This window comes from Staurois parvus, unplaced genomic scaffold (genome assembly GCF_062004578.1).
Source record: "Staurois parvus isolate SC_StPar_1 unplaced genomic scaffold, SC_StPar_1.0 ptg000799l, whole genome shotgun sequence".
Classification (NCBI taxonomy): domain Eukaryota; kingdom Metazoa; phylum Chordata; class Amphibia; order Anura; family Ranidae; genus Staurois; species Staurois parvus.
This window is the reverse complement of record NW_028318595.1, coordinates 1,653,129-1,773,517: the sequence shown is the minus strand read 5'-3', so window position 1 is coordinate 1,773,517 and position 120,389 is coordinate 1,653,129. Positions and strand designations below refer to the sequence as shown.

General features: G+C 44.9%; 1 protein-coding gene and 2 pseudogenes across 2 annotated transcripts; 1 reads left to right on the top strand and 2 right to left on the bottom strand.

The window, feature by feature from the left end:
* Positions 1–1,868: 1,868 nt before the first annotated feature.
* On the bottom strand, positions 1,869–2,075 carry LOC149444229 (U2 spliceosomal RNA; annotated as a pseudogene).
* Positions 2,076–18,930: 16,855 nt separating this feature from the next.
* GXYLT2 (glucoside xylosyltransferase 2) lies at positions 18,931–106,360 on the top strand. Of its 2 annotated transcripts, none has more exons than XM_089654800.1 (7): positions 18,931–19,378; positions 64,624–64,807; positions 67,628–67,759; positions 87,717–87,968; positions 99,603–99,726; positions 103,736–103,908; positions 105,589–106,360. In XM_089654800.1, exons 1-7 carry the CDS (start codon positions 19,056–19,058, stop codon positions 105,769–105,771), a joined length of 1,371 nt encoding a protein of 456 aa, XP_089510926.1. In that variant the 5' UTR covers positions 18,931–19,055; the 3' UTR covers positions 105,772–106,360. The 2 variants fall into 2 exon arrangements, with proteins under 2 accessions (XP_089510926.1, XP_089510927.1); XM_089654801.1 differs by having other exon boundaries at positions 19,208–19,397.
* Positions 106,361–111,293: 4,933 nt separating this feature from the next.
* LOC149444227 (U2 spliceosomal RNA) lies at positions 111,294–111,451 on the bottom strand (annotated as a pseudogene).
* Positions 111,452–120,389: the final 8,938 nt, after the last annotated feature.

The following is a 120,389-nucleotide window of genomic DNA, read 5'->3' as shown; positions in this document are numbered from 1 at the left end:
TATTCCCCCCTCCATTGACACCAATGATGGAGACTATTCCCCCTACTGACACCAACAATGGAGTCTATTCCCCCCATTGACACCAATGATGAAGACTATTCCCCCTACTGACACCAACGATGCAGACTATTCCCCCCACTGACACCAACAATGGAGACTTATCCCCCCACTGACACCAATGATGGAGACTATTCCCCCCATTGACACCAACGATGGAGACTATTCCCCCCACTGACACCAGCAATGGAGACTATTCCCCCCACTGACACCAACGATGGAGACTATTCCCCCTACTGACACCAACGATGGAGACTATTCCCCCCCCCCATTGACACCAATGATGGAGACTATTCCCCCTACTGACACCAACGATGGAGTCTATTCCCCATACTGACACCAGCGATGGAGACTATTTCCCCCACCAGGGGCAGACTGTCAATCCATGGGGCCCCCGGGCAATTGGGGATCATGGGGCCCCTGTGTCCTTGCCCACACTCAAAACACACCCAAAAAAACCTATAGAAGGTACCAGGGGCATTTTATGGGCTCCCCAACAGCCTGTGGGCACCTCGGTTGCTCTTCCAGCCGGTACTAACCTTCAGAGCCCCCATCATACCAGCAGGGGTACTATACTGCCAGAAAGCCTAAAAGCAAGAATGACAGCAGAGCACCCCTACCGGACACTAATAAGAACAGATTTTTTTTGTTGAAAAATATACTTTTATTTTTTACATAAGTATATATAAAAAAAAGATACTTTATTCGGGTACATTCCACCTTGTACTGCGATGCAGCATATAAATACACCACATAACAATACAGTTCCAATCATACAATAAATACCTTCACTCAGAGCTTCACAGCTTCTACACAGAGCTTCACAGTGATATGATGCCTAACGTGGTGTGCGGGGCAAAAAAATTCCCTGAACCATCACGTCATGCATGACGCCGTTTACCCCGAGACTGTTTGTGGCCCCCTAAGGTTCCACCAGAGTAACCTGGCGGCGCCATGTCAGATGTGCAGTTTAAACCCCTGTCCCACACATCCTACATGGCACCACAACATAACCATAGCATGGAAAACATTACCGAAAAAACTAATTAAACAAGCATCGGGTGTGTTGGGGGGTAGGAAGGAGGGCAGAGGGAGGGGAGACAGAGTTCACAGGCCTGAAGCTTTATTGAAAGGACAAAGACATGCAAGGGAGAGTAGGGGGAAGGGGAGACCCTCAGACATCCTCTTCCTCTTTAAAGGCCATCAAGATATAGTCTCTGAACAGACTGAGGACCAGTCTGTGACTGTCCTCAATGGATGAGGTGCTTCCTGGTGCACCATAAACCGCCCTTGAAAGAACTCAGCACCCGCCAGGCACCGTCAATGTCCCTCAGGGTAAAAGTCCCACAGAAAAGTCCGTTCAACACACAAAAGTGTGTAATGGCTGCCTGTGGCACAAAGTCCTTGAGTTCTGGTTTCAAAGCTCTCAACAGGTCCTGAGCAAAAGAACACTCCAAGAAAACATGCTGAGCTGTTTCCTCGTGGATGATACAAAAAGGGCAGTGCCTGTATCTGCTCAGGTTCCTGGCATGCATAAATGTCCTGAGTGGCAACCCCCCTTGGATCGCCATCCATGCCAGGTCCTTGTGCCTGTTGGTTAGTCTCTTTGAAGAAACAGTCCTCCAGACCACTTTGCAAGTGGCTGAAGGCAGGCCTGGAACTGGCTCCAAAATGTCCTTTGTTCTTATCAGCTTGTAGATAGTCTTTGGTTTTCACAAGTTGGGCTTGACTCCATGTAGCCCCTGCTCCTTGATAAACTTAAAAGTGTCCAAGTAATACCAAGGAGTGTCCCAGTTGTAGGGGATGGAACTGTTCCATTTGTCCCATCTGAGGGACCTCCAGAGGGGCAAAAGGTAAAAACGTGACATGGAGTTTCCACCAGAGTCCATAGTCTGGTTCAGTAAAGTCCTGCGAATGCAGTTGCAGGAAAAGAACACCCTCAGTTGAGTGGCGATGTTGGGCACGCCCTTACTGCCCAGATACTACACTTGATCTTAGCCAAAAGGCCGAGAAGCGATATACCAATGATGGAGATTATTCCACCCACTGATACCAATGATGGAGATTATTCCACCCACTGATACCAATGATGGAGATTATTCCTCCCCCTAATACTAATGATAGAGACTATTCCATCCACTGATACCAATGATAGAGATTTTTCCTCCCACTGATACCAATCATGTGGCACTGTTCCTACCTCTAATACCGATGATGAGTAAGTATTCCACTAATCCTCCTACTAACATCCTCCTACTAACACCCATGATGTGGTATTATTTCTTCCATTGATACCAATGATGAGGAAGTATTATTCCCATTGATACCAATGATGGGGCACTATTCCTCCCTTGAATACCAAAGATGGGGCACAATTCCTCCTACTAACACCAACGATGGGACACTATTCCCACTAATGCGAATGATAGGCCACTATTCCTCCCAATGATAACAATCACAGGGAAGTATTCTTCCCATTGATACCAACGATGGGGCACTATTTGTTCCATTGACACCAATGAAGGGGCAGTATTCCTCTCACTAATACCAATGATGGGGCACCATTCCTCTCACTGATACCAATGGTGGAGATTATTCTTCCCACTAATACTAATACCTCCTACTGCCCACAGGCGTTATGTCATTTTTTTACCCCTGCCGATCAACATGTTTGGCGCATTTTCAGGCCACAATCCAGTCCTACTAATCGGAATGACAGTAAACTGGCCATTTGCTTAGAAAGTTTGGAGACCCCAATGGGCAACAAGAAATTTAACTTTTAGCCCACAAATCTGATTTCAGTGTATGTTACCCTAAATATTTTTTTCTATGTATGTATTTTATAAATCATGGTCTGTATCATTTTCATGTACTTGTTTGAAGCTCAAAAGGTTCTGAAGCTACTTTTGTAGCCCGATTTGGGTAGATTGGTGCATTTTGGGGTGATTTGAGTCCCATAGAGTTGCATTGGTGTGCACAAAAACACGCAGTACGCATGTTTCCTTGTGTGTTTATGCACGTTTTTAAGCTGATATGTCCACGCAGCAACAAGACATATACATACACATTGTTCTTCTGCACAGTGTCCTGTAAACCACCCCCCACTCTCAGGCAGAATAAATCCATAGCCACATGACAGAACTTTTTAACCTTGTAAAAAAAAAGTAAGAAAGATCATTTCTGAAACTAAGCAAAATCAGTTATGGTGCCGGCATAGGCTGAACTGTATTAGAAACTGACATTGTATGTTCACAACTACTTTAAGGCCTCATTCATATGTACTGTGGCAGAGCAGTGGCTGCTAGGCATTCAGGAGGTGATACTTGAACCTCCTGAATGCCCTTTTTATTTAAATACCACACTGTTACTGTAAGTCAAACATTTGGCTGCAGATTGCGCTTGACCCAATTTACTGTAATAGGTCGCATTTGGTAATGGTACTGCCTGGCAAATATGTCATGCTATATATCTCATTTGTACTTCCCCCTCTGGTTGCCATTGTACAGTTTAGGTGAGCGGTTGGGAGGTGGTAAAAACAAGGAGCAACCTCCTGTTATTGCTGCTCCCCCTGGTCAATAAGCAGGTTGGACACTGCTTAGTATGTTAGTGGCTGTCCCAGGCTGTAGTGGGGAGGGGTTAAGCCGTCCATTCTCGGTTCCTGGGCTTTTGGGTCTCAACCTGCCCACCTGTGGTATAAAAGGGGGAAGCCTGAGGTCCAGGGTTTTTTCTCTCCTAGACTTGAGTTGGAAGAGGGACTGCTGTTCTTTGCAGTCCACTACAGACAATGAGAGTTCCGGAGCATCACCAGCAGTGGACATTACTTGCATGGACTATCACCTCACAGAGGTATGCCTGGGCAGCCACTCTTTGGTAATTAGTTTTAGGGATTTAAAGCTGTGCCAGTAAAAGTTACTTTAAAGTGATACTAACACATATTTAAAATTAAAAAAATAACAAACATGTCATACTTACCTGCTCTGTGCGATTATTTTGCACAGAACTGCCCTGATCCTTCTTTTCTTGAGTCCCCTGCCAGCACTCCTGGCCCCTCCCCCCTGCTGAGTAACCCCAGAGCAAGCTGCTTACTCTGGGGTCACTTGTGTGTGCATGCTCCCAAGCCGCCTCTGTGTGTCTATGAGACACACAAAGCGCAGCCTGGCCCTGCCCCCACTGGCTCCCGTTGCCAATGGCTCCCGCTGCTGTATCTCAGCCAATGAGGAGGCAAAGACCCAGGAGAGCTGGTGCTCTCGTGAACATCGCTGGATCGTGACAGGCTTGGGTGAGTATAAGGGAGGGGCTGAGGGGGTAGCTGAACACTGATGTTTTTTTTACATTCATGCATAGAATGATATAGAAATGCAGTTTGTCAGCTTTCCCCACCACAGCTTCCAGTGACACTATGGCTGCTCCGTTCCCCTCCTTTATAGTGAGTGGGCTGACTTTAGAAAAAGCCTGCTTATTGGCCTTTCTAAGCTTGTTGGTCGTAGTACAAAGACCAGCAATATACTGTATTCTATTTTTAAAAAATGCTTGAAATTTGATGGGAATTGAAACTCAGACTTGCAGGATTCACCTCAAACCCATGGTAGCGGCTAATCTAAAACTGATTCCTTAGTCTACTGTTCGTTTACTCTAGAAATGCCTTTCTCAACCGTCATAACATGGAGGAATCCCTGCCAATAATTACTGTATCTACAGCTGACAGTACATTAGCCTGATGATTAGTGAAAAGAATACTCCTTATATTGGAGGTCAGTGGAAAGAATGCTCCTTACATTGGTGGTCAGTGGGAAGAATGCTCCTTACATTGGTGGTCAATAAGAAGAAGGCTCCTTACATTAGTGGTCAATAAGGAGAATTCTCCTTACATTAGTGGTCAATGAGAAGAATGCTCCTTACATTAGTGGTCAATGAGTAGAATGCTCCTTACATTGGTGGTCAATGAGAAGAATGCCCCTTACATGATAGTCAATGAGAAGAATGCTCCTTACATTGGTGGTCAATGAGAAGAATGCTCCTTACATTAGTGGTCAATGAGAAGAATGCTCCTTACATTGGTGGTCAATAAGAAGAAGGCTGCTTACATTGGTGGTCAATGAGAAGAATGCCCCTTACATGATGGTCAATGAGAAGAATGCTCCTTACATTGGTGGTCAATGAGAAAAATGCTCCTTACAATGGTGGTCAATGAGAAGAATGATCCTTCCATTGGTGGTCAATGCGAAGAATGCTCCTCACATTGGTGGTCAATAAGAAGAATGCTCCTTACATTGGTGGTCGATGAGAAGAATGCTCCTTACATCAGTGGTCGATGAGAAGAATGCTTCTTACATTGGTGGTCATTGGGGAGAATACTCTTTACATTGATGGCTAGTGGAAAGAATTTTCTTTACATTGGTTGTCAGTTGGAAGAATGCTCTTGCATTGGTTGTCATTGGGAAGAATGCTCCTTACATTGGTGGTTAATGAGAAGAATGCTCCTTACATTGGTGGTCAATGAGAAGAATGCTCCTTACATTAGTGATCAATGAGTAGAATGCTCCTTACATTGGTGGTCATGGAGAAGAATGCTCCTTACATTGGTAGTCAATGAGAAGAATGCTCCTTACATTGGTGGTCAATGAGAAGAATGCTCCTTACATTAGTGATCAATGAGTAGAATGCTCCTTACATTGGTGGTCAATGAGAAGAAGGCTCCTTACATTAGTGGTCAATAAGGAGAATTCTCCTTACATTAGTGGTCAATGAGAAGAATGCTCCTTACATTAGTGGTCAATGAGTAGAATGCTCCTTACATTGGTGGTCAATGAGAAGAATGCCCCTTACATGATAGTCAATGAGAAGAATGCTCCTTACATTGGTGGTCAATGAGAAGAATGCTCCTTACATTAGTGGTCAATGAGAAGAATGCTCCTTACATTGGTGGTCAATAAGAAGAAGGCTGCTTACATTGGTGGTCAATGAGAAGAATGCCCCTTACATGATGGTCAATGAGAAGAATGCTCCTTACATTGGTGGTCAATGAGAAAAATGCTCCTTACAATGGTGGTCAATGAGAAGAATGCTCCTTACATTAGTGGTCAATGAGTAGAATGCTCCTTACATTGGTGGTCAATGAGAAGAATGCCCCTTACATGATAGTCAATGAGAAGAATGCTCCTTACATTGGTGGTCAATGAGAAGAATGCTCCTTACATTAGTGGTCAATGAGAAGAATGCTCCTTACATTGGTGGTCAATAAGAAGAAGGCTGCTTACATTGGTGGTCAATGAGAAGAATGCCCCTTACATGATGGTCAATGAGAAGAATGCTCCTTACATTGGTGGTCAATGAGAAAAATGCTCCTTACAATGGTGGTCAATGAGAAGAATGATCCTTCCATTGGTGGTCAATGCGAAGAATGCTCCTCACATTGGTGGTCAATAAGAAGAATGCTCCTTACATTGGTGGTCGATGAGAAGAATGCTCCTTACATCAGTGGTCGATGAGAAGAATGCTTCTTACATTGGTGGTCATTGGGGAGAATACTCTTTACATTGATGGCTAGTGGAAAGAATTTTCTTTACATTGGTTGTCAGTTGGAAGAATGCTCTTGCATTGGTTGTCATTGGGAAGAATGCTCCTTACATTGGTGGTTAATGAGAAGAATGCTCCTTACATTGGTGGTCAATGAGAAGAATGCTCCTTACATTAGTGATCAATGAGTAGAATGCTCCTTACATTGGTGGTCATGGAGAAGAATGCTCCTTACATTGGTAGTCAATGAGAAGAATGCTCCTTACATTGGTGGTCAATGAGAAGAATGCTCCTTACATTAGTGATCAATGAGTAGAATGCTCCTTACATTGGTGGTCAATGAGAAGAATGCTCCTTACATTGGTAGTCAATGAGAAGAATGCTCCTTACATTAGTGATCAATGAGTAGAATGCTCCTGACATTGGTGGTCAATGAGAAGAATGCTCCTTACATTGGTGGTCAATGAGAAGAATGCTTCTTTCATTGGTGGTCATTGGGGAGAATACTCCTTACATTGATGGCTAATAAAAATAATTTTCTTTACATTGTCAGTGGGAAGAATGCTCCATGAATTATTTCTCAGTGGGAAGAATGCTCCTTGCATTGGTTGTCAGTGAGAAGAATGCTCCTTCCATTGGTGATTAGTGGGAAGATTTCTACTTATATTGGTGGTAAGTGGCAAAATTGCTAATTATATTGGTGGTCAGTTGGACAAATGCCCCCTTACAAATATCTAAAAAGATCACTGTCAGTGGTTACTTACCTGAGAGGTAGAAATGCTTTTTGCTCCAAAAAACCCTAGCAACCTCTGGAAGAACCCTGGCTGAGAAATTCTTCCCTGGGGGACTATAATTGAAAGGAATACTTACGGTACCTTATTCCTTGCTCTCCTAAAATCCAGTGCTCTTCTCCAGCCCTACTCCAGTCCTGGTATGTGGGCAGGTCCTCGATGTCCTTGTGTACAATGCAGGACGAACAAACAGAGGGCGCACTGGCCTAGTGCATTATCCTTAAAATGTGGAGTTATTGGGTAAAAAGGTAAGTATTATACTCACAAAATCAGCTAAAAGTACAGGCTCATCAAATAGAAACAGTGCAGTTCAGTCCACAATACATCATAGTGTAACAGAACGATGGAATCTCAACAGACTGACACATTTCGTGGACTTATCATCTTCCTCAGAGGCCACCAGGTACGATGGGTAACAAAACAAGATTTTTTTCTAGCTGATAGAAGATCCATTTTAATCTGATTTGGTGTACTGTATGCTTGTTCTTGGTTAGTGCACCGGAACAAGTTTGGAGACAGCCAGCAAACTAGCATTTTCAAAAGAGGATTAGAAAATGATCAGGGCATACCTCTCTGTATTGGTTTATTGCAGATCCTTTAATGGAACATTGCCAAGCCAGTGACCTACCTTTGCTTAACTCAGCAAAATAAAAGCCCTTCAGTCTTTTCTTTTCTTTTCATAAAACATAATACTTCCCCTTTAATCCCACGGTTGTGCCATTCCGCCATCAATAACACGTACCATATGTAATAAAGACAATCTATTGAAGAAAAGGATAACGGTTCACATCGAGCGTGGAATGTGATCCGGCATCACATTTTACATCCTGCGATTTGATATTTTCAAGATTAATTTCAAACAACCAAGAATATTATAAAAAAAATAGCGGCGCTCTACGACAATAAATCCGCTTAAGAGCCAAAATGTCAAACCGCAGAGAAGGTTCACTCCAGGTTACAGGAGTGCAGAGGCACGGCAAAGCCATATTTCCATCAGGCTTCTGGGAATCATTTACAGCCGGGTTCACAATAATGTTCAGCCGCTCAGAAGCGCTTGTTAGGAGAACGATTAGAAGAAGAGCGGCCTACGTTTAAACATCAAGGGATATAGCTAGCGGAATATATTTATAAAATAGTCAATGTGATTATTCGCTTTTTAGCATTCTATTATTATAATACAGAATTTATGATAATTCTATCCCTTTTATGTAATCAGCAATATATGATTCAGAATGAAAGAAAAAGAACTTTGGCAACAGTCCACCTCAGTCTTCTCTTGCATCAGAGTCCTCATTTTTGCTCTTTTTTTTGTTTATAGCACAAAAAATAAAAATTGGTGCTTAAATACCACCAAAAGAATGCACTATTTGTGTGAAAAACAAGATAAAAATTTAATATGGGTACAGTGTTGCATGACCACGCAATTGTTATTCAAAATGCAACAGTGCTGAAAGCTGAAAATTGGCCTGTGCAGGAAGGGGGTATAAGTGCCCGGTAGGCAAGTTTGAATGGACACCTAAGGTCCACCTTAAGGGTCCACTTTCACGCTAGAATTGGGCTTTAAATAGGACTAGTGGTGCAATGGGCACAAGCCTTTCCTTGAGTACTCCAATATTCCAATTTGAAGATATGGTCTACAAATGTACGACATTCCCTTTGCCTCCGATAAGCTCACAGACGGGAGGTTGTCAAGGACAGGTGCTGTTCCATAGCTGAGTTAAAAATGTTCCCAAAGTCCTCAAAACAATCCAGATGTTTCTGGGGTTCAGATTTCTGTTTCCAAGCCAAAGAGGAGGCCTCCCTGCCTGCTCGTAGGTTTTATTGTCCTCCATTTATGAGCCTGTTTCGGGTTTCATGGGTCATGGAAGGGCCAAGTGTGTCCTAATTCCATATGAATGTATACCATAGCAGATATTGTTTTATCTCTCCCCAGTATGTATGCATGTCATCTCCGTAGGGCCCTACACTCTGCTTATCTGGAACTTCTAAATGCTCTCAGTATTTTTTTTTTTGTCCTGTGGGCTGTAACAATAGTTGTGCAATGAAAATTGTAGAACATTTCCCAGCAATTGAGAGCAGATTTCCCCAATTAAAGTCAAAACCTTTTTTCTTTTTGGATAGAGTAAGGGAGGGCTATGACTCCTGTCTATTTTTTTTTTTCTTTGCCAACTGTGTACTATTGCGAAGCTTTCCCCTTCACTTCCTGTCCCATAGCCAAGCAGGAAATTAGAGGAAATCCCTCTAATGTATTGTCACCAGAACCAGTGTCCCCGTTGGAAGATTTACCCTCTATTCCCGTTCTGGTGACAACCCAAAATATGAATTTTTTTCAGTTTCTACTTTGGTGATAATGGTAAACTTGACAAATAGAGAGGGTGACTCTCCCTAATGGGAGCAATAATAACCCGAGATGAGTCCTAAAAAAAAAGCCTTTAGTTATACTTTAAGCCCTGGTTCAAATACACTATATTGCCAAAAGTATTGGTCGGCCTGCCTTTACACGTATATGACCTTTAATAGCCTCTCAGTCTTAGTCCGTAGGGTTCAATATTGAGTTGGCCCCGCCCTTTGCAGCTGTAACAGCTTCAACTCTTCTGGGAAGGCCGTCCACAAGGTTTAGGAGGGTGTCTATGGGAATGTTTGACCATTCTTCCAGAAGCACATTTTGTGAGGTCAGGTGCTGATGTCGGACGAGAAGGCCTGGATCGCAGTCTCCGCTCTAATTCATCCCAAAGTGTTGAGGTCAGGACTCTGTGCAGGCCAGTCAAGTTCCTCCACCCCAAACTGGCTCCTCCATGTCTTTATGGACCTTGCTTTGTGCACTGGTGTGCAGTCATGTTGGAACAGGAAGGGGCCATCCCCAAACTCTTCCCACAAAGTTGGGAGCATGAAATTGTCCAAAATGTCTTGGTATGCTGACGCCTTAAGAGTTCCCTTCACTGGAACTAGGGGGCCAAGCCCAACCCCTGAAAAACAACCCCATACCATAATCCCCCCTCCACCAAACTTTGCATGTGGCACAATGCAGTCAGGCAAGTACAGTTCTCCTGGCAACCGCCAAACCCAGACACATCCATCGGATTGCCAGAAAGAGAAGCGTGATTGGTCACTCCAGAGAACATGTCTCCAGTGCTCTAGAGTCCAGTGGCGGTGTGCTTTACACCATGGCATCCGATGATTTGCATTGCACTTGGTGATGTAAGGCTTGGATGCAGCTGCTTGGCCATGGAAGCCCATTCCATGAAGCTCTCTACACACTGTTGTTGTGCTAATCTGAAGGCCACATGAAGTTTGGAGGTCTTTAGCTATTGACTCTGCAGACAGTTGGCGACTTCTGCACACTGTGCGCTTCAGGATGCGCTGACCCCACTCTGTCATGTGACGTGGCCTACCACTTGGTGGCTGAGTTGCTGTTGTTCCCAGTTGCTTCCACTTTGTTATAATCCCACTAACAGTTGAGCGTGGAATATTTAGTAGCCAGGAAATGTCACAGATGGACTTATTGCACAGATGACAACCTATCACGGGACCACGCTTGGACTCACTGAGCTCTTGAGAGCGACCCATTCTTTCACAAATGTTTGTAGAAGCAGTCTGCACGCCGAGGTGCTTGATTTTATACACCTGTGGCCATGGAGGTGATTGGAACACCTGAATCCAATGATTTGGAGGGCTGGCCCAATACTTTTGGCAATATAGTGTATATGCGAATTGGATGCTTTTTGAACCGCATCCAATTCGCATGACATGTAATCCAAACCGGCATTCTATGGAGCCAGTTCACATATGTGTAGGCCAGCTGCAGTGAGTATTTACAAAGAGTCTGGTAAGATTTTCAGTCCAGTTCAGGAGTGATTTCCAGTATCATACACTTTAAAAACCTGAATGGCACTTGAACCGCTGAACGAACCCGCACTGGGCTCCTTTAAAAAAAAGGCACTAAAACCTGCTCTGCACAAATGTGAACTCGATCTAAAGCAGAATTCCAGATATGGCGATGTTTACATAGTCCAAGTTAGACCAACCTAAGACCAACATGTACATGCCATAAATGTGGAATCTCCATATAGGACTGGCCACGCATTTCTTGCACATTCTCATGCAGTCCAGTTTTGCAGCCCATTTGTCCTACGGATACAGCTGATCACGTGATGTGGTAAAAGGCCAATCACAGCAGCCTTTTACCACATGATCAGCCGTGTCCAATGACACGCTGATCACCGGGAATTGCAATTGCCGGTTCTCGGCTGCACTTTCCTCACGCTGTCAGATCGTGAGGAAAGTACTGCCGAGAACCGGCAGTTGTTAGAGCAGGGATCGGCACCGATCATCAGGGCACTGATGATCAGTGCCCTGATGATCGGTGCCCAGCAGTGCCACCCACATGTTCCGCCCACCTGTGCCCAGCAGTGAGCCCACTAGCTCCGCCCACCTGTGCCCAGCAGTGCACCCACCTGTGCCCAGCAGTGCTACCTACCTGTGCCCAGCAGTGTCACACACTTGTGCCCAGAAATGCCACCTACCTGTGCCCAGCAGTGCCACCCACCTGTGCCCACCAGTGCCACCCACCTGTGCCCACCAGTGCCACCTACCAGTGCCCATCAGTGCAGCCCAGCAGTGCTGCCAGTCAGTGCCACCAGTCAGTGCCCAGAGGTTGTGCCAGTGCCCAGCAGTGCTGCCAGTCAGTACCAACTATCAGTGCTATCAGTACCCATCATCAGTGCCGCCTATCAGTGCCGCCTATCCGTACCACCTCATTAGTGCTGCCTATCAGTGCCGCCTATCCGTACCACCTCATTAGTGCTGCCTATCAGTGCCGCCTATCCGTACCACCTCATTAGTGCTGCCTATCAGTGCCCTTCAGTGCTACCTATCAGTGCCCATCAGTGCCGTCTATCAGTGCCCATCAGTGCTGCCTCATCAATGCACATCAGTGAAGGAGAAAAATTACCTGTTTGAAAAATTTTATAATAGAAACAAAGAAACGTTTTTTTCAAATTTTTTGCAATTTTTTTGTTTATAGCGCAAAAAGTTAAATACCACCAAAAGAAAGCTCTATTTGTGAGAAAAAAAATTATAAAAAATTTCATATAGGTACAATCTTGCATGACCGCGCAATTGTCAATCAAAGTGCAACAGCGCTGAAAGCTGAAAGTTGGCCTGGTAAAGAAGGGGGTATAAGTGCCCGGTAGGCAAGTGGTTAAATCTAACTTGTATTATGCCATACTTATCGATCTTTATCATTATAACCGTTATTGTTTCCTGTGACTCATAGATGCACTCTGTACCTTTTCACAATGTTGACAGTTGTGCAGTCATGCAACACTGTACTCAAATTAAATTTATATCATTTTTTTCACACAAATACAGCTTTCTTTTGGTGGCATTTGATCACCACTGGGTTTTTTTATTTTTTGCGCTATAAACGAAAAAAGACCACAAATTTTGAAAAAAACATTTTTTTTACTTTTTGCTATAAAACATATCCAATAAAAAAATTTTTAAAATACAATTTCTTGATGAATTTAGGTCAAAACGTATTCTGCTACATGTCTTTGGTTAAAAAACAAAATCCCAATAAGTTTATATTAATTGGCCTGCATGAAAATTATAGCCTCTACAAACAATGGTATAGATACTGGAATTTGTTTTTTTATACTAGTAATGGTATAAATCTGATACCTACAGCCACTTGGTGGGAACTGACTAACTGCCAGTGACATCTCCATTGACACTAATACAGTGATCAGTGCTAATAAAAAGCACTGACACTGTACTAATGACACTGGGCAGAAATAATTTAACATCTGGGGTGATCAATGGGTTAACTGTGTGTTGTTTTACTAGGGGATACCGTGTACTATGTGCTGTTTTACTAGGCGATTTGCTGGTTTTTATTGCCTGCTTTGCAGGGATATAAAAACTGGCACAGCCCCGCTGACATGAGAGAGATCTGTGTTGTTTACATACACAGATCTCTCTCCTGTCACTAGCTCCGCCGATCGCCAGGTCCCGATCATGAATCGCTGGCCACAACCCAGTGATTGGCATGTAAGGGAGCCAATGACAGTATGTATATGTGATTCTGCGCAGCTGGCCCACACTGTAGCAGTAAAGCTACAGTTTTCGGTCCGGAACTGGATAAAAGTTAATTTCCAAGTAAGGATTATTGTGTATTGTTGCACTGAATCAGCTTGGACCAGTGGAAGTATTTATATGCCACACTTGTGGGACCACTGTAGAAGTGGAGAATCACTGTAGAAGTCACTGTGACTACGGTGATCACTGCTGTCTTCCGAGCCCTGCTGCATAGTGAACAAAAGGGGTCACTCGCTTGGGAGGGATATGGATCACAGAATGCAGCTTACTATGGGGGCACCCGCTGCTCCATGTGTCCATTCACACGCGGAGCCGTGGCTTGGCCCCACCACCTCTCTCCCTCCTCATTGGCTGACTGGCTGTGATTGACAGCAGTGGGAGCCAATAGCTCCTGCTTGCTGTCTCAGCCAAGGAAGAGACCCGAGACAGCAGAGGCTGTCATTCACATTGCTGGATTGCGATGAGGCTCAGATAAGTATTGGGGGGCTGGGGGCACTGCTGCACACATAGAATGCATGAAGGTAAATAAACCCTTCAGCCTTTACAACCAGTTTAACCTCTTTCGGTCTGGCCCATGCTGATAAATAGCCGGAAGGGAGCATTGCTGATGCGGGGAGAGTTTCTAAATGTTCCCCTGCATCCATTTCCTGTGCGCGCTCCCTGGGATCGTGCAGCACCGCGATCTGTGCGCTGGACACAGCAGAACACTGATCGCTGTATGGGAATGATGTGTAAGGTCCTGATTCATGTGATCAATGATTGGCCAATCAGCGATCACATGAACAGTAGTAAACATGATGTCACTTCCTGACTTGTGAGTTCTGTGAATGATCACAGAGGTCACATGGTACAAATCCATTCACAACAGCCTTGTACCATGTGATAAGCTGTGACCAATTACAGCTCTCACAGTATTTGTCAATGGCTGCAGGAGTGCAGCCATAGAGGAGAAATGATTGCTGTTACAGACTTTATAGGGTGTAAAAGTAATCAGTGTAAAAAAAAAAAAATCTTCCCCACCCCCAACAAGTAGTACAGTTACTATGGTGACACCCAGGGGCGGACTGACCATTTGGAAACTCTGGCACTGCCCGAGGGCCCGGGGTCAGTAGGGGGCCCCATGAGATGCCCCTGGTACCTTTTTCATAGGCATTTTTGAGTTTGGGCAAGGACACAGGGGCCCCATGACCTCCTATTGCCCGGGGGCCCCATGAGTTGTCAGTCCGCCCCTTGTGACACCCTACTGCTAGGGAGACAGTAAAAAAAAAATACATAAATAATAATATCAAAAAACTAAAATAAAAATGTAAAACTTTTTTTGAAAAATTATATATTTTTTTTTATAAACTGATTTGTTACTTTTTTTTTTACCAAAAAGGTAGCTGAATACTTTTTGGCCAAGATTTATGAAGAAAGATTAGTTGCAAAATTGTATAAGAAACAACATTTTTAGTCTTTTTTCATTTATATAGCAAAAAAATAAAAATCTCTGTGGTGAATAAATACCATCAAAAGTAAGTTGTTTTATCTGTATAGAAAAATGCTAAAAATGTAATTTAGGTGCAGTATTATATGACCGCCCAATCGTCGTTGAAAGCTAAAAATTGGCCGGGACTGGAAGGGGGTGAAAGTGGTTAAGCTTTGGCAAAAAAACCTGGAAGCTGATTGGTTTCTCTGCAGAGCTGCACCAGATTTTGCACTCTCCAGTTTTAGTAAATCAACACGTTAGTGCTTAGTGAGACAAGTACACACCATAGAGGGATATATTTTGTTCATTTTAAAGCTACTTTCACACTGATCCGCCGCAAAAACACAGCTAAAATGCATAGGCGTTTTTATTGAGCTTTTGCTGCACTTTCTGAGCATTTTTTTAAAGGACACGTGATTTAAAAACTGCTCCAAAAACACTTCTCAGAGGCGTTTTTGAGACATTTTTAAAGCGCTTTTCATTGATTTCAATGGGAAGAGGCTTTTTTGGGGCTTTTTTTTTACTCTCCAAACATACCCCAAAGATGCTGCAAGCAGGAGTTTTTACACCTCACCGCGACGCCTGAAAACATACATAGATATACATTCACATGCACAGGGAAGCAGTTTTCTTGAGCTTTTCACATGCTTTTTTTAACGCAAAAACGCTTGAAAAACTCAGTGTGAAAGCAGCCTAATGCTAGATTCACACCTATGCAGGTTGCGTTTGAGGCGTTTCTGCATTGCATTTTGCGTTTTTGCACTTGCGGGTTTGACGCATTTGTGATGCGTTCTTTTTTTTCCATTTTTTTCTTGTTGCTAGGCAGATTTTAAAATGAAAAATGCATCAAAAAGGCATAAAAAAATGCAGCAAAAACGCAAGAAATGCTTTTCTGCAGCATTCCCATTGAAGTCAAAACGCTGCAGAAAACGCTTAGGTGTGAACCTCAGGTAATGAAATGCTGGTTCTTTATCTTCATGCTTATGGCTAAATCCGAGTAATATAACCCCGCGGCAATACCGCCCCCCATCACATTCTGTGCCCCATGGGTCAGAACATTGTATCCATAGGGTTCCTTTACACCAGCAGCCTTTGGTTCAGTTGAGCAGCATTGCCCAAAACAAGTACACGGCAAACCGCCTTATGTCCTCTGGCTCCAGCTTACACCTACAGACTGCGTTGGGGTGTGCTGAAATAACATAGGACAGGTTGCGTTTTTGCGCACCGCCTTCTGATGCACTGTGAAGCACTGCAAGAAGCTGCAGCACATAAGAATCACATACACAGTGAAAAAGAAAAAAACGTCTGCACACGGATGTATTTTGGCATCTTTGCCTTGGGTTTCACGAGATCTTTGTCCCCTGAGAATTGTAATGAGTCTATAGGCTGGCTTTCACATCTGTGCGTTGTTATACAATCTGCATTTCACTGCTCATTAGGTTAGGTTCTATGTCTGCGCATTTTTTCAGTGTTTTTCGGGCATTTTTGATATATTTTATATGCATTTTCAGGCACTCCCAATGAAGTCTGTGCCAAAAAGGCGCATTGTCACACCCAAAAAAAGCACCGGCACTTGTTTCCAAGATGCAGGGAAGAGAAACACCCAGGTGTGACTGGTCTCCATAGAAGATCCTGGTAATCCTCCTATCATGCCATGTGGCCATACTAGGGCAAGCAACCCCACCCCCATGTGTAGGTGCAGCTATGGGGTGGGGAATGCCTGGGATGCAGTTGATTGGGTGTCTGTGGGCGCGAATGACACCTTCTTTTTCGGGTTCAGTCTGAAAACAAGTTTGGACCAAACCCCAGCTCATCCTGGCGCCAACATGGCAGCATAAGGTCACATGGTGAGATGTGATCATTAACTTCTGAGCTTGCGTGTCCTCTGACTCATTTCTATTCAAACATCAAAATTGCGCTTTTTTTTTTTTACTACAATCAGCTGTGGATTGGGTCATTCCCTGCCCAGCACCCCACATAAGCAAAGGGGCAGGTCACTGGTGGTGTCAGTGCCCTTATGAGGACACATATCCATAGTCTATATCATTGGCTAATATGGGTATGTGTCCATATATGTAAGGGCACTGACATCATCAGCATCCCACCCTTTGTTTACATACGGTCCATATAAGAGCACTGATGTCATCAGCACCTACCCCTTTGTTTACATATATATTTTATATAAGGGCACTGATGTCATCTGCATCCCGCCCCTTTGCTTACATATGGACATGTGTCCACATAAGGGCACTGACATCACCAACACCCCCCTTGTTTACATATGGACATGTGTCCACATAAGGGCACTGACATCATCAGCATCCCTCTCCTTTGTTTACATATGAACATGTGTCCACATATGGGCACTGACATCATCAGCATCCCTCTCCTTTGTTTACATATGGACATGTGTCCACATAAGGGCACTGACATCATCAGCATCCCTCTCCTTTGTTTACATATGGACATGTGTCCACATAAGGGCACTGACATCACCAGCATCCCCTTTGTTTACGTGTCCATATAAGAGCACTGACATCACCAGCATCCTTTGTTTACATGTGTCCATATAAGGACACTGATGTTATCAGTATCCCGCCCCTTTGTTTACATATAAGCATGTGTCCATATAAGGGCACTGACATCATCGGGATCCCTTCCCTTTGTTTACATATGAACATGTGTTCATGTAAAGGCAGTGCCACCTCCAGAATCCTGTCCTTATGTTTCCCTGGGCTGAAGGGTGGGAAATGACCTAGGAAATGACCCAGCCCGCAGCTGATTGGACTGAAAACCCCCCACAATGTTACGTTTTGGATAAAAATGAGTTTGGAGGACTCCTAAGTTCATTCTTCTTTCGTATTTTCCAACTATCAATTGAAATACACGCAGGGTTGAGCTGTGTTTTTAGTGCCCCCAAGTGCACCCCATTCTGCTGCAAAGGCGGTGCACAGAGGCGTCCACATTCCCCAATAGCAATGCTTCACGCCTGCGTCAAAAAATACAGCGCCTGCGTCAAAAACTGCCACTCCTGCGTCAAAAACTACCAAGCCTGCGTCAAGAACTACCGCGCCTGCGTCAAAAAACTGCCGCTCCTGCGTCAAAAACTACCGCACCTGCGTCAAAAACTACCGCTCCTGCGTCAAAAACTGCCGCTCCTGCGTCAAGAACTACCACGCCTGCGTCTAGAACTGCCGCTCCTGCGTCAAGAACTGCAGCGCCTGCGTCAAAAACTGCCGCTCCTGCGTCAAGAACTGCCGCTCCTCTGTCAAAAACTGCCAAGACTGCATCAAAAACTACCGCGACTGCATCAAGAACTACCGCGCCTCTGTCAAAAACTACCGCTCCTGCTTCAAAAACTACCGCTCCTGCGTCAAAACCTACCTCTCCTGCGTCAAGAACTACCGCGCCTCTGTCAAAAACTACCGCTCCTGTGTCAAAAACTACCGCTCCTGCGTCAAAAACTGCCGCTCCTGCTGGCCGAACACAGCCCAGACCACTGAGGAAGCGCTGCAAACATCCCGAAACATGTGAAACGCATTGATACAATTATGGGGTTAAAACTGGCAGTGAGGAAGAATCCCATCACCTCCTTACTGCCTGTCAAATGCCTCTAATAAGCAATCCGAACGCAGATCGCTTTTCAGAGGTGCAATTGTCTTCTTTTTTTTTGAGCCTATACTTAGCCCGGGTACAAATGAATTGGACTACAAATCCCCAAATGCCCTTCAATGGGACAATGTTGCTGTGTGAACACTTGGAGGATGCAAGTCCCCCCTAGACAGGATTGTGACAATGGAGAGATCTTCCAGCTGCGAGTTCGAATCCCACTGTCTGCATGGAGTGTGTCCGTCCTCCCCCCAGTCCAGGGGACTATAAATCCGGTGTCATGTGTGGACAATGGTGGGGGCGCTGTGTGTGGATCCGGTCCCCCCCCCATGCCAGGCTCTCCTCCTATGTGTCGGAATGGACAGAAGAGCTCCTCCAGTCCTCCCTCCTCCCCTCCCCCTCCCCCCCCTCTCGGATACGTGGTGCCTGGACGCCGCTCCGGGGCTCCGGCTGACAATGGTGAACCGAGCCGCTCCCCCCGGGGCTCAGCGCTCCCCCGGACCCCCTCCGACACCATGAGGATCCACGGCAAGCTGCTGGCCGCTGTGCTGAGCCTGGGGGGGCTGATCGTCGGCTACCTCCTCCTGGGCTACTCCACCGGATCCACCGCCCCCATCCACACCGACACCCCCGCTCCCTTCAGACAGGAGCCCCGGGACCAGGGGGACCCCCGAGACCGGAGGGAGCCCCGACACCAGGGAGACCCCCGAGACCACAGGGACCTCCGACACCAGGGAGACCGGAGAGATCCCCGACACCAGGGAGACCGGAGAGACCCCAGAGAGCAGAGGCTGAAGAGGAAGAAGAGCGATGCCAAAGGGAGCCCCCCTAGAGTCAGGTATTGGGGGGCATGACAGGTCAGACTTGTAAAGGGGCAGCTGCTGTACAGTCAAGTAAGGGGGGGGGGGGTAATAGTTTGCTTGACAAGTCTGCAGGGGCAACTGCTGCAGAAGCTCTTGGGGCGGGAGGGGGGTGTTGCAACAGAACTTTTTTTTTTGCAGAAAAAGTGGGCAGCTCCTGCAGAACATTTTGGGAAAAGTGAAGCCTGTAGACAACTGTTGCAGAACCTCTTGGGAAGGGGGGGGGAGATGTGGGGAACTATTGCAGAACCTTTTGGGAAGGGGGGGGGGATGTGGGGAACTGTTGCAGAACCTCTTGGGAATGGGGGGGGGGGGGATGTGGGGAACTATTGCAGAACCTTTTGGGAAGGGGGGGGGGATGTGGGGAACTATTGCAGAACCTCTTGGAACCTCTTGGCAAAGGGGGGGATGTGGGGAACTGTTGCAGAACCTTTTGGGAAGGGGGGGCTGTGGGGAACTGTTGCAGAACCTTTTGGGAAGGGGGGGATGTGGGGAACTGTTGCAGAACCTCTTGGGAAGGGGGGGGGAACTGTTGCAGAACCTTTTGGGAAGGGGGGGGGATGTGGGGAACTGTTGCAGAACCTCTTGGGAAGGGGGGGGTGTGGGGAACTGTTGCAGAACCTTTTGGGAAGGGGGGGGGATGTGGGGAACTGTTGCAGAACCTCTTGGGAAGGGGGGGATGTGGGGAACTGTTGCAGAACCTCTTGGGAAGGGGGGGGTGTGGGGAACTGTTGCAGAACCTTTTGGGAAGGGGGGGGGGATGTGGGGAACTGTTGCAAAACCTTTTGGGAAGGGGGGGGGATGTGGGGAACGGTTGCAAAACCTTTTGGTAAGGGGGGGGGGGTGTGGGGAACTGTTGCAGAACCTTTTAGGAAGGGGGGGATGTGGGGAACTGTTGCAGAACCCCTTGGGAAGGGGGGGGGGTGTGGGGAACTGTTGCAGAACCCCTTGGGAAGGGGAGGGTACTGTTGCAGAACCTCTTGGGAAGGGGGGGGATGTGGGGAACTGTGCCAGAACCTCTTGGAAAGGGGGGGGGATGTGGGGAACTGTTGCAGAACCTCTTGGGAAGTTGGGAAGGGGGGGGAATGTAGGCAACTGCTGCAGAACCTCTTGGAGGGGGACACGGGGCGCAGACTTTCTTAAGAGGGGAGCTGCTGCAAAACCTCTTAATAAGGGAATGGGGCAGCTGCTAAAAAAAATGGGAATGGGGGGGGGGGATGTGGGCAACTGCTGTAGAACCCGGGGGGGGGGATGTGGGCAACTGCTGTAGAACCCGGGGGGAGGATGTGGGCAACTGCTGAAGAACCTGGCAGGGGGGATGTGGGCAACTGTTGTAGAACCCGGGGGGGGGGGGGGAAGATGTGGGCAACAGCTGTAGGACCTGGGGGGGATGTGGGCAGTTACTGCTGAACATTTTGGGATGGGGAAGAACCTCTTGGAGGGGGCGGATGGGGGGGGGGGGGGATGTGGACAACTGCTGTAGAACCCTTTGAACAGGGAAGGGCAGCTTCTGCAGAACATTTTGGAGTGGGGGTAGCTGCTACGGAACCTCTTGGGGGGCAGCTGGTTCAGATCCTCGAGAACCTCCTCTTGGAGGGGGGCTGCTGTAGACCTTAGGAGGGGAGCTGCTGCTGAACCTTATGGGGAAGGGGGAGCAGCTGCTGCAGAACTTCTTAGGGGAACAGTTACTGCAGAACATCCTAGCAGCTGGCTGAGGGCATTAAATGATCGATAAGCCGGCTCTTCTGCTTTCAAAGTTTTGGCTTCTGCAGGGTAGTTCGGAGAATGTGGCCCAATGTCAATGCAGCACAGATTCAGCGGGGGGGGGGGGGGGGGAGATCTGTTATGGGAGGTCTGCAGTGAATCGTTTGATTTTTCATGACTGATTAAACCCATGTGAACGTCTCTCCAGATGTGAAGACATGGAAGGGTTAACTCTCCAGTAATAGTCTGCAGTTGTGCTTCAGATGTGGTTGATGGGGATATCTGCGTTCTCAGCATGACTTCTATTCAGTGGAGTGCTCCTGTCTATTAGTGTGGGGAGGAGAGGGGGTACGGAGGGTCATCACTTATCTCAGAGGGATACCACAGGATTGTGATGATCCAACTGTCCAGTCCTCCCAAAGCTAACATTTCAGCCCGAACAATACCTGTTAATGTTGCAGAATTATACTGTGCTCCTATTCTACTCTCTGACATGACAACACAGCTATGAATTCCTAACACGTGGTGTCAGCCCTGCCTACTTCATTTCTGATGGATTACAAACTGCGCAGATCTCTTCTCATCTCCTCCCCCCCCTTTGCTCATTTCCTTGACCCCTCCTCCTCCACTCTATGACCCCTCCTCCTGTATAGAAGTTGTCAACTCCTAGGATATCTGACAAAATCATTTGGTATTTTGTACACTTATTGAACAGATATTATTTATTACAGGTACTTATATAGCGCCATCAATTTATGTAGCGCTTTACATATATATTGTACATTCACATTAGTCCCTAACCCTCAAGGGGTGTACAATCTAAGGTCCCTAACTCACATTCATACATACACATACTAGGGACAATTTTAGACAGAAGCCAATTCACCTACCAGCAGGTCTTTGTAGTGTGGGAGGAAACCGGAGTACCTGGAGGAAACCTACGCAGGCACAGGGAGAACATGCAAACTCCAGGCAGGTGGTGCTGTGGTTGGGATTCGAACCAACAACCCTAGTACTGCCAGGCGGAAGTGCTAACCATATAGCTACTGTGCTGCCCAATATTACAATACACTTCCAATGATATACTTAACGGATCGGACTGGAGCAAATAAGAAAAGTTCATTAATGGGGTTTACTTGCCCTTTAAATACGTATACTCATGCTGGGATTTGTAGTTCCCCCCCTTATCCAGTTACCCACGTGGTGCTGAAGGCTGGCTAATCCCTCATTCTATTCTGGCGGCACTCAGAAGCATGGTAAATGGCAGCACTGAGAGCGATTACAGCGGCATTAAGTGAATTATTTGCTTGGTCTAGGAGGAAATGTATTACCGTATACGCCTCAGTAGTGTCATTATATTAATAGAAGCAAGGTTTAATGTGAGCGTTGCCAAAGAAAGTCATATGCAGGCATAAAGTTTGCGGCGCTGCGAGCGAACGGCAGATTTTACATCGCGGAGCGCAATTAGTGCAGCTGTCTTCATCGGGGGTCAGTTATAGAAACCGCAATGGTCATTAGCCTTCTCGTTATCAAAATGTGAAGGTACTTTTTAAATGTGCTGCCACCTTATTTCCACATTTTATTGTCCATCTTTGCGTGTGTTGGCCCCCTAATTCATATTAAGGGCTCGTACCCACATAGCATAAAAACTGGGCATATTATCACATCTGGACAGCACAGGAACAGTCAAAATGAATGACAGGCTGCAATACATAGCTATTTGGGGACCAAGGCCCCAAACACGGGATCTCTGCATTCATGGTTTATGTTACTGTGTCGGCCGGGACAAGGGGTGGGCAGGAGGGGCGGCTGCCCTGGGCACTGTAGTATCATGTGCGATGGGGAGGGCACCACAAGGAGATTGTGGGAAGGAATATTTGAGAGGAGGAATTTGGGGGGTGGCAGGGGGTAATAATGGTTCTAGGATGGGAAATTTGGGGAAGTTTGCTAGAAGTGGTGATTTTGGGGGGGAAGAAGATTTAGCTAGGAGGGGGGATTTGGGGATTTTGTGCTAGGAAAGGTGGTACGGTAAAGGAGGAAAGGATTTGTGCTAGGTGGTGAAATATTTTGGGGGGGATTGGTGCTAGTAGGGATGACTGAGGGGAATTTGTGCTAGGAGAGGAATGTTTGGGGGGGTTTCATGCCAGGATGGGGGATTGGGGGAGGGGAATTTATGCTGGCAGGGGGGGATTTGGAGTTTGGGGGAAGGAGATTTGTGCTAGGAGGGGGAAATGTTTTTGTGGGGTTGTGCTGGGGGCATACAGGAAGAGAGAGAATTTGAGCTGGGGGGGGCAAAAATGTGTGCTGGGAAGTGAGATTTCAGCAGGGGGTGGATTTGTACTGCGAGGAGGGGGATTTATGCTTAGGGGGAAGCATGCAGATTAGTGCTCATCTTATTTCAGAGGTGTAGGGGATTTTTGCTGACACGTAATGTTTACAAATCATTGTTGAGAAATCACTTTGATAAACTCTCTCCCCCCCCCCCCTTGCATTTCTGGCCGTGGCTGTCTTGAGTAAGGGCAGATGATTTGTATAGCATTTATTTCCTGGAATCTATCTGACCTTAGCTCAGGCATGCAGGCAGAAGGGTGTGCTTAGCTAAGAAAGCCCATCCTCCCCTCCTGAAGTCTCCTGGGATGTCTGAGCTCATTTGTCAATTGACAGATTAAAACAAGTAAATACAATATACTTTCCTATCTATTTACTAATGTTGGCAGCATAAGGATTAAAAATAGTCAATGTTGATTGAGAGAGTTACATTTTGCTTTAAAACAATTGCAGGTGAAAGCACAGAACAAAGAAGTATTTTTAACGCTTTTACTTTTTACTTGCTAACTTTTCTCGAAATGTCAGCCTGTGCTGACCCAGCTCCTCTGTCCCTCTCTTCCCTATATCCTTTTATGTAGCTGACTGGTGAGGAGGGGGGTGTACCATAGAGTGTCGCTTTAGTGACACCTCTTAGTCTCCTGACATCACATCCAAGATGGTGGCACTCAGCGGTAGCCTCAGGGCTTTTAGAAATCAGCACAAGGGAGGCTTTTACAGGTAAATAACACACATGAAATGCTTTCAATGTACATATCTTCTAGGAAGATTGTTCTTGAGATGTATAGACTGGCGAGGATTGGTCTGGCGAGGAATGGTCTGGCGGGGTATGGTCTGGCGAGGAATGGTCTGGCGAGGAATGGTCTGGCGAGGTATGGTCTGGCGAGGTATAGTCTGGCGAGGTATAGTCTGGCGAGGAATGGTCTGGCGAGGAATGGTCTGGCGAGGAATGGTCTGGCGAGCAATGGTCTGGCGGGGTATGGTCTGGCGAGGAATGGTCTGGCCGGGTATGGTCTGGCGAGGAATGGTCTGGCCGGGTATGGTCTGGCCGGGTATGGTCTGGCCGGGTATGGTCTGGCGGGGTATGGTCTGGCGGGGTATGGTCTGGCGAGGAATGGTCTGGCGAGGTATGGTCTGGCGCGGTATGGTCTGGCGAGGAATGGTCTGGCGGGGTATGGTCTGGCGAGGAATGGTCTGGCGCGGTATGGTCTGGCGAGGAATGGTCTGGCGGGGTATGGTCTGGCGAGGAATGGTCTGGCCGGGTATAGTCTGGCGGGGTATGGTCTGGCGGGGTATGGTCTGGCGAGGAATGGTCTGGTGAGTAATGATCTGGCGGGGTATGGTCTGGCGGGGTATGGTCTGGCGGGGTATGGTCTGGCGAGCAATGGTCTGGCGGGGTATGGTCTGGCGGGGTATGGTCTGGCGGGGTATGGTCTGGTGGGGTATGGTCTAGCGAGGAATGGTCTGGCGGGGTATGGTCTGGCGGGGTATGGTCTGGCGGGGTATGGTCTGGCGGGGTATGGTCTGGCGGGGTATGGTCTGGCGGGGTATGGTCTGGCGGGGTATGGTCTGGCGAGAAATGGTCTGGCGGGGTATGGTCTGGCGGGGTATGTGTAACGGACATGTAAGATTTGAGTGGAAATATGGTATCATAGCCATGACAGGTTGAGTAGATTAGATTATGTCAGGCCCTTTCATTGCAAAGGTGTGTGCAGGAACAGTCTGGTCATTAAGGATGTACATTGAGCCCCTGGGCAGTAGGGAAATGAATAGAAGGTACAAACAAATGATCTGGGATCAGATGTGTATGTATACACAATTCCTCAATAGGCCTTACAGACCCAATCATCATATAGCATTAATTAGTCTAAAGCCAGGTTCCTGGATGTGACAACTTTTGTGTGTCAATCAGGTTATCACCTTCTGAGGAAAACCAGTGACAGCAGACAGACTGTCTGCCTTTTGTGGAAAGCTCTATAAGTAATATTCACATCAAAGAAGTATGTTTAATCTCTTACAAAAGCCAAAATATTAGTTGGAGAGATATGAACAAGCTTCCTTTGTGCAGGCCATTCTGTACACTACATTTACATATAAGAATCATATTTGTGGCTTGGGGAGGAAGCCAGGGAAATGCATGGAATGATTAGATGACGCGGGGGTGCGACAGTCGGATGGTGTTTGGTACTGTTGCGATCGGGCTGACGCGCTGGTGTCAGAAATCCAATCCCCGACTTGGTGTTCAGGCCAGTCTCGGCCCAATTGAACTTGGGCAGGTCCATACACAGTACCTCTTGTGGGCAGGTCAGGACCACCTCCCCCAGAGTCAATTGGCCGAAGACTAATGTCCCGCCCATGTCCAAATCGCAATAAATTGAACGCACGGACATTTGGACAGGGTGATCCGTACGGAGCTGGTTCGATTGACCAATGGATTGCTAAGTTTCTGGCTTGCTCCAGCCGCAGGGTAAAGTGTTATTCTGTCTTTTTATTCCCCTTTTATTTTATAGTAATTAGTCATTTGTGTGTCTTCTTATATCTTTGTATTTCTGTAACTTTTTATATTTTGTACATATTTTATGCACTGCCCACTTTGGGAAATTAAATCTTAAAATTAATTAGTGAACTTCTGTGTATTTAAGCACGTGCTCATATCTTCGGAGAGACTAGATTGGTGAGACTAGATCGGAGAGATTAGATTGGGTTATATTGTATTGTATTTTAGTGCCTTTAAAACGCTCGGTTAAGCTCATTGCCAATCTGTATGCAACTGCACTGTGAGTGGGCAGATTGCACGCAGATTGCAAAGGTAACAGATCTGCCAGACGGAGATCTGTGTGTGTGTGGTGTCTCAACAGACCATTCTGCGGATAAACTGTTGGGTGGTGGCAGGCTACCTTTGTGGTGCGTCTGGTGTGGGGGTGTGTGGACAGTGGAAGGGTTATCAACACCGGGGTTCAAGCTAGGATAGCTGAAGGGACCTTTAGAAGGGTGTGTGATTACTAAGCTGGTCCTCAACTCTAATCAGGGCACCAGGTTGTATGTAAGATCGTATCTGCCAGTGCGTGGTCGACCAGCTGGATTGGAGTGGAGTCTCCATCTGGTGGTGGCCAGAGGTAGTGCGGGCTGTGAAAAGGTATCACGGCTGATCTTATATACGGTTTGAGATATTCAAGTGTAAATCCCTTTATTATCCCCTCTTTACCACCCTGTCGCGGCCGCACGCGTGTGTCGCGGTTAGCTAGTCGCTGTGGGCGTGGCGTGTGGTGGACACGTGACAGGGTGATCGTTTAACGAATCTTTGACAGTATGGTCTGGCGAGGAATGGTCTGGCGGGGTATGGTCTGGCGGGGTATGGTGTGGCGGGGTATGGTGTGGCGGGGAATGGTGTGGCGGGGAATGGTGTGGCGGGGTATGGTCTGGCGGGGTATGGTCTGGCGGGGTATGGTCTGGCGAGAAATGGTCTGGCGGGGTATGGTCTGGCGGGGTATGGTCTGGCGGGGTATGGTCTGGCGAGGAATGGTCTGGCGGGGTATGGTCTGGCGGGGTATGGTCTGGCGGGGTATGGTCTGGCGGGGTATGGTCTGGCGAGGAATGGTCTGGCGGGGTATGGTCTGGCGGGGTATGGTCTGGCGGGGTATGGTCTGGCGGGGTATGGTCTGGCGGGGTATGGTCTGGCGGGGTATGGTCTGGCGGGGTATGGTCTGGCGGGGTATGGTGTGGCGGGGTATGGTCTGGCGGGGAATGGTCTGGTGGGGTATGGTCTGGCGAGAAATGATCTGGCGGGGTATGGTCTGGCGAGGAATGGTCTGGCGGGGTATGGTCTGGCGGGGTATGGTGTGGCGGGGAATGGTGTGGCGGGGAATGGTGTGGCGGGGAATGGTGTGGCGGGGAATGGTGTGGCGGGGTATGGTGTGGCGGGGTATGGTGTGGCGGGGTATGGTGTGGCGGGGAATGGTGTGGCGGGGTATGGTGTGGCGGGGAATGGTGTGGCGAGGAATGGTCTGGCGGGGTATGGTCTGGCGAGGAATGGTCTGGCGGGGTATGGTCGGCGAGGAATGATCTGGTGACGATATATTTAAAGCGGACCTTTGGGTAACTTTACTGCATGAATACTTTCCTGCTTACAACTACTACTGTACTATTGTATCCAGAGCTGCATTCATTTTTATCCTTGGAGCCCTGCGTTCAGTTATATTTAAGGGTCGCACCAGAATCGCATAGCAATGCGGTCCATAATCTGCGTTTTGTGGGCTGTTAACAATGTATCGATACCCGCAGCAAATCTTAAAGGCGGTGCTTTTTGAATACGCTACTGAAAAATCAAATCGGAACACGCCTTTCCCACACCAAAAGTGAATGTCGACCTATCAGAACCCCCACAGCTGCTCCAGGGATTTGAAATCCTTGCTCGTCTCCCTCTTCTCCATGCAGCACTTCCTGTATGGAGCAGATTGATTCTGATTGGTTATAGTGAATTGAACTGGTGCATCCAAGAAGTGCTGCACAGAGTTAAAGTGATATTATTATTATTATTATTTTAATAGCATGTCAGAGCAGCCCTGATCCTCTTTCTTTTTTTTTTTTTTTTCTCTGGACCCCTGCCGGTGCTCCTGGCTCCTCCCCCTTGACCAGTGCCCCCAATAGCAAGTTGCTTGCTAAGGGGGCACTAGTGTGTGCTTGCTCCCGAGCCCCACTCTATGCATTCATAAGACAGAGCTGTTCCTCGGCCCCGCCTCCCACTCTCTGCTCATTGGCTCACTGTCTGTGATTGACAGTGGAGGAAGCCAGTGGCTCAGCCAATGAGGAGAGAGAGACCTGGAGCACCCAAGGCTTCCGTGCACATCGCTGGATTGAGAGGGGGCTCAGGTTAGGGGCTGTGGGGGGAGCACAAAACGGAAGGTTTTTTACCTTCAGTCTTTACAAACACGTTTGGTTCACACTGATGCGGTATCAGAGCGATTTCTGCTGTAACAGGTATGAATTGAATGCGATTTCTGAGGGGACTAGGTATAACGGGATGACGTTCACACCACACCCGCACTAAACTCTCACAGGACCCTTTTTTTGCACCGGATCAAATTTGCACCGCATGTATGTGAACAGCCTGCACTGGAAATAATGCTTTTGTAGATTGCATGCGAATCTATGCTTTTCGGATCACATCTGATCTGCATAGAATCCGCATCAGTGTGAACCAGCAGTATGTATTTCAATTCCCAGGATCGCTGGAGTGGCTGTGGGGGTGCTGACAGCTCGGCAACCCTGGAAATAAAAGATAAAATAACAGAACTGGCTTTTACTGCACTACTCACTTTCAGGGCTAGTTCACACTGGATGCAGTACAGTGCACTTTTTTTCTGCATAAAAAATGCATGCACAGTGTTTTCCATGTATTCCAATGGTCCTAGTTCACACCAGTGCAGTCAGTTCCAGTCAGTTTCCTGTTCTGGAAAAAAAGTAGAACATGGTGCATTTTGTTCTGCACAGAACCATACTGGAACACAGTGGTGTGAACTGTAAGCAAAAACTTATCCAGAATGCATCTGGAGTGCATTTTTCTGGTGTGAATAGGCCCTAAGGGCTAGTTCACACTAGATGCAGTTCAGTGCACTTTTTTTCTGCATCAAACATGCATGCAGAGTGTTTTCCATGTATTCCAATGGTCCTAGCTCACACCAGTGCAATCAGTTCCAGTCAGTTTTTTGTGCAGAAAAAAAAAGTAGAACATGCTGCATTTTTTTCTGCACAGAACCATACTGGAACATGGCAGACTGCAGCAGAACTGCACCGGAACTGCATGTGGTGTGAACTGTAAGCAAAAAGAGATTTCCCCATGCAGTACTTTTTTTGTTCCACTAGGTGTGCTCAGTCTGGTGGGCAGCATCATCCAATTCACTTCCACTCAGCTTGTGAATGGACAGTGAACTGAGAAGCAGCACAGTGATGAGCTCATCTCTCTGCTCTCTCCACCTATCAGCATGCTTCATGACAACACATGAAATCTTTGCCTACTTGTACCACTCTTTCCTCTCACCTTCCAGCATTGCTGTATGGGGATTGCAGGAGTCTGATACCAGGTCACACTAAGGTACTTACACTGCCTGCATTTAAAAAAAAAAAAATCGCTTAGCTGCACATATTTGTGTCTTTTATATCTTCCTGAAGTTCAGATGTGATTGTTCTAGGCACTTTAACCTCCCTGGCGGTATTCCCGAGTGTAGCTCGGGGTAAAGTTTCAGCACCACAAGCGGTAACCCCGAGCTACACTCGGGAATACACTGCAGCATTGCTCCGGGATCTCTTCTGCACTTACCTTGTCCTGCGCTCCCGCGATGTCCCTCCTGCAGTGTCCCCGGCAATGTCCTCCGGCCGATGCTGGCATCTGTCTTCCGGGTTCCTGCGACGTTGGGACGTACGGGGGACGGAACGGCGGGAAATTTGAAAATTGTAAAAGTGACGTTCACTAAATACACTAAAATCACATAGTATAACATTCCTGTATCAAACCATTTCACATACATTTTGTCCCGAGTGTTTTGTCCGGCGCCCTGCCTGCATTTTTACTGTTCTTTCTGCCTGAAAACTGAGAAACGTCCATGGCGTCCAAAAAGCGTCCCTTTAGGTCAAAAGCGGTTTTAGACCGGCTAGAGAACAGCGATAGTAAATCAGAACCACTTGCAGAATTGAGTGATAATGATTCGTGGGGAAATTCATCATCAGACACTGAAAACGATTTTGCGACTTTGCTCAGTGATGTGCGAACTTGGCGCTATATTTCAAATTTCAGTGTTTTTGGTTTGATTATATTATTGAATTAAATTTATTATTATATTATTATTTTTTTTATGATTATTTATTAAATTATAATTTATGATTTCGTGTTTCAAATTTTATCATCCCCGGGATGTTTACTAGACTCTTGTTCAGACAGATTTCAGTGAGTTATTCCTAAAAATTACAGGCCTACAATAAACAAATACATATTTTCATGCAAAAAAATGTACCGCTTTGAGCACAGAAATATGGACATAATCAGACCGCTAGGGAGGTTAAAATCGAATTCTAATACCTAGCCGCTAGCATGTTTGTATATTGAAGACTTGTCTATATCCCCGAGTGTGTCCAATCTGCAGTGTGTGTTGGATTTTGGCCGAAGGGAAGGTTCCAGATGTGGTTTGTTTCCAGGCTGTAGACATGATGTTTTGGTGGATGGTCAGTCTGTATTCCAGCTTGGCTCCATAACACATTGAAACTTTATGTTCCGTTGGAAATGTTTGAATATCTTAATCTTCAGCGAGCTGGCCAGGCGTCTTCGTGTTGTGTAATAAAAGTTTGGATGGCGCTCCGTGTATGTTTCATTTTCCGCCTTAATTGAAAATCTATTTCACGCTGTAAAAAAAAAAAAAAAAAAAAAGAAGAATAAATACACACTTTGTGATTTTTTTTTTTAAAGAGGTAAGTAAAAATTGGATGGGGGGTGGATTGAGTGAGTCAACTGCTTTTGGCTGCGTTATTCGGGCAGGCTTCTCGTAACAACCCCTTCTGTGATCATTACAAAATTCAGCAAGGGAATCTCACTTTTTCTGCTTCACTCTGTGAAATTAAAGGTAAACACAAGCAGATATAAAAGGCACAAATTGAGGCAGCTCTGTGTTCAGTAAAACATCATTAAAGCGGAGCTTCAGTCACCACATAAAAAAAAAAATAAAAACTGTAGCTGCTGACTTTTAAAAAGACAGCCACTTACCTGTCCCACGATCCTTCGGTGTCCTCACTGCAGCCCGTTTCACCGGCATCCTCTCTCCTTGGTGTCGGCATCCTTAGTGTGGGCACTCGGCTGTGACAGCTTTCAGCTTCACAGCCGGGTGCCCACTGCGCATGCGTGGGTAGCGCTGCACTTTCTGTGTGGTCCCGTAGTCTTCTGGGACCTTCAACGTGTTGCAGAAGACTACGGGGAGGGAGGGGGGAGGACAACTTCTGATCGCCTAGGTCATGGGTGTCTTACTAGCGGTTCTCCAGCTGTTGCTAAACTACAAGTCCCATGAGGCATTGCAAAATTGACAGTTACAAGCATGACTCCCAAAGGGAGAGGCATGATGGGACTTGTAGTTTGGCAAGAGCTGGAGCAGTTTGACACCCCTGGCCTAGGTGATTACAGCGGAAGTATGAGCAGACAGGGGCGTCCTTAGTGTTGGTGTCACCTGGTGCGGTAACACTTGGTGACACCCCCTCTGATGATCCCTGCAGAATGGATCGGATCTGCGGATTGGGGAGCATAATGGATCAGACTCTGATCCATTATGCTCAATCCACAGATCCAATCCATCCTGCGGGGATCGTGGGCTTTCTTTACAACTTACCTTTTCGTGGAGCGGGTCCGGTGTCACCCCGTGCGTTCGGTGTCACCCCGTGCGGGCCGCACCCCCTGTATCTGCCTTCGGGACGCCACTGGGAGCAGGTACCTGTCAAAACTGGGGACACGCTCCCCAAAAGTGCAACTCATTAATGGGGAACGGGGGGGGCGAAGCCTTAAAGTGGAACTCCCCGTTTTGGGTGGAGTTCTGCTGTAAATTTTTTTTCTTTTTTTGCCCATTGTGGGATGCAGGAAGGCTCCCACTGCTGTCTCAGGCAATGAAGGAGAGCCGGGACTCCCATTCACATCACTGGACAAAGATTGGGTTCAGGTAAGTGGGGGGAGCTGCACACTGAATGTTTTTTTACCTTCATGCATAGAATGCATAAAGGTAAAAAACCTTCAGCCTTTAAACCCCAAAAAACAAACATTTATTATATTGCAGCTTACCAATTCTTAGATATGATGGCTGCATTAGTTTTCTTTTTTAGGATTTTATGTTCACCTGGTGATCTTGCCAGTAAGTCTGTTGTTTTTCAACAGACCAAGCTATCCTGCAGATGTAGCAGCTAAAGGGTTGAGACAAACCATTTACCACTGACATGAGTGCCTATAATTGTCATCTTTTATTTATGTAAAACCTAACCCAAAAGGAAAAAAGTGTTACTGTAACTGCAAAGTGTAAAGTGTGAGCTGGATTTTGGTTTCAATTTGTTAGTTGTTACTAGCATATTTAGATACACTAACCCCCCCCCAGACTGACAATGCTGCTGTCTGCTGTGCCCCCTGTGATCCTTCATCCAGAATGGGGACACTCTAATACAGGAGGTATGGCAAGATCACCAGGTGAAAACAGAGGGGGAAAAGGCTGCAATATATAAAATTTTTTGGTAGGGGGTTTAATACTGCTTTAGGGGAGCAGAGGTCAATTAAAGTGTTACTAAACCCCAGACCATGCGTTCACGATATCGTGTCTCCCTGGACCCTGCATTCACTATATCCGGTCTCCCCGGACCCTGCGTTCACGATATCGTGTTTCCCTGGACCCTGCATTCACTATATCCGGTCTCCCCGGACCCTGCGTTCACGATATCGTGTTTCCCTGGACCCTGCATTCACTATATCCGGTCTCCCCGGACCCTGCATCCACTATATCTGGTCTCCCCGATCCCTGCATCCACTATATCTGGTCTCCCCGATCCCTGCATTCACTATATCTGGTCTCCCCGATCCCTGCATTCACTATATCTGGTCTCCCCGATCCCTGCATTCACTATATCTGGTCTCCCCGATCCCTGCATTCACTATATCTGGTCTCCCCGGACCCTACATTCACTATATCTGGTCTCCCTGGACCCTGCATTCACTATATCCGGTCTCCCAGGACCCTGCATTCACTATATCTGGTCTCCCCGATCCCTGCATTCACTATATCTGGTCTCCCTGGACCCTGCATTCACTTTATCTGGTCTCCCCGGACCCTGCATTCACTATATCTGGTCTCCCCGGACCCTGTATTCACTATATCTGGTCTCCCCGAACCCTGCATTCACTATATCTGGTCTCCCCAGACCCTGCATTCACTATATCTGGTCTCCCCAGACCCTGCATTCACTATATCTGGTCTCCCACAGTACACAGGACATGGAAATGCAATTATTTTAGTAAATATAAACTGCAAAATACATTTTCTTATCTTCAGTTAGATCGGTCTTGTGACTTCTATCAATGTTCAGCAGAGCACTGGTTAAAGCTTGTAGAAGGAGTTTTCTTTCTGCTCTAGGAGGATGCAGAACCCCTGACTTCTGTCTGGACAGTGCTGATTGGCCCTGTACTGATCACATGCACTCTCCCAAGGGGAAACCCCCCCCCCTCTAGCAATACACACCAAACTGAGCATGTGCAGAGCGACTCCACACGATATGTCTTTATCAGGAGATAACAGGTGGATACTGGAAGAAGGGGAGGGTCAGAGAAGTCAGGATCAACCAGTGTTTTTACACAATGCAGATGATTAACCCTTTAGGTTCCACAGTGCGTAAGCAAAAAAAAAAACAACCTCTCTCGCAATACACACTAAAGTGAGCATGTGCAGAGCGACTCCACACGATATGTCTTTATCAGGAGATAACAGGTGGACACTGGAAGAAGGGGAGGGCCAGAGAAGTCAGAATCAACCAGTGTTTTTACATAATGCAGATGATTAACCCCTTAGGTTCCACAGTGCGTAAGCAAAAAAAAAAACAACCTCTCTACCAATACACACTAAACTGAGCATGTGCAGAGCAACTCCACATGATATGTGTTTATCAGGAGATAACAGGTGGACACTGGAAGAAGGGGAGGGTCAGAGAAGTCAGGATCAACCAGTGTTTTTACATAATGCAGATGATTAACCCCTTAGGTTCTACGGTGCGTAAGCAAAAAAAAAAAGCAACCTCTCTAGCAATACACACTAAACTGAGCATGTGCAGAGCGACTCCATACAATATGTCTTTATCAGGAGATAACAGGTGGACACTGGAAGAAGGGGAGGGTCAGATAAGTCAGGATCAACCAGTGTTTTTACATAATGCAGATGATTAACCCCTTAGGTTCCACAGTGCGTAAGCAAAAAAGAAAACAACCTCTCTAGCAATACACACTAAACTGAGCATGTGTAGAATGGCTAGGGGTTCAGTTTGTCTTATCAGGAGATAAGACATGGACATTTGAACAAGAGGAGGGGCAGAGAAGACAGGATCAAACAGCCTTTTTACACAATGCAGAGGATTAACCCCTTAGGTTCCACAGTGCGTAAGCAAAAAAAAAAAAAAACAACCTCTCTAGCAATACACACTAAACTGAGCATGTGTAGAATGGCTAGGGGTTCAGTTTGTCTTATCAGGAGATAAGACATGGACATTTGAACAAGAGGAGGGGCAGAGAAGACAGGATCAAACAGCCTTTTTACACAATGCAGAGGATTAACCCCTTAGGTCCCACAGTGAGTATAACAAGCATGCTTTCCTGCATATACAGACTGATTGTACTGTTGTAGGGGGTTTAATTAAGGATCCTGCAGAGTAAATCCATTAATGAGGGACAATGAAGCAATAGGTAAGCAGCAGAGGATTTCAAGGCTCATTATTGAAAGTTCCAGTCTGCACATTGTTCTCTCCTATATGAAGGGAGCCAGCTTGTCTCACAAAAGCCCTCATTGTTTTGTATTGTGAGAGGCGTTTTTACTTTGACATTTAAATTCCTATCTCCTGCCTTGTCAGAAAACATTGCAGACATTCACACTCGCTATCTTCCACTTTCTGGGGGTTCTGGGCCGCGCTAGAGGCCAATTCCGCATCTTATTTGCATGCCGCTGCCTGGGGCTCGAGTGCTCCGATGACTTTGGCAGATAATCAAAAATGTTTTGATGTCTGCATAATAATAATGTTGGAAACCATCGCACATCTCCGCGTTGTATACGCTTCAATATCTGCAAATTAAAACGCCGTGTATCTGTCTCTGCGGAGCTATAAAACCAAACACAATGCAATTAAACAATAACAGATTTAAAGGGAAGCGATGGCCTCGAAGTATACATAAACACTGAGAAATAACGGCTCCTAGATGTTCCCTTTTGGTCTGTTAAATATACCACTTAAGAGGTTTATTTCTGTGTTAGATCTGCTACATAAGTGCAAAAATGTCTTATTGATCCTGCCAGAAATCCTGTGAGCTGATAATGTCCTGAGCTCACTGCCTCTGATGACAGTCATTGGTTACATTGTTCTCCCTTTGACTACAATTCAGCCTCCCCTCTTTTATAAATTTACCGAGATGGGGAGGTCATCTGTAGTCCTAATACATTAAAGTGATATTAAAGGCATAAATGTAAAAAGAATAAAATAACAAACACATCATAGTTACCTGTTCTCTGTAGTAGTTTTGCACAGAGCAATCCAGATCCTCCTCTTCTCAGGTCCCCCGCTGGCACTCGTGGACCCTCCCTCCTGTGAGGTGCCCATGCAGCAAGCAGCTTGCTATGGGGGCATCCGCTGCTCCGTGTGTCCATTCACGGTTTGGGCCCCCTCTCTTCTCATTGGCTCACTGGCTGTTATTGACAGCAGTGGGAGCCAATGGCTCCTGCTTTTGTCTCAGCCAATGAGAGGTTCCAGGATTGCCGAGACACCAGTGCACATCGCTGGATCGAGAGGGGGCTTAGGTGAGTCCCAGTTTGACACTATACTGCCCTAACCTGACACTATACTGACCTAGCCTGACACTATACTGACCTAGCTTGACACTATACTGACCTAGCCTGACACTATACTGACCTAGCCTGACACTATACTGACCTAGCCTGACACTATACTGACCTAGCTTGACACTATACCGACCTAACCTGACACTATACTGACCTAGCCTGACACTATACTGACCTAGCCTGACACTACACTGACCTAGCCTGACACTACACTGACCTAGCCTGACACTATACTGACCTAGCCTGACACTACACCGACCTTGACTGACACTATACCGACCTAGCCTGACACAATACTGACCTAGCCTGACGCTATACCGACCTAGCCTGCCACTATACTGCCCTAGCCTGACGCTATACCGACCTAGCCTGCCACTATACCGCCCTAGCCTGCCACTATACCGCCCTAGCCTGCCACTATACCGCCCTAGCCTGCCACTATACTGACCTAGCCTGACGCTATACCGACCTAGCCTGACACTACACCGACCTTGACTGACACTATACCGACCTAGCCTGCCACTACACCGCCCTAGCCTGACACAATACTGACCTAGCCTGCCACTATACCGCCCTAGCCTGCCACTATACCGCCCTAGCCTGACACAATACTGACCTAGCCTGCCACTATACCGCCCTAGCCTGACGCTATACCGACCTTGACTGACACTATACCGACCTAGCCTGCCACTATACCGCCCTAGCCTGCCACTATACTGACCTAGCCTGACGCTACACCGACCTTGACTGACACTATACCGACCTAGCCTGCCACTACACCGCCCTAGCCTGACACAATACTGACCTAGCCTGCCACTATACCGACCTAGCCTGCCACTATACCGCCCTAGCCTGACACTACACCGACCTTGACTGACACTATACCGACCTAGCCTGCCACTACACCGCCCTAGCCTGACACAATACTGACCTAGCCTGCCACTATACCGCCCTAGCCTGACACAATACTGACCTAGCCTGCCACTATACCGCCCTAGCCTGCCACTATACCGCCCTAGCCTGACGCTATACCGACCTAGCCTGACACTACACCGACCTTGACTGACACTATACCGACCTAGCCTGCCACTATACCGCGCTAGCCTGACACAATACGGACCTAGCCTGCCACTATACCGCCCTAGCCTGACACAATACCGACCTAGCCTGCCACTATACCGCCCTAGCCTGCCACTATACCGCCCTAGCCTGACGCTACACCGACCTAGCCTGACGCTACACCGACCTAGCCTGACGCTACACCGACCTAGCCTGACACTATACTGACCTAGCCTGACACTATACTGACCTAACCTGACACTATAATGACCTAGCCTGACACTATACTGACCTAGCCTGCCACTATACCGCCCTAGCCTGACGCTACACCAACCTAGCCTGACACTATAATGACCTAGCCTGACACTATACTGACCTAGCCTGACACTACACCGACCTTGACTGACACTATACTGACCTAGCCTGACACTATACTGACCTAGCCTGACACTACACCGCCCTAGCCTGACACTACACCGCCCTAGCCTGACACTACAACGCCCTTGACTGCCACTATACCGCCGTAGCCTGACACTACACCGCCCTAGCCTGACGCTACATCGCCCTAGCCTGACGCTATATCGCCCTAGACTGATACTGTACCATCCTTGCCTGACACTACACTGATCTCAGTTATGCATTGTGTGGGGAGGAACAGCTCTGCTGCCTGTGCTTAGGCAGTGTGCAGTGCAGGGATGGGAGAAGAAGCTGTGATTCCTGTCCTCTGCCCTGCCAGCAGTGACCCCTGTCCTGTGCCTTGCCAGCAGTGACCCCTGTCCTCTGCCCTGCTAGCAGTGACCCCTGTCCTCTGCCCTGCCAGCAGTGACCCCTGTCCTCTGCCCTGCTAGCAGTGACCCCTGTCCTCTGCCCTGCCAGCAGTGACCCCTGTCCTCTGCCCTGCCAGCAGTGACCCCTGTCCTTTGCCCTGCCAGCAGTGACCCCTGTCCTGTGCCCTGCCAGCAGTGACCCCTGTCCTGTGCCCTGCCAGCAGTGACCCCTGTCCTGTGCCCTGCCAGCAGTGACCCCTGTCCTGTGCCCTGCCAGCAGTGACCCCTGTCCTGTGCCCTGCCAGCAGTGACCCCTGTCCTGTGCCCTGCCAGCAGTGACCCCTGTCCTCTGCGCTGCTAGCAGTGACCCCTGTCCTGTGCCCTGCTGACCTCCCATCCTCTGCCCCCCTGACATTTTTTACTGCACTCCCACATCAGACAGGCTAGATCAAGGCCTGCGGGCACGTAGTTTTTATTGGTACCTGCACCCACTTCCACTCAGATCACCTAGGTGATCCGAGCGAAAGTTCCCCATGTATGTTTGCACCTGTATGCAAAAAGCTTGCGTCAAGGGGTGATCATCACTCCCCAACCACAGGTAATCATTCCATGTGTGATTACATCCGGACAGCTGCAGCGGCCCACCCATTATCACTTTGTACAGGCCGGGAGGCTGCAACTACCTAAATCCAGCCCCAGGAATCCGTTGGCTTTTTGCCATTACTGGCACTAAAATACCGTGTGAATGAGGCCTTAGAAAAACTACATTCAGCCAGGCATGACGCCAGACATAATGAAAATTTAGATTTGGGGTTTATATATATTTAAATATTCCTTAATTGGGTTCTCCATATTTCGGTAGATAGATTGAACCATACACCACCTTGGATGACGTAGACCTGGTTTGGGAAAACAGAGCTGGATTTTCCGGCTCGGTTGAATGAATTTTCTGTTGCACATTGTTACCGAGCTGGAAGAACGTCCTGTAGACTTTGGCAGGTGATGAAGTAGAAGAACTGGAGGTTTCCAAGTCTAGCTCCAAGCAGGATATTGGACGGAGTTGTGAGTTTTGACACCTGGAGACTTCTCACACAAAGCTGGATGTGGAGGTATCTGGAGGACTCTGTAACAGGAGAGCGTTCTAAGTCAATGAGCATTAGAGGAGGTCTGAAAGGTGGGAATCTTGGTGCTATTAGAGCTGGTTCACATCTTTGTGGTGCATTGGATTTTAGGTGCGTTTTACATGTGTTTTAGGTGGGTTACTATTGAAGTCTATAAAGCAGCCTTTCTCAGCGAGGGTTCTGTGAAACCCTACGGCTCCTCCAGAGGTTGCTAGGGGTTCCTTGAGCAATTTCTGCCTCTCATACTGTTAGAAACCGCACACCAGCTATCTTTTTAGTTGTCTGTAATGGGGGGGCTGACCAAAAGTGTAAGGAGCATTCTCTCCATCAGGGCTTTTTTTTCCTCAGTGAATAGGTGCAGGAACTCCCCACCTTTTGAGTCTCCTCTTGTCTCCACCCCCAACCCACCTCTGAGTAACATCTCTTGGTTCCACCCCCTACCCACCTCCCAGTACCGCCCCTTTTAGAGAATACAGAACCAAGTATAATTTTTTTGGTGCTAAGTAATTTGTATGGAATGTGAATTTATTCTCTCCTGAGAAGAGGAGATTAAGGGGGGATATGATCACGATGTATAATGTATAAGGGGGGATATGATCTCCATGTATAATACATAAGGGGGGATATGATCTCCATGTATAATACATAAGGGGGGATATGATCTCCATGTATAATACATAAGGGGGGATATGATCACCATGTATAATACATAAGGGAGGATATGATCTCCATGTATAATACATAAGGGGAGATATGATCTCCATGTATAATACATAGGGGGGGATATGATCACCATGTATAATACATAAGAGAGGGATATGATCTCCATGTATAATACATAAGGGGGGAATATGATCACCATGTATAATACATAAGGGGGGATATGATCACCATGTATAATACATAAGGGGGGATATGATCACCATGTATAATACATAAGGGGGATATGATCTCCATGTATAATACATAAGGGGGATATGATCTCCATGTATAAAACATAAGGGGAGGATATGATCTCCATGTATAATACATAAGAGAGGGATATGATCTCCATGTATAATACATAAGGGGGGAATATGATCTCCATGTATAATACATAAGGGGGGATATGATCTCCACGTATAATACATAAGGGGGGATATGATCACAATGTATAATACATAAGGGGGGATATGATCACCATGTATAATACATAAGGGGGGATATGATCACCATGTATAATACATAAGGGGGATATGATCACATGTATAATACATAAGGGGAGGATATGATCTCCATGTATAATACATAAGGTGGGATATGAACTCCATGTATAATACATAAGGATGATATGATCTCCATGTATAATACATAAGGGGGGATATGATCACCATGTATAATACATAAGAGAGGGATATTATCTCCATGTCTAATACATAAGGGGGGATATGATCACCATGTATGATACATAAGAGGGGGATATGATCTCCATGTATAATACATAAGGGGGAATATGATCTCCATGTATAATACATAAGGGGGGATATGATCTCCATGTATAATACATAAGGGGAGATATGATCTCCATGTATAATACATAAGGGGGGATCTGATCTCCATGTATAATACATAAGGGGGATATGATCTCCATGTATAATATATAAGGGGGATATGATCTCCATGTATAATACATAAGTAGGATATGATCTCCATGTATAATACATAAGTAGGATATGATCTCCATGTATAATACATAAGGGGGATATGATCTCCATGTATAATACATAAGGGGGGATATGATCACCATGTATAATACATAAGGGGGGGTATGATCTCCATGTATAATACATAAGGAGGGATATGATCACCATGTATAATACATAAGGGGGGATATGATCTCCATGTATAATACATAAGGGGAGATATGATCTCCATGTATAATACATAAGGGGAGATATGATCTCCATGTATAATACATAAGGGGGGGTATGATCACCATGCATAATACATAAGGGGGAATATGATCACCATGTATAATACATAAGGGGGGATATGATCACCATGTATAATACATAAGGGGGGATATGATCACCATGTATAATATATAAGGGGGGATATGATCTCCATGTATAATACATAATGGGGGGATATGATCTCCATGTATAATACATAAGGGGGATATGATCTCCATATATAATACATAAGGGGGGATATGATCTCCATGTATAATACATAAGGGGGGATATGATCTCCATGTATAATACATAAGGGGGGATATGATCTCCATGTATAATACATAAGGGGGGATATGATCTCCATGTATAATACATAAGAGAGGGATATGATCTCCATGTATAATACATAAGGGGGATATGATCTCCATGTATAATACATAAGGGGGGATATGATCACCATGTATAATACATAAGGGGGGATATGATCTCCATGTATAATACATAAGGGGGATATGATCTCCATGTATAATACATAAATGGGGATATGAACACCATGTATAATACATAAGGGGGATATGATCTCCATGTATAATACATAAGGGGGGATATGATCTCCATGTATAATACATAAGAGGGATATGATCTCCATGTATAATACATAAGGGGGGATATGATCACCATGTATAATACATAAGGGGGATATGATCTCCATGTATAATACATAAGGGGGGATATGATCTCCATGTATAATACATAAGGGGGATATGATCTCCATGTATAATACATAAGGAGGGATATGATCTCCATGTATAATACATAAGGAGGGATATGATCTCCATGTATAATACATAAGAGGGATATGATCTCCATGTATAATACATAAGGGGGGATATGATCACCATGTATAATACATAAGGGGGATATGATCTCCATGTATAATACATAAGGGGGGATATGATCACCATGTATAATACATAAGGGGGATATGATCTCCATGTATAAATACATCAGTGGTTCATATAGTGAACTCGGTGTAGAGCTATTCACCCTGAGGTCATCACAGAGGACAAGGGGGCACTCTTTACATCTGGAGGAAAGGAAACTTAATCTCCAAACACGGAAAGGTTTCCTCACAGTAAGAGCTGTGAAAATGTGGAATAGATTCCCTCAAGAGTTGGTTCTGGCCAGCTCAGTGGATTGCTTTAAAAAAGTCCTGGATTCTTTCTTAGATACACAGAATATAACATTTATAGGTAAAGTTGATCCAGGGAATATCAGATTGCCTCTCGGGGGATCAAGAAGGAATTCTTTTCCCTGCAGGAGCAAATTGGATCATGCTTTTCTGGTCTTTTTTTTGGCCTTCCTCTGGATCAACTGTGGGTATAGGATTATAACCTTTTTTTTTTATGGTTGAACTGGATGGACTTTTGTCTTTTTTCAGCCAGACTAACTATGTAACTATGTGTTAATGATATCAAGAAAAGCCATAAAATACAATAGATCCCCTCCAGCCAGCAACAATAGAAAATACAGTAGATCCCTCCAGCGAGAAACAATAGATCCTCCACACAATAATAGACCTCCCCCAGCAACAATAGAACCACCCAAGAAACCATAGACCCCCATCAGCAACAACAGTTATGGCAGCAGCCAGCATCAATAGGCCTTCCAGCAGCTAGCAACAATAGACTCTTTCCCCAACAGGAGATCCCTCCCAGTAACAACTGACCCCTCAGCGGTATAAGATTCCCCTGTAACAATAAACCCCCATGCAAAAATAGATTTCCACCAGTGACAAAAGATCCCTTAGCATTTATAGACCATCCATCACACCCCAGCACCCCTTGCCATTACATACATTCAGTGCTGGATGTGCCTGAACAGCGTTCCTGCTGAAAAGAAGCCCTGCTCCCCAGTGACCAGTACACTAACGTACACTCACATGTATTACAAGTTAAGACCGCACTGATATGTTAAAATTTGAATCCACAGTAAGGTTTCCACAGAGAGCCCCTCCCCTACGTGTTACGCCATCGGGCCACATGGCTTCATCAGGGAGTTTTAACTTGTAATACATGTGAGTGCACTACTATATTTAATAAATTATGTTTTAAAGAGGATAAGGCACTATATTTTTTTTTACATTCCATGGCCATTATACCTATGGAGAAAAATTCCTAAGGAAGCAAGGAGACCCCCTAGTGGAAAGAGGGATATTCCCGTCCATCTATTCGGCTCCAGGAAAATCCATAAGGAAGCGAGGAGACCCACTGCTGGAAAGAGGTAACACTCCGTCCATACATCCATCCCAGGGAAAGAGGGATCATCCCATCCATTTACTACTTAGCCCCATTAAAGGGACACAAGTCTTTTATGACCTCACTTAATGGTCTGGTCATATACACCAGGTGAGAGCACAACCGCTCAAGGTGTATAACATTTTTTATGATTGGTGAACTGCACAGTTAATAATCTTGTATCACAGCACTGGAAGAAATATCAAGGACTTAACAAGGACATGTGTGTAGCAATCATATAATTGCAGAGATAATGTTATGCACACTTTCGAAGCTGGACTGTTATTTATTTATTTACACTTTTTTGTTAGTGGAGCGTGACACCATTTCTGATTTCATAAGCTTCTTATTGGCTAATATATATGATGGGTGGACTTACTGGCCAATAGCAGGGGGCAGGATAAGGATGTTTTTTTTTTCCGACCAGTAAGCTGTGTGGCCTATTAGGAAATTGTCAGGGTTTTGGCCGTCCCCCGAGCACTGACCACCTGGAGGTGTCTACTTTATGGGCCCAGGACCACCTTACAAGGTGAACTGAGAGTAAGATAAGAGTTAACAGAGGAACCTCTCCACTATTGTGCAACTTTAGTTTTGTTTACTGGAGGGCCAATGTGTTTATAGCTAATGTTCCGCAGCTCTATAAACTCCAATTAAAAACCATTATTCGTCATGTCAGAAATATTTCATCTGGCCTTCTGGCAGACCCCTATGTGCTAACCCCAAGTCAGTCATCTGGCCCTAATTTGTGTAAAATTGTAGCTGCGGCTTGCAGAGATGAGTGTAATGAAACGTTCTGTGCCACATACTGAACAAATAAAAAAGAAGGGGCTGTAAGGAAACATTTTCGGCACCTGTTAGGGCTCAGATTAAAATCTGAAAGTGATACATACAGAAGACAGCCCGCCAGATTTGAGCTTCAGGTCCCCTACCGGATGGCACTGTATTGCGCCAAGCTGGGAACACCTTTTCTTATCTGTTTGTAATTCACAAGCAGTGTTCCCAAACACACCTCCTGTGCTGTCTCTCCCATACAGAAAATGTGCTGTATTAGGGCTCTTTTGCACAAACAGTTGAGTATAGTTGAGCCGAAATTTTGCCACCCCTGAATCACCCTTCCCCCCCTTGCTGCAGATGCAGCAGCCGGGGGGTGTACTGATGGCAGGGCCATAATGCTTTGCTTTGAAGCAACACCGGGAATTATACCCCCTCAGTGAATGATACCCCACTCAGCGACTGGTACTGCCCACTGAGTGCAACACGTTCAAGTGAATGCGGCTGTACTGCAACCATGCACAACACGTGCTGCTGTCTGGTATTTAGGGGGATAAAACAGGTGGTGAGGAAGCAATACTTTCTTTTTTTTTTTGCTCTTTGAAGAGTGTATATATATATACACCCCGGAAACCCCTAAGCAACTCATTCACTCCCTTATTATTTCACGACTTGACTACTGTAACTCCCTCCTCATCGGCTTACCTCACCGCAGGCTATCCCCGCTTCAGTCCATCTTGAATGCTGCGGCCAGACTCATCCACCGCACAAACCGCTCCGTGTCCGCCACCCCCCTCTGCTGGCTTCCGATTGCCCAACGGATAAAATTCAAAATGCTCAAACTGACGTACAAAGCTGTTCATAATATTGCCCCAAACTACATCACCGATCTGGTATCCAAATACCACCCAAAACGTACTCTCCGCTCCTCACAAGACCTCCGTCTCTCTAGTTCCCTGGTCTCCTCCTCCCATGCCCACCTCCAGGACTTCTCCAGGGCTTCCCCCATCCTCTGGAACTCCCTACCTCAATCCATCAGACTATCACCTACTCTCCTCACCTTTAGGCACACCCTGAAAACCTATCTCTTCAGGGAAGCCTACCCCGCCCTCATCTAATTACTGAACTCCTCCACTCTTCCTACCACTCCATCCCCCACAGTTATTTCCTCCTGTACCACTATCCCCCCCCCTCTTAGATTGTAAGCTCCAAGGGGCAGGGCCCTCGAACCCCTCGTGTATTGAATCGTATTGTTACTGTACTGTCTCGTGTACTGTCTCCCATTGTAATGTAAAGCGCTGAGCAAACTATTGGCGCTATATAAATCCTGTATAATAATATATATATATGTGTGTATATATATATATATATATATATATATATATAAATGTAAATTTCCACCAGTGAGTGCAAGTTTTTTCTGCAGTCTGGGATCTGATTTGCACATAGCTGTCAAATTGCTGGCCTTACTCATTTTTCAGAACAAGAAGCTTTTTACAACAAAACCAACTGAGCACATCCAGCCAACCTGCCTCCAAGGGGTGCTATTGAAATACTCTATTCTCTTTGGGGGGTTTTCTATCAAAGAATACCTGTGGCCTTTGCCATTGTATTTTTCTGAGGGAGGGAGACAAAAAGCAGTGCAAAGAAAGGTTGGTTCTGGAGATTACTCTTTCTATGGCTATCATAAAATGGTAGGCAGGTCTATTTTGATTTGTTTTTGCAAAGGATATGTGGTTCAAATTTCCTAAAAATTACCATGTATGGTTAACATAGGAAAACCCATGACGATAAGGTGGTGGTTGTCCTGTCCTATGACTATAGAAAGTGCTGAACACCCTTTTATGAAAAGTCTTAGACTAGACATTGTTCCATCATATTTGTCCCTTAAAAAGCTGGAGTCAATAGTATTTGCTTTCCTTCCTCTCTCCATGACATAAATATGAACATTTGGCCAAGGGCAGTCTATGGCCCCCTGGTTGGGAAACAATGTAAAGGCCAGTTGGGTTGTTCCTCCATGTTTGAACACCCTACAGTATCTTATGGACCCCATGGCTGGGAAACAACGTAAAGGGTAGTTGGGTTGTACCTCCATGTTTGAATACCCTCCAGTATCTTATGGACCCCCTGGCTAGGAAACGTCATAAAGTCCAGTTGGGTTATACCTCCATGTTTGAACACCCTCCAGTATCTTATGGACCCCCTGGCTGGGAAGGATCGTAAAGGCCAGTTGGGTTGTTCCTCCATGTTTGAACACCCTCCAGTATCTTATGGACCCCCTGGCTAGGAAGCATCGTAAAGGCCAGTTGAGTTATACCTCCATGTTTGAACACCCTACAGTATCTTATGGACCCCATGGCTGGGAAACAACGTAAAGGGTAGTTGGGTTGTACCTCCATGTTTGAATACCCTCCAGTATCTTATGGACCCCCTGGCTAGGAAACGTCATAAAGGCCAGTTGGGTTGTACCTCCATGTTTGAACACCCTCCAGTATCTTATGGACCCCTGGCTAGGAAGCATCGTAAAGGCCACTTGGGTTGTTCCTCCATGTTTGAATACCCTCCAGTATCTTATGGACCCCTGGCTAGGAAGCATCGTAAAGGCCAGTTGGGTTGTTCCTCCATGTTTGAACACCCTCCAGTATCTTATGGACCCCTGGCTGGGAAGCATCGTAAAGGCCAGTTGAGTTGTACCTCCATGTTTGAACACCCTCCAGTATCTTATGGACCCCCTGGCTAGGAAGCATCGTAAAGGCCAGTTGAGTTATACCTCCATGTTTGAACACCCTCCAGTATCTTATGGACCCCCTGGCTGGGAAGCATCGTAAAGACCAGTTGGGTTGTTCCTCCATGTCTGAACACCCTCCAGTATCTTAAGCCATCTTTGTGGATGAAGACAGGTTGTCATCTCTACAGCTGTCCACCCAAGAGGCACTTTATAGGTGAAGGCAGGTCTTCATCTCTACAGCTGTCTAACCAGGAAGGATTAAAAATCCCGTTTCATAAATCAATCATCTTTATGTACTTTTCAGTAGGTCATAATGAGACTTAATCATGTCCTCATCGGAGGATTCTGACACTGATCTTCTATTACTTTGGTACATAAGTCTCTTTTATCTGTCAAATCCTCAAAATAGAAATCGAAAGGATTTCCGTTTACCCCTGCCGGAATCAATGTTTTCACCTAGCTGCCTCGTGCTGCAGAGGATGACACTTGATAAACAGCTTGTCTAAGCAGATGTGAGGGATGGAATGTTTTATACGGCGGTAATTGATCGATCTGCCACTAGGAAAATGGATACAAATGTGCTTTTGCGCTCCTGGTAATGGTGAGAGGGAGAGATGCTGCACAAACTCCTCCTAGATTATAGATTTTGTTTTTTCCTGTATTTTTTTTTTTTTTTTGTAATCCCTGCAGCCTTTGCAATTGAGTCAAGAAGAACTTCGGGCTGATTACAAACCTGGTTGGATTGTTCTTAAAGCAGAACTCCAGCCAAAAAGAGCAAGGCAAAAAATAAATAGGCCATTATGCACTTGAGTTTTGGCATGTCATACCCTTTTATTAACAGGCCATTTTTCAGTGCTGTGATACTTTGACTGACAATTACTTGTGATGCAGTATTGTATCCAAATGAATGAATCTTTTGTGGGGTGGTAAAAATCTGATGATCTGGCTGCCTGTTACATGTCTTGGTACTCTAAAATGCCAGGATAGTACAAATGCCTCACAAATGACCTCTTTTTTGCCAAGTAGATACCCCAAGTAGACCTCATTGTTTGCCAAGGTTTTATGGGAATGAAAAAACTTGCTGGTATTGAGGTGGTTAAAAGTCGCCCACTGAAGCCAAGTAGTAGCATAGAAATTCCTGCTCCCCCCCCCCCAATTATTGGAGGTCCGTGGCATTTTTAACCCCACTTCCACCCCCTTCCCCTATTATTGGTGGTCATTGGTACTTTAATCCCCCCCCCAATCTTTAAAAAGTGATCCTACACCCATTGGTGGTCAGTAGCACCCCCCCATTTCCCCAAGTGCATCACAAGTCTTCCGCTGCTGCCTTTCTCCTCTTCCATTTCCTCTCATCCATTAACCAGGCTGCAGTCCTCATTCTTCCATTATCACAGAAGGGGAGTGCTCTCAAATGTAAACACAAGTCAGTGTTTATATGTGTGATCACTGTGATTGGCCATCACAAATATCACAAGGCACCGAGCCATTCTGGTTAGCTCTGTGCGTTTTGCCTGTGATCTACGCTACCTAATGACGGCTCGATCACAAGCATTCAAAGGGCACACTGGACACCCATGTTTTCTGCAGTGTCATTTATAAACGGTGATCCAGAAAATTTAGTTCATCTAACTGCTGTTTTTTGTTTTCTGTTTTTTTAATACAGTGTTAATAAGGTAGGGAAAAGATAAAATTAAAAAAAATCGAAAACCGCTTTTTGCTGCAATATTCATTTTCAGTACAGAAATTCCCCCCTGCTGTATTTTATTTCTGTTACTAGGTGTCATCCGTCTGATGGCCAGAATAATTTATCCCACTTAATCTGAGCCCAGATCAACCTGGATCTGCCCCAGTCTGTGACTGTATAGTGAAAGGAGAAGCAGCACAGTTATGATCTCACCTCTCTGTCACTCTGCTTTCTTCACCTATCAGTTTGCTTCTTGTTAACACATGAATTAATCGGCTGCTTGTGCTGCTTCTTTCTCTCCCACTCCAGCCCTGCTGTACAGAACTACAAGAGGCTGATTCCTACCTAAGGAAATTCCTCGTGCTGTCTGGACCACAGGAGCTCGGATTTGGGGGGGGGGGGGGCAGCTGCAAAGTCTGTATTTAAATTGTAGTTGCTTTGGCCTGCATGTGCAAACCCTAGGTTCTCTTTAAGCACATCTAATATTTATGAATCGGTGCCTTTTGCAGGATAGCGCAATCCTTCAGAAAATATCTGCAGGTCGTTAATCCAGTAGCGTGGCGTATGCATTTTATCACCCAACAGCTCCCTATAATAATTCACGGTGTAACACTAAAAAGCTGGAAGGTAAATACTAATTCACATAAACGAGCTCATTCAGTATTTATTCCCCTCTCAAACAGGAATTTAATTAAGACCTGAGCTCTTCTCTGCACGTATTGATACTTGGCGTTGCGTGCTAATTGGGAAGCCATTGGAAGGTAATTTTACAAGGCTCAGAGTATTAAACGTATATCATAAAACCAGTGGCTTCCATTTGAATTCATTCTCTAAATGCTGCTTTGGGGGTTATTCACTAAAACTGGAGAGTGCAAAATCTGGTGCAACTCTGCATAGGAAGCAATCGGTTTCAAGGTTTTATTGCCAAAGATTAATTGAACAAGCCGATGTTAGAAGCTGATTGGCTGCCATGCACAGCTGCACCGGATTCTAAGTGCTCCAGTTTTAAATCTCCCCCATTGTATCCAGGGTCATGGAAAGGGGGATACCACCGATCCTCCTGTGTGTGGGTCCAGGCCAGCATAGGGTCCCAGGCAGCTGGATGAAACAGATGTGGGCTGGGAGGGTGATTGGTACTGCGGGAGTAATTACTGGAACCGACCCCTGTATGGCTTTCTCTGCAGCAGCCGAAAGCTGGCTTCTTCTCTCCCTCCCATTGGCTTTCAGCTGCTGCAGAGGGTGCCATACAGGGGATCGGTTCCAGTAATGGCCACCCGCTGTACCGATCACCCTTCCTGTGCACCATACATTTCCCCCCACTGCCCAGGCCCTCCTATGTGCCCCCCTACCCCCGCAGTGTTGCCGGTTTTCCTCCTCTGGAGGATGCGTCAGGTAAATATGTCACATTTACCAGCCTCTTTCTTTCCTGAAAGAACACAATGAGTGCTCAGTACTGATCACTCACTCAGTTCATTTATAACTGAAGCATAGTAAACTGTGTTTATTTCATGGGGCCCTGTCAAGTTGGCTGTATGGGGCTCCGTGGTTTCTAACAGCAGTCCTGATTGTATCCAAAGGGACTGATACTCCAAACCAGGCTTACCAAATTTTGTGCTCTAGTCTACTTCGAAGTTGCAGCGCATATAAAGTCCTCCTCATTTACTGGCTGGAGGATGTTTAGTGTCGTCTAGCTCTTTCCTTCTCAGCTTGACCGCATGCAGTACTTTTTTTTGCAGTGGAATCCAATGCATCCCAACTCAGTTTTATGGATTGAAATTAATGAAATTTCACATGTGAAAAAAAAAAAAGTAAATACTACGATGCCTCCATTTCCATAGTATGTGCCCATCGGAGTGCTCCCTTTCCATAGTATGTGCCCTTCGGAGTGCTCCCTTTCCATAGTATGTGCCCATCGGAGTGCTCCCTTTCCATAGCATGTGCCCATCGGAGTGCACCCCTTCCATAGCATGTGCCCATCGGAGTGCTCCCTTTCCATAGCATGTGCCCATCGGAGTGCTCCCTTTCCAGAGCATGTGCCCATCGGAGTGCCCCTTTCCATAGCATGTGCCCATCGGAGTGCCCCTTTCCATAGCATGTGCCCATCGGAGTGCTCTCTTTCCATAGCATGTGCCCATCGGAGTGCCCCTTTCCATAGTATGTGCCCATCGGAGTGCTCCCTTTCCATAGCATGTGCCCATCGGAGTGCACCCCTTCCATAGCATGTGCCCATCGGAGTGCTCCCTTTCCATAGCATGTGCCCATCGGAGTGCTCCCTTTCCATAGCATGTGCCCATCGGAGTGCTCCCTTTCCAGAGCATGTGCCCATCGGAGTGCTCTCTTTCCATAGCATGTGCCCATCGGAGTGCCCCTTTCCATAGCATGTGCCCATCGGAGTGCCCCTTTCCATAGCATGTGCCCATCGGAGTGCTCTCTTTCCATAGCATGTGCCCATCGGAGTGCTCCCTTTCCATAGCATGTGCCCATCGGAGTGCTCCCTTTCCATAGCATGTGCCCATCGGAGTGCCCCTTTCCATAGCATGTGCCCATCGGAGTGCTCTCTTTCCATAGCATGTGCCCATCGGAGTGCCCCTTTCCATAGCATGTGCCCATCGGAGTGCTCCCTTTCCATAGTATGTGCCCATCGGAGCGCTCCTGTCAGAGTGCCCCTATAACCAGCATATAAGTAAATAGCATACCTTGTGAGCAGGCAGGGATCAGGAGTCAGGAGAGGTAGTGAGCCTCAGGGGACAGGAGCCGTGCCGAGAACCTTGCTAAAGGGTGCAGGACACATACGTGGCGTCAGTAGTTGCTGGGATGCCTGCGGTCCCAGCAACCAGTGACTGCTTAGCGGCAGGGATCTGGCAGTTCAGACTGGCGGGCTGTTGGTCCAGTCAGGAGCATTGCTTGATCCATATCTGGACCGCGGCAACTCGGCAACTCATTTAATGCTCTATACCCGATATCAGGAAGTCCTTAAACAAGGACCTTTATCATTATGGCAGGACCACCAAGTGTTATTTTTAGGAAAGCTGCCAACTTAAAAATATTAAAAATTACTTAGGACTCTTGAATATCCAACTTCCAACCTGTACCAACTAATTGCAAATGGAGAAACAGGGCTCCGAGGAAGAGGTTGTGTCCTCGAAACGCGTTAGCCAGTTGGTCATCCAGGGTTCCATCGTATGGATCATACATCTTGTTCAGTTTGACATGCCTGTGTTTTTATGTCTATTGTGAGTATGATACTTACTAGGTCGGTGCGCCCTTTTTCTGTTTCTCCATTTGTATCCAGTGTATTTGAACCACCCTGGTCTGTTGAGGGCAGCAAGCAGTGCATATTCCAGAAAATTCCAGAACATTCCTATTGGGTCTACTGAGTCCTTTCCTAGCGCAGGAGAAAAGTGTTTGTTGTGTTGGCTGTATCAACTAATGTTCTATCTGTATCTAAATAAAATAGGATTGAAGTAAAATTACTTTTGAAATGACATGACAAATAATATGTTGAAGAAGAAGTCTCACTTCCATTTTTAATAATGTGTTCCATTCCCCAGAGGACAAAGTTCCATCTTCATGTGTTCTGTCTAAGGCTACGTTCACACTAGCCTTGTTTTCAAGCGGCAGAAAAGCGTTTGGGAAGCGTTTTTACCGCTTCCCAAACGCCTCAGATAATTCTGCCCATTGCAGCACATGGTGCTGTTCTAACGGGAGCGGTAGCGTCGCGGCAAAACGGACGCCTCTGGTCGAGTCAGGAGGCGTTGAAGCCTCCTATTCTAATCTATGGTGCCTCTCCGCAAACATCCGGCCGGCGTTTGCGGTGCAGTTGCGGGGCGTTTGCGGAGCGGTAACACCATCCAAACTTCATTATAGGCATTTGTGGGGTGTTTTTAACACTCGGCAAACGCCTAGCAACCGCCTATGCGGCGTTTGTGGAGCGTTTGCCGAGCATTAAAAAACGCTTTGCAAACGCCGGACCAACGCTTGCCAAATGCTATAGGGGCGTTTAGCAAGAGTTGGTAAAACAGTTAAGTGTGAATGAGCCCTAAGTCTAGCTGTGAGGTCAGACAAGGCATCCCTCCTCCTTCTATGTTTATCTGACAACGCAGCTAGCAAGGAGACAGGCTCTGAAAACGAGCACTTTTCTCCACCTTGAAGCAGTGGCTTGGGAGTCTCAGAGGAATGCAGGAAGAGGGGAGCTTGTCAGCTAAAATGTTCCAGGCAAGTGCTTGGAGATGGAGAAAAATGCTGTTGTCAAAGCAACTGTCTCCTTGCTAGCTGTGTTGTCAGACGACTTTGGAGGGAGCGTCAGACTGTTAAGCCTAGTACACACTGTAATGTTTGTGGGTTGTTTAGCTCAAGGTAACACTTACCAGGGGGTATAGTCCATGCTGGAAATCATCATTTAAGGGCTTGTTGGCCCACTTTTATTAACCACTTTCCTAAGGGGCACTTTTACCCCCTTTGTGCCCAGGCCAATTTTCAGCTTTCAGTTCTGTTGCACTTTAAATGACAATTGCGCGGTCATGCAACACTGTACCCACATGAAATTTTTATCATTTTTTTTTTTCGCACAAATAGAGCTTTCTTTTAGTGGCATTTAATTGCTGCTGGGTGTTTTATTTTTTGCACTATAAACAAAAAAAAAAAGAAAAAATGTGAGAAAAAAAGGTTTTCTTTGCTTCTATTATAAAATTTTGCAAACAGGTCATTTTTCTACTTCACTGATGGGCATTGTTGATGCTGCACTGATAGGCAGCACTGATGGGCACTGATAGGCTGTACTGATGTGGTGGCAATGATGAGGCGGCACTGGTAGGCATTGATGAGGATGCACTGATGATACCTCTTAGAGCTCTGTATTATCAGCAGATGGATTGGGGACAGTAGAAGGGGGGGATCAGAGAAAACAGGATCAAACACCCTTTTTACACAATGCAGAGGATTAACCCCTTAGGTTCCACAGTGAGTATAACAAGCATGCTTTACTGCATATACAGACTGATTGTACTGTTGTGGGTTTAGTAACACTTTAAAGCAGGGTGGATTTGATTTAAATCACTAGTCAGTAAGGCTTGATTTAAATCCTAGTTTTCTACATAAAGACTAATTCTTGCTGGTATAACTTTAATATGCAAGTAGATGAAGATTTTTAGAATAACAACTTTTCATATTAGTTTTTTTATCCCCAGTTTAATAGGTTAATCATTCATATTTGGACAACTTTTCTGTTGTACTTAGGAAGGAGAAAAATAATCATTACCTTAACCTCCCTGACGGTATTCCCGAGTGTAGCTCGGGGTAACATTTCAGTACCAAAAGCGGTAACCCCGAGCTACACTCGGGCTTACCCTGCGGCACTGCTCCAGCAAGTGTTCTTCACTTACCTTACCCTGCGCTCCCACGATGTGTCCCCTGCAGCGTCCCCGGCCATCTCCTCCGGCCGATGCCGGCATCCGGCTTCTGTGTCCTGTCCCTGTGACGTCGGGACGTACGGGCGCCGCCGCCGGCGGGAAATTTAAAAATTTTAAAAAATGTCTTTTTTTTTTTTTTACATTTTACACAGTAAAACATTGCTGTTTCAACCTATTTCACATACATATTGTCCCTAGTGCTTTGTCCTGCGCCCTGCCTGCATTTTGTCTGTTCTTTCTGCCTGGAAACTGAGAAATGTCCATGGCGTCCAAAAAGTGTCCCTTTAGGTCAAAAGCGGTTTAGACCGGCTAGAGAACAGCGATAGTAAATTAGAACCACTTTCAGAATTGAGTGATAATGATTCGTGGGGGAAATTCGTCATCAGAAACTGAAAACGATTTTGCGACTGAGCTCAGCAATGTGCGAACTTGGCGCTCTATTTCACATTTCAGTGTTTTTGGTTTGATTATATTATTGAATTAAATTTTTTATTATTTTTATATTATTTTTATGATTATTTATTAAATTATAATTTATGATTTTGTGTTTCAAATTTTATCATACCCGGGATGTTTACTAGACTCTTGTTCGGACAGATTTCAGTGAGTTTTTCCTAAAAATTACAGCCTACAATAAAAAAAATACATATTTCCATGCAAAAAAATGGTACCGCTTTCAGCACCAAAAATCTGAAATAATCATACCGCCAGGGAGGTTAATAATAACAATTTAAATAGATTTATTCAACTGAAACAATAACATTCCAGCATATGTGATTTGCTTAAACATCCATGTTTGTTAACTAATTTGGCTAAACAAAATATATATATTTTAAGAAACTTAGACTGTCAGCCCCTTCCTCCTCACACTTAGTTTCACTTTCTTCTTGTGCAGATCTATTCCACTCCAAACAATCAGAAAAATATTGTTTCTATTCTATTCACTGAACTTCTTGAAACTTAGCAGTGAAGGGGTTGATTCTGTATTCATAGGTTTGTAGAAGTTAGGATGAAGGTCTTTTTCTTAACTCTGTTCATGTTATAACATTTTTGCTGTAAAGAAGAGGCATGTGATCTCCGCTGAGTCAAATTCAGTTTTGAGAACTGCAAAAGTAAACCAATCATCTGTGATAATATCTTGTAGGCAGAGAAACTGCCCAATAATCTTACAAAAACCTCTGGAAGAGCATGACATTGTGAATGGATTCATGGAATTTATTTACCAAAAGAATTAAACATATACAGTCTTATTCTACATAATTAAAAAACTAATCTTTATTTCATGATGGAATAACATTTGGATGGTTATATATTTTCCTCAAAAAGCATTTTATTTAAAAAAAATCCGATTTAAATAAAAAAAATCCGATTTAAATAAACAAAATCCGATTTTTTTGATTTTTTTAAAAAAATCATTGATTTTTATCCACCCTGCTTTAAAGCATATATGAGAAGTTAGTGATTGGGTGTATGTATAATTTAACACTTGTATAAAGTTGATTCCTCTGGATCAACTGTGGGTATAGGATTATAACTTTTTTTTTTTAATGTTGAACTGGATGGACTTTTGTCTTTTTTCAACCAGATTAACTATGTAACTATGTATAGATACTTATGACAATGTGTAGATTTTCCCCACCTATTTGCATCTTTCGCTGGTTACAAATCGCTGATCAGTTTGTCACTTTGAAGATGACGCGTTGCTTTTTGTCCAGTTTGATGCAACTTTGTTTTTCCGGCAGCTTCTTCCTGTTTGTAACTTAACCCCTCGGTCAACTGATAAAACAATACAGAGGGAAAAAAATTTGACTTTTTGCCAACTTGGAGAGGAAGTTGCACGTCTATTGTTGTTTAGCAATAAAAACAATGAGATGAATTGTTTGGGGCAGGAGGAAGAGTAGCTGCACCTTTATGAAGTTAGGCTGTAGAGAAGTCGAAGGCTAAAACAAAAAGACACATTGCTGTTAGGCTAAAGCCTCATACACACAAAATCAAATGAAAAATATCGCTTTGGGTAATCTGATCGTTAGTGCACAGCTTTCGAGAGCCGATCACGAGCGTTCCTGCGAAATTATCCGAAGAGACGAGCACAAAATGTTTTGTCGTACGATACCAGAACAAACGATTTTTATTTAATCGGTAAATAATTCATCCATAAACAATCAAGCAGCAAGACCGAGCATGCTCGGAAATGAAAGAATACATTCAAATATAATCCAATCGATTACATCATCACGGGAAGTTGTATTTTGTCTTATGAGAATTTTCCCATTTTTAGTAACATATTAATTTTCGACATGAGACTAGCATGCAAAAAAAAACCGGATGATCATTCATCCGATATTCTCATTGTGTGTACAAGGCTTAGGGCTGGCTACAGATTTTACAGTTTTCTTTCCTTCAACCACTGGTTGAAGAACACCCGATTCCTGAATCAACACATTCATTGTTGGGGGAATCCCTCCCGCAGTTTCACCCAGTTCCACAAGCGTGTGCAATTTTAAATCGTGACATGTTGGGTATCTGTTTACTCGCCTTAACATCCTCTTTTATTATTTTATAAAAAAATTGGGGTACCGTATTTGCCGGCGTATAAGACGACTTTTTGACCCTTGAAAATCTTCTCAAAAGTCGGGGGTCGTCTTATACGCCGGTACACATGTTAGGGGGGCTGCGGCATTAAGTACAGGGGTTTGCAGGGGCTGATGTCTCATACCTGGATCCAGTCCCACGACGATCCGGTCCAGGAAGCGCGGCGTCTCCTTCAGTTCGGCCACTGGATGTTCGTGCGGCTGCTCGGCTCCGCCTCCTCACCGGTGATTGGCCGCCAGAACTGTAGCTCAGGAAAGGCACACAGGCGGCCAATCACCGGCGAGGGGGCGGAGCCGAGCGGCCCCGCGAAAATTGAGTGCCGGAGCAGCAGGTAAGTGTTCTGTGTAGAGGTGCTGCTGCAACCACATATGCTGGCTGCAGCAGCACCATACGAGAACAGGGTCAGCAAGTCCCAGTGGGAGGAATAGTGCCCCATCATTGGTGTCACTGATACCAATGATGGGGCACTATTCCTCCCACTGATACCAACGATGGGGCACTATTCCTCCCACTGACACCAACGATGGGGCACTATTCCTCCCCCCCACTGACACCAACGATGGGGCACTATTCCCCCCCCCCACTGACACCAACGATGGGGCACTATTCCACCCCCCACTGACACCAATGATGGGGCACTATTCCACCCCTCACTGACACCAATGATGGGACACTATTCCTCCCACTGACATCAATGATGGGGCACTATTCCTCCTACTGACACCAATGATGGGGCACTATTCCTGCCACTGATACCAATGATGGGGCACCTATTCCCCCCACTGATACCAATGATGGGGCACTATTCTTGCCACTGATACCAATGATGGGGCACTATTCCTCCCACTGACACCAATGATGGAGCACTATTCCTCCACTGATACTAATGATAGGGCACTATTCCTGCCACTAATGCCAATGATGGGGCACTATTCCTGCCACTAATACCAATGATGGGGCACTATTCCTCCCACTGACATCAATGATGGGGCACTATTCCTCCCACTGATACCAATGATGGGGCACTATTCCTCCCACTGATACCAATGATGGGGCACTATTCCTTCCACTGATACCAATGATGGGGCACTATTCCTTCCACTGATACCAATGATGGGGCACTATTCCTCCCACTGACACCAATGATGGGGCACTATTCCTCCCACTGACATCAATGATGGGGCACTATTCCTCCCACTGGTGTGCATTGGAAGAGGGGTAGTCTTATACGGCGAGTATAGCCCAAACACTACATTTTAGCAGGAAAAGTAGGGGGGTCGTCTTATACGCCCAGTCGTCTTATACGCCGGCAAATACGGTATATATTGTTTTTTCTTTTTTTCTTAAAGTGTATTTTTTCCCAAAAAATATACCGTATTTTCCGGCGTATAAGACGACTGGGCGTATAAGACGACCCCCTACTTTTCCTGTTTAAAATGTAGTGTTTGGGCTATACTCGCCGTATAAGACTACCCCTCTTCCAGTGCACACCAGTGGGAAGAATCGTGCCCCATCATTGGTGTCAGTGGGAGGAATAGTGCCCCATCATTGGTATTAGTGGGAGGAATAGTGCCCCATCATTGGTGTCAGTGGGAGGAATAGTGCCCCATCATTGGTATTAGTGGGAGGAATAGTGCCCCATCATTGGTATCAGTGGCAGGAATAGTGCCCCATCATTAGTATCATTGGGGGGAATAGCACCCCATCATTGGTGTCAGTGGAATAGTGCCCCATCTTTGGTGTCAGTGGGAGGAATAGTATCCCATCATTGGTGTCAGTGGGGGGGGGGGATAGTGCCCCATCGTTGGTGTCAGTGGGGGAGGAATAGTATCCCATCATTGGTGTCAGTGGGGGGTGGAATAGCCGCGCTTCCTGGACCGGATCGTCGTGGGACCGGAGCCAGGTAAGAGACAGCAGCCCCTGCCCAACCCTGCACTTAGTTTCCCTTCTGTTGGAAGGGGGGGGGCGGCGGCGGCACCGCGCCGCCCCCCTAAAAAGTGTCAGCATGCTGTTACCGGCGTATAAGACGACCCCTGACTTTTGAAAAGATTTTCAAGGGGTAAAAAGTCGTCTTATACGCCGGAAAATACGGTATATATATATAAAAACTGCGCATTTCGGTTCGGTTTTCGGCCAAGTGCATTTTGAATTTTTGTTTTCAGCACCAAAATTTTCATTTTGGTGCACCACTATTATGCATATACCATACTTGGTCAATGCCCCTGGAAGCTGGAAATCACTGAAATAGACACCGCTACTCCAGTGGTCGCCACTTGTTTCCAGGGTCCTGTGCTGAGCGGCCGGCCTGATAACATTGTGAACACAGGAGGTCAACCGCTCAGCACGAACGTCATTCAGAGACTGCTCTGCATTTTCTAAACGAATGCAAAGCATTCTTCGATTGAACAGAGTGGAGAGTGTGACATCAGAGTGAAGAATGTGACACCAATTCCACAAGTGTGCGCAATTTTAAAGCGTGACATGTTGGGTATCTATTTACTCGCCCTAACATCCTCTTTAATATTTTATAAAAAAATTGAGGTATATTTGGTTTTTCTTTTTTTTTTTCTTAATCAAAGTGTATTTTTTTCCAAAAAATATATATTCATTTTTAAAAACTGCGCATTTCGGTTCGGTTTTCAGCCAAGTGCATTTTGAATTTTCGTTTTCAGCACCAAAATTTTCATTTTGGTGCACCACTACTATGCATATATTATTTTTGGTCAATGCCCCTGGAAGCTGGAAATCACTGAAATAGACACCGCTACTCCAGTGGTCGCCACTTGTTTCCGGGGTCCTGTGCTGAGCGGCCGGCCTGATAACATTGTGAACACAGGAGGTCAACCGCTCAGCACGAACGTCATTCAGAGACTGCTTTGCATTTTCTGAACGAATGCAAAGCATTCTTCGATTGAACAGAGTGGAGAGTGTGACATCAGCACCCCCTTTCCCTCCCACCTCATTCAATCACAGAATCCTTTACATTCTCTGAATGGCGCCCCTGCTGAATGGCCAACCTCCTGTGTCCACAATGCATCAGGCTGGCCACTCAGCACGGGACCCGAAAGCTAGTGGAGATCACTGTGTAGCAGTGTCTACTTCAATGATTTCCAACTTCCAGGGGCATCAGCCAGGTATGATATACTGTACATAGGTAAGTCCATTCATCCATGGTAGACCGTTGTAACTATTTAGAACCACACCATGCCTTGAGTTCTTCTTTACATTAATTTATGGTGAGATTAATACGCCCAATACCGCCCCATTGACTTGACACAATGCATTAAATTTGACACCAACCATGTCACTCGTGACATGTGAACAGCCTCCTTCAGCTGTATTTTAGACTTAAGGAGGACTGTCATGAAGTGACTCAACTGTCTGTTTTTACTGCCACTTATCCCCTGTGTGAAAAAGGCCCGAGAGATGCATATGAAACGTATTATTTGTTTTTTGCGCTGCTGTCTCTGCGCAGTCTTTTCTGTAGGAAGCAAGAACTTTTTCTTTGCTGATCTCAGCCGGATGACCTGCTACTTTTGGTGATGACAAGGTTAGTATAGAATTTAATGGATTCAATAAGGCTAGCCACACACACATAGATTTCTCTCATTGGACCCTGCAGGCTCAGCAAGAGAAATCACTGTCTGCCGGCTATTGTATTCTGTACCCGCGGCTGTCAGGATACTCGAACTGTGACATTGGATTCAGTCACTATTCAGCTGACAAGTTCCTTCAATTTTTCAATCAAAATTTGTCAAGCTGGGTGTCACCGACAGGGCCACCATGGGTTCTAATTTGTCCGATTCAGTATGGCGGCTTTAGTCTTGGAGGTTAGAGTTAGGGACAAGATTTAAAGCTGAACTCTAGGTAGATATAACACGGGCATTATTGCAGATCTGTAATCCTGAATACTTTCTAAAATGTACTTTTTTAAATGCAAGCTGTGTAAGTTCCTGAATTGGACCTGGTATAAGAATCTTTCGGTCCCTGTATAGCAGGGTTGGAGGGTGACAGGCAGTAGAGGCAAAAGGAGCCAATCAGATCATGTGCTGACAAAGAGCACCCTGGAAGGAGAATAGAGCAGAGTGACAGAAAGATGAGCTCACTACTGTAGTAGCTGCTTTTCCTTCAACTGTCCAGTCACAAGCTGGAGTGGGTCCAAGATGACCTGGGCTCAAAGGAAGTGGATTGAATGGTACCGGTTATTAGACTAAGGACATCTTGTGGAAGAAAATCAGTACTGCTGGGGAAAGCTTCAGGCTGAAAGTGACTGTTGCCATAAAAAGTTTCTTTTTACTGTCTATTAATGAGCTAATCATTTTCTTCTTGAAATTTTTTTGCTGGAGTTCTGTATTAAAGCAGAGTGCCACTCACATTGTAAAAAAATAAGTCAGCAGCTACAAACACTGTAAACTTTTAAATAACAGACACTCACCTGTCCCACGATCCCGCGGTGCCCCCGCCGCAGCTCATTTCACTGGCTGTCCTGTATTCCAAGCACCGGCGTCTTCAGTGTGGGCACCTGGCTGTGATAGCTTGCGGCTTCACAGCTGGGTGCCCATTGCGCATGCGCGAGTAGTGCTGCGCTTCCTGAATGGGCCCATCATCTTTTGGGACCTGTGTCCCAGAAGACTAGGGAGGACACCTTCCGCTTCCGACCGCCTAGGCAATCGCAGCGGAAGTGAGAGCGGGTACCTGTCAATTTCGGGTACCCGCTCCCCAAAGGTGCCAATCCTTAATGGGGAGCGGGGGATCAGTCTTTAAAGCGGAACTTCCCCTATTGGGTGGAACTCCACTTTAAGGCTGAGGTATATATGCAGCCAAAACATTTTCAATTAGCGATAAAGTAAGGAATGGTTAGAAATCAAGAAAAAGCAAAACTGCCGCTCAGGTCTTCTTTCACCACAGGAACACGGTTTCTGTCAGTCGCTGAGGTGCAGCCCTCTAAAGATCTGGGAATCTTGATACTACCAGAAGAAAACACAAAAGGGCGCAGTCTCCTCATGCATACATTAGAGGTCCTACGACAGAGTATGCTAACGCGTTTCGGAAGTCAAACTCCCTTCCTCAGATCCTTTCAGCTCTGAGGAAGTGAGTTTGACTCCCGAAACGCGTTAGCATACTCTGTAGTAGGATGTCTATTGTCTGGGACTGTTACCTTTAGTTCCTTGTCTGTTTACATGACCCTTGGTTTGTGAGTATATATTTGTCTGTTTTTTAATAAATCCTTTTTTATCACGGTAATGCACAAGGAGAGTGCGCCCTCTTGTGTTTTCTTCAAGGAATGGTTAGAACCTGTGCAGTGTGTTAAAGTGTTACTAAACCCTGGACCCCGCATTCACTATATCTGGTCTCCTACAGTACACAGAACATAAAAAGAGAGAGGGGCGCCAGACTAAGTGCAGTATTAGCAGAGCTCTGACGAAGAAGCAGCAGCTTTGAAACGCGTTACCGCCCCTTCCTTGCGGCATTACGTTCCCGTAGTGATGTCACTTCCGTCCGGCAGCCAAATGCGTTCCAGCCTGGTTCTGAATGAGACACAGCCTGCGACATGCTGTAGAGGACTCGATGTGAGTCAGTAGACCTGGATTTCTCCACAGCCTTGGCCCCCAGATGTCCATCCACCCTCTCCTCTCTGCCTCTGGAACTCCACCAGGATGACGTTCACATACTCTCCATGCCTCTGACCCACTTGTATCTAGTGAGTTACATATTGTGTGCTATTAAACGAATGCTAATCCTGCACTTAGTCTGGCGCCCCTCTCTCTTTTTATCTTCCACTACAGAGTCCAGCTTAACTCTTTAGGGTGTTGCCTCATGATGGTGCTATCCAATAACTGACTACCTCCCTACCACTAATGGGATTCTAAGATTTTAACCCCATCTCTCCAGCACCAATAATTTACTTCTTAGTGCTCAAAACATGGAAATGCAATCATTTTAGTAAATATAAACTGCTAAATACCTTTTCTCATTATCAGTATATAGCAGTCTTGTGACTTCTATCAGTGTCCAGCAGAGCCCTGGTTAAAGCTTGTAGGAGGAGTTTTCATTCTCCCCTGTCTGTCCTATGAGGCTGCATGACCCCTGACCCTCTGTCTGGACAGCGCTAATTGGCCCTGTGCTGATTACATGCACTCTCCCAAGAAAAAAAAACTCTAGCAATACATATCAAACTGAGCATGCGCAGCTTGTCCCCAAGGCCTTGTTCTATCGGGAAATGGATGGGGAATAGTAGAAGGGGAGGATCAGAGAAGACAGGAACAAACAGCCTTTTTATATAATGCAGATTATTAACCCCTTAGGTTCCACAGTGAGTATAACAAGCATGCTTTACTGCATATACAGACTGATTGTACTGTTGTGGGTTTAGAAACAACTTTAGGGGGCTTTACTTTACCTCCTGTCCCAGAGGTCAAATCTACTCTTAAAGATATATCACCAGAACAAAAGTCCCCACTGGTAGATTTCTTGTGCCTGCTGTAAAAGTTTGAATTTTTCATCACTTTCGGACTCAATGACAATGGTCACCTGAACAGAGAGAATGAATCCTTTGAGTAGGGGGGACACAATCAGCAGGAAGAATCTGACAAGGGTTCTAACTCTTCCTTACTGTATCCAAAACTGAAAAACATTGGTTTGACTATAGATACACATTAAGACAAGTCTGAAGTGTCACCAGTGTACCTAATTCAGCACTTTTAGCCCATGGCAGGCACCTTCAGGTGGCAACATGCTGAATTCCTAGTTTACTTTGGCTCCTTGGGGGGCTTGGAATCCAGTGCTCCTATGGTATGCACAGCTCCTGGGTCAACAGGATCAAAGCCTAGTGAAGTCAAGTAGATTAAAAGGTGAGAGGAAGCAGAGACAGACTTTTAACCCATCAAACCTTGAAGCTCTGCAGATAATTTTTGGTTAGTAGTATGTCAGGTTCCCTATAAGGATAAGATTAGACTTTAGGGCTGTCTTTCTCAGCCTTTGTACACCAAAGGAACCCTTGAAACATTTTTCAGGTGTCAGGGAACTCCTAAAAAATGTATTCTTCAGGGTCCAGTGGAAATATGGAAAGAATGCCCCTCACATTGGTAGTTGGTGGAAAAAATTCTCCACCTTAGAGTGGTGGTCAGATAGTCACCCTTACAGACAGCTGAAAAAAAACATTGGCGTCTTGCCACTGGCTCTGCCAAGCAGTATTGGCTCCAGAACTATACAGGCACCATCAGATGGGATGGTCAGTCAGCCACAGCTCAAGGAACCCCTAGCAACCTCTGGAGGGACCCTGGTTGAGAATGGATGCTTTTCAGACTGTCACCTTCCCTCCTCACCTTCAGGCGCTCCCTGAAAACCCACCTCTTCAGGGAAGCCTACCCCACCCTCACCTAACTGCTGCTCTCCTTCATTCCTCCTACCACTCCATCCCCCACAGCCACTTCCTCCTGTACCACCATCCCCTCCCTCCTAGACTGTAAGCTCGAAAGAGTAGGGCCCTATAACCCCTCGTGTGCTGTTTGTAGTTGCTGTAATGTTTCATGTATTGTCCCCCCCTCTATTGTACAGTGCTGAGCAAACCCTTTGGCGCTATATAAACTCAATGTAATGTAATAATGTAATAATGTAATGGGGTTTAGTTTAGCAATTCTATCTTCAAAAGGCCAGCATTAGCTCTGTACTTGTTGACGACTCCTGCGGACTGAAGATCTAGAGGGTACCATCTCCATAGAATAGCAGGAGGCATGGGAGTTGCTTTTTCTGTGTCACTTAATGGTGTGAATAAACTGGGATTGTACTAGTCAAGCCTATGCAGAAGCCTTTCTCAACCTTTTTACCCAGAGTTAACATCTAAAACAATATTCATGTCTCAGGGAACCCTTACTAAAAGCAATTAATCATGGTCAATAGCAAAGATGCCTCTTGCATTGGTGGTCAGTAGGAAGAATGCCACCCCTACAGTGGTGGTAGGATTTCACCTTTACAGATAGCTAAAATATTAATTGGTATCATGCTGTTGCCTTTTTCAAGTGACAATGGTTCGAAAACCATGCAGGCACCATCAGATGGGAAGTCAAACAGTCACAGCTCATGGAACCCCTAGTAACCTCTGGAGGAACCCTGGTTGAGAATGGGGGTTCTGTTCAAGAGCTCTGTCTTCAACTGGGGTCTTCAAGGTGGAGAAGGATGTATTTGTTGTATAAATAGAATTCCAATGAACTGGTACATTTTCTTTCTTTCTGCAGAGTTTCCGAGCAAAAACAGAAAGTTTCTGTCCCTGTGGAATGGATGCATCTTGCTGTGGTGGCATGTGGGGATCGTGTAGAGGAGACGGTGACCATGCTGAAGTCTGCTATGCTCTTCAGTGTGAAGAAACTTCAATTTCACATCTTTGCAGAAGACGAATTGAAACCAGAGTTTGAACGCAAGGTTGGTAACAAAAAGAACATCAAGTCAACTGACTAGAGAGGCTTCAAAGTGGGTCATAAATTTACCCAACACCCACCGTTGGGTCAATTTATAACCAACTTTGTAGCCTCTCTAGGCAGTTGACTTGATGGGACTCTGTTCTTGGAGTCTGTGTGAGTCAGATTTGCTGAGAGTTAAGTCTATACCTTATGAAGTATTATCCTGTATTTGTAGAGCACCAACATACACCATAAGCACTGTCAGGACAAGGTCACCAAGCGGTGCCTACCCTTGCCAAAATGTATGAGCATTATGTGTTAGCACCCCCCCCCAAAAAAAATACATTTTGAGCACTAATTTGCATGCTTACCCCTAAGCATAAATTCCCTTTGCAAGCCAAAATTACCCTCAAACAAATTTCCAATTCTTCCAGTACAAATCCATGCCCCCAACCCCCACCCCTCTAAATCCCCAACCCGGCACAAATCTCCACCGCCACCATCCCCCTTCCTAGCACAAATCCTCTCCCTCCACAAATCCCCCCTCCTAGCACAAATTCTCTACCCCTCAAATCTCCCCTCTGAGCACAAATCCTCTCCCTCCCCAAATCCCCCCTCCTAGCACAAATCCTCTACCCCTCAAATTTCCCCTCTGGGCATAAATCCTCTCCCTCTCCATATCCTCCATTTTAGCACAAATCCTCCCCACAATCATTCCTACTAGCACCATTCTTCATCCCAACTACCCTTGCCTATCACAAATCCCCCATTCTAATACACATCACCTCTCCCTCCACTTTCCCCTGCAAATCACCTTCAGCACAAATTCTCTCTTTATCCCCCCAAGTTTTGCCTCCTAAAATAAATCGCACACCACTGCAGCCCTCTCTAGTAGACACCCCCCCCCCCAATCCCCCCTCATAGCACATACCTCCCACCCAAACCCCCCTCCTATCCTAGCACTAATCCTCTTCTCCCCCTTCCTCCAAGCACAAATACTCTCATCTCTGGCACAGCTTGTAGGTCTGCATGCAGCTCCCCCACCCCCCATCTCACATGATACCCTAGTGCCCCCCAGCACTGACTATATGACCAAACGTAATGCTGGCCATAGATGGGTATTTTATATTATTCAGCTGGCAGGCTGAATGAAACCAAACTTACAGACTCCTCCGTCCCATCTCCGCTCCCACCAGGACATTGTTTTTTTTTTCACATAGGGACCCACCACTTTTGAAATACACTGCTCAGCGGCTGCAGTCATTAGTCAACAAAAGTTTTCCACCATGTCCTTTTGACAGAGGTTGATCAAACGATCAACTGCTGTTGAGCAGGAACCCACCACCTACTCATCGAAATTCAGCGGCTCTATGACCAACTTTATTAGACTCATCTCCAAATGATTAAGTCTTGGTGTTTCCATTGATGAGTACTCTCACTGCTGCAGCAAGAGATTTTAGATAACTGTGCACTTCCAATCAGGGCAGCGGCCTTCCTTCTTCTTTGGCTGCCAATGGAACATACCCATGTTGGAGCTTACAGGGAACAGTAATGTCACTCTTTCCTTCATGCGATTGGCTGCTGGGCCTGAGCACCACATCAAAGGAGAAGGTCACATACTGCAATGCTTCTGCATGCTTTGCTCTAGCAGACATGTGAAAAGGATCAGCAGGGACGCTCTATAAAGTGTGTATAAGGTGGTCAGCAGGTGGACTTTCCTATGACGTTGCATGACCCCTGAACCTCTGTCTGGACTGTGCTGATTGGCCCTGTGCTGATCACATGCACTCTCCCAAAGAGAAAAAATCTCTCTAGCAATACACTGCTACCAATGCTCTACCAAACTGAGCATTTTCAGTTTACCCCCAAGGCACTGTTCTATCCGCAGATGGATTGAGGACGGTAGAAGGGGAGGATCAGAGAAGACAGGATAAACAGTCTTTTTACACAATGCGGAGGATTAACCCATTAAATTCCACAGTAAGTATAACAAGCATGCTTTACTGCATATACAGACTGATTGTACTGTTGTGGGTTTAGTAACACTTTAAATACACCGTTATGTATCCCATAAGAAGTACAACCTTACACAAACATTACAGCTGGTGTATGTGTGAAGAAAAGGCATCATATTAATTAATGGTGAAGTAGAGAGGGTGAATGTGGCCCAAATAAATCCAAAGGGGTTACCTCAGAACTATTCAATGAAGTTCTATAATCAGGAAACTCAAACCTAAGTATCCTCTGACACACTAGATGTCCAGCTGGACCAGATTCTCTCAAATTTTCATGGACAACCTAACCTCTAGCAAAATAGGTCAACTTGTCCATAAGTAAGGCTGTATTTACTAAATTAATACACATGTGCTAACTGGGGGGGGGGGGGTTTCCACTGTAAAGCAATGGCTTTTTTAGTATAGCAAGAAATGAATCGTAGCAACGATTTTTGGAATTCTCGAAGCTCCTCTTTTTCAAAGTCTCCAAGGAGACTTCTATTTGGGGCACAGATGTTAGGTGACGCTAATCTGACAGGGTCTCTTTAAGGATAACCCGGTAAGTATGCGTAAAGGAACCCAGAGCTACACCGGCTGTCTAGAAATTGTAAACATTAAATATTCCTGTGTAATATTTCATAATTGCCTAAAAAAGAAAAAAAAAACGTTTTCTTAGTCCTCAAAATATTACAATCTAAACTAAAAACGCCTTACATTTCCTAACGTAATTTAATGCAGCCTTTGTGTCAATCTTTTCTTTCTTTCTTTCTTTTTCTTTCTTTCTTTCTTTCTTTCTTTCTTTCCCTTTCTTTCCTTCCTTTTTTTTCCTTTTCTTTTCTTTCTTGCAGCTCAGGGAATGGCCCCGTCAGCTCTCCAGAAAGTTTGAATACAAGATCTACCCAATCACGTTTTCAGTTGGAAACGCTCAGGAATGGAAGAAATTATTCAAGCCTTGCGCGGCTCAGAGACTTTTTCTTCCGGTAAGATATCATTCAGACGTTTAATATCCTTTCCACATCTGGTCAGTTTGTCTTTGCTTCTTATGCATTTTTCAGTCTCCTTCCAGCCAGGAATTCATTTTATGTGGTATTTAAGCTCTCCTGGCTGGCTGGCATATGTTTTTTCTGCTTAAAATTGTATTTTGCCTTACAATGTGCACGGTTTGCAGACCTACTTTAAAGTTTGTCTTAAAGTGTTACTATACCCTGGACCCTGCATTCACTATATCTGGTCTCCCCGGACCCTGCATTCACTATATCTGGTCTCCCCGGACCCTGCATTCACTATATCTGGTTTCCCACAGTACACAGAACATGGAAATGCAATTATTTTAGTAAATATAAACTGCTAAGTACCTTTTTTCATCAGCAGTAAATAGCAGTGCTTGTGACTTCTATCAGTGTCCAGCAGGGCACTGGTTAAAGCTTGTAGGAGGAGTTTTCATTCTCCCCTAATTGTTCTATGAGGCTGCATAACCCCTGACCCTCTGTCTGGACAGCACTGATTGGCACCATGCCAAAAAAAAAACAAACCAAAAAAAAAAACCTTTCTAGCAATACACACCAAACTGAGCATCTGCAGCTTGCCCGCAAGTCTCTGTTCTATCAGCAAATGGATTGGGGACAGTAGAAGAAAGGGAGGTTTAGAGAAGACAGGATCAAACATCCTTTTTACACAATGCGGAGGATTAACCCCTTAGGTTCCCCAGTGAGTATACTCAGCATGCTTTACTGCATATACAGATTGATATTACCGTTGTGGGTTTTGTAACAATTTAAACCCAGAAAGTCCTGAGGAGGACATACACAGTAATGTAGGTTATAACTTACCTTCTGCTATAAATTATAAGGATATAAATAATGATTATTAATAGACAAGAAAAGAGGTAACGTGCTTTTAGTACAGTGTGTGTGTGTATAAAATATAATCTGATTGGCAGAATATTTGTGTATACAAATGTAAATACCTTTTTTTTTTTTTTCTTTCTTTTTTTTGAGATAACATACCCTCTATTCACAGCTGCATAAGGGTCTCAGAGAGCTGGAGGAAGAGTTGCAGCAGCACTCTGGTCTTCCCAGTGAATGGCAGTGCAGGGGGGGGGGGGTCATGTCAGCAGACGTCTGATCATTGGAGGGGAGAGCAGGCTGAGTTCCCAGCACAGCTAGAAAACTGGTCACAGTGTGCTCTCCTCCTGCCTACTGTGGTCAGTTTCCGGTAGGTAAGTAGAAGGATTCACCAGAGATTTCACACAAAGGAAACAATACTAAGAGAACAGAATAGATTTTCATCCAAGTACATAGTACAGCAGGCACATATCAGGAGTATGATATTTTGGGTTGACACATTCTTTAAATCTTAGCTCTGGATATTTTTTTAATTGATCCCACAGCCTTTATTAAAATAACCATTATAGAAATGGCTGCAGTGTTATGGGCCCGCCCCCTGAATGGCGTCACTACAGCATCCTGCAGTATAATGATGTAGAGCAGGGGTGTCAAACTGGCAGCCCTCCAGCTGTTGGAAAAGTCCCATCATGCCTCTGCCTTTGGGAGTCATGCTTGTAACTGTCAATCTTGCAATGCCTCATGGGACTTGTAGTTTGGCAACAGCTGGAGGGGCGCCGGTTTGACACCTGTGATGTAGAGAGTGATGCTGACATCCTAACACCAGAGAAGAAGCGTGGCATGAAAACATATATTTTTAAAAATATATATTTTTTAAATATATTCTTCAGATTTTTTTAACATATAAAAAAGTCATTTTATCATATATTTTTACATATATTTGTAAATGCATTCCAAAAATGTAGATTTGTATTTTTCAAGGCATGCAGTATATTTGAAATGTATTTTTTAAAAAAAATATTCATATATTTTGTAATAAAAACGCATTTCAACATGCAGTGTATGTATATGTGTGTATATACAGTTGCAAGAAAAAGTATGTGAACCCCTTGGGATTACGTGGAGTTTTGCATGAATTGGGCATAAAATGTGCTCTGAACGTCATCTAAGTCACAACAATAGAAGAACACAGTCTGCTGAACATAATACTACACAAACATTAGATGTTGCCATGGTTTCATTGCACATAACATGTAAACATTCACAGTGCAGGGAGGAAAAAGTATGTGAACCTTTGGACTTAATAACTGGTTGACCCTCCTTTGGCAGCAATAACCTCAACCAAACGTTTCCTGTAGTTGCAGATCAGACCTGCACAACGATCTGGAGTAATTTTGGACCACTCCTCTTCACAAAACTGTTTCAGTGTAGCAATATTCTTGGGATGTCTGGTGTGAATCGCTCTCTTAAGGTCATGCCACAGCATTTCAATCGGGTTGAGGTCAGGGCTCTGACTGGACCACTCCAGAAGGCGTATTCTGTGCTGTTGCAGCCATTGTTTTGTTGAATTACTTGTATGCTTTGGGTCATTGTCCTGTTGCATCACCCATCCTCTGCGGAGCTTCAGTTGGCGGACAGATGGTTGTACGTTTTCCTGCAAAATGTCTTGATAAACTCTGGAATTCATTTTCCCATCAATGACAACAATCCGTCCAGGCCCTGAGGCAGCAAAGCAGCCTCAAACCATGATGCTCCCTCCGCCATGTTTCACAGTGTTGTGTGTTCTTCCCAAACAACTCAATCTTGGTTTCATCTGTCCACAGTATATTTTGCCAGTAGTGCTGTGGAACATCCAGGTGCTCTTTTTCAAACTTCAAACGTGCTGCAATCTTCTTTTCGGACAGCAATGGCTTCCTCCGTGGTGTCCTCCCATGTACTCCATTCTTGTTTAATGTTTTCCTTATTGTAGATGTGTCAACAAAAATGTTAGCATGTGCCAGAGATTTCTGTAGGTCTTTAGCTGACACTCTGGGATTCTTCTTTACCTCATGCAGCATTCTGCGCTGTGCTCTTGCAGTCATTTTTACAGGACGACCACGCCTAGGGAGAGTAGCAACAGTGCTAAACTTTCTCCATTTGTAGACAGTCTGTCTTACCGTGGACACATGAACATCAAGGCTTTTGGAGATACTTTTGTTACCCTTTCCAGCTTCATGCAAGTCAACAATTCTTGATCGTAGGTCTTCTGAGATCTCTTTTCTGCGAGGCATGGTTCACATCAGACAGTGCTTCTTGAAACCAGTAAACCCAAAACAGGTGTGTGTTTTTTAAGGGCAGGAAGCTGTCAGCAACACATCCAATATCATCACCCTGATTGGAGTCAAGGTTGGCTCACTCCTGGCTCCAATTAGCTCTGGGAGAAGTCATTAAGCTAGGGCCTCACATACTTTTTCCTCACTGCACTGTGAATGTTTACATGTTATGTGCAATTAAACCATGGCATCATCTAATGTTTGTGTAGTATTATGTTCAGCAGACTGTGTTCTTCTATTGTTGTGAATTAGATGACGTTCAGAGCACATTTTATGCCCAATTCATGCAAAACTCCACGTAATCCCAAGGGGTTCACATACGTTTTCTTGCAACTGTGTGTATATATATATATATGTGTGTGTGTGTATGTATATATATATATATATATTTATTGAACTATATTGAATATGGACAAAATTGTAGCATTGCAAATATATGGCAATATATTTTTGCAGAATATTTTTAAAATATATTTCAAATCTATTTTTCTTCCATGTGGGTGTGCTTAGCAAGGTCTAGCCTTAGCACATAACGCCAAGTAATATTCAGAGATAAGTCTATGTGGGCCCGAAGATCTAAGGAGCTTTTCTAAATGGGATATGCTAGTGGGGTTAGTAAAGGAGTCAAATTGTTTCCGAATAGCTTGTCTGAGTTGGGAATAGCTTAAAAAAAAATATTTTCTTTCTATTTTTATGTTTTAGAAAAAATACCAGTTTGCATAACATTGCAGAAATTCTGCATTTTTTTATGGCTGAACATCGCACATAGAAAGCACTTTTCTGGCATTCCTCCCTCTTGTTAATGTATTGCGTCAAATTCATGAAGCATTTGCGACACTTTTACATTGTGGTGCAAGAAATGCGCCAAATTCAAAATAAAATCCCGGCAGTTTGTATCTTACAAAAGGTGATCTATCTTAACCACTTCCAGTCCGGACACTTTCACCCCCTTCCTGTCCAGGCCAATTTTCAGCTTTCACACTTTGAATGACAATTTCACGGTCATGTAACACTGTACCCATATGAATTTTTTAGCATATTTATTCACCACTGGGATTTTTATTGTTTTTGCTATATAAATGAAAATGTCCAAAAAAATTTTTCTTATAAAATTTTGCAAATAAATAATATTTCATCATACATTTTGGCCAAATTTATTCCGTTATCTTTTTAGTAAAAAAAAAATAACCCAAATTATTTTTTTTTACATTTTTTTTTAAATTTTTATTTAATTTTTTTTATATTATTATTTATGGGTTTTTTTTACACACTGTCACCCTAGCAGTACAGTGTCACCATGGTGAAACTGTACTACTTGTGGGGAGTGATGAAGAGTTTATTTTTTTTTTCACACTGATTGCTTTTACACCCATAAAGGATGTAAAAGCAATCATTTCTCCTTCTCTCTGGCTGCAATCTTGCGGCCATTGAGAACTACTGTGTGAGCTGTGATTGGTCACAGCTTGTCACATGGTACAAGGCTGTTGTGAATAGCCCTGTACCATGTGATCTCTGTGATCATTCACAGATTTCACACGTAGTAAGCAATCATGTCAGAAGTGACATCTTGCTTACTACTCTGCATGTGATCAATGATTGGCCAATCAGTGATCACATGATCGGGACCTCGCACAGAGGTCCCATACGACGATTGGTGTTACACTGTGTCCGGAGGACACAGCGGGCACCGGATCACGGTGCTGCGCACTTCCAGGGAGCGCGCACAAGCAGGGGGCAGGGAGGACGTTTATAAACGGCCACCCGCCCCTGCACTACCACCGTCCGGCCGTTTATATACAACGGCCGGACGGGAGGTGGTTAAACCAACTCTCTTTTGGTGTACACCAGGGCAGATAGATTTTGCAAAAGAGTCTCATGTGCATTCTAAATGTGCGCCAAATGCAAGTACAAGTTCTAAACTGGTACATGAATTTGGCAGATGCTGCCCCACTTTTAGAATGCATGAGAAATGCTTTTGCAAAATCTGTCTGCGCCAGTCTTTATGAATTCCAGGGAATGCGTCCTTGGGTTCGCAGACTAACGCAGGGCATGGGACAAGGTGTGAATGAGCCCTTATGTTACATTTGATTTCTTACACTTGTCCACATAAAGCTATAGCTGGATGAAAAGATGAAAAGTAACCCTGAACCCATGTGAAAACACGCAGGGCGACTGTTATGTGCTGGGAGGATTAATCTACTCGATAATTCTCAGGAGGAGGGGTGCAGTGCCCCTCCCCCACCCCAAACACCGGGGGGCCAGCCTGGAGGGTAGAGAGTTGTCACACCTGTTCTCTTAGAGCAGCCCAGGATTACAAATCCTACCGGCCTCTCATAACTTTCCACCGCATTAGACTCCACTATAGATTAAAGGGTCGGTCTAGCCAAAAGCGATTATTTCAGTAACAGGTGGAGAACGTGGGCTGAGTCAGCCACCGGCTACCATAATTCTTTTCTTTAAGAAGTGACTCCCTTTTTTTAAACAAAAAAAAAAACGCAATCCCCTCTTGGTGCTCCATGTACATTGCAGGGATTTTAACAAACATTTGTTTCAGATTATAACCTATTTCTGTTTCAAACAAATAGCTGTTTGTTGGGTTATGTCCATGTGCAGAGTGGATCTAAATTAGAACAACTTTTTCATTATTAATCAGCTGATGCACTTGCAGTGTTCTAATGAGGAAAGTTGCAATGTTGGCATCCCGTTAGAAATAATTAACCCTCTGGAAGTATTTCCCAAAAATTTTATTTTTGTTGCAGGGGATGCCTAAAATCTGACTCGTATGTCAGAGCAGACTTCTGGCAAAATCAGTGAGCCAATCACACAAGCAGGAAATTACATTTCTGGGGAAGTTCTGTACACCATCCGTGTGCAGAATGCCTCCAGGTTGCCATATTGCATTTTACAAAAAATTACAATGGATGCAGATTGAAAACAAAAGGTCATTTTTTTAAAACAAGTCAATTACAATTTGACTTGTGTAGCAATTGTATATGCTGTAGTTTTGCTATATTTTTTTCCAGCAAAAGTGAAGTTACCCTTTTAAGAATTTTTTTTTTTTCTTCAAGTTGTAGTTTTGGCTGTTCTCACCCTCCCTGCGGTGTTAGATTGGGTGATGGTTATATCATAGACAAGGTCAGCTAGAGAAACCAACGTGTAAAGCATTAACATACATTGATAATTCTTTATACTGTATATTAACCGCTTCCCATCTGCCCTATATCAGAAGTACTGCTACAGGGTGGCACAGATGCGCAAAATCACGTTTATATATACGTGATTTTTCATTTATGGGTAGGTACCTGCGCCGTCATCCGTGGCTATCAATCACCAGGTCCCGGACGGTGATTACTCGCCGGCACCCGGTGATTGCTGAGCATCTCCGACGGGGTGGGGGAGAACTGTTTGTAAACAAAACAGTTCTGTCCCCTGTCAGCCATGCAAAGCACTGTGCTTACAGTGAAGCACACAGCCCCCCAGTAAAACACACACAGTTAACCCTTTGATCACCCCAGATGTTATCCCCTTCCTGCCCAGTGTCATTAGTACAGTGTCAGTGCATTTTGTTAGCACTGATCACTGTATTGGTGTCACTGGGATGTCAGTAACACCAATTCAGTTCCCCCCAGTGTCAGAATGCCCGCCGCAGTCCTGTTATAAGTCGCTGATCGCCACCATTGCTGGTAAAAATAAAATAAAAAATCCATTTGTAAACACTATAACTTTAGCATAAAGCCATTATTTACACGTATTGGGATTTTTTTTTAGCAAAGACATGGAGCAGAATACATTTTGGCCTAAATTTATGATGAAATGTGATTTCGTTTTAATTTTTTTACTGGAAATGTTTAATAGCAAAAGGTCAAAAATATAGGTTTTCTTTTCTCAAAATTGTTAGTCTTTTTTTAAATTTTTGTAGCGCAAAAAATAAAAAAACGGCAATCAAATACCACCGAAAAAAGCTCTATTAGTGGGTAAAAAAGGGCATAAAGTTCATTTGGGTGCAGCATTGCATGACTGCGCAGTTGTCGGTTAAAGTAACAAAGTCCGTATTGCAAAAAATGGCCTGGTCAGGAAAGGGGGTAAATCCTCTGGAGGGCAAGGGGTTAAAGTATTTTACAATATTTTTATATTTAGTGTGTCAGGAAAGCACATGATTTTGCATCCAACATGCACAACACCCGACATGCACAAAGTTTGATCCGCACTGAGATGCAACAGAGGCTTAAAAAAAAAAAAAAGGCCTCTTTCATATAGGACAGGCTTTGTTTAGATCAGCTGGGAATCTGTGCACTGATCCACTACTGATCAGGAGCAGAGCGGGCAGAGGATGACAGGTCTGTGTCCGCTCAGTTTATGCAGAGCGGATACAGAGCCCACTCTGCTATATGGGCGGCTAGATGCAAACAGACTCCACGGTCTGTTTACACTGGACTGCCTTCCGATCTGATCCCCTTCCTACACGGATCCTACCAGGGGCGGGCTGACAACTCATGAGGCCCCTGGGCAATAGGGGGATCATGGGGCCCCTGTGTCCTTGCCCAACTCAAAAAAGCCTATGAAAAAGGTACCAGGGGCATCTCATGGGGCCCCCTACTGACCCCGGGCCCTTTGGCAGTGCCCGAGTTTCCAAATGGTCAGTCCGCCCAGGATCCTACCCCCCTCCCCCACTGGGCTATAGGGGTGCATGGAGGGTCTGCCTGAAAATCTGACAGGCGGACCTGATTTGATTGCCCGTGTAAAAAGGGACCTAAAGTCTTTGGTCACACTGAATCCGACTTTGAAATCATGCGACTTCACTTGAAGTCGCATGATTTCAAAGTTGGATGTCAGCGCAACTTCAGGAAGACATCTGTGCGATTTCATGCACTGATGTCTATGGAAGTCAGACCTGAACTTGCAAAGAGTAGTGCATGAACTGCTTTCAAAATCGGTACGACTCCAACGGAATTGGAGGCGCACCGATTTGACCACTTCCATTAGGGTGCGACATGTTGTGCGATTTGAAATGATAAAAACGCATTACAAGTCACACCGTTGTGACCGGGGACTTAGAACAAGTGACTTTGCAGAAAATTGTTTGCTGTGAAGCACAAGTGACAACACGGTATTTTGCCGCACTTTATTCTGCAATTTTGTAGTATGTGTTTTGTAACATTGTTTCATTTGGAGGTTTGAGGATGTATTTGTGGGAGATTTAAAGTTCTCACTTTTTTGAAATCTTGATACATTGAAAAACCTGAGCCTGGGACAATGCACACCCTGGTTAAATTAACTTCACATCAGCACTCCACTTTACATTGGGGTCCCCATCTTATCAGAGTCCCCCTAGTACATGAGAGCCCCCCATTACATCAGAGGCCCTTTATATGTGTCACCCATCACATCAGTGCCCTCCATTATTATTATTATTATACAGTATTTATATAACGCCAGAAGGTTTATTCAGCGCTGTACATTATAGTGGGGGACAGAACATGAGACAATACAGTAACAATAAAATACACGAGGGGTTCGAGGGCCCTGCTCTTTCGAGCATTACATCAGAATCCTTTCTTTACATGTCACCCATCACATCAGTGCCCTCCATTACATCAGAATCTTTCCTTTACATCTGAGCCCTCCCTTCACATTAGAGGCTCCCGTCATATCAGAGTTCCTCCCAATTACACCAGTTACCCTATACATGAGTCCAGCCCCCCCCCCATCACATCAGAGTCCCTCTTTTACATTGGAGTCCTCCCTTCACATCAGAGGTCCTCATCATATCAGATCCCCCCATACATGACAGCTTACCTATTACATAACTTGCCCCTAACCATCAGAGTCCCCTCCCTTCACATCAGAGGCCCCCATCATATCACAACCCCCCATACAGAACAGCCCGGCTATTATATCACTTGCCCTTCTATATCTGAGGCCCCTCCCTTCACATCAGAGGCCCCCATCACATCAGAGTCCCCCCATCACATGAGTCCCTCATCCACAACAGAGCTTCCCCATTACATCACAGTCCCAGCATCACAGAGCCCCCTCTTCACATCTGAGCCCTACTTTTTGGCTTCAGCAGGATGGCAGAGGGTGGAGGGGGTCTGGAGGAGGCAGACATCTGTCTTCCCCAGAATACTGTTGGTGGCCCTGCCCTGCATGCTGCCTACCCCAAATCAGAGCCATGCGTTGTCATGGTGTGGTCCAGCTGGCTGCTATCACCATAGCAATAACTGACATTCTGGACCTAGAGCATCGCTGGTCGCTATGGTGCTGGCGGCTGGCCTTCCTGCATTATGGAAACTCATAGAGCTGATCCAGGGACAACTGGGTCACATGCTTATGGCACTCTAAGGGAACCCAGATGGCCTTGTTGAGAAACACTGAACTAGAGAACCCACTCCCCTCTATGCTGTGGCGAATAGAAGAGGGGGACGTTTCTGTAGCCCAGACCTGCTTTTGTCTTGATACGGTACAGTGGCTGAAGGCTGTCACACTAGGACAGGAAGTGTGTTACTGGCAGGATCAAAGAGAAAACTAATGCAGCCACCACATCTAAGGTCAGCTAAGCTGCAACAGATTACTTTTTTGTTTTTGGGTTTAAATATGCTTTAAGCAGATCAGGCAATTATAAAAAAAACAATAATACAGCTATATTAAAAAATAACACAACATTTTCCTTTTAAGTACACAGTTTACTTTGATTACGACAGGGATGCATGAAATCTCACAAAATTCCAACTGCAGTTAAGAGCAAAATTAACGGACGTCTTGAAACATCTCCTGTAGAAAATAATGGGAGCGCTTCCATCCTTTGGGGTGTATTAAATGTTAAGTGGCCGTCTCACGAGCAGCGGCTCACACGGAGAGAGATGGCATCGCGTGGCAGGCTAGATAATTACGTGCCGCATTGAAGTGCTTGGCGCGGTGGAGCAGCTGTTAGGTTGAGTGCACAGAGGTTAATTACAGTGCTTATCGCAGCCATATTACACCCTTTTATCCACCTCCATAGGAAAACCCAGCACAACTTCTCACTCCTCTGACTGCTGCCAGCCAAAAAGTAACACTTTTTTTGGAAACGATTCAATTTAAGATTTGAATTATTTAATTAACATTGTCACCTTTTCTAATGATAATTGTTGTTTTATGAATATGGAAAGCGTGTTTTCATGGCTGGATTCTAATTAAATGCTATCTGAAGCAGTTGTGTATTATTCCGTTCATTAGAAAGGGGGTATGCGGCATTCTGCATGTGTTAATTACCCCAGGGCTAATGCTAAACCACTCTTAATATAGGTGTGTTTGTGTAATAAATATAAATACGTATATCTTCCCAAGCAAAAAGCAGCGCTAAGATCAATAAATAATTTAAATAGTTGAATGAAAAAAAGTGTGACTATAAATAATACAGTCAAATGGTCAGGATAGCTAAAAACCCTATGACTACGAGCATTCGGTCGAAACGCGTCGGGGTCGAGCTACAGCTGTTTGACGCTATACCGCCGGCACCACGAGGGGTCCCGGCGGCAACTTTGAATCTGGTCAGTACTCACCTTGCTTTTTGTTATGCTCACTTGCCTATGCTTGGAAATAAATATTCTTGACATATTGCACTACTGGCCTCCTCTGTTTTTTTGAGCTCCTGAGGGAGCTGGCTACATCCACAGAGGGGTCATCTTTAAATGTGAATGCTGAGTGCAAACCATGAGGCAGTGAAGGATGCGAGACCAGATCTGACCAGACCTATGTGAAGACATCTGGGGGTTTATTTACTAAAGCTGGAGAGTCCAAAATCAGACTCCCTTCTGCATAGAAACCAATCAGCTTCCAGGTTTCATTGCCAAAGCTTCATTGAACAAGCTGAGGTTAGAAGCTGATTGGTTTCTGTGCAGAAGGGAGTCTGATTTTGGACTCTCCAGCTTTAGTAAATAAACCCCTTGATGTCCTTGTCATATTACACAAATGCGCATAAAGGTTGCGCATCTGGTGAGTGCGCAGTCTATATCCTATTTCTCTCACCTCATCCACAATTTGTGTCATTGGGCGTCAGAAGATCATCTGAGCTCTCGCTCACATTTTCACCTTGGACTTACTTCCGTTTGATATAGTACATTTCTCTCACAATATCAGCCACATATCCTAGTGGCATATATATATAATTGCAGTGTCACTTTATTATATTTATTCATTCATATATTTGCATGATTTTATTTATTTATTTTTCTGAAATTTCACTAGCTCTGCACCCTCTTTTATGTTATTATTTAATTAACATTGTCACCTTTTCTAATGATAATTGTTGTTTTATGAATATGGAAAGCGTGTTTTCATGGCTGGATTCTAATTAAATGCTATCTGAAGCAGTTGTGTATTATTCCGTTCATTAGAAAGTGGGTATGCGGCATTCTGCATGTGTTAATTACCCCAGGGCTAATGCTAAACCACTCTTAATATAGGTGTGTGTAATAAATATAAATACGTATATCTTCCCCAGCAAAAAAGCAGCGCTAAGATCAATAAATAATTTAAATAGTTGAATGCAAAAAAGTGTGACTCTATAAATAATACAGTCAAATGGTCAAATAACTGAAAAATTAAGTGCCACGAAAAAGTGTCCATAGAAGGATCAAAATAAAATATCTCTCTATTGAAGACTCCTTTTCTCCAGGAAAGCTCCAATCCGCAAGTGAAAGTGATCAATGCAGCTCTACCACTGCCAGACAATGTGCCACCAATGAAGAAACATCCACCACCTCCACCACTATAAAAAAGGGCTTCTTACCAGACCAGTTGGACCATAATATTGGAAATGGTCATATTGCGCTCAACCTGTATTGTGCCGTTACTTGCATGGCTATACATGGAGCAGGGACGGACTCACCTTCGAGCAATCGGGCACTGCCCGAGGGCCTGGGGTCAGTAGGGGGGCCCCATGAAATGCCCCTGGTACCTTTTTTATAGGCTTTTTTGGATGTGCTTTGAGTTTGGGCAAGGACACAGGGGCCCCATGATCCCCTCGGGGGCCCCATGAGTTGTCAGTCCACCCCTGATATGGAGTCATGATGAAAGAGGCACTAGTGCAATCCCTAGGGACCAGCATCCTACAACCCCAGTACCTGGACATGGGGGAGGCTTCCTTCTTATAAGAGTTTTACAACTTGTACAGAAGAAGCTTCAAGAGAGACTGAACCTGTTGGATAGGCCAAATGAAACCGGAAAGCCGCGGTGAAGCCGGAGCTGCACAATACAGGTTGATTGCAATAAGACCATTTATAATATGATTCAACAGGTCTGTTAAGAGGCCCTTTTATATATATTGGTGGATCTTTCCTCATTGGTGGCATATTGTCTGGCAGTAAAGTAGTAGAGCTGCATTGATCATTTTTCACTTGCGGATTGGAGCTTTCCTGGAGAAGGAGTCTTCAATAGAGAGAGATTTTATTTTGATCCTTCTATGGACACTTTTTGTGGCAATTCATTATTGTTGACCCTGATGAAGTCACATGATAATGGGACTTAACGCGCAGGACGTGGTGACGTATTTCAGGCACGGACCCCATCTTGCTACACCTGAAGCCCATGCAAGTACACCCATAGCATGAGGTTTACAGTTTGTTTGATTTTATTTCAAAATCTCAATGTGAGCTGGCTGTATCTGATTATACCATTCCTGGAGGGGACCCTGCTGCTTCTTTTCATATACCTGTACGTGGAAGGTCCTTTTTTTTCCATCAAGTGCTTTGGCCCTTTTTGGGTTGCTGCAAGGAGGTGAGGGGGCAATTCAGCCATTTACGGATTATTTCCTATTGGTTGTCATGCATATCTACTTTATCACCTGCACGTTCTAAAGGAGTTGGAATTTTTGGTGTCTGCACACCTCTGAACTTTTTCTTTGGACTTATTGGTTATGATTATTTATTAATCATTTTTTAATATCACATCAATTATGTTTATGTAATTTTTTTATAAATATTTTGTGTTGGTTTATCACAGCACTTGTCTCTATTGTGAAATGTAATCCCGCATTCTGAGATTCACATATGTCACTGTTTCTTCACTTTATTTTGGCTTAATTATAGCCTTTTTGGTCACTAGTTTTTGTGAGAACATTTGATCCCATTCATAGGGATTCACTATTTTTCTTCAGTCATCGTAAGTCCCATTTGGACTTTTTGTTTTTCACTGTTTTTCATTTTTAGGTTTACTCACTTCTTTATTTCACTTTAAGATCCTTTTGTGGATCAATTCACTTTATGATCATTTATTCACTGTATATATTATCAAATATGATTTGTCACTCATAAGTTGTCCTTTATTACTACGATTGTGTTTAGATATTATTTAGGTAGATCCAGGGTAGCGCTGCACCAATATATATAATTTTGTCTGCTTCATTATTTAATTGCACTTTTTGTGGCAATTTATTATTTAATTGCATCACGTATTGCAACACGTCTTTCTATGGACACTTTTTGTGGCAATCTATTATTTAATCGCATCACGTATTGCAACACGTCTTTCTGTGGACACTTTTTGTGGCAATCTATTATTTAATTGTATCACGTCTTTCAATGCACTTTTTGTGGCACTTACTATTTCAGTATTTGATCATTTGACTGTATTTATGGAGTTCCACTTTTTTCATTCAACTATTTAAATTATGTATTGATCTTCACGCTGCTTTTTTCACTTTGAAAGCTTTGTCTAACAGGTATCAGTTATAGTGGCTGCTTATTTACAAGAATTTATATATTATGGGCATCTTCCCCAACTCTCTAAAACATGTGCTAGTCACCCCCACACTTAAAGGCCTCACTGGACTCCACCAATCTTAGCAACTTAAGACCCATCTCCTTACTCCCTTTATTCCTCCAAACTCCTTGAACGTCTAGTATACAACCGGCTGAGCTGCCACCCCATTGAGAATAACCTTCTCGATCCCCTTCAGTCTGGATTTCGCCCACAACACTCCACAAAAACCTCTCTGCTAAAACTCACAAATGAATAACAGCTAAATCCAACAGTCACTATTCCGTACTCTTACTCTTGGACCTCTCTGCTGCATTTGATACAGTTGACCACCCCTCCTCCTAAAAAAACTCTATTTACTTGACCTCCATGACTGTATGCTCTGTTGGTTTGAATCTTACCTATCTCACCGCACCTTCAGTGTCACTTACAACTCTACTTCCTCCTCTCCTACTCCTCTTACTGTCGGGGTCCCTCAAGGTTCTGTCCTTAGGCCTCTCCTATTCTCGATATACACTTCTTCCTTGGGTCAGCTGATAGCTTCCCATGGTTTCCAATACCATTTCTATGCTGATGATACACAAATCTATCTCTCTACTCCTCAGCTTACCCCATCCGTTTCCTCATATATCAGCAATTTACTAACAGACGTATCAGACTGGATGTCACACCACTTCCTAAAACTCAATCTATCTAAAACTGAGCTCATAATATTTCCTCCCTCAGGCTCGCATCCAATCCCTGTCCAAATCATGCCACCTCAAACTCTGCAACATCTCCAGAATACGCCCCTTTTTAACCAATGATACCAAAAATCTCCTAATTCACTCCCTGGTTATCTCTCACCTAGAATACTGCAACACCCTCCACATTAGTTTACCATTACATAGGCTATCCCCCCTCCAATCCATCATGAATACTGCTGCCAAGCTCATCCTCCTTACCAATCGTTCAGCTTCTGCTACCCCTTTCTGCCAATCCCTCCACTGGCTTCCACTCACCCAACGAATAAAATTCACAATACTAGCAACTTCCAAAGCCATCCACAACTCTGCCCACAACTACCGTATTTTTCGGACTATAAGGCGCACCGGATTATAAGACGCAGTATTAGTGAACGGATCTATTTTCATATATAAGACGCACCGGATTATAAGGCGCATAAAGCGAAACAAAATACCGGTAGTCGGATAAGTCAGACTTTATTCAAATCATTAACAATAACTGTCAATATTACACAATAGATCCAGTCAGACCACAATATTACACAATATTAAAGCGAAACAAAATAGCCGGATAGGTCAGATATTACACAAGAGTATGCTCACTTTTTCAATCATTCATATTCTACGAATCCATCAAATTCCTCGTCTTCGGTGTCGGAATTTAACAGTTGGGCGATAGCGGCATCAAGCAAGCCCGGATCCCTCTCGTCATCATCCGATTCAGTCTCATTGCTGTTGCTTGGCTGTTCATTGATGATTCCGGCCTTCGTGAAAGCTCGGACGACAGTTGAAACCGATACCTTAGCCCAGGCATCGACGATCCATTGGCAGATAGTGGCATAACTAGCCCGGCGTTGCCTGCCTGTGTTGGTAAATGTGTGCTCACCTTCTGTCATCCATTGCTCCCATGCGGCTCGCAATTTAGCCTTGAACGCCCTGTTGACACCAATATCTAGTGGTTGGAGTTCTTTGGTCAATCCTCCAGGAATGATGGCAAGCTCCGAATTGGTTTTCTTCACTTGGCTTTTGACAGTGTCAGTGAGATGAGCGCATATAGAGTCGTAGATCAATAAGGCCGGAGACTTGTGGAAGAAGCCATCTGGTCTCCTGACGTAAACTTCTCTCAGCCACTCACTCATTTTCTCCTCGTCCATCCAGCCTTTTGGATTGACCTTGACGATGATCCCAAGAGGAAATGTTTCCTTTGGCAAAGTCTTCCTCTTAAAAATGACCATGGGTGGTAGTTTCTGGCCATTAGCCTGGCAACCGAGAACTACAGTGAAGGATGATTTCTCATTCCCTGTGGTGCGTATAGATACAGTAGACGACCCTGTTTTTTCTACAGTACGGTTCGCGGGGATGTCAAAGGTGAGAGGGATCTCGTCCATGTTTGTGATGTGGTCTGACTGGATCTTCTTTTCGATGATCTTGTCCTTGCAGTAAGTGCGGAAGATGGCCATCCTTTCTTCATAATCCTTTGGCAGTTGCTGCGAAGTGGTAGTTCTTGTGCGGATGGAGAGATGACGCCTTTTCATAAAACGGAAGCACCAAGAAGGACCTCCTTGAAATTCGTTGATCTTCATATCTCGTGCCATCGCTGTTGCCTTAAGTCGAATGGAGACTGTAGAGACGCTTCTACCTGCTATTCTCTGTTCAATAATCCACTGCTCAATTTTGTCCTCTAATTGTGGCCATCTTGCCTTGTTCCCTCGGAAACTCTTCTTCGTCTTCTTTACTTGACGCAGGTCATCTTCTTGTTTCCTCCACTTCCGTACCATTGATTCATTAATGTTGAATTTTTTCGCTGCTGCTCTATTCCCATGTTGTACTGCTTGGCTGATGGCCTTGAGTTTGAAATCCGCGTCGTAAGCATGTCTCTTAACAGGTCTCTTAACAGGTGCCATTTTGGGGTCCTTAATTTGGAAGCACAGTACATATCAGGAAATGTAGTTTTCGGTAAGTGAAAAAGCTTTGGTTTGTTGTTGATTGCTTGGCTCTGATTGGTTTATCGTCGCCAGGATAAGCTCGAATAAGCAAGGGGAGTGGCTTCGTCGCTTACCAAAGTCATAATAAAACATTTTGACAGATTGTTCAGCACAGTGTGAACATACACTGTTCATACATAAGGCGCATCGGAATATAAGGCGCATTGCCGATTTTAGTACAAATATAGGGATTTTATGTGCGCCTTATAGTCCGAAAAATACGGTACATCCCCAACCTGGTCTCAAAATATCAACCAAACCGCTTTCTTCGATCCTCCCAAGACCTTCTGCTCTCTAATTCTTGTGTAACATCCTCCCATGCTCACCTCCAGGACTTCTCCCGAGTTTCTCCCATCCTATAGAACTCCTTACCTTAATCTTTTAGACTATCACCTAATCTATTCACCTTTTAGACGATCCCTGAAAACCCTTCTCTTTACAGAAGCCTATCCTGCTTCTAACTAGTAAACTGCCTTTTATTTCCTCCAACAGCTCATCCCCCCACAGCTATTACCTTTTGTATCACTCAACCCTTCCTCCTAGATTGTAAGCTCTAACGAGCAGGGCCCTCTGTTTCCACTTGTACCAAATTGTATTGTAACTGTCTACCTTCATTTTGTAAAGCACTGCGCAAACTGTTGGCGCTATATAAATTCTGCATAATAATAATTACGGTATCTCCTGCACACCTTTTGAAATTTGAAAATAATGAGAGTGCCTACAAAACTGTAAGACCCTGTAATTTCTTTGGGTCGGGGTCTTTTAATAGACTGTATGTAATGAATAGATATATATGGTATGAACACTCCATCCAATATAAGTTCCTTAGTGCCCAACATAAAACAAATAATATAGTGATAGGTATAGGGGGCTTCCACGTTGTAACAAAGAAGACAATATGATAGCTTTATTGCACCGGCATTTCAGCATCACAGCCTATGAGTGACCCTAAAGCATAGTACACAAGATGGCCCTTCATAACTTGAAATACGGAAGTACTTGTAATAAATAATAATATTAGCAATAAAATATCAGTTTATATACAAAGAGTAACCAAAAACTACACCAGTTTGCCATTGGCAGTCTCTTCTCGACACATGAGACAATTGTCACTGATTTGCACTGTTTCGCACAGAATATTCTGCACTTTCTGTGTTTGTTGGGTAAAAGGTAGTTGATGATAGATTTTCTAGATCAGGGGTCTCCCAAACTTTCTAAACAAACGTCCAGTTTACTGTTCTTCAGACTTTGGGGGGGATGTGCCCAGTTGGAGTAAACAATGCCCCATCTTTGGTATTAGGGAGAGAAATAGTTGGTGTCAGTGGCAGGAATAGTACCCCATTGTTGGTGTTAGTGGATGGAATAGTATCCCATGGTTAGTGACAGTGGCCAGAATAATGCCTCAAGGGCCAGATAAAGGCAAGCAAAGGGCCACAGTTTGGGGGCCACTGTTCTAGACAATTAATATTTTTTTCCTCCAAAGATGAGGACAATGCCACTTATTTTTCCTCATAGACCATGTAGACATTACCATGCATGTTCAAAAGATCTCAGTTTGTGCATTACTGTTACAATCCTTTGAAGGAAGACCTTTTGGATTGTCTGGGTGGTTGGATTGGATTGACCACCTGCTAATGCCCATAGCTAGCCAGGAGGTTTCTTGCCAGGCAAACAAGACTTCAGGTAGAGTTAATACACATTTTGCCAGCAGATGTACTTGAAAGAAAACTGTTCCAGCAATGGTGTCACACTCTTTAGGATAAAGCAGAAGCTATATTTCTTACATCCCCAAAAGTGGAATGAGCCTAAGGTGTGTGTGTGTGTGTGTGGGGGGGGGGGTTGTTGATTCACTAAAACTGGGGAGTGCAAAATCAGGTGCATCTCTCCATAGAAACCAATGAGCTTTCAGGTTTTATTGTCAAAGCTCAATTGAACAAGCTGAAGTTAGAAGTTGATTGGCTACCATGTACAGCTGCACCGGATTCTGGGTGCTCTAGTTTTAGTTAATCTCCCCCATGTGTACTTTTAATGCACAATAGCTAATTACCTGTATCCTGGTAAATCAAGCAAGTTTGTAATTTTTTTAGCTTTTTCCTTGTCCTGCTATCCCCTGGGAGGTTTACAGGAAACCTCCATGGTTCACGTCAGTACTCAATTGTTTCTGTCGCCAGTGCACTAATACGGCTACAATCACCTTAATTGCTTTTGGAAATCAAACATGAAATTTAACCTCCTTAGCGGTATTCCCGAGTGTAGCTCAGGGTAAAATTTGAGTACCAAGAGCTACACTCGGGCTTACCATGCGGCATTGCTCAGGGAATCCCTGCAGCACTTACCTTGTCCTTCGCTCCCACGATGTGTCCCCTGCAGCGTCCCCGACCATCTCCTCCGGCCGATGCCGGCATCCGGCTTCCGTGTTCCGGTCCCTGTGACGTCGGGACGTCGGCGGCAAATTTGAAATTTTTTAAAAATATCATTTTTTTAAAAATGATTATTACATAGTAAAACATTGCTGTTTCAATGCATTTCACATACATTTTGTCCCTACTGCTTTGTCCTGTGCCCTGCCTGCATTTTTACTGTTCTTTCTGTCTGGAAACTTAGAAAAGTCCATGGCCTCCAAAAAGCGTCCCTTTACGTCAAAAGCGGTTTTAGACCGGCTAGAGAACAGCGATAGTAAATCAGAACCACTTGCAGAATTGAGTGATAATGATTCGTGGGGGAAATTCCTCATCAGACACTGAAAGCGATTTTGCGACTTTGCTCAGCGATGTGTGAATTTGCCTCTGTATTTCAAATTTCAGTGTTTTTGGTTTGATTATATTATTGAATTAAATGTATTATTATTAGATTATTATTTTTTATGATTATTTATTAAATTATAATTTATTATTTCGTGTTTCAAATTTTATCCTTCCCGGGATGCTTACTAGACTCTTGTTCGGACAGATTTCAGTGAGTGATTCCTAAAAATTACAGCCTACAATAAAAAACGACATATTTCCATGCAAAAAAATGGTACCGCTTTCAGCACAAAAAATCGGAAATAATCATACCGCCAGGGAGGTTAAGGCCACCAATCTCTACGGGGCTTAACAAGAGATTGGGAGTTGTGAACATCAACTGAGATCATGAAGATGCTGTCACTTACCAGTCTGAGAGTTCATTGTGCCTATTTGATTATCTGGCAATCACTGTCTCCTATGAAGGTTATAGAAATACAGTTTAAAATGTTATATTTATAGGTTTTTAGTCTATTACATAGCCATAGTGCTATATATTACTGCAGTGAACACGAACCCTATCGACTAATACAGTAATATTTAATGTGCAGATGATCTTACAAGATGTGGACTCCTTACTATACGTAGACACAGATGTTCTGTTTTTGAGGCCTCTGGATGACATCTGGGCCTTCCTGAAAAACTTCAACGAAACACAGTTGGCCGCGATGGCCCCCGAGCACGAAGTCCCTAAGATTGGCTGGTACAGTCGCTTTGCTCGTCACCCTTTCTATGGTACAACTGGGGTCAACTCAGGGGTCATGCTAATGAATCTGACTCGCATCAGAAAGCAGCAGTTCAAGGTAAGATATTGAAAAATAAAACAACTGTCCACTAAAATGTGGGAAATAAATCAGAGACTTGAATAGTGCTTCCCAATCTGGCGTTATAATGTACCTACAATGGATGATTGAGCTTAATATGGCCATCTCGGAGGGGAGAATGTTGGGGAGATCTGTCAAATAATAATATTGTAGAAAAAAGGGATGAGTGTTCCAGAAAGGCATGCGAGAAAATAGATGGTAAAATAAAAATCAGTTTACTGCAGAAATTAATGGACAAAGTACAATATGAGGCTTTCCCGGGGTGGAGGTGTGGGGCGGATGGGGGACTTTGGTAGCTGCCTCAGCTCCATTAACTTATACTGCATATCTGAGGGCTGAGCCTTATCAAAGATTGCCTCTCTTAGATGTGTTGATTGTAAGGCTTGGGAAATTGGATAGGTGGTGCTGAACACAAGGGTTCTGCCATTGTTATTGATGCCATTGAATGGTAGGATGGTATTGGTACAAGTTGTCTGGTTACTGGGCAAGCAGCTTCTACTCCTCAAAGGATTTCCTTGGTTTGTATTGCAAAACAGCAGATCTGTTCAGATAGAAGATTGAGTGGAATCCGACGCGTTTCGGCCGACAAATATCCCTATTCATCAGGGTTTGAAGTGGGAAATTGTGTATATGGACAGAAACTGAGACTGAACTGTAAAATGGTATTTTTACCGGTGTGATAACAAGCATAAGTCTCGTTATCAGCTGGTTTTGGCAGCCAAACCAGTTTGAGCTTCTATCTCATACTGTACTGGAAAAAAACTGTATCTGAAATATGAATCTATGGTTTGGTGCTTCAATCTTTGATCTGCTATAGATATCTTTCAGCCAGTTGTGGACTTTCCTGTAGATCACTGTAGAATTAGCCTGGTCTCTGGACAATGAAGTGGCAGAAGTACTTAGCACTTCCACCTGGCAGCACTCGGGTTGTTGGTTCGAATTCCAACCATGGCACCACCTGCCTGGAGTTTGCATGTTCTCCCTGTGCCTGCGTGGGTTTCCTCCGGGTTCTCTGGTTTCCTCTCACGCTCCAAAGACATGCTGCTAGGTGAATTGGCTCCTGTCTAAATTGACCCTAGTATGTGTATGTATGAATGTAAGTTAGGGACCTTAGATTGTACACCTCTTGAGTGTTAGGGACTGATGTGAGTGTATAATATATATGTAAATCGCTGCGTAAATTGATGGCGCTATATAAGTACCTGTAATAAATAAATAAGTACCTAGTTGATCATTTCTTTCTCCTATTAGGAAGCCACCACTTCTTAATCAGGAAACAACTGCTTTGCTCTTTTCTTCCAGATATTTTCTTCAACAGTTGGATTTGTTAGAGACCATACATACAAAGATTCTAAACCTTACCTACCCTATCCAAAACTAAACAAAGTTTTGGCTTTAGGTGTACATCAATTTATTATTTTTAGCCATTAGTGGTTTAAATGGTTTTGATATCTGCTTTACATGTGGGATGCTCCCACCCATCAGTACTGGTGTTTACAAGCATATCAGAAGCTAATTTTATTATAATCAAAACTTGTGAGCTGCTATGTCAAATTCTCTGTGCCAAACCACATTACAAATTAGCAGATCGCCTGCACCTTACACATACTCATACAAGTGTGCCTATTACATATATTACCAAAATGTGCCACGCTCTACTTTTTCCAATATGCTATAAAAACCATAAATATGTGTCATTTCACTGAAAATAAAAATAGAAGTGCAGCCAGGTGGCGCTGAGGCGTCCTCTATATAAGGATGAATGAGCGGCGTGTCGTCCAATCATTCCTCCTGATGAAGCCACGTGACCTGGTGGCGTAACGCGTAAGGAAGGGGCTTTGACGTCACGACACTCGATGGTTCCATAGTGACACCAGCTGGCTGCACACAGGATATCACCACTGCTAATAATTCAGGAGGCAATCTATTGCACAAAGCGCTTCTGTGTATTGATCTTGTGAGTGTAATACTTTATACCAGGGGTGTCCAAACTTTTTTCAAAGAGGGCCAGATTGGATGAAGTGAACATGGTGGAGGGCCGAACATTTTTCCAAACATTCTTGAACCATTACAATTAAATGCAAATAAATTATTTTATGCCAAGTTAATTGCAAACGACATACTTTTCATTTCATAACATTAAGATCAACTGACAGCTGAGTTTTCACAATGTATTGAAAATAAATTAAAAAAAAACTTACCTGCACTAATGTGAAGGGTGAAAAAGGTAGCTGGAGCTGAAGTCTCTGCTCGGCAGCTGGGAGGGGAAGAGAAACACACTTCACGCTGGAAGCCCGGCCCTGACGTCACCGCCCTCTGTCGCTCCCAGCGCGGCGCAGTCACGCATGCGCACTGCTCTCAAGCAGAAGACTGTGCCACAGAAGGGAGGGCCGTGCAACAGCCGCATTTACACAGACCAGGGAGAACGCGCCGCAGTGAGGCATGCGCACTGCCCTCTGCTCTCAAGCAGAAGACTGTCTGCCATAGAAGGGAGGGCCGTGGGAGGGCCACATTACACAGAGCAGGGAGGGCTGTTGAAGGGCCGTATTAAACCGACCCCCGGGCCGTAAATGGCCCGCGGGCCGGACTTTGGACATGCCTGCTTTATACCAATAAATTAGTGTACAAGGATAAAGCACTATGATCTGGTTATTCTCTTAACATACCCACAGATGGAGGAGAGTCACTAGATGAGTGAAGGGGATCTTATTCAGCTGGATACCATCCCATCCACACTTGGCCCAATTAAAGGGACAAAGGCTTTATATGACCTCGCTTAACAGTTTGGTCATATATTTGAGGTGAGAGCACAACCGGTGGGGGTGCACATGTTTTTAAGTGAATTTAGACACTGAAGGTGGATTAAGAAGCACTGAATATATATTAAAATTAATACAAGAATTTGAGGAATCATATATGGACAATTTTCTGTAATTTATATGGTGGATTTATTCATATATTGCGCTTATATTTTTATTTTGAGTGAAATTACACATATTTATGATTTTTATAGCATATTGGAAAAAGTAGAGCGTGGCACATTTTGGTAATGTAAGAAGCTAATATTACACACTTTCAGCAGCAGAAGTGCACCTGCGTCCAAACTATGGACATTAAAATATATATATATGTATGTGTGTGTATATATATATATATATATATATATATATATATATATATATATATATATATATATATATATTATTATACAGTATTTATAAAGCGCCAATAGTTCGCTCAGCGCTGTACATTACAAAGGGGGACAGAACATGTGACAGAACAATACCAATACAATGCAAAACATGAGGGGATCGAGGGCCCTGCTCTTTGGAGCTTACAATCTAGGAGGGGATGGTGGCACAGGAGGAGATAGCTGTGGGGGATGGAGTGGTAGGAAGAGTGGAGGAGGTCGGCAGGTTAGCAGGGGGTGGGGTAGGCTTCCCTGAAGAGGTGGGTTTTCAGGGTGCGCCTAAAGGTGAGGAGAGTAGGTGATAATCTGATGGGTTGGGGCAGGGAGTTCCAGAGGATGGGTGACACCCTGGAGAAGTCCTGGAGGCGGGCATGGGAAGAGGAGACCAGGGAACTAGAGAGAAGGAGGTCTTGTGAGGAGCGGAGTGTGCGTGTTGGGTGGTACTTGGATATTAGGTCAGTGATGTAGTTCGGGGCAGTATGGTGGACAGCTTTGTACGTCAGTGTTAGGATTTTGAATTTGATCCGTTGCGCAATCGGAAGCCAGTGGAGGGATTGGCAGAGGGGGGGGTGGCGGAGATGGAGCGGTTGGAAAGGTGAATGAGTCTGGCAGCCGTATTCAGGATGGACTGAAGCGGGGATAGCCAGCGGTGAGGCAGGCCAGTGAGGAGGGAGTTGCAGTAGTCGAGTCGTGATATGATGAGGGAGTGGATGAGCTGTTTAGTGGTTTCTGTGGTTAGGAACGTGCGGATTTTGGCGATGTTGCGGAGGTGGAGTCTGCATAAGTTTGGTAATGATTGGACTTGGGGCTGGAAGGATAGGTTGGAGTCCAGAATGACACCAAGTACTCTGGCCTGCGGGGCGGGTTTGATGGTGGCGTTGTTGGATGTGACGGAGAAGTCAATGGGGGGTGGTGTCCGGGCTGGGGGGAAGACAAGAAACTCGGTTTTGGAGAGGTTCAGTTTAAGGAAGTGGAGCGACATCCAGTCTGATATGTCGCTCAGTAGGTGTGTGATTCCGGCGGAGACCGAGGGGGTAAAATATATATTCTTAAAACAAACCCTCGCTGATCTCTATAGCTGCAGGACTGTGGAGCAGCAATTCATTCTCAGAATCACAAAAGAGACTCTGAAGTGGGGTTTGACATAATTTCAAAACAGCTTAAAGGCCCCTCTGTGTGTACACATTAGAAGGCTGCCAAGTCACAGCTGCTAGAGGAAATAAGGGAAGAAGATCTTTGATTTCAGTTCATCTGTTTTGAACTTTGAAGATGAACTTCTCTACAGTAGCTGTAGCTACAGAGGTCAGTGAGGGGTTGTTCAAAGGAATTTTATTGCATGTTAAAAATATGTAAATACTTTAATCGCTTGAGCCCTGGGTGCCATTTTAAAACTACACAGGGACAGCAGCTTTTTGTCCCAAAATGGCAGGTGGACTCAGCTTTTCCAGTGAGCCCCTGCCAGCAGTAGCATTGAAACCACCATCTGCTATTGAGAATAAGAACCCAGTGCTAACCCACTGGAAAAGATGCTGGCAAGGGAGCTCGTGAATGTTGCATCGCTGAAGCAGAGTTAATGTCTACAGTCTGGCAGAGGTGCATTTTAAAGCGATATTAAACCTCACACCAAAAATGTAATATATTACAGCTTATCAATCTTTAGATGTGGTGGATGCATTCGTTTTCTTTTTTTAGGCATTTTTACCCTCAACCATTTTTTTTTTTCATTTCGGGGTAAAGTTTTTGCAAAACATTATCAGATGATCATTGTAAACAGCTCTGTCAGTGTTAAATGGATTGTCTCAGCCCTCTACCTGCTACATCTGCAGGACAGTTGTTCTTTTGAAAAACAACAGTCTTACTGGACAGTTGAAAAAAAAGTAAAGGGCCTATAAAAGAAAACAAATGCAGTCACCGCATCTAAGAAATGGTAAGCTGCAATATAATGTTTGCTTTTGACTTGAATACCGCTTTAAATCCACATCTACCTTGAGGATAGTCCAGTCTTCCCTATGGTGCATTCACATGAAAAATCCAGACTGTGAAATAAAGCTGAAGTTTTTTCATTTGCATTCACAAAATACTTGCTTCTGTTAGCTTGTCTTATGGATACCTTTACAGTCATGAGTTCTAGGAATGAGAGGGGGCAGAGGTCTTCAGAGTAATCACTGTAATCGAGCTGTAATTCCTAATGACATCCGCTGATGGAGCATGTCCCGCACATTGTAAATCACACACTGCTTAGTGCTAGTCCTCAGTGCTGTGTGGTGACAGCCACGTTCCGGATCACTGCTGTCCCTTCTCAAGGAGATGGGCAGAAACATGGATGTCGCCAGACAACAATAGGCCGGCGTACCACATTTAGCACCGCTCTTGTTATTTATTGCGACACACCGGATAATAGCTTCCTGATTGTTCCTGATCTGAGATAGAAGATAATGGTGTAAATCAATCACAAAATTGGGTGCCAACCAGTCTCTAAATTTAAAGGGATATCAGACTTTAAAGAGACCCTGCCGTGAACTTGGGACTTTAGAAATAAAAGAAAAATCAATCATTTTAAATGCTTACTTGCAGCATTTCTAGTTTTCAAAAGTGATTTATTTTCCACTTACAATTTTCCTTGGAACTTGCTAGGAAATTCAGCTACTCTCAAAAAAAAAAAATTTGATTCCCTAGCTGTTTCCCCTGTCTCCTGTCATTTCATAGCCCCCTGTGCTCTCCCAGCTCCTCACTTCCTCCCTTAACCTCCCTGCAGAGGGGCGTAGATAAGGGGGGGGTCTGATCCCCCCTCTTTCCCTAGAAGAGAGTCGTCAACCATCCCTGCAGGCTGCAGCCCTCGAAATTTTCACTAAGGTGGAGGTGGCGAGCAGCGCCGGGGCTAGGGGTGTGTGGGAGGAATGGCAGTGACAAGCAGCGATCTCCTGTATGGCTTTCAATGAAGCAGCTGAAAGGTGCGGGAGGGAAAGGAGGAGAAGTGGATTCCAGCTGCTTCACTGAAAGCCATACAGGAGATCGCTGCTTGTCACCACCCCCCCCCAACACACCCCTAGTCCCTGCACTGCTCACCACCCCCACTACTGCACAGAACGGTTCAGTTTTCCTTCCACCTACCTCTTCTTTCCTTCCTTCCATCCACCCCTTCCTTACTCTGACTCCTCCCTTCCATCCACCCCTCCCTTCTTTCATTCCTTCAAGGGGGAGAAGTTGGGGGGGGGGGTAAAAATGTAGCTCAGCTGCGAGCTGAACTACATCCCCCCTCTGGAAAAAAAAATCTATTTACAGGTAAATAACACTCATAAAATACATTAAATGTACATATAATCTTATGAGAAGATTGTTTAAATGAATAGTCTGGTGTCCAGGTCTCTTTATAAAGTAGTATTAAACCCAAAAGCAAACATTTTTTATAGTGCAGCTTTCCAATTCTTAGATATGATGACTGCATTAGTTTTGTTTTTTTAGGCTTTCTTTCCCTTATTTTCACCTGATGATCCAGTCAGTAAGTCTGTGGTTTTTCAGCAGAACAAGCTGCTCTGCCAAATTATCAGTTAGAGTGTTGAGACAAACCATTTACCACTGACAGTGGTGCTTGCAACAATGAGCTTTTATTTAAGGAAAAACCTTTAACGAGAAAAAAGCTGTTGCTGTAACTGCTTATAAAGCATTAGCTGGAGTTTGGCTTTAATTTGTTAGTGTATCTAAATATGCTAGTACATCTAACACTGCCCTCCCCCCAAACTGAGGGCCACTGGAGGTTTCTCTTAAATCCTATACAAATGCAGGCTTCTGAAAGTAGGCGCTCGTATTGTGCCAGGAAGGATTTTTGTGTATCCATGTGCTCCATACCTGGAAGCACCAGGTTTTTCAGAATGTCCCTTCAGAGCATTGTGGAGGAAGGTGGCAGAACTGTTAGGCCTCGTACATATGAGCTTTGTCTTGTACAGGAGCCATGTGTATGGCAAGCTTTTACACTGCATGTGCAAAAGTTTCAGGTTAGCCCAAAATTAAAAATGTAATATAGTGCAGTTTACCAATCATTAGATGTGGTAGCTGCATCAGTTTTCTTTGGCTTTTTTCCCTTCTCTGTTTTCACCTGGTGATCTGGCCAGTAACATACAGTTGCGAGAAAAAGTATGTGAACCCCTTGGGATTACGTGGAGTTTTGCATGAATTGGGCATAAAATGTGCTCTGAACGTCATCTAAGTCACAACAATAGAAGAACACAGTCTGCTGAACATAATACTACACAAACATTAGATGTTGCCATGGTTTAATTGCACATAACATGTAAACATTCACAGTGCAGGGAGGAAAAAGTATGTGAACTTTTGGACTTAATAACTGGTTGACCCTCCTTTGGCAGCAATAACCTCAACCAAACGTTTCCTGTAGTTGCAGATCAGACCTGCACAACGATCTGGAGTCATTTTGGACCACTCCTCTTCACAAAACTGTTTCAGTGTAGCAATATTCTTGGGATGTCTGGTGTAAATCGCTCTCTTAAGGTCATGCCACAGCATTTCAATCGGGTTGAGGTCAGGACTCTGACTGGGCCACTCCAGAAGGCGTATTCTGTGCTGTTGCAGCCATTGTTTTGTTGAATTCCTTGTATGCTTTGGGTCATTGTCCTGTTGCATCACCCATCCTCTGCGGAGCTTCAGTTGGTGGACAGATGGTCATACGTTTTCCTGCAAAATGTCTTGATAAACTCTGGAATTCATTTTCCCATCATTGACAACAAACTTTTTCTTGCAACTGTATCTCCAGTGTTAGTGAGACACCACTTTGGAGGAATGAGCACAGGACACAGCAGACAGTAGCATTGTCAGTCTGTGGGTGATAGGAGTGTTAAATGTATTAACAGATTTAAAACACAAGGTGCAGCTCTAAAAGTATTGTATACTAATATCACAAGAATGTCAATCGATGATAATAAAAAAGTTAATAAAGTGCCCATAAAGTGACTTAGTGCAGTTCACATCAAAAACAATCTGCATAAAGTGCCATATATGTGACAGTAGTGAGCACTATATATATAATATATTGCGAGACACCACTGATAAGGAACATATAAAGTTCAAAAATAATGGTGAAAGATCATCAAGATCGTCTCTAATAGGTGATCTGTGTGCTCCAAATAATCATTCAGGTGATGTGCCCAAAGGAATGCTAAGACTGCACACTCACCAGATAGACAATCATAATACGCAATGTAAATGAGCCGGAGGTCTCCCTTAAAGGTAATCAGCAGCTTGGCCAGGTCCAAGAGATCCACTTCCTCTAGGTAATCTGCCACACACCACTGCCGTCCTCCGGAAATGGGCTCTAAGGTGATGTTGGCTCATACAGAGCCAGAAAGAAGAATGTCCGTAGTGTAGTACTTTTCAATAATGTACGTTTATTGTGGGTAAAAGTACAACAAATATAAAGTAAATGAGCTGTCACTGACCCTTATAAAGATTTTAAAGATGGCCGCCGGACCTCCTCATTGTCTCGGCAGCGTGACGTCACCGCGTATAGCTCCTCCTCTACGTGTTTCGTGCAATAGCAAGTATTCATAAGGGGTGTGCTCATCAGATATTAACAGATTTGAATACAATCACAAATTGGATGGAAACCAATGCAGCTATCACATCTAAAAATTTGTAAGCAGCAATATAATAAATGTTTGCTTTTGCATTTATTACCACTTTAATGTCAAACAGCTTGACGTTTAGGAAGGTTTGTTGTATCTGAGCAATCATGTCTGCTATGCCATGTTTTTCTTTTTTTTTTTTTTCCTAGCAGGCACAGCTACTGTCTTACTGTCAATAGAGGCAAGACAAGAGGCGGAGAAGATTCTGTATTCCATTCTGTATCAGCCTTAAGGGAAATGTCCTCCCAGTTCCCTCTGGCACTTGCAGTGATCCTTATAATTGTCATTGCTAGGATCGTGGAGCAGTGTCCTTGCCTTCACAAGTTGTATTAGTTCTTCAATATCAAGCATGGTGTGCCCTTCTCTAGATGTTGATAGGAGGAGGAGACTTGTTATTCAAAAAAATGTGCTGTACATGCATTTTTCACATCTATGGGGTTAAAAATGCAGGAAACAAAGCATCTGCATGATTTTCTTTCATGTATCAAATATACAGTGGGTACTAGAAGCAGGCACAAAGCATTCAGCACCTTTTCTCAAACTGTGCTACACCTTTACTCAGAATGCTTTTGCGTTAGACCAGGGGAATTAATGTAAGTAGATGGAGTGGTCCAATTCCTAACGCCACGCTTGGCCCGTCTTTAAGCAATGGCAAATGTGGAAGCGCACAATGTCACTCCTGGGGGGTGAAGACCCTGTACTGTATAATGACCCTTTTGACACCCTTTTGTACAGGAAGAGCCTTTTTTAAAACTACCTCTATATCTATACAGGTGCAACAGCACACGTATTGAAATATTTGACTTCACTTTCCTGTGCAGTCTATTGCTTTATGTAAGGTAATATACCCAAATCCACAGCTCTTCTCAAGACTCGCCCCTCCTGTAGATGGACAGTTTGGGTGCTGGCCACTGTAGTCCTTTTTCACCCCCCATCAGAAATATGAAAGCATGTATCAGCTTCCCCTATCCTTGCGAGCAAGCTAGGAGTGGTTTAGGAGAAGACTTCCCCTATACTTGCGAGCAAGCCAGGGCTGGTTTAGGAGAAGACTTTCCCTATCCTTTGCGGGCAAGCTGAGAATGGTTTAGGGGAAGACTTCCCCTATCCTTGTAAGCAAGCCAGGACTGGTTTAGGAGACCCCCCTATCCTTGCAAGCAAGCCAGGACTGGTTTAGGAGACTTCCCCTATCCTTTTGAGGAATCCAGGAGTGGCTTAGGGGAAGACTTCCCCTATCCTTGTGAACAAGCCAGGACTGGTTGAGGGGAAGACTTCCCTTATCTTTGTGAGCAAGCCAGGACTGGTGTAGGAGAAGACTTCCCCTATCCTTGCGGGCAAGCTGGGAATAGTTTAGGGAAAGACTTCTATCCTTGTAAGGAAGCCAGGACTAGTTTAGGAGACTTCCCCTATCCTTGTAAGCAAGCCAGGACTGGTTTAGGAGACTTCCCCTATCCTTGCAAGCAAGCCAGGACTGGTTTAGGAGACTTCCCTTATCCTTGCAAGAAATCCAGGAGTTGCTTATGGGAAGACTTCCCCTATCCTTGTGAGCAACCCAGGACTGGTTAAGGGGAAGACTTCCCCTATCCTTGCAAGGAAACCAGGACTGTTTTAGGAGATTTCCCTTATCCTTGCAAGCAAGCCAGGACTAGTTTAGGAGACTTCCCCTATCCTTGCAAGCAAGCCAGGACTAGTTTAGGAGACTTCCCCTATCGTTGCAAGCAAGCCAGGACTAGTTTAGGAGACTTCCCTTATCCTTGCAAGAAAGCCAGGACTAGTTTAGGAGACTTCCCCTATCCTTGCAAGCAAGCCAGGACTGGTTTAGGAGACTTCCCCCTATCCTTGCAAGGAAGCCTGGACTGGTTTAGGAGACTTCCCCCTATCCTTGCAAGGAATCCAGGAGTGGCTTAGGGGAAGACTTCCCCTATCCTTGTGAGCAAGCCAGGACTGGTTGAGGGGAAGACTTTCCCTGTCCTTGTAAACAAGCCAGGAGTGGTTTAGGGGAAGACCTCTCCTTTCCCTTGTGAGCAAGCCAGGAGTGGTTTAGAGGAAAACTTCCCCTGTCCTTGTGAGCAAGCCAGGAGTGGGTAGGGGAAGACTTCCCCTGTCCTTGTGAGCAAGCCAGGAGTGGGTAGGGGAAGACCTCCCCTATCCTTGTGAGCAAGCCAGCACTGGTTTAGGGGAAGACTTCCCCTGTCCTTGTGAGCAAGCCAGGTTGGTTCCCAGGTGGAGACATTGTTGTATGCAGTCATTTTGTTGACAACTTATAAATACGGCAAGATGAGCTAAGAGTGGAATGCAGCTGATACCTGTTTTCATATTTCTGATGGGGGTGAAGGACGACTACAGTGGCCAGCATCCAAATTGTCCATATACAGGAGGGGCGAGTCTTGAGAAGATCTCTGGATTTGGGTAAGTTACTTTACATACTTGGAGTGCAGCTGATACATTTTTTTCAGTTGTGTAAGGTGTCAGGGTAGGCAAACTAAGGTAACAAAATGATGATAGTTTCCCTCTGAGAGGTCAACCGACAAGTCAGCTCCATTTAGAAACCATCTCATCTTATCAAAAATGTAAAAACTCCACGATCACAAGATATTTGGATCAGGATAAGGCGAGTCTATTGACATGAATTATTTTGACTTCTGTGCCTGCAATCCAGAGATCTTCTGCAGCAAAATTCAAATTGTAGCAAACTTGTGTCCTGCTTAACGCATTTTGGCTAGGTCTAAAAATCTGTCCATTGTGATTTGCCTACAGCTCCGCTATAACATGAAATGTATTTATTTTCAGAACAATATGATCCCAGCTGGTTTGACCTGGGAAGAGATGCTGCACCCATTGTACCAAAAATATAAAAACTACATCACATGGGGAGACCAGGATTTGCTGAACATTATTTTCTCCTTCAACCCAGGTATGACTTGTCTAAAAAAAAAGCTAGACTTTGTTCTCAGATATTAATGTAAAGCTTTGTTAGCAGTCTTGCTGGGACATGGACATACAGTATATGTAAAGAGTTAAACATCCTTTTGCTGGTCATTTTCAGTAGTGGCCGCATGGATGAAGATCTAAGATTTTGGTCACATGATCTTTGCTGAAGGCGAGGATCGGACAATTTGAGCACTAAAGCTCCCCTTTAGCAGAGATCACATGACCGGGGCAAGCCTTTCTCAACTTTTTTACTCTAAAGTAAACTTTTAAATAATTATTTGGTCTCAGGGAACCCCTGGTAAAACTAGTTCATTGGGGGCCAATGGCAAAAATGCCCCATACATTGGCAGCCATTGTAAAGTAGGCTCTCTTATAGTGATCATCAGAATACCACCCTTAGAGACAGCTAAAAACATCACTGCCCTGCAGCTAGATCTGCCAAGTGGTGTTGGCCCCAGAACTACATACGTACCATTGAAGGGCACTCTTTACATATGGAGGAAAATAAATTTAATCTCCAAACACAGAAAGGTTTCTTCACAGTGAGAGCTGTGAAAAGGTGGAATAGACTCCCTCAAGAGTTGGTTCTGGCCAGCTCAGTGGATTGCTTTAAAAAAGTCCTGGATTGTTTCTTGGATACACAGAATATAACTGGATACTAACATTTATAGGTAAAGTTGATCCAGAGAATATCCGATTGCCTCTCGTGGGATCAGGAAGGAATTTGTTTTCCCAGCGGGAGCAAATTGGATCATGCTTTGCTGGGTTTTTTTGGATTTCTCTGGATCAGTTGTGGGTGTAGGATTATAACTTTTTTTTTTCTATGGTTGAACTGGATGGACTTTTGTCTTTTTTCAGCCAGACTAACTAGGAAACCATGGGATGAGATGTCAGCAACCACTAAATAGGATCTCAGTCACTCAGGAACCCTTAGCAACCGCTGGAGGAACCCTAAGTGAGCATGACTGGCCTAGGCCTTCAGAAATATGGCCAGCAGTGAACAGATCTTAAAGGCTAATTTCACCTATTAGACCCATATTTAGAGTGTAACATAGTTGTAAGCAGACCCTCCCTAGCCTCAAACTGACTTCCCTCACACACAGACAGCAATCAGAGGTTCTTTTCCCCTGTGGCAGCTGTCACCTTTGAGTTTTGGGGGGCTTTGTGTGTCATTCATTCACAGAGATCACTCTGGCAGACAGCCTGGTAGTTTTCAATGGATCCCAAGTGTGGCAAATACCGTACTCGCAGTCCATTGACACTTCCTTCAGGATCTCAGTAAATAAAAGTCTGTATCTTAATATGGACCTGAGCTAGAATGCTTTGCCGGCTTATTTGCAAAAATAAATAAAGGAACATCTTTTGCTTCAAATATGGGTGTGTTTTATATTGTTATGCAAAAGATGGAGTTAGCCTTTAAAGCAGCATTTTCCCCGGGCTAGGCAACTATTTCAAGAATTCTATTACTCTATGGTTCTAAAGGTAGAAGGTTTTTTTCCCTTAATGCATTTTATGCATTAAAGTATAAAACCTTCTGTGTTCTTTTCCCTCTCCAGCTGCCCCACTCATTATACTTACCTGAGCCCTGTCTTGATCCAGCGCTGTGCCCAAGAGCAGCAGCTCTGTCCTCTCTCTCTCCTCACTGGACATGGAGGAAGAAGTGGGTGCCATCGGTTCATGCTATCAACCACAGCCTGTAAGGAGGGGGCAGGGGCCGAGCTGCACTGTCTGTGTCAATGGACACACAGAGCCCAAGGCTCCCTTAAAGGGGGAGGAGCCAGAAGTTCCAGTAGGGAATCCCAGAAGAGGAGGTGTCAGGGCAGGAGCTGTGGAATGGACAGGCAGGCCTAATGGCAGTGTCACGCACCGACTGACGACAACCACCAACAGACCGGAGTGCCTCAGGGTGCGGAGTCTAAGCCCCAGGCTGCCCTTCACCAGGGCCCTGATTGTGGGGATGGACTTGACACAGCCAGGAACCAGGTCGCGGCCCCCGAGAAACCCCAGCTGCGGTAATGGCCCCCGCCAATGGCGTATAGCTGGTAGGAACCAGATAAGAACGATAGCGTGGTCGGACAGGCCGGGTCGATAACAGCGGGACAGACAGTACCGAACGGTAGACAAGAAGACACGGGTCACAAGCCGGGTTCAGCAACGGGAGGTCAGATAAAGGGATAAGGCTGAGAATAGTCTTAGACAAAGCCGAGTCAGTCTCCAGGAGAGCCACGAGAGTAGAATAAGAGCTTGCAACAACACTATCAAACAGGACACGAATGCAAAGCGCAACTGCAGACAACAGGCTTAAATGTGCTCAACCACACCCCTCTGGGGGATGGACCGCAGAGGCCTGAAAGCATAAAAGGCTCCCACCATGCTTTGCAGAAACGCAAGATGGATGCCAGCACATGGAGCAGCATAACCTCTGGGAAAAGGTAGGACCTTGACAGGAGGATTTTGGATGTTCTGTGCAAAAGCGTTGCACAGAGCAGATAAGTATGACATGTTTGTTTTGTTTTTTTTTAATCCTTTACCATCCCTTTAATTTATCCTAGCAAGTTGAGAACATAACTTTGTGTTAATGACTGAGGTTTACTTTAATGACTGTGTACTTTAGGATAAAAATAAATATTAACAGTTTTTCCTCATACCTTTTTTTTAAATCCAAAATCCGCAGTCATGATCTTGTTTACAGAGTGTCTTCAGTAAAGTGATTGCATGTACATAAGTAAGGAAATGTATATCATAGGGGCTTCCACAGTGCCACATTCAAATATCAATAAATAAAGAGAATGGAACAGAGAAGAGGTAAATTCCTGTTACAATAAGCATACGGATTTATTGGCACCACATGAGACATCAAAACCATACAAAATTTCACAACTTTATTACATGTTCATTAAAATAGCCCAAAAGGAAACAAAAGAAACATTTTAAAAGAAAGGGGACATAACCAAAGATCTCCAATGTACAATATGCAAATTCAATACCCAATACTGGATTGTAGACCAAACCCTTCTAATGGTATATATAATCCTTAATCTGTATACAGGTGATAATACAGGTGATCTTGTCCAAATCCAGATGTCAACGAGTTTCACATGGACATTGCTTCATCAGGACAATGGGTATAGAAAAATAGATCAATATGGCTGTGCAAATAAACACCATGCACAAAAGTGGGTGGACATGGGTCAAACAGAGGCCACCATCTCTGTACATTATGTCAACTAAAATCTGCAGGCAAAATATTCAACGTATCAATTATTCTTCTATGAAAAATAGCGATCAGCCCCTGACACACCCACAGCTTTATATAGATAGGTTGACATAGGAGTCAACAAAGGGGGAATGTTACCCTCTTGTGTAAGGACTTAGTGTGGGCCAAATAGAACCCCCATGATTCAAGCAAAGTCATGATTCAAGCAAAGTTGACCTCTGGGTGAATAGCATGATAGATAAATCATGGTGGTTCTATTTGGCCCACATAATTTTAAAGTTGATTGCATGGTCAGATTGGAATGTGTTTGGTGACCCTAATGCAGGCCATATATGGGCCGAATTCTGAACATATTGTCTTTAGAAAATCGGAAATTTTGTGCGTTTTGTATTCCGATGGTGCCACTATTGATTTTGAAATTCTACCAACCAAGCCTTCAATTTCACCTTATGTTGCTACAGAAAAGAATTTTCATGGTCAAGATTTTCTTTTCTCATGTTACAGCTCAGGCTCGTATATTTTTTTGAATTCTCGCACGATTCTCCCATCATTAATTAGAATTTTGTTCATTTTTCAAAAAATTTCCAACATACCCGATCACTCAAATTCAATGGTCGCATGAAAATTGGCCCACTAATGGTGCGAAATTCGAACAAAAATTCTTAGAAAAGATTTTTGAAAGAAAATTATTTCGGCATTTGACTCCTGTATTGCCGGTTAAGACTGCCTTCTTATGTCTGTGTAGGTTGCACACAAATATTTGTTTCTGTTCCAGAGAACCTGTATATATTCCCATGCCAGTGGAATTATAGGCCGGACCACTGCATGTATGGCAGCAATTGTAAGTCTGCAGAAGAAGACGGTGTATCCATTCTTCATGGCAACCGAGGAGTGTACCATGATGACAAACAGCCAGCGTTCAAAGCCTTCTATGAAGTGTTACGAGATGTAAGTATTGCTTTAAATGTCTCCCAACCAGTGAATGTGTTGCTAAAAAGGCTCCAGTGTTTTGGCTATGGCTCCAAATTTCTTCTCATCCTGTTTTTATCAATTTAGGCAGGCCATCCATTATGCAATTTTCTTTCCTTCCACCACCAGTGAATCTCTTCCGCAAGGCTATTGTGTTCTGTCGGCAGAAAGCCTTCCTTGCCAGCAAAACAGAATGATCAGTGCTGCCAGCTGCAGTAATTGTTCGGGAAAAACCTGACAGTCTGGTTGTACATAAGTTGATAGTCGATAGTACTTGTGTACAACTAGCTTGCCCCTACATGGATCGAAATTCGTCCAGTCCCTGCTGAACTGGTGGAATTTTGATCCATGTATGGCCCTTAAGAATACAGCAACACAACACTATTGACCTATTGGGTCACCCACCATCATTATGGGTCAGTACAATGTAGTAGGGGGCTAAGCATTACATCAGAAGCTGAGGGCTTTATTGGTAATATAGAGTTCTTTGGGGTTCTCCAACAAGCTATTTTAGATGCCTGCATTATATTTACAAGCCATTTAAAGCGGTAAAAAACCAAAAATTTACAATATTGTAGCTTACCAATTCCTAAAATTGACAGGCCAGTAACACACCTCCTGTCTTAGGGTGTCTCCACTCCACTGGTGGAGCAATGGTGACACCTTTTGGACAGCAGCATTGTCAGTCTGAGAGTAGTGGTAGACTAGCAGATTTACAGTAGATTCCTCCATCCACCTTGCTTGTGTGGATGGTGGAATCTGTCTCTTTATTTAAAAAAAATTATAAAAAAAAAATCAATCTATGACCAGACTTAGATGGACTTGACTAACAAATTAAAACTAATCTACAGCTGACACTTTTTAAGCAGCTACAGCAACAGTTTTTCCCCGTGGTGTAGCTGTGCATGGAAGCCAATCAGCTTCTAAATTCAGCTTGTTCAATTAAGCTTTGGCAGTAAAACCTGGAAGCTGGTTTTCTATGCCAAGCTGCACCAGATTTTGCACTCTCCAGTTTTAGTAGATAACTCCCATACAGGGGCGGACTGACCATTTGGAAACTCGGGCACTGCCCGAGGGCCCGGGGTCGTTAGGGGGACCCATGAGATGCCCCTGGTACCTTTTTCATAGGCTTTTTTGAGTTTGGGCAAGGACACAAGGGCCCCATGATCCCCTATTACCCGGGGGCCCCATGAGTTGTCAGTCCGCCCCTGCTCCCATAGTGTCATTCATTGCTAGGGTGATAGTGGCTGGTCCATCCCCAGGATTCAGGAGAGGACATAAGTCAGCCTCCCCCACCTCCTGCTCTCTGCCTTGTTGTTGAAACCTAAAGGTGGGGTTGACAGGTGAAGAGGGGACTGAATGAACGGGGGGGCAGCGTGAAGGGGGTTCTGTGATAGGCACTGTGTGTTGGGGGGACTCGGATGTGATGAGGACTTTGTGATGGAGGGTACTTTGTGTTGATGGGGAGACTCTAATGTAAACTTAATTTCATCTGGGTAGTTGTCCCAGGTTCAGCTTTCTCATTGACAAGCAACTTACATTTTTTTTATATTCATTGCAATCATCTGCTGGTATTGATCTACTATCATTGTAGTTTTTTGTATTTTTTTCATTGGCATCCTCCTTGTTGCCTCTAACCTTCCTTTTCTTCCCATGTAGTACCCATTTGATGGAAACCTCTACCAGGAAATGTACTATCCACTGCAGTCCAAATTCCTAGCGAGCGTGCACACTTTGTGTGGCCGAATCCCACAGGTGTTCCTTAAACAGATTGAGATGACGATGAAGAGAGTTTACGAAAGGCGAGTGATTGTCTACGTTGGGTCGCACGGAAGGGAATGAGGATTCTTTTGTGATGAATACCTCGAACATTTTTCTACATGGAATCTGTAAACGACCAAAAAAAAACCTTGGACACTATTTAAATTAAGTTTGACATGGACAAGGTTTTTATTGTTGGATGCAAATGGAAAAACTATGCAAACATAACCAGCATCATTTTTGGATTACAGTATTCAAAAGCTTAAATGGACCAATGTGGAGATGTAAGGTGGAGTGACCTCAAGCCCCGACAAGCCCTGGGCAGGAGACAGTGCATTTAGTATACCCAAAAAACTGAGGTTTTTTTTGTAATAATTTTACATTTTTATACACAGAATTGATATATAGTATTTCATGTAAAAAAAAGTAATGCTTCTTTTTTTGATAACTGGGTTTTTTGCTGTGTCGTTCAAGACTGTGGTATGCTTTAATCCGACAGGGTTTCTGGTCTCAATGTACGGTTGTTGACTTGGAGTCTTCGAGATCAAGACCATTGGTACAAGTTGCGTCTTACTAGTCAAGTACGTTGGCAGCATCAAATGCTGCAAATTGCCAATGGTGTGCCTCCTCTTTTGTACAGGGGATATTAAAGGAATGGCTTAAAAATCTGCTAGAGACTATAGTTCTTGTCTAAAAGTTTTTTTGTTAATGCAGGGGTAGCAAAAGCTATTTGAATTCTTGACAAATTACAATTATAGCCATCTAAAGAGCATGTTCCTTAAAGTGGAATACCCAAAAAACATTTTTTGCATTTTTGGTTTCTTTCTCCTAGCCCCCACCCCATTCCTCCATGTGAAAAATAGATACATAGATGGCCAATTTTCTTGGAGACATGCTTCAGCGCTGTCCCCAACTTCCTCCTTGGTCCAACCACTTTGGGCAGAATGACGCTCCCATCATTCTGCCTATTTCCTGTGAGCCCAGCCTGTTTAAGCACTCACTGACCACTTTATTAGTTACAACTGTTCAATTGCTTGGTAACACAAATTGCTAATCAGCCAATCACATGGCAGCATTTAGGCGTGTAGACAACTTGCTGAAATTCAAACTGAGCATCAGAATGGGGAAGAAAGGGGATTTGAATGACTTTGAACATGGCATGGTTGTTGGTGCCAGATGGGTTTGTCTGAGTATTTCAAAAACTGCTAATCTACTGGGATTTCCACGCACAACAATCTCTAAGGTTTACAGAAAATGGTCCAAAAAAGTGAAAATATCCAGTGAGCAGCAGTTGTGTGGATGAAAATGCTTTGTTGATGTCAGTGGAGAATGGGCAGACTGGTTTGAGATGACAGAAAGGCAACAATAACTCAAACTAGAAAAGCTACAATTTCTGGTGAAATTGTGTGACGTGTTCTTGCCTCCACCAGAAGGCACAGTCGCAGTTTAGAAATTGTCCTTCAAATTTGAGGTGGCTAGAGTGCAGTTTCAATGAATGTCAATGGGCGGCGTGAGTTGAAAACAAATGGTCATACCTCACCTCAACGCTCTCACCTCAACGACAACAACCTCCTCGATCCCCTACAGTCCGGCTTCCGTCCCCTACACTCCACCGAAACTGCCTTACTCAAACTCTCCAACGACCTGCTAACCGCCAAAGCTAATGGCCACTATTCAGTGCTCCTACTCCTTGACCTCTCTGCGGCCTTCGACACAGTCGACCACCCCCTCCTCCTCAAAAAACTACACTCCCTCGGCCTCAGAGATTCTGCTCTCTCCTGGCTCTCATCCTTCCTGTCACAACACTCTTTCAGCGTTATCTATAATGCTACCACCTCCCCCTCACTCCCCCTCTCTTTTGGGGTCCCTCAAGGCTCCGTTCTCGGGCTCCTTCTCTTCTCCATCTACACCTCCTCCCTTGGCCAACTCATACACTCTCACGGCTTCAACTACCACCTATATGCCGACGACACACAAATCTATCAACCCCCCACCTCACCACCTCAGTCTCCACCCGAATCACACACCTACTGAGCGACAAATCTGACTGGATGTCGCTCCACTTCCTTAAACTGAACCTCTCCAAAACCGAGTTTCTTGTCTTCCCCCCAGCCCGGACACCACCCCCCATTGACTTCTCCATCACATCCAACAACGCCACCATCAAACCCGCCCCGCAGGCCAGAGTACTTGGTGTCATTCTGGACTCCAACCTATCCTTCCAGCCCCAAGTCCAATCTTTAACAAACTCGTGCAGACTCCACCTCTGCAACATTGCCAAAATCCGCACGTTCCTAACCCCAGAAACCACTAAACAGCTCATCCACTCCCTCATCATATCACGGCTCGACTACTGCAACTCCCTCCTCACTGGCCTGCCTTGCCGCTGGCTATCCCCGCTTCAGTCAATCCTGAGTACGGCTGCCAGACTCATTCACCTTTCCAACCGCTCCATCTCCGCCACCCCCCTCTGCCAATCCCTCCACTGGCTTCCGATTGCGCAACGGATCAAATTCAAAATCCTAACGCTGACGTACAAAGCCGTCCACCATACTGCCCCGAACTACATCACTGACCTAATATCCAAGTACCACCCAGCACGCACACTCCGCTCCTCACAAGACCTCCTTCTCTCTAGTTCCCTGGTCTCCTCCTCCCATGCCCGCCTCTAGGACTTCTCCAGGGTGTCACCCATCCTCTGGAACTCCCTGCCCCAACCCATCAGATTATCACCTACTCTCCTCTCCTTTAGGCGCACCCTGAAAACCCATCTCTTCAGGGAGCTTATTATTTAAGAGGTAGCATTGACTGTGATGTTTGCGATATCTTTGTATTACACAGTGCCTACTACTCCTGTATTGCACAGGGTGCTTCACACCTCTGTGCTTCATACCTCTCTATTGTACAAAGTGCTTCTTGCCTCTTTATTGTATGCAGTGCCTGCTACCTCTGTGCTGCACGCAGTGCCTTATGCCTCTATACTTCACGCAGTGCTTGTTGCCTCTGAACTACACACAGTGCCACCAACTCCTGCGCTGCACGCAGTGCCTTACAACTTTGTACTGCACACAGTGCTTCTTGCCTCTATTGTATGCAGTGCCTCCTGCCTCTGTGCTGCATGCAATGCCTCTGTACTGTAGGCAGCGTTTCACTCCTCTGTACTCCACACAGTGCTTCTTGACTCTGTACTGCACACAGTGCTTCATCCCTCTGTATTGTATGCAGTTCTTCCTACCTTTCTACTGCATGCAGTGCTTCATGTCTTTTGTATTGAATGCAGTGCCTCCTACTTATATATTACACAGTGCCTCCTACCTCTCTACTGCATACAGTATTTCATGCCTCTACATTGCACACTTTGCTTCATGACTCTATTGTATGCAGTGCCTCCTACCTCTCTACTACATAAAGTGCTTCATGCCTCTATATTGCATGCTGTGCTTCATGCCTCTATATTGCACGCTGTGCTTCATGCTTCTACTGCATGCAGTGCTTCATACCTCTGTATTGTATGCAGCGCCTCCTACTTATATTTTGCACAGTGCCTCTTACCTCTCTACTGCACGCAGTGATTCATGCCTCTATATTGCATGCTTTGCTTCATGTATTGCACACAGTGCTTTATAACTTGTGTGTATGCAGTACTCAGAGTTATAAAGGTTCACAATGCACAGTGCTGCTAAACACACACTGAAAGAGGGGCCAACCTCCTCAGCGTGCTGCTTTTCATCATTGTCCTGTCAGCAGACTGGGGGCAGGTCAGTGACCAAATTGTAGTATTTAACTGCAGTAAAGAAATGTAAGGTCACCAAATGCGCTATCCAGCAATGATGCTCGGATCACAAGACTGGCTGAACAGAATAACATGCTCTTTGGCATGTGAGACGAATTGCATATTTAATTTCCTTGTGTATTTAACTGCCTGGAGTTCCTCTTTAAATATAACACACACTTGGGGCGCGTGGTGCAGCCTCTGCCACCAGAGCGGAGTGTCAAGCTGCTTCTTTCCTCGTACAGTTTCATTACTGCCTACTGTCTTCAGTTTTTCACAGCGTGCAGTAATTGATAGTGCTTAGACTACTGCTGGAAATCCAATACTTTCTCACTTAACCAACTCCATGTGTAATGCTGATCAACTGCATTGTGTCGAAAGGAGGCGAGATTAAAATGTTTTGTGTCAAACGTTATGATCTGGTGTGAATGCGGCGAGGGGCCTGCTATCGATTGCCAGGATGTTGGCACATGCCATTGATGCGTCTACTGCAGCCATACTTCGATGGTAATAGAATAATGCCCGGGGTAATTGCTACACGGGGTCCGTATTTAGCAGAGTACCAATTACAGGGCTGATTTACTGTATATGAAGACCACTCAAGCGTTGCTTCTCTTAAAGGGACAGTATAATGTATTTCTAATCAGTGTATATTTTTTGCTCTCATTGTGACATTCGCTGGGGCGGACTGACAACTCATGGGGCCCCGGGGCAATAGGGGATCATGGGGCCCCTGTGTCCTTGCTGAAACTAAAAAAAGCCTATGAAAAAGGTACCAGGGGTATCTCATGGGGCCCCCTACTGACCCCGGGCCCTCGGGCGGAGCCTGAGTTTCCAAATGGTCAGTCCGCCCCTGGACATTCGTGATGTGGCTTTAACATTTCTATACACTTTCTCACATATTTTTGTAATTGTATTTAAAGTGGTTGTAAACCCTTACATATACCCAGTGAAGAGACTAGCCTCACATTATTCACAGAGATGAAGCAAAGTCGCCTACATAAGTTGTACCTGTTTATCTGCAATACTGATTTATTTTTTTTTTAAGTCCGCAAACGTGCAACTATAACGAAAAAACCCGTAAGTGTTCACAAAAAAAGTGCAAGTGCAAAACACCACATGAAAAAGTGCACTTAGGGGGTGTGCTTTGTCCTTCCCCCGAAGGGGATGGACCACTACCCTGATCCCCCGGGGCACGAAGCTCCTGACAGGGACAAGGTTCCCATTTGGTCCTCCTGGCCAAAAGGCCTGGCGGACCACCCTTCCTTGTGGCCAGCCGAAGCCGGACACCCAGTACTTGGCCAGGGGGTTCTCCCGAAGAGAAATCCCCCTAGGGACAGGGGAGGAAAGAACCAAAAGGCCACACATCCTCCCCCTAGACTTCAGGGCAGGCCCGAGGACCCACACCCTCCATCCTGTGAAAAACACACACGTAAGTAAAGAAAAAGTGACAATACGTGGGAGTGTATAAATTAAATAAATAAATAGAAAATAAAAAAGTGGTCATGCCAAATTGTGCACAGACCAGTCCCTGAGGCCTGTAGCAAAAATTGCCCCGAACTTAGCCATAAGGCCTGGTCCTAAGGGCGCTGTGCAGAAAAAGTGGTAAATCAGTGACCATGTGCCATCTTCACACTGTGGGGTCCCACACCCAGGTGCTACTAGTGGCACCCCTGAGGTGACTACTCAGGGGGCACTGGTTTGCGGACTATCTGCCTTCCCGACCCCTGGCCAGACAAGGTAGATCCATCCAAATCAGGAGGTACTGGGTCCTTCAGACGTTCCAAAGGGGAATTACTACCAGGCCCCAGCTACGTGTGGGCATCCCGGGTTCTGTTCCCCCCGTAATAGCCATCCAGACCCCCATCATACCAGCAGGGGTACTATACAGTCATCCCCGCAAAGCTAGAATGACCGTGGAGCACCCCTACTGGACACTGATAAGAACAGATACTACACTTGATCTTAGCAAAAAGGCCAAGAAGCGATCTGCAATACTGATATCTCGACATCCATTCAAAGTGCACAATTTATACAACTTGTCTGAGAATATAGAAAGCATGGGGTGGGGGAGCTGAAGTTAAACTCTGCAGAGCTCGTTGAGAACTGAGGGAAGGGACACTGCCCACTCCTCTCCCTTTACACAGCTCACAGGAACAGAGCTGAGGCTGTCAATCACAAGTTGTGTACTGGAGCTCCCTCTGCTGTCACCTTGTTTCTCTTGGTGTCAGGAAAACTTGTCAGAAGTGACTCATGCTGACAGCAGAAGAAGGAGGGAGCAGACAGAAATGACATTTAGTGCTCTGGACTGAGACAGTTACACACTATAGAGGGATATGCTTTGTTCATATTTAATGATTACAACCACTTTAATTCAAACTCTATCTAAACGTATCACATTTTGAATGTTGGATTTTTTTTTTGCTCTCTCCCCTATTGCATAGATTTTCTCCATCAGCTGAGGAAGTGATGGGTCTTTACCACCTCCCTAAAAAGTGATCTGCAGTTTGCAGTTGTTCAGAAGGTGATACTGCCACCTCCTGATTTCCCTTTTTTTCTGATGCCAGAGCCGTTTTAATATTGAAATGCTGCAACCACACGCTAAACGCTTGACTTCATTGGCCACGTTTGGCAAGCATTGTATCTGTCAAATGCAACACCCCATGTTAACCACACTACAAAATGAAACCATTACTTGATTGATTTTTAATATTCAAAACAAACTCAGAAACTCCTGGGATGTATGACAACATTTTGCCTAGGCCAGAAACCAGAAAGCAACTGAAGGAATGGAAAAAAAAAATCTGTCTAATTATTAATGCTAGCGGCATAAGGATGAAACCTACTGCATGGAAGGATTTTACGATTTCCCAGAACTGAGCTTTAAAGCAGGCATGTGCTCCTTTGCCTCAAAGTGTTACTAAACGCCCAACAGTACAATCAGTCTGTATATGCAGTAAAGCATGCTTGTTATACTCACTGTGGAACCTAAGGGGTTAATCCTTCACATTGTGTAAAAAGGCCGTTTGATCCTGTCTTCTCTGATCCTCCCCTTCTTCTACTGTCTCCAATCCATCTCCTGATAGTACAGAGCTCTAGTAGGCGCTCTGCACATGCTCAGTTTGGTGTGTATTTTTTTTTCTTGGGAGAGTGCATGTGCTCAGCACAGGGCCAATCAGCACTGTCCAGACAAGAGGGTCAGGGATCATGCAGCCTCATAGGACAGTCAGATGAGAATTAAAATTCCTCCTACAAGCTTTAATCAGTGCTCTGCTGGACACTGATAGAAGTCACAAGACTGCTGTAACTGTTGATGAGAAAAGGTATTTAGCAGTTTATATTTACTTAAAATAATTGCATTTCCATGTTGTGTGTACTGTGGGAGAGCAGATATAGTGAATGCAGGGTCCGGGGAGAGCGGATATAGTGAATGCGGGGTCCAGGGAGAGCGGATATAGTGAATGCGGGGTCCGGGGAGAGCGGATATAGTGAATGCTGGGTCCGGGGAGACTGGATATAGTGAATGCAGGGCCCAGGGTGAAGGGATATAGTGAATACAGGGTCCAGGGAGACCGAATATAGTGAATGCAGGGTCCGGGGAGACCGCATATAGTGAATGCAGGGTCCAGTGAGACCGGATATAGTGAACACAGGGTCCGGGGAGACTGGATATAGTGAATGCAGGGTCTGGGGGGACCGGATATAGTGAATGCAGGGTCCGGGGAGACCAGATATAGTGAATGCAGGGTCCGGGTAAACCGGATATAGTGAATGCAGGGTCCGGGTAAACCGGATATAGTGAATGCAGGGTCCGGGGAGACCGGATATAGTGAATGCAGGGTCCGGGGAGACCAGATATAGTGAATGCAGGGTCCTGGGAGACCAGATATAGTGAATGCAGGGTCCGGGGAGAGCAGATATAGTGAATGCAGGGTCTGGGGAGACCGGATATAGTGAATGCAGGGTCCGGGGAGACCAGATATAGTGAATGCAGGGTCCGGGGAGACCAGATATAGTGAATGCGGGGTCCGGGGAGACCAGATATAGTGAATGCAGGGTCCGGGGAGACCAGATATAGTGAATGCAGGGTCCTGGGAGACCAGATATAGTGAATGCAGGGTCCTGGGAGACCGGATATAGTGAATGCTGGGTCCTGGGAGACCGGATATAGTGAATGCAGGGTCCGGGGTTTAGTAACACTTTAATGTGGAAGTGCATTTCCTTTTTAAAAACATGCTAACATACAGGCCATTATATGAGAAGAGACTGTCATAGATATTTCTATCTACCTGTCATGACATCTGCCCATCTAGGTATTTAGATTTTTGCATAACTCCTCCCAAGAAGCAGATCACTGCTCAGGGCTGATGGGTCTCTTGAAAGACGCACTGAGGCAGGGTGCTGTGATGTTTTCAGTAAGCTATGTACAAAACCCTGCTGGCCCCTTCCACCAGCCATGATCTGCCTGCATTGGATAGAGGAGCACAGTGATGATGTCACTGGGTGTATAATAAGTTTTTTGGGTTTTTTTTATATGATTTTATTAGCATGTTGAGGAGGAGGGAGGGAGAAACCAGGGAAGGCAAAATACAAGCAGAATAAACTTCAGCTTTAACCACTTGCCCCCCGCCCGCAGTACGTGTACTGCAGGCGAGCGGCATGGGCAGGCCAGGCAACGTGCTGGTATGTAGTTGCCGAACTTTTGAGTTTGGGGTATGCATGCGCATTCCCCTCGCCTGACCTGTATTGTCATTGGACACAGCACGAGTTTGGCAACTGATTTCAGCCAATGATTTTTGGCTGAAATCAGCTGTGTCCAATCACACAAAACACAGAACTCTGTGTACAGAGAACAGCGGTCTGGCAAAGCAGGGAGAATTACAGCCATACAGTAAAGCAGGGGTATTAAATTAAAATTCAAGGAGCTCCGGTCACTAAAAATTTTCTTCTGGCCGAGGTCCGAAAAGGGTATGCCCATCAGCGTGCCCCCTTACATCAGGTGTCGCCATCAGAGTGCAACTTTACATCAGGTATTCCCATCCTTATCAGGTGTGCCCATCAGAGTGCCCCTTTACATCAGGTATCCCTATCACATTGCCACCTTGCATCATTTATTCCCATCAGAGTGCCCCTTAACATAAAATGTGTCCATCAGAGTGCCCCCTTAACATAAAATGTGTCCATCAGAGTGCCCCCTTAACATAAAATGTGTCCATCAGAGTGCCCCCTTAACATAAAATGTGCCCATCAGAGTGCCCCCTTAACATAAAATGTGTCCATCAGAGTGCCCCCTTAACATAAAATGTGTCCATCAGAGTGCCCCCTTAACATAAAATGTGTCCATCAGAGTGCCCCTTAACATAAAATGTGCCCATCAGAGTGCCCCCTTAACATAAAATGTGTCCATCAGAGCGCCCCCTTAACATAAAATGTGTCCATCAGAGTGCCCCCTTAACATAAAATGTGTCCATCACATTTCCCCCCTAACATAAAATGTGCCCATCAGAGTGCCCCCTTAACATAAAATGTGCCCATCAGAGTGCCCCCTTAACATAAAATGCGTCCATCAGAGTGCCCCCTTAACATAAAATGTGTCCATCAGAGTGCCCCCTTAACATAAAATGTGTCCATCAGAGTGCCCCCTTAACATAAAATGTGTCCATCAGAGTGCCCCCTTAACATACAATAAGGATCCTTGCTGGACGCCTGTGTACAGGCGGGGAGCGGAGCCGGAGAGACCGTGAGCTGAAAGTGGCGCGGTGCACACGTGATGTCATGTTGCCACGATGACCGCCCTGCTCAGCGGCGGATCTGTCATTGCGGGCTGGCGGTCCGGGTGGCAGCACTGCTGGGGGTGTTTGCGGATCGCGTCCGCCATCTAAAGTAAAGCAGCACATGTTGCACATCGTTAGGCACACAGTTAACTCCTTCATTGCTCCTGGATGTTAACCCCTTCCCAGCCAGTGACATTTGTACAGTGACAGTGTATAATGTTAGCACTGATTACTGTATTAGTGTCACTATTCATGTCAGTTAGTGTCCCTCCCAGGCAGCGTCAGATAGCCCACCACACTATCACAGTCCCCCCATAAGTCGCTGATTACCCGTATGCCGTCATAGCTGCTTAAATTCCAGTATATACACCATCATTTGTAGACGCTATAACTGTCGCACAAACCAATTAATTTACACTTACTGGGATTTTATTTTTACCAAAGACATGTAGCTGAAACACACATAAATTATTGACTTTTTTTTTTCATTTTCTTACTGGATAAAAAATATTTTTTTCCCCAAAAAATTTTTTGTCCTTTTTTTCATTTATATAATAATTATTTGGTGATCAAATACCGCCAAAAGAGAGATCTATTTGTGCGGGGAAAAAAGGACAAATTTCATTTGGGTACACCGTTACATGACCGCACAATTGCCAGTTAAAGTGATTCTAAAGGTTTATTTAAAAAAAACCAAAAACAAAATAGCCTATACTTACCTGTGTGTAGAGGTTTTGCACAGACCAGCCCAGATCCTTCTCTTCTCGGGTCCCCCACAGTCTCTCCTGGCCTCTTCCTCCTGTCAGGTGCCTCCACAGCTAGCAGCTTGTTATGGGGGCACCAGCTGCTCCGGTCCATTCACATGCAGAGCTGTGGCTCAGCCCCGCCCCCTCTCTTCTCATTAGCACACTGACTTTGATTGACAGAAGTGGGAACCGATGGCTCCAGCTTCTGTTTGAGCCAATGAGAAGAGGGAGTCCCGGGATAGCCAAGATTCCAGTGAACATCGCTGGATCTAGAGGGGGCTTAGGAGAGTATTAGGGGGGTTTGGGGGCGATGCTGCACACAGAAGGTTTTTTACCTTCATGCATAGAATCTATCACCTTGAGCCCTTACAACCACTTTAACCACTTGCCCTCCTGAGGATTTACCCCCCTTCTTGACCAGGCCATTTTTTGCGTTACTTTAATTGACAATTGCGCGGTCATGCAGCGCTGCACCCAAATAAATTTGCATTCTTTTTTCCCCATAGATTGAGCTTTCTTTTGGTGGTATTTGATCACCTCTGCATTTTTTTTTTGCGCTAAAAGCAAAAAAAAATTGACAATTTCAAGAAAAAAAACAATATTTTGGACTTTTTGCTATTAAACATGTCCAGTAAAAATATTTCAAAAGTCAAATTTCGTCATAAATGTATTCTGCTCCATGTCTTTGCTAAAAAAAATCCAAATAAATTGTGTAAATTAATTGGTTTACGAGAAACTTATAGCGTTTACAAATGGCATTATAAATAATGGGATTTTCTTTTTCTACTAGTAATGGCGGCGATCAGCGACTTTTAGCGGGACTGCGGCGGACATTCTGACACTGGGGGGGAACTAACTTGGTGTCACTGACACCCCAGTGACACCAATACAGTGATCAGTGCTTAAAAAAAGCACTGACACTGTGCTAATGGCACTGGACAGGAAGGGGTTAATGTGAGGGACGATCAGGGGCGGACTGATCGACCCCGCCACTTTCAGCTCATTGTCTCTCCGGCTCCGCTCCCTGCCTGTACACAGGCGTCCAGCAAGGATCCTTATTTTATGTTAAGGGCCACTCTGATGGACACATTTTATGTTAAGGGCCACTCTGATGGGCACATTTTATGTTAAGGGCCACTCTGATGGGCACATTTTATGTTAAGGGGGCACTCTGATGGACACATTTTATTTTAAGGGCCACTCTGATGGGCACATTTTATGTTAAGGGCCACTCTGATGGGCACATTTTATGTTAAGGGGGCACTCTGATGGGCACATTTTATGTTAAGGGGGCACTCTGATGGACACATTTTATGTTAAGGGCCACTCTGATGGGCACATTTTATGTTAAGGGCCACTCTGATGGGCACATTTTATGTTAAGGGGGCACTCTGATGGACACATTTTATGTTAAGGGCCACTCTGCTGGGCACATTTTATGTTAAGGGCCACTCTGATGGACACATTTTATGTTAAGGGGCACACTGATGGGCACATTTTATGTTAAGGAGGCACTCTGACGGACACATTTTATGTTAAGGGCCACTCTGCTGGACACATTTTATGTTAAGGGCCACTCTGATGGACACATTTTATGTTAAGGCTCAGTAGGGGGCCCCATGAGACCCCCCTGGTACCTTTCATAGGCTTTTTTGGGTGTGGTTTGAGTGTGAGTGAGGACACGGTCCCCATGATCCCCTATTTCCCATGAGTTGTCAGTCCACCCCTGGGGGCGATCAAAGGGTTAACTGCGTGCTGGGAGTGTTTTACTAGGGGGCAGGGGGTGTGTTATTCACTGTAAGCACATTGATCAGGGTGGACGTACTGTGCACAGCCATCCCGAGCACTGTGCTCAAGCTGACAGGGAGGAAGATTGTTTGTAAACAAAACAATCTTCCTCCCCATTGGAGATGCTTGGTAATCACTGGGTGCCGGCGGGTAATTACCAGCCGGGACATAGTGAATGACATCCGCGGCCACGAATGGCAGCGCGCACGCCTCCCTACCCGGGAATGTAGAATGGCGTATATATATGTGATCCTGCGCACAGGTGCTGCCCTGCTATAGGTTAAAGTAGCACAGTTCTGAATAGCGGAAATGGCCTGTTCTTGAAGGGGGTAAAAACTTCCAGAGCTCAAGTGGTTAAACTGTTACTGGATGCCATTAAAAGGCGCCTGCATTATTTCCTGCTTTGAGATCATGTGAGTTCAGCTATGCTTTTCACAGGGATACTAATCACATTCCCTGATTTAGATCCTTGCTAGGAGTATTCACAGATACAGTATATGGAAAAGAATAGCCAAACCTCGAGTAATCACAAAATGCGAAAGTGGAATAAAAATGACATTGTTGCTCCTGTTACAAAAATAACTCCAAATGTTTTCTCATTGAACACAAAACCATGATAATTTCCCTTTAGGTTGGGCGTATTGTTGAATTTTGAGTCGGTAATAGCCGTTCTGGTAAGATCTGCGCTACAACATCGCCGCTATGGCTGGAGGCGGAATGCAAATGAGCGTGTTTCCCCGGTTTTCCTGTTTGCCTTATTTTTAGTATCTGCTTGTAGTTCATTGTACTGGAACTGTAAAATAGTCGTCTTTACTTCCAGAGATAATGGGGCACTAAATGTTTATGTCTCCCAGGGAGATAATCAGCGAAACGGCGGAAATACGCTCACTTATTGGCTTGCCAGATGCAACACGTTGTTGGATATTGCCGTGTGTATCCTTTCTGGCCGAGGTTTTATGACCTCAAATGATAATTCCTGCTCAAAACCAATCCTTTACTTTTGAGTGGACACTGTGAAAGGATCAGTTCCTCTGACACTGATATTTCTATTATGGGTGGATGCTGATTGCTTAAACAGGTTCTAAACCCCAAACTGTAATATATTGCAGCTTACCAAGCGCTAGATGTGGTGGCTGCATCACAGGGGCGTCCCTGGAATTGGTGTCACCGGGTGTGGTAACACTTGGTGACACCCCCTCCGACGATCCCCACAGGACGGATCGGATTTGCGGATTGCTTTAAAACGTACCTTTTCGTGGAGAGATCAGTTAACCCCGTATCGGTTGCAAGCCGACGATCCCCGCAGGATGGATCGGTTCTGCGGATTGGGGAGGATAATGGATCGTACTCTGATCCATTATGCTCAATCCGCAGATCCGCTCCATCCTGTGGGGATCGTTGGCTTGCTTTAAAACTTAGCTTTTTGTTGAGCTCGTGGACAGATCAGTTAACCCCGTATAGGTTGCAAGCCGCCAATCCCTGCAGGATGGATCGGATCTGCAGATTGAGCATAATGGATCGGACTCTGATCCATTATGCTCAATCTGCAGATCCGATCCATCCTGTGGGGATCATCAGCTTGCTTTAAAACGTACCTTTTCGTGGAGAGATCAGTTAACCCTGTATAGGTTGCAAGCCAACAATCCCCACAGGATGGAGCGGATCTGCGGATTGGGGAGGATAATGGATCGGACTCCGATCCATTATGCTCAATCCGCAGATCCGATCCATCCTGCGGGGATTGTCGGCTTGCTTTAAAACTTACCTTTTCGTGGAGAGATCAGTTAACCCCGTATAGGTTGCAAGCCGACGATCCCCGCAGGATGGATTGGATCTGTTGATTGGGGAGTATAATGGATCGGACTCCGATCCATTATGCTCAATCCGCAGATCCGATCCATCCTGCGGGGATCGTTGGCTTGCTTTAAAAATTAGCTTTTCGTTGAGCTCGTGGACAGATCAGTTAACCCCGTATAGGTTGCAAGCCGACAATCCCCGCAGGACGGATGGAATCTGCGGATTGAGCATAATGGATTGGACTCCGATCCATTATGCTCAATCTGCAGATCCGATCCATCTTGCGAGGATCGTCAGCTTGCTTTAAAACTCACCTTTTCATGGAGCTCATGGAGAGATCAGTTAAACCCGTATAGGTTGCAAGCCGACGATCCCCGCAGGATGGATGGGATCTGCAGACTGAGCATTATGGATCGGAGTCTGATCCATTATCCTCCCCAATCCGCAGATTTGATCCATCCTGCGGGGATTGTCGGCTTCCTTTAAAAACGTACCTTTTCGTGGAGCGGGTCCGGTGTCACCCCGTGCGATAGGTGTCACCCTGTGCAGCGCACACCCCCCGCACCTGCCTAGGGATGCCACTGCTGCATTAGATTTCTTTTTTAGGCTTGTTCACTCTGTTTCCACCTGGTGATCTGGCCTGTAACAAACCTCCTGTATTAGAGTGCCCCCACTCTGGATGAAGGAGCACAGGAGGCCCAACAGACAGCAGCATTGTCAATCTGGAGGGAGATTAGCGATAAAAGTATTAGCAGATTTAAATATACTAATAAATTGAAGCCAAAGTCCAGCTCACACTTTATAATCAGTTACATCAACAGT

Bases quoted from the DNA above. Each gene is read 5' to 3' on its own strand.
- GXYLT2 (XM_089654800.1), top strand. From the start codon at position 19,056: ATGAGGATCCACGGCAAGCTGCTGGCCGCTGTGCTGAGCCTGGGGGGG. The intron at 19,379-64,623 runs GTATTGGGGGGC...TTCTTTCTGCAG, and splicing joins GGGAGCCCCCCTAGAGTCAG to AGTTTCCGAGCAAAAACAGA. The intron at 87,969-99,602 runs GTAAGATATTGA...ATTTATTTTCAG, and splicing joins TCAGAAAGCAGCAGTTCAAG to AACAATATGATCCCAGCTGG.